The sequence below is a fragment of the Xenopus laevis genome, chromosome 9_10L, assembly GCF_017654675.1.
Source record: "Xenopus laevis strain J_2021 chromosome 9_10L, Xenopus_laevis_v10.1, whole genome shotgun sequence".
Taxonomy (NCBI): domain Eukaryota; kingdom Metazoa; phylum Chordata; class Amphibia; order Anura; family Pipidae; genus Xenopus; species Xenopus laevis.
In genome coordinates, this window is record NC_054387.1 from 135,408,702 (window position 1) to 135,549,463 (window position 140,762).

The 140,762-nt window shown below is 45.2% G+C and overlaps 11 protein-coding genes and 2 pseudogenes across 21 annotated transcripts in view; 3 read left to right on the forward strand and 10 right to left on the reverse strand.

Annotated features, from left to right (window-relative positions):
• Positions 1–2,768: 2,768 nt before the first annotated feature.
• LOC108703926 (sulfotransferase family cytosolic 1B member 1) lies at positions 2,769–8,193 on the reverse strand. 2 transcript variants are annotated; one of them, XM_018240228.2, is made up of 8 exons: positions 8,106–8,193; positions 6,595–6,766; positions 6,391–6,519; positions 6,181–6,278; positions 5,605–5,731; positions 4,134–4,228; positions 3,661–3,841; positions 2,769–3,171 (listed from the first exon to the last, which is right to left on the reverse strand). In XM_018240228.2, exons 2-8 carry the CDS (start codon positions 6,731–6,733, stop codon positions 3,065–3,067), a joined length of 876 nt encoding a protein of 291 aa, XP_018095717.1. In that variant the 5' UTR covers positions 6,734–6,766; positions 8,106–8,193; the 3' UTR covers positions 2,769–3,064. The 2 variants fall into 2 exon arrangements, with proteins under 2 accessions (XP_018095717.1, XP_018095718.1); XM_018240229.2 differs by lacking the exon at positions 8,106–8,193 and adding an exon at positions 7,209–7,294.
• A 9,791-nt stretch (positions 8,194–17,984) lies between these two features.
• On the reverse strand, positions 17,985–22,026 carry LOC108703925 (annotated as a pseudogene).
• A 7,084-nt stretch (positions 22,027–29,110) lies between these two features.
• coro1a.L (coronin, actin binding protein, 1A L homeolog) lies at positions 29,111–42,211 on the forward strand. The gene is given in 12 exon segments (XM_041577419.1): positions 29,111–29,247; positions 30,154–30,359; positions 33,249–33,371; positions 33,729–33,858; positions 35,020–35,134; positions 35,136–35,187; positions 39,998–40,117; positions 40,206–40,310; positions 40,382–40,527; positions 40,796–40,853; positions 40,998–41,219; positions 41,804–42,211. Coding segments are annotated over 11 exon segments (1,374 nt in total). The 5' UTR covers positions 29,111–29,247; positions 30,154–30,161; the 3' UTR covers positions 41,909–42,211.
• Positions 42,212–42,324: 113 nt separating this feature from the next.
• Positions 42,325–44,896, reverse strand: bola2.L (bolA family member 2 L homeolog). The gene is given in 3 exon segments (NM_001092502.1): positions 42,325–42,601; positions 44,276–44,373; positions 44,812–44,896. Coding segments are annotated over 3 exon segments (273 nt in total). The 5' UTR covers positions 44,887–44,896; the 3' UTR covers positions 42,325–42,501.
• On the forward strand, positions 44,890–48,670 carry slx1a.L (SLX1 homolog A, structure-specific endonuclease subunit L homeolog). Of its 3 annotated transcripts, none has more exons than XM_018240014.2 (8): positions 44,890–45,031; positions 45,281–45,463; positions 45,673–45,960; positions 46,945–46,996; positions 47,167–47,538; positions 47,618–47,745; positions 47,908–47,992; positions 48,147–48,670. In XM_018240014.2, exons 3-8 carry the CDS (start codon positions 45,788–45,790, stop codon positions 48,183–48,185), a joined length of 849 nt encoding a protein of 282 aa, XP_018095503.1. In that variant the 5' UTR covers positions 44,890–45,031; positions 45,281–45,463; positions 45,673–45,787; the 3' UTR covers positions 48,186–48,670. The 3 variants fall into 3 exon arrangements, with proteins under 3 accessions (XP_018095503.1, XP_041433352.1, XP_041433351.1); XM_041577418.1 differs by having other exon boundaries at positions 45,676–45,960; XM_041577417.1 differs by lacking the exon at positions 44,890–45,031 and having other exon boundaries at positions 45,118–45,463.
• A 137-nt stretch (positions 48,671–48,807) lies between these two features.
• On the reverse strand, positions 48,808–54,160 carry sgf29.L (SAGA complex associated factor 29 L homeolog). Of its 2 annotated transcripts, none has more exons than XM_041577415.1 (10): positions 54,023–54,160; positions 51,451–51,544; positions 51,294–51,369; positions 51,136–51,208; positions 50,976–51,040; positions 50,749–50,878; positions 50,391–50,537; positions 50,238–50,273; positions 49,936–50,098; positions 48,808–49,207 (listed from the first exon to the last, which is right to left on the reverse strand). In XM_041577415.1, exons 1-10 carry the CDS (start codon positions 54,121–54,123, stop codon positions 49,091–49,093), a joined length of 1,002 nt encoding a protein of 333 aa, XP_041433349.1. In that variant the 5' UTR covers positions 54,124–54,160; the 3' UTR covers positions 48,808–49,090. The 2 variants fall into 2 exon arrangements, with proteins under 2 accessions (XP_041433349.1, XP_041433350.1); XM_041577416.1 differs by lacking the exon at positions 54,023–54,160 and adding an exon at positions 53,882–54,001.
• A 6,412-nt stretch (positions 54,161–60,572) lies between these two features.
• Positions 60,573–62,520, forward strand: nupr1.L (nuclear protein 1, transcriptional regulator L homeolog). The gene is given in 3 exon segments (NM_001088204.1): positions 60,573–60,764; positions 61,662–61,814; positions 62,213–62,520. Coding segments are annotated over 2 exon segments (249 nt in total). The 5' UTR covers positions 60,573–60,661; the 3' UTR covers positions 61,808–61,814; positions 62,213–62,520.
• An 82-nt stretch (positions 62,521–62,602) lies between these two features.
• Positions 62,603–69,934, reverse strand: LOC108703922. Of its 2 annotated transcripts, XR_005964146.1 has the most exons (13): positions 69,672–69,934; positions 67,691–67,802; positions 67,509–67,602; positions 67,285–67,339; positions 67,048–67,188; positions 66,787–66,947; positions 66,008–66,106; positions 65,787–65,932; positions 65,525–65,696; positions 65,258–65,370; positions 65,094–65,178; positions 63,045–64,904; positions 62,603–62,945 (listed from the first exon to the last, which is right to left on the reverse strand). XR_005964146.1 is itself a non-coding variant. In XM_018240226.2 (12 exons), the coding sequence occupies exons 1-12, from the start codon at positions 69,787–69,789 to the stop codon at positions 64,848–64,850; spliced, it is 1,353 nt and encodes a 450-aa protein (XP_018095715.1). In that variant the 5' UTR covers positions 69,790–69,934; the 3' UTR covers positions 62,603–64,847. The 2 variants fall into 2 exon arrangements, 1 of the variants encoding a protein (XP_018095715.1); XM_018240226.2 differs by having other exon boundaries at positions 62,603–64,904.
• Positions 69,935–70,182: 248 nt separating this feature from the next.
• LOC108703923 (sulfotransferase 1C1) lies at positions 70,183–94,049 on the reverse strand. 4 transcript variants are annotated; one of them, XM_041576957.1, is made up of 8 exons: positions 93,966–94,049; positions 73,968–74,310; positions 73,594–73,722; positions 72,961–73,058; positions 72,701–72,827; positions 72,258–72,352; positions 71,827–72,007; positions 70,183–70,399 (listed from the first exon to the last, which is right to left on the reverse strand). In XM_041576957.1, the coding sequence occupies exons 2-8, from the start codon at positions 74,137–74,139 to the stop codon at positions 70,287–70,289; spliced, it is 915 nt and encodes a 304-aa protein (XP_041432891.1). In that variant the 5' UTR covers positions 74,140–74,310; positions 93,966–94,049; the 3' UTR covers positions 70,183–70,286. The 4 variants fall into 4 exon arrangements, with proteins under 4 accessions (XP_041432891.1, XP_041432892.1, XP_041432893.1 ...); XM_041576958.1 differs by lacking the exon at positions 93,966–94,049 and adding an exon at positions 93,871–93,955; XM_041576959.1 differs by lacking the exon at positions 93,966–94,049 and adding an exon at positions 93,862–93,939.
• LOC121398414 lies at positions 93,276–93,394 on the reverse strand (annotated as a pseudogene).
• Positions 94,050–95,819: 1,770 nt separating the features above from the next.
• Positions 95,820–114,444, reverse strand: LOC108703830 (sulfotransferase 1C4). 2 transcript variants are annotated; one of them, XM_041576960.1, is made up of 8 exons: positions 114,186–114,444; positions 109,302–109,474; positions 107,351–107,479; positions 99,633–99,730; positions 98,467–98,593; positions 98,132–98,226; positions 97,097–97,277; positions 95,820–96,385 (listed from the first exon to the last, which is right to left on the reverse strand). In XM_041576960.1, exons 2-8 carry the CDS (start codon positions 109,471–109,473, stop codon positions 96,297–96,299), a joined length of 891 nt encoding a protein of 296 aa, XP_041432894.1. In that variant the 5' UTR covers position 109,474; positions 114,186–114,444; the 3' UTR covers positions 95,820–96,296. The 2 variants fall into 2 exon arrangements, with proteins under 2 accessions (XP_041432894.1, XP_041432895.1); XM_041576961.1 differs by lacking the exon at positions 107,351–107,479 and having other exon boundaries at positions 114,186–114,442.
• An 11,854-nt stretch (positions 114,445–126,298) lies between these two features.
• On the reverse strand, positions 126,299–131,779 carry sult1c1.L (sulfotransferase family, cytosolic, 1C, member 1 L homeolog). The gene is given in 9 exon segments (NM_001086905.1): positions 126,299–126,642; positions 126,937–127,117; positions 127,195–127,289; positions 127,467–127,593; positions 127,715–127,812; positions 128,000–128,128; positions 128,464–128,636; positions 129,043–129,182; positions 131,740–131,779. Coding segments are annotated over 7 exon segments (915 nt in total). The 5' UTR covers position 128,636; positions 129,043–129,182; positions 131,740–131,779; the 3' UTR covers positions 126,299–126,529.
• Positions 131,780–138,430: 6,651 nt separating this feature from the next.
• LOC108703829 (sulfotransferase 1C2) overlaps positions 138,431–140,762 on the reverse strand; it is a 7,183-nt gene continuing 4,851 nt past the window's right edge. Inside the window, exons 2-8 of one of the 2 annotated variants that reach the window (XM_041576939.1) lie at positions 140,547–140,589; positions 140,131–140,259; positions 139,846–139,943; positions 139,598–139,724; positions 139,326–139,420; positions 139,068–139,248; positions 138,431–138,773 (exon numbers count right to left, since the gene is read on the reverse strand). In XM_041576939.1, the coding sequence (XP_041432873.1) occupies positions 138,661–138,773; positions 139,068–139,248; positions 139,326–139,420; positions 139,598–139,724; positions 139,846–139,943; positions 140,131–140,259; positions 140,547–140,589 (786 nt within the window). In that variant the 3' untranslated portion in view covers positions 138,431–138,660. Of the gene's footprint in view, positions 138,774–139,067; positions 139,249–139,325; positions 139,421–139,597; positions 139,725–139,845; positions 139,944–140,130; positions 140,260–140,546; positions 140,720–140,762 lie in introns of both variants that reach the window. The other variant, XM_041576938.1, reaches the window with a different exon arrangement.

Below are 140,762 nucleotides of genomic sequence, written 5' to 3' on the forward strand. Positions count from 1 at the left end.
ATAAATTATTAATAAAAACATTGTTTAAAAAAGTTATATAAACGTCCCTGTATAAATATAATTATCCCCAGGTTTATAAGTCTCTGTACGCTTTGTTGGATAGATGGCACTGTTATCACATCTCGTGGATAGGAAGGATCCATTCCATTAAGATGACTATTTTGCCTAAGATCTTATACCTTTTTAGAACGCTTCCAATTCCAATTCCTTTAGCTGATATGTCCCGATTAAACACTAAAATCTTACAGTTTGTTTGGGCGAAGAAACACCCTAGAATTCGCCATTCTGTATTAAGTTATCCTAGGGATAAAGGAGGTCTTGGCTTACCTAATTGGCACTATTATTATAAGGCAGCTCAGATCTCCCAAATCTTAGCTTTACACTCTATTCATGATTGCCCTCATTGGGTTGCCTTGGAAAGATCATATACCCTACCATATTCTCCGGCAGCATTGGTATGGTGCCCCCCTAAACAGCGACCATTAATGGGGAGTGTATGTCTGACTCACACCTTGAAAATTTGGGACTCGGTCAGTTTGAGAAATAATTTACAAACAGCTTGCACACCAGCTATGCCCTTTCTAGGGAACCCCCTCTTTCGCCCAGGGTTACAGCCTTCAGCTTTTCAATGGTGGACCTCCACTAATATACGCTATTTGGGACAGTTATACACTGGTACAGGACCATACTCCCTTCAACACCTTATTGATAAATATCTCGTTCCTCCTTCAGAGTATTTCCGTTTGCGACAACTGTTACATTTTGCCCGGTCTCAATGGATCTCTGAAGGGGGGGTGAATGCATCTCAGTCATTTTTTGAACTATGGTGTTCCCGCAACCCTTTGAGTCGGAAAGTAATTTCCTTGCTGTATAGAAATTTTTATGACAAGGTTGTGCCAGATCAGCTGACCTACGTACAATCGTGGCATAGAGATTTGACCTGTCAATAAGATGGTGACGAATGGGAGTCGATTTGGAGCAATGTCATGCAATCCTCTAAAAATGTTTCTTTGCTCGAGGCTAATTACAAAGTTTTATTCAGGTGGTACCTGGTTCCAGCCCAGATTGCTAAATTTGCCCCATCTGCTGACCCTAGATGTTTTCCTAGAGTGTGGACAAGTGGGTTCTATGTTCCATATATGGTGGGAATGCCCGAGTGTGCGTCGTTTCTGGATTAGAGTTTACACTATGACTCACTCTGTGTTCCAAGTTGCAAGTCCTAGACGTCCTAATACGGCTTTACTGGGGCAAAAACCTGGCCAACTCACTCGGTCACAATTCCAACTTTTTACGGCCATTACAACTGCTGCTAAGAGCACTATTGCAAAAGCATGGAAGACAAAAGTATTGTCCATTGAGATCGCTAAGCATAAGATTGACTGGATCATGACCCAGGAAAAAATGACCAGTATCTTAAATGATTCCCATAGCAGATTTCTAAAAATTTGGAGTCCATGGTTGGAATACAGGTACGGGCCTGGATATCACCTGACATTGCTTAGTATTTGAATTCAATTTCCTATACTGGTTGATCGGTGCCCTTTGTGGGACCATCATTCTCTGGGACCATAGGTGGATCTGTCGTTTAGTTTGTTATTTGTTATTAAAATATACCTTGTGTTATTAATATGCTTTATCACGCAGGACTGGTTATATTCTGTTAGCTACTGTGTTTGGTCTATTTGTACAGATGAGATCCTTTGTATCCTATTACATATTATCTGTATGTACCATGTGCCTTTTAATGCAGTATTCTTGATTTTACATCTGTATAATGGCCGTCATTTCTGTTTTTACTGCTGTATGCTACCTATGTATCCTATGTTTTGTAAAACACAATAAAAATTATTGAAGTAAAAAAAAAAAAAGTTATATAAACGAAATTCATGGCCAAGGCCCGTACAAGTTATATTAAAAAAAAAACTGGTGGCAAGGGCCCCTATAATGTATATAAGATGATAATTGGTGGCCAGGGCCCCCTTTATGTTCTAATAAAAAATGATGGAGTGGGCCCCTACACGTATTGTGGCCAGGGCCCCAAGTTATATTTAAAAGAATGATGGCAATGGCCCCTACAAGTTATATTAAAAAATTGGTGGCCAGGGCCCCAAGATACATTTTAAAAAATGGTGGCCATGGCCCCTACAGGTTACATAAAAAATAGTGGCCAGCCCCTATATGTTCTATAAAAGACATTGGTGGCTAGGGCCCCTACAAGTTATATTGAAAAAATGGTGGCCAGGGCCCCTACAGGTTATATAAAAAAATAAGTGTACTTCCCTCAGCTGCAGAGTTCAGGGGAGCTCAGGTGTCTGTGTCTTCAGCTTTCCTGTGCTCTGATTTGCCAGTGAAGTGTAAGTCCCGGTAATGCCGTATGTTGATTGGATAAGCTGGAGGTGAGGTTCAAGCTTTACCCATCCAATCACCATGCGACTTAACCGGAACTTATAATTCACTGAGAAATCAGAGCAGTTAGAAGATGCAGGCTGCTGCCCACTCTCCCATCTGAAGTCTCCAGCTCAGTGACAGCGGGGCCAGCTATCCAAGTGAGTGCAGCACCGCCTGGGTCCCCATTAAGACCTAAACTCCTCCTGGCCCGGGACAACACTCCCCCCTGTCCTCCCTGATGGCAGCTCTGGTTGTGGTGGGGGAGTCCCTCAGCGAGTTGCTAAATATTGATAAATTCCAGATTCTCGCTCAAAGTGTGTGACGTCGGTTTAATCACTCTGCAGAACCATCAGGAGCAATTCACATCACAGCAGAATCTCTTGTATTTCTACATCTTTATTGAAATTGTTTTTCTCCAAACATTAGTGCCCAATCCATCCCCTTGCTCCCCAAATACCTCCGTCTTCATGGAGCAGTAATCACAAGGCAAAGTTTTCTGATCTGTGGGGCTGATTTGTGCGCATGTAGGGTAAATAGGACGAGGCTCAGTTTATAAGTCTGGATATACCTACACTGATCTAAATGAGTCTCTGTCTGGTGGTGACCATGTGTCCTGCTCTGTCTGGGAAGCTTTACTGCTGGACAGCCCTTGCTTGTGGTAGGGCCAACCCCAGTCCTAGAATCGAAAGGATAACTCCGTTCCCGCCAGCTCTCGATCATAATACTCATCAAATAGCTCACTCTGGGCCACAGTGAAATGGTTCTTCCAATCACCTGCGATCCCTAAAGAAAGAGAAGAGTAAATGAGAAGAAGACCATGAAAGGCACAAGACTTGGGTGTCCTGGAGGTCTATCTTGTGCTCATACACCCACCAAAGTTCTACCCTCTTGGCTTAGTATGTGCAGGATGGCATCCTCGCCCAATGAGTAAGACCGCAATACAGCTATCAGACCACAAGACACTGTACTCCCACACATTGACTTCATATGGCACTTGTGTTGGATAAACTGGGGGCAGATAAAGAAGGGTCAAGACCTAAGGATGAATAGGGAAGGGATGATGGAGGTCTAGGAACAGAGCCGGATAGAGGAGAGTGAACAATAAGTTGAGGAAGTAATCTGTTCCAACTGCTGAGTGTGCACGTGGGACTATAGTTTGTCCAGAAGATCCGCAACATATAGAAGGATTTCAATAGGAAGGTCTGGTTAGTCAGCAAAACATGAGCACCAGTGCCTGATCCCATTTGGGGCCCCAGCACACAAAGACTGTACCTTTCCTCATGAAAGGGGAGATAGATTGATCCATCACGGCAGAAGGAACGGACGAGTAGTTGGTCAATGGATTCTCCTTCATGGCCTTGAAGGACGTGTGTTGGCAGATCTTCTCCACAACCAGATCTGGCAGATCCTTCCCTAAAAATGACATCACTTTCCGGATTTCACGCTTGGGGTCCTGTAGAAACCAGAATGGTTACAGAGTATGGGAACCTGGCTGCAATGTTTCACCCAATAATTTTATTTCACCCCCTAATTTAACTTCATCTGCCTCAATATTTTACCTTCCACTGCAGTATCTTACATTCCTTCCCATTACCTTCTCTGCCTTACTAATACCTTACCTTACCTTCATGTCTCCTTGTTACTATGTATCTGTGATACTTTTACCTGTCACCCCAGTACCTTACCTGCTTCACCATTACTTTAACTCCAGTACCTTCCACCTTTCACATAAAGACATCTCTCACCTCAATCATGTCTTCATAGAACAGGTACAGCACGTTCTGTTTCTTCCTCAGTTCCCACCAATCTTTCACATGAAGACCCCATGGTCCGTAGGCCACTGACATAAAGAAAGCAAGTATATATATATATATATATATGTGAGATCCAGGTAGGCGCCCTCTGCTGGGCATTTTCTGGTGTAGGGGAACTTATTTCTAATCTCTTTATTCTTACTTGTCCACTTACTGTGTATCAGATCTCATTTCTGTTTATAAGAGTGAAACAGGGCCATGTAACTAAGGGCATTATAATGAGAGTTAATGCTTTTCTGAGTTTTTGCATCAGCAGAACATACATTTCCCACACCCTTGAAGGATCAGTTTTTTTATGATCAGACTGTAGTTCTGATCCATATTTGTTGTCACTGTGTGTATAATGGGAAGATCAGGGGATACTAACAGGAATTGTACAATATTCTTTGTTTCTTCAAACTTCTGCCCTGAACAGCAGCTGTTGGTAGAAAGAGTATTGGGTAACAGATTATGGGGGACAGTTGAGCAAAATGGCAACAGCTGGCCATAATGGTAACAGAAAGAGAGGAAAGAGCAGTAGGACAGACTGGTTATAGTTGACTACATGCAAAATGGAAGTAGTATGGCAAGAAGTTGAGGAAGATAGAGACAGTAGGCAGTAGATGGAGAAAGAAGACAAGTTGGAGAAAGAAGGCAAGTTGGAGAAAGAAGAGCTGAATGGTGAAACTTGGGTAAAATGGAAATAAAACAAGAGGCATAAAGTATAGCAAGGTAGTAACAGAAGAACGGTATAGAAATACAACAAATAAGGAAAGATGGAGACTGTAGCAAAAGCGGGTGGCAGTGGGTTATGATGGAGATAACATGACCAGAGAGACAATAAGGGGCGATACAACCACTAGGACTAGATGGAGATACTAGGCCAAAATCAAGATGGTAAGGAAAGCTGGTAAGAGTTGGGCATAATAGAGATGGTAAGACAAGAATGAGACAACAACGCATAATGGATTAAGTAGGAAAAGAGAGAGGGACAAAAAGGAAATATGCGCATGGTAGGGCAAGATGGAGACAGCAGGACAAGATGGATGTAATAGGGCAAGATGGAGATATCAGGGGGAGATGGAGGTAATAGGGCATGATGGAGACAATTGGACAAGATGGAGGTAATAGGGCAAGATGGAAACAGCAGGACAAGACGGAGGTAATAAGGCAAGATGGAGAACATAGAGCAAGATGGAGACAGCAGGATAAGATGGTGACAGTAGAGCAGGATGATGATATTTAGGCTTGAAAATGGGCCCAGTGGGGTCCGAAACGTTGCCTGCCTGACATTTTGAAGGGCTAAATACATTTTTCACCTTTGTTGCAATCGCTAGAGTGCTGCTAAATTCTTTGATTTGACATTTAGGCTTTATATGAATGTGACACAACCTGTAGCCCTTGTCTAGTTGCAATACCTCACCTTTCCCCTGCATAAACTTCTCCAGATACTGTTCCCACGTTCCCGGCTCTGGGTGTAACTGATTCATCTTGTCGAAATGATAAAATGAGACCGTTACGTCCTTTGGATTCCTCGCCAAATAAATGTACTGTGGGGAGAAGAGCAACATGAAGGACTGGGAATGTGTCCTTAATAATATACTTTCAATAAGTATTTATAATTGCATATAAATTAAATAAGTAAATGGTCCAGTCTGCTCTATCCAGCAAACTAGCATAAAGCCCAGTCCACAATACTGATGAAATCAGCTGCCCGGTCTGCTTAAAGTAGTTGGAGTCAACCAAAACATACATAGAGTATACATGGCACCTAAGCATGATGTCACACACTCAATTTTGATTGGCTACCACTGAACTGAGAAGATAGTGTCACCACCATCACTGTCAAACTAGGCAGTGGGAGGTTGGCCGAGGTAGTGGAGCAATACACTCATTGCGCTCAATAAAGGCAACATCTACAAAGTTCACCCTTCCAGCTGGGACCCTCTGGGCGGCCAACTGCATCATTTAGGAACCACTTCCTAGAGCTCATCCATACCTTGCATTTCTTTTCCCAGAAGGATTTAGGCAGGAGAGACACGGTGAGATGGGTCTTGATGATACGGGGAGAGGGGACAGATTCTAACACCAGAGAACCTGACAGAAGAGGTAAGGTACAGGTAACTTGCACAGGTTATGGCAGTGCACTTGGGGTTAGGGGAGATTCCAGTGGTGCTTCAAAAGGCCCAGTTATAATCTTCAGCCTCACCTGCCGGTACTTGTCCAGGAGCAGTAAATTCCAACATTGGCACCTTGATGTGTATGGCGTCTCGCTTGCTCTTTTCTGTGTCCCCATCTCTAAGAACCACATCAACAATTTCACTGATCCACGTTGTACCTGCATAGAGAAGAAGGATATAAACAGGACACCCAGGGACATCTACCTAACCTGGAGCCGAGCCCCTCTCCATACCTGACTTGGGGTAAGTGCATATGACAAGATCATCGTCTCTGGCCTGGAAATTCTCGATTCGCCCCCAGTTTGAGGAAAAGGCAGCAATCATGGGAATTCCATGGACATCCACCCAGTCCTTGCGTTGCCATAACTCCATTCTTCAAACGTAGAGGCAGCGGGAGCGATGGGACTGGAAACCCAGAAGAAGCCAAAGAAATAAGCAGTTAGTTGCGCAACTAGAGCCCATGTCTCATATGGCAGGTTTCCAAAGAGTAAGTGTCAGGAATTAAGAAAAAAACCCCTTGCTCAGCTATTCAACTCAAAGGTCTTTGGTGGCCCAGTCGTACTTTATAGGAATAATAATGGGCCCTCCTTTCAGCTCTTAAGGAGTGTTGGAGTTGCAGGTCAGCAATGCCTAATCTACCGTCCCAGTATATCCCAGTCTCTTTCCCCAAGTTCTCAAAGTGCTATGTCTGTTATATTGTACAGACCCATCCCAGCTCTGTGCCTCTATTCTATCCCCCCAGTGCTCAGAAACTGTCTCACAGATGCATTTCTTTTCCAGTCACTCCGTAGCCCAGTTATTCTACTTTGTGTTGTACCTTCAGTTACAGCCCTACATGAGCACCTACCTCTCGTATAAAGGAAGAGTTAAACACCCAGGCTGGGCTGAACTGGTCTGAAGTGGAGAGAGGGGTGAAAGGGTGAAAGGATGGATTAACTCCCCCCCGGGAGCGAGACAGGAATGCAAATATCCTGAAGAGAAAGCAGATTAGCCCACCCTCCCTGGGGCAGCTGAGAGGGGGAAATAACATGAGAGATACCCATGCTGTGATTCCTGGTCTTTTATCTGCTCTTGCCCCAAGTCTCGCCCTTACAAGTTGCCCCTAGAATACAGTAAAAGCCTGGAAATCTGTGGTGTCTGACACTGTAACTAATGGGTTAAAAAGGGTACAAATTTAAAGAAGAGCAGTACTGCACCCCTGTGTGTATTTCATGATTAAAGAAAAGCACCTGACGTGCAGCTCAGAGATCACAGGTCCCCTATTGCACCTATGTACCTATATAAAGGTGGGTGCAACAGCTGAGTCATGGCCCTGTATCAGGAAGGGGCCCGGAGCCACAAGGAGTGAGTGACACTTGCTGACCTCCTGTTTGCTAAGTGGGCCAAAGCATTGATGGGTTCACCTGGGCCCCAGCTACTCAGCCAGGAGTGGTCCTATTTTGCACAGTTTATTGATAATAATAATTCAATTATAAGAGAAATGCTGGCCAGTTCTCAAATGGACCTAGAGTTGCAGTACCCCCTGTTACCCCCCGACTGCACATGTACTGCACTGTACTCTGATAAACACATGCACTTAGCCCCCTGCTCCACTCTTTGGCACACCTGCTCCAACCCCTTACAATATGATGGGCCATAGAGATCCCAAAGAGTCAGACGCACCCCAACGCACAGAACTGACCCACTGGAAGGTACAGGTGTGTCCAGTAGATCCCTTTCTCCCTTAAATGAGTACAAAACTGACCTGAAATGCAGAACGTCCAGATCAGCAATGGGCCACTGCTGAGGAGAGAGAAGTGGGGCTGACAGATCAGTGGCAATCTAGAGCTGGCACAGAGAATGCTGAGAGGTGGAGCTGAGAAGTGATGAGAGAGTGAATGGAAAGCCACAAGGGAAGGAGGGAGGGACAGTGGTAGCGTGGGCAAAGGGACAATAGACGGGTTAGAAGAGGGTTAGAGGGACAAGGAACAGAGTGAAGTGAGGTGAGAATTCCTGGGATGAATTGGAGAGGGTTAATGGGACAAGCGACAAGAGTGATGAGAAATTTGTCAGGACAAGGAACAGGGGGCGAAGAAAGTGGAACAGGAGTGAGGAAAGAGTTAGTGGGTGAAGGAGAGGGTAAATGGGACAAGGATTAGAATGAAGTGAGGTGAGAATTACTGGGACTAGAGGAGAAAGTTGGTAGGACAGGGGTGAGGAGAGATTTAGTGGGACAAGCAACAGGGCTGAGGAGAAAGTTGGTATGATAAGGGACAGGGGTGAAGTGGGACAAGAGTGAAGAGAGAGAGCCTGTCATACTTGCACTTGACAAGGAATGGGACAAATGTGTGCAGAGTCATTTTGTGCTCCTGGAATGGTGCCAGTAGGGTAGGGGCAGTGGCCATGATACAAAACACTGATTCACAATAAGTGGCTGGTTAATATGAACTCGGTTCCTGGGGAAAGAGAGAAGAGTGTAAATTAGACTTCTGGGAATGGGGCAGTTGGGCTAAAGGGCTGAAAACACATGGACTGTTTTTTTTCAGCCAGTGTATTGGTCTGTGTATGAGTGAACATTCATCTGTTTTAGTAACAAGCCTATCCTGCCCGTGTCCAACCCACATATAATCTGTCTGAAAAACAAATACCCGGCCTTATCCATGTGATGATTTCAGATGGGTGTTGAATTGGTGCCTTTATACCTATCTACCTGGCTAGAAGTTTGGCCTTGAGTCTAAGCAAGTGTGTGTGTGTATGTGAATAGGTGAGGAATTATCTGTGTGAGTGAGTATTAGTGTGAGTTAAGACTCTCCCCACCCAGGGTACCTGAGGGCATGCCAGGTCCTGCCATATCTAGAAGATCATTCTTGTTCCTCACATAATTGCTTTGTGTGACTTCCGGTCATCAAGTTCTCCAGACTACCCATGTCTTCTCAATGCCTCCCCATCCATTGGTACCACTAGGTGCGACCCATGTCCTAGGTTATTTATGATTTGGTGTTTGCCAGTGATTGCCTTCTTTATCCAGTGGTTGAACCCAAACATTATCATTTTTCTGAAGAGTAGGCAGATCATTTGCAGATTTGTTGTAGTCCTGGGCCTGGTGATTTTGGTTCAACTACAGTTTGGTTGTGATGCTATCAGCAATCCTTGGGTGCAGAAGTTCTTTAGTTTTTGTTAAGAGGGGGGGGGTTGCACATTTGGACAACTGGCCAAGCCTTGTGTTGGTGTATTCCTTATATCCAATAATAGACAGTATGTGTATCTGTAGGAGCTTCTTGGTCATTTTCACAGTAGACTCTGCGTTTCTGCTCAAATTCCAACTTCTTCCTAACTTGCCCAAACTCCTCTGAATTGAACTGAGTTTTACCAGAAAATAATATATCTTGAAAAGTGAGCTTTTAGCTTTTTTGCTACAGTTTTTGATCTGGAGTCTTGAAGGTCTCTAGCTCCCAGAAACTAGAATAATAACTGACCTTTAGGAGGAATAATTCTCAAACAAGTAGTAACTCTTGACCATGGGCTTTCAGGGTTTCCTGGAGTTGCAGTGTTTTCTTTAGCTGCTCTTCTCCACAAGATTCACATATTTCACATTGGGTTATGAAATGTCTAATTTGTTCCAGGCCAACATTCCAGGCCGGTACACACATTCCCATGCATGGAAGAGAGACCCTTTGATGCCTGTATATGAGATTTGCAATCTTTCCATGATGTCTCTTCTGGGACTCCCTAATAGCACTACTCTTTCTTCCTTCAATATAATGAGCTGCTGCATTGACAATTTATCTCTGATGTGAAAAAAAGGGAGTAAATTGTTTGTATTTGGGTCAACCTTTTAATACAGTAGTCATGTTTGTTTGTAGGAACAGATAGATACATATTGATGGTTTCAATGTCCTTGTCACCTTCAGTGTGAGTTAGGAAGTTCGGTGGCTCTGCTAAGAGCATTGGGACATGTCACACTTGTGCAGTGGAAGAAGCAAGAGCTGCAGTCATTTTGGATAATTTACTAGAGGCTTCTTTGTAATGGTCTCATGATACTTATCCTCTGAATGCACCATCACATGTCTGCCATACACATAGAGATGGACCTAAATAGCAAATACAACAGCTACAACTTCTAATCGGAACATCTTGAAGGCCTTTTCCTCTCCATCTTTCCAGAAAATGAATTGTTTTCAGATGGAGATACTGGGTGGTAGATACTAGGCTGTTACGTTCACCAACAATAAGTATGAATTTGATTTTGCCTTTCTTGAGATACTTCTGGAGCTGGAATTATTCCCATGGGCATTTATATAAATGTTGGGCAAAAAGTGGTCAAATAACTTAACTTTCATCTGTTCCAATTGAAAGTCTGAAAAATAAAAAATGAAAATACTGAAAGTCTTGGGGATTTTGATAAATCTGGCAGAATATCTTCTATTTCAGGGCTTGGTGCAACAGTTTAGGATCTATACGTATCTTTAGGAAAGGTTTCCCCTGATTCATTGAAAAGAAAGTAGATATTTCCTAATGCCTGGATTATGTCTCTGGCACTCGTTATGCAAAGTCTGAGATATTTCTCTGCCCTTTTTTTATTATCAAATAATAAAAGAGCTTTATTTGTTTCTTACCATTAGGTGCTACTGGGAGATTCACATAAAGGCCAAATCTTTCTCTCCAATATCGTGACTGGTTGGAAGAAGTTTAGCCATTCAGAGAGTTTCAGCCCACCCTCTATATTGTAGTAATATTAGCAGTGAGTGTACCTTCAGCCACAGCTTCAGGGTGTTGCTGTCTTTCCCCTTTCTCACCCAATAATTCTAATCAGTTTTCAGTTCCGTTCCCTATTTCCTCCATGTTATAATGGGGTACATACCTCAAGGAGGTGCATCACAGGATCTGGTAGCCATCTTGCCCTACTGTCTCCTTCCTGCCTTTCTGTCTCCTTCTTGCCGACTGTCTCCATCTTGTCCTACTGTCTCCATCTCTTCCTTGTCCTACTGTCTCCATCTTGCCCTACTGCCTTCATCTTCTCCAACTGTATCCATTGTGTCCTACAGTCTCCATCTTGCCCCCACAGTCTCCATCCTGCCTTATTGTCTCCAACTTGGCCTACTGTCTCCAACTTGCCTTACTGTCTCCATCTTATCCTACTACCTCCATCTTGCTCTACTGTCTCCATCTTCTCCTACTACCTCCCTTTTGCTCTACTGTCTCCATCATTTTCTACTGTCTTGTACTTGTCCTACTGTCTCCATTGTGTCCTACTGTCTACTTCTTGTCCTTCTGTCTCCATTGTGTCCTACTGTCTTCTGCTTGTCTTACTGCCTTCTTCTTGTCCTACTGTCTCCATCTTGTCATACTGTCTCCATCTTGTCCTACTGTCTCCGTCTTGTCCTACTGTCTTCTTCTTGTTATACCGTCTCCATCTTGTCCTACTGTCCCAATCTTGTCTTAAAGTCTTCTTCTTGTCATACTGTCTCCATCTCTTCCTACTGCCTCCATCTTATCCAACTTTATCCATTGTGCCCTACAGTCTTCATCTTGCCCCCATAGTCTCCCTCCTGCCTTATTGTCTCCAAATTGGCCTACTGTCTCCAACTTGCCTTACTGTCTCCATCTTATCCTACTACCTCCATCTTGCTCTACTGTCTCCGTCATATCCTACTACCTCCATCTTGCTCTACAGTCTCCATCTTGCCTACTGTCTTCTTCTTGTCCTACTGTCTCCATCATGTTCTACTGTCTTCTTCTTGTTCTACTGTCTTCTTCTTGTCCTACTGTCTTCTTCTTGTCCTACTGTTTCCATCTTGTCTTACTGTCTTCATCTTGTCCTACCGTCTCCATTGTGTCCTAATGTCTTCTTCTTGTCCTACTGTCTCCATCTTGTCCTACTGTCTTCTTCTTGTCCTACTGTCTCCATCGTGTCCTAATCTCTTATTCTTGTCCTACTGTCTTCTTTTTGTCCTGCTGTCTTCTTCTTGTCCTACTGTCTCCATCTTGTCCTACTGTCTTCTTCTTGTCATACTGTCTCAATCTTGTCCTATTGTCTCCATCTTGTCCTACTGTCTCCATTGTGTCCTACTGTCTTCTTCTTGTCCTACTGTCTCCATCTTGTCCTACTGTCTCCATCTTGTCCTACTGTCTCTATCTTGTCCTACTGTCTTCTTGTCATACTGTCTCAATCTTGTCCTATTGTCTCCATCTTGTTCTACTGTCTCCATCTTGCACTACTGTCTTCATCTTGCCCTAGTTAGGTTTGCTTTATTTAGCAAGAAAAGAGAGAGTGTTCGGTGCATGTTTCCATTTTAGTTGGTTTGAAGATAATTAACACATCAGTTTCTCTCCGTCATAGGGTTTATTACCTAAATAAGAAAACTTGTTACATGGTTTGGATTGCAGTGCTCGGCTGCTGTACTGGTTCCTGTGTATCTCCGCTGCATTCACCAGCTGCAGTGGGAGCAAATTGCCATGTCCGTGGGAAATGGGTGGAAGAGATTGGCAGGGAAGATAGATCCTACTACATTGCCCTCATGCCCTAAAGCCAATCTTTATTCAATAAGAATAAGAGGAGATCACCCTTTTCTTGTTTTAAGGATTAGTTACTTTTCCTTCCCCTTTAAATCAGATTCTGAACCAACTCCATGTTCAGAATCGGGGGGTTTATTGACCACTGTCCCCTTTAAAAAAAATAAATCCCAAACCTTCAACATGACAGAAAGTAAAGCTGAATAAAGGAATAAAGTCCAACAGCTCCACCATACAGATGCCTAAAAAACCTGGATACAGGAACATCACACTTTAATTCACTGCCCCATCTGCCCCAGAGGCACAAAGGATCCAGGTAAGTGAACCCTGAGTGGGTGACCAGGAAGCAATTCCCTGCAATGGGACCCAGTACAAGCAACAGATCTAATTCCCTGGAATATGGAGTAAGAACAAAGTTCTTGGGCACTCAACTGTGGAAACCAGAGCCAGGGGTGGTCCCTTTATACTGGTGCCAACTGAAAACTCCCGGCTCTTTACTGCAGGTTCATGGGAGTTCAGCAATGAGCAACTTTACTGGACACAAAGGGAAATGGGGGGGGGGGGTCCAGTTAAACCCCAGAACAAAAGAATTTTGTGTGACTCTACATATCTGTGTGCAAGGGGTAGGGACCTACAGCTGAGAACTGCAGGGCCCCCCAGTTGTGTCAGGCTAAGTCATACAGTATCACTCATTATTTAAGGGATACTGTACCCCTACTGTAAATGATAAGGATATTAGAAGTCACTGAGGGGTTGTTCTGTGACCATATAAAGGCACAAGGCTGCAGGCTGAGTTATACAGGGAACTCTGAGTATCACTCATGTATTATAAGGGATAATGTACCCCCTACTGTAAATGATAAGGATATTAGAAGTCACTGAGGGGTTGTTCTGTGACCATATAAAGGCACAAGGCTGCAGGCTGAGTTATACAGGGAACTCTGAGTATCACTCATGTATTATAAGGGATAATGTACCCCCTACTGTAAATGATAAGGATATTAGAAGTCACTGAGGGGTTGTTCTGTGACCATATAAAGGCACAAGGCTGCAGGCTGAGTTATACAGGGAACTCTGAGTATCACTCATGTATTATAAGGGATAATGTAGCCCCTACTGTAAATGATAAGGATATTAGAAGTCACTGAGGGGCTGTTCTGTGACCATATAAAGGCACAAGGCTGCAGGCTGAGTTATACAGGGAACTCTGAGTATCACTCATGTATTATAAGGGATAATGTACCCCCTACTGTAAATGATAAGGATATTAGAAGTCACAGAGGAGTTGTTCTGTGACCATATAAAGGCACAAGGCTGCAGGCTGAGTTATACAGGGAACTCTGAGTATCACTCATGTATTATAAGGGTTAATGTACCCCCTACTGTAAATGATAAGGATATTAGAAGTCACTGAGGGGTTGTTCTGTGACCATATAAAGGCACAAGGCTGCAGGCTGAGTTATACAGGGAACTCTGAGTATCACTCATGTATTATAAGGGATAATGTACCCCCTACTGTAAATGATAAGGATATTAGAAGTCACTGAGGGGTTGTTCTGTGACCATATAAAGGCACAAGGCTGCAGGCTGAGTTATACAGGGAACTCTGAGTATCACTCATGTATTATAAGGGATAATGTACCCCCTACTGTAAATGATAAGGATATTAGAAGTCACTGAGGGGTCGTTCTGTGACCATATAAAGGCACAAGGCTGCAGGCTGAGTTATACAGGGAACTCTGAGTATCACTCATGTATTATCAGGGATAATGTACCCCCTACTGTAAATGATAAGGATATTAGAAGTCACTGAGGGGTTGTTCTGTGACCATATAAAGACACAAGGCTGCAGGCTGAGTTATACAGGGAACTCTGAGTATCACTCATGTATTATAAGGGATAATGTACCCCCTACTGTAAATGATAAGGATATTAGAAGTCACTGAGGGGTTGTTCTGTGACCATATAAAGACACAAGGCTGCAGGCTGAGTTATACAGGGAACTCTGAGTATCACTCATGTATTATAAGGGATAATGTACCCCCTACTGTAAATGATAAGGATATTAGAAGTCACTGAGGGGTTGTTCTGTGACCATATAAAGGCACAAAGCTGCAGGCTGAGTTATACAGGGAACTCTGAGTATCACTCATGTATTATAAGGGATAATGTACCCCCTACTGTAAATGATAAGGATATTAGAAGTCACTGAGGGGTTGTTCTGTGACCATATAAAGACACAAGGCTGCAGGCTGAGTTATACAGGGAACTCTGAGTATCACTCATGTATTATAAGGGATAATGTACCCCCTACTGTAAATGATAAGGATATTAGAAGTCACTGAGGGGTTGTTCTGTGACCATATAAAGACACAAGGCTGCAGGCTGAGTCATACAGGGAACTCTGAGTATCACTCATGTATTATAAGGGATAATGTACCCCCTACTGTAAATGATAAGGATATTAGAAGTCACTGAGGGGTTGTTCTGTGACCATATAAAGGCACAAGGCTGCAGGCTGAGTTATACAGGGAACTCTGAGTATCACTCATGTATTATAAGGGATAATGTACCCCTACTGTAAATGATAAGGATATTAGAAGGCTGCAGACTGAGTTATACAGGGAAGTCAGTAAAGGATAATTGTAAGAAGAGGTCAAACACAGATTAATGCTGCAAAATTCCGGGTGCTTTTTGTTAACACACTACATGTTTTGAGCAAGTGAACACTCAGAGCTAAGCAGACTATGATTGAATGTGTTGATAAAATCCTTCAGAAAGCACCAAACATCTTCTCATTCCTGTCTGATGGGGCTTTTGTGTTCCTCCCGGTTCAGGGCACTTATTGGCCAAAGACAAAGGTTACAGTAGTTCAAGGTGGAAAGAAATGAACAAGTAGAACAGAGCTGGGACCAACACAGATCATTAAAGCTTCTACAAAGCAAATGCAGGTGCGAGTGTTTATCCAAGGAATGAATGTTATTTGCTTTGCTCTGCTGTTCCCTAAAGCCCAAAGAATGGAGAATCTCTGGGAGACGATATCTCTAGAAATAAGTCAAATCAACTGGACTTGCCGTGTTTTTCTTGAAGACGTTTCTCAATTTAGATTGACTTGGAAATAAAATCTTTCTGAAATAAATACCCTGGAATGTTGTTCCAGTCAGTATAATTCGAACTGGGCGAATAAATTCACCGGACACTAATTTGTGGGGAATTTCCGTGTTTCGACGCAAAATAATTAATTTGCAAAATTGTGGCAACAATTTGCTGGTGAAAAATCCGCTGCATCAAACAAAAATTGACGCACGGTAAAATTATTTCGACACCCATTGACTTTAATGTGTTTTGCAAATTTTTTTCCGTTTCGCGAATTGCGCAGTAAATTCACAAATTTTTCATTGAATCGAAACTGCCCAGATTTGTTCATCACTACTCATAACATTAGGTGTTGATTGTATTAGGGTGATTGGAGCTTTGAGGTTTTATTAAACCTTCCAGGGAGGGGGGCCAAAACTGCTTTGTATTCTGACTGGAGCAGCACTCCTGGGTATTTATTCCAGAAAGATCTTTTACAAGTTATTCATGATTTGACTTATTTCTACAGATGTACCATGACCTGGATGAATGAGAATCTTTACAAACATTCTGTGGCAGCTAAGTGGCAAATGAGATTCAATGTTGATAAATGTAAAGTCCTGCACCTGGGATGTAACAATATCCACTTATACCCTTAATGGGACTGCACTAGGCAAATCCATAATGGAGACGGAGCTTGGAGTCCTTGTAGATAATAAACTTGTCTGTAGCAAGCAATGCCAGTCAGCAGCATCAAGGGCAAATAAGGTCTTGACTTGTATTAAATGGGGCAGAGAGTCACGGGAGGAGGGGGTCCCACTGTATAGAGCACTGGTAAGGCCCCATCTAGAATATGCCCTACAGTTTTGGTCTCCATCACTCAAACAGGACATTATTGTATTAGAGAGGGGACAGAGAAGGGCAACTAAGCTGGTAAAGGGAAAATCTTAGCTATGAGGAAAGACTGGCCAAATTGGGGATGTTCATTCTGGAGAAGAGGCGCTTAAGGGGTGATATGATAACTATGTATAAATATATAAGGGGATCATATAATAATCTCTCTAATGATTTATTTACCAGTAGGTCTTTCCAGCTGACACAAGGTCACCCATTCTGATTAGAAGAAAAGAGGTTCCAGCTAAATATTGGGAAGGGGTTTGTTACAGTGAGAGCTGTGAAGATGTGGAATTGTCTCCCTGAATCAGTGGTACAGGCTGATACATTAGATAGGTACAAGGAAGGGTCGGATGCTTTATTCACCAGTAGCTCCTCCCAGCAGACAGGAGGGAGCCAATGAGATTAGAGGAGGGAAAGGGGTGTTACAGGGAGAGCTGGGAAGTGAATCAGGGGTACAGGCTGATACATTAGATAGGTACAAGGAAGGGTCGGATGCTTTATTCACCAGTAGCTCCTCCCAGCAGACAGGAGGGAGCCAATGAGATTAGAGGAGGGAAAGGGGTGTTACAGGGAGAGCTGGGAAGTGAATCAGTGGTACAGGCTGATACATTAGATAGGTACAAGGAAGGGTCGGATGCTTTATTCACCAGTAGCTCCTCCCAGCAGACAGGAGGGAGCCAATGAGATTAGAGGAGGGAAAGGGGTGTTACAGGGAGAGCTGGGAAGTGAATCAGGGGTACAGGCTGATACATTAGATAGGTACAAGGAAGGGTCGGATGCTTTATTCACCAGTAGCTCCTCCCAGCAGACAGGAGGGAGCCAATGAGATTAGAGGAGGGAAAGGGGTGTTACAGGGAGAGCTGGGAAGTGAATCAGGGGTACAGGCTGATACATTAGATAGGTATAAGAAGGGGTTGGATGGTGTTTAGCAAGTGAGGGAATACAGGGATATGGGAGCTCATAGTACAAGTTGATCCAGGGACTGGTCCCATTGCCATTTTGGAGTCAGGAGGGAATTTTTCCCCCTCTGAGGCAAATTGGAGAGGCTTCAAATGGGTTTTTTTCACCTTCCTCAGGATCAACTGGTAGTTAGGCAGGTTAAAATAGAGTCAAAAGGTTGAACTTGAAGGACATGTGTCTTTTTTCAACTTACCTTTATATGTATGTCAATAACTCCCTTATAAAGAATAGTTTTGGAATGTCATGGTCTTTCTTCCAGAAGCAATACATAGAAATTGTAACCAACACTTTATTCAGCAGAAACCAGAGGTCCTTCTCCCCCCAACCCTCACATCCAAAATGTTTATTGTACAGAATACAACAGAAGAGGAATGTTTGCTGGTACTGAGACATGAGTATTTAAAGGCAAAGCTAGAGCTGATATTAGGAAGACTGTAGTTGATGGCTGGTTTAAGAGCGGAAAGATAAATCACAGTCCGTCATCTCTCTGATAATACTCATCAAACTTCTCATTTTGAGCCACCGTGAACTGAATCTTCCAATCGCCGCACACTCCTAGAGGCACAAAGGAGAGAGAAATATGAACATACATCCAAAGCTCCCTACACTGCGAGGAAGGCTCTAGGCCTATGGGAAACATATCCTCCAGTTTATAGAGTAGGTATTGGAGCCTCACCTTTCCTCATGAAGGGCGAGATGGAATGGTCCATCACAAAGCTTGGGACCATTGTGTAATTGGACATTTTGTTCTGCTTCATGGCTTTGGAGGTGCGACTTGCAATCGTCTCCAGAAGTTCCTCAGAGAGGTCCTTCCCCATGAACTTGACCACTTTCCTGATCTCACGTTTTGCGTCCTGCCCAAAGAATATACTAGTGAGGTTTAGGAACGCAACACCAGTGAGTGAATGAGACGGGGAGTAGAGCCTGAGAGTATCGCCCCTCCCCTACGATGTTTAGAAATGTGATGGAGCAGATTCTTACCTCTAGCGTGTCCTCATATAACAGATACAGGACATCCCACTTCTTTGCTATCTGCCACCAGCCTTTTACATGAGTGCTCCATGACCCAAAACACACTGCAACAAACAGCGAGGAAGTTATTTCAACCATTAAAATTCATTAAACCTCTCTTTCTCCCATGGTTCTTTGTGGTTTGGAAAAGTTGGCCAATGTCCTATACAAATATCTTCTCTACCACTCTCTCCTGCATGTATATAGGTAGAGTAAGAAAGTTAGATGAAACTGTTGCATGGGATATCCCACCATTCAGGGGACAACCCCTCACACGTGCCTGCTGATGTCATAATCCAACAGGTCCACCTCAAGGTGAGATTTCATTTACCTTTCCCTTCAATGTAGGAGTCCAAAAACTCATCCCACGTTCCTGGTTCTGGGTGCAAAATTGCCATCTGGTAGAAATAATAATAAGAAACCGCCACATCCTTGGCATTACGAGCTGCATTTATGACCTGAGAATAGAGAGATCAGAAGTCACCACTTACATTTATTGGACTCCATATCTACCTGCAAAGAGAAGGTCCACTCAGAACAAAGGAGAGGAGTTTTAACGGTGGAGAAAATTTCGGCTGACTATTTCACCTGGGACTTTATTGTCCCAGAAGCTCTTGGGCAGAAGCTCCACAGATGGGTCTTGATGAGACGAGGGGATGCCCTTTGGTCCAGGCTCACTGTGCCTGAGGGGCAAAGAAGAAGAGAGAAATGAAATGGATATTAATGTGGAAGAAGCAGGGAGATCCAGTTGTACAAAAGTGTACAATCACCTGAAATCATGTTGGGCACTGCATACTGCATAGGAAGGGCACCCGTTCATATATGGCCGCTTTTTTGCATCCTTCAGAGTTGTCGACAGCAAGAATCTGATCCACAATCTCACACATCCAGGTGGTACCTCAGAGGCAGAGACATTTAGTTACAGATCATTACTGGCCATTACTGGCACACTGCCACCATTTTGTTTTATCATTGACATGACTGTTCTGTACTGGGTTGGGTGGGGATCTAATGCACCTTTTATTCCCTACAGGAATTCCATGCATTGCCCTGCCACTCAGCAGACTTGGGGTACGTGCAGATCAGCAGATCGTCCGGTCTGGCCTGGAACTTCTCGACGTTCTCCCAGTTTTCTGCAAAGGGTCCCAGTAAGGGCATTCCCCTCACCAGTTTTGCAGGAGGGAGAATCATATTGTCTAGCGGGGCAACTACAACCAGGGCAGGATTACACAAGTGCCTCTTTCTTCCTGTGAATGAGAGAAAAACAAATAGGTGGTTGGGTCACAATGAAGCTCCTCCCACTATAAAAAGTGTAGTCCCTCCCCTGAGGATTCCTTCTAATGACTCTGATTAACCCATTTTTGGCTTAGCTCCTTTCTGCTTCGTTCCTCAATAACAATAATACCTAGTGGGGCTGTTCCTGCTGGTTAATAGGGAGCTGGAGGGACTTGTGACCAATATACAAACGGACTGATACTAAAAGGACAGTGGGACTGAGCCCAATCCTTGTTATTAAATTACATTGAAAGTTCTGTGTAAGAGACTGATTGGCTGACTGTGCCCCCTGGTGAATAGGTGGCAGGGTAGTTAGTCAAGGGGTCTGAGGACAGAACTGATTCACCGGGGGGGGGCCCTGCTTCCCCAGCCTCCCCTCCTCTGTTTCCGAAGCAGCCAAGATTCCCAGCATGAGAGAGCCCCTCTGTACCTGGAGAAATACATTTGCCCTCTTTATTGCCCCACTCTCAGTTCCTAGGCGACTGTCCCTGGCACAATCCTCTTATTTGGATTGAAATATGTCCCTTTAAATCGTTGGCACTTGTGTGGAAGTCTCACCGGACTCAGTGTCCCACCCAATCTACAAGGTTCACTGCCCCTGGAACCAGCAGAGGAATCTGCCGAATTCTCTCAAAGTCTCTTGGCAGCATCATCCCACAGCTGTCAGAGGGTGCAGGGAGTTGATGTTGAACCAGAACTGTTAGGGGGGCAGGTGAAGACTAAAGACTAATACCCCTAGCTAGACTGCAAGCTCTTGGGGGTGTATAACATCAGGCATATAAAATGAAGGTCTCTACACACAGAGGCAACAGGGTCAGGTAAGATGTATAAAGAATGACCTCCTCTACATTAGATTGCAAGCTCTAGAAGCAAGAACATATTCCAAGGCTACTGAGCCCAGTTTGCTTACTTTCTATGCCTGGTGGGGAGTCTCACAGACTGGGAGTGAGATCGCTGAGCACTGGTGAATAAAGAGTGTGGGACAGAACAGTGGGCGGAGTCTACACACCAGTCAGGTGGAAAGAGGTAGAGTTTCCAGAGGGGAGGGTAGTGCTGTATCCGGAGTGTAACACCAGCAGGGGGCAACAGTGTTCAGTTACATTGCAACTGTCAGCTCTGCACTCAATCACCTCTAACTGGAAATTCATCTTGACATTTAGCCTGACGCGACCCTTGTATTTATTTAACTTTAACTTTCCCATTGGCAAAGGCTCATTTACTACACGCAGGGCAGGGCGCAAAGTGCAAATATCAGGTGCAATTGGCCATGGTTCTTACACTTGCACCCTGCCCTGCATGGAGAACATTGTTGTTGGTCTTTGTGCAGAAAGTGCAGAGACCTGTGTCATGAGTACAGTGCTGCTTGGCTTTCTGCTGCTCTGAATTCACTTGGGTGTGATGAGGGGTCGTAGGTGTCTCCCTCCCGTCTTATATCCACCCCCTAAATTGTGCAGCATTCAGACACACATGTTACGGGGCAGAGGGTGCAGTGGGGCCCATACTTACCACTGACACTATGAGAGGCGCTTTGCACCCACTGTGGATTGATTACTTGGGTGGGGTGTAGAGCACAGCCAGACCCAAGGGATAAGTGTCTTTGAATGAACACTAGGGGGCACACATTTGCACTTCTGTCCAAGGTCTGAAGACCCCTATAGTGCCCAGGCACCGAGGGAGGAATGACTCACAGCCCCCCTTATTTACAGTTACAAGGGGAGGTAAGTACCTTTTCGGGTGCAGCCCCAGGGAGCAATAACAGGCGGACTCAGAGATTTCCCCACAGCATCACAAGGGAAGATTCTGCCCCTTTGTTCTCCCTGCCCCTGGGTTTATTAGAATCCCCTCCAGTAGTATGGGGGGGGCTGACTAGATGAGGCCTCAGACGCTTTGTCATCTTATATGTGGAATAACCTGCTGCCCTTGTTTTATGGCATCTCTCTGTACAGGCTATGAGCAACCCAGGTCCTCTGCTATTTGTCTATAATGTCCTCTAATGTACTTGTAAAGTCTAATCATGTCCCCTCACAAGCGCCTTTTTTCCCCCAGAGAAAACAACCCCAACCTTGTCAGTCTCCCCTCATAATTTAACTCTTCCCTCCCTCTAACCAGTTTAGTTGCACTTAGTCTCTGCACTCTCTCCAGCTCATTTATATCCCTCCTAAGGACTGGAGCCCAAAACTGCCCCCATACTCCAGATGAGGCCTCACCAGGGACCTATAAAGAGACACAATTATGTTTCATCCCTTGAGTTAATGCCCTTTTTTATACAAGAACTTTATTTGCTTTAGTAGCCACAGAATGACACTGCCCAGAATTAGACAACTTGTTATCTACAAAGACCCCAAGATCCTTCTCATTTAAGGAAACTCCCAACACATTGCCATTTAGTGTATAACTTGCATTTATATTATTTTTGCCAAAGTGCATAACCTGCATTTATCAACATTGAACCTCATTTTCCAGTTTGCTGCCCAGTTTTCCAGTTTAGACAAATCACTGTGCAAAGTGTCAGCATCCTGCATGGAACCTATAGTTCTGCACAATTTAGTCTCATCTGCACAAATAGAAACAGTACTTTCAATGGCACCTCCAGGTCATTAATAAACAAGTTGAAAAGCAAGGGACCTAGTACAGAGCCCTGCGCTACTCCACTAACAACACTGGTCCAATTAGAAAATGTTCCATTTACCACCACTCTTTGTAGTCTATCTTTTAGCCAGTTCTCTATCCAGGTACAAATACTATGTTCCAGGCCAACATTCCTTCATTTAACCAGTAACCTTCTGTGTGACACTGTATCAAATGCTTTAGCAAAGTCTAAGTAAATCACATCCACTGCCATCCCAGAATCCAGGTCTCTACTTACCTTCTCATAAAAAGAAATTAAGTTAGTCTGGCAAGATCTATTACACATAAAACCATTCTGGCATACACTCATAGTATTATGATTTGATATGAAGTCCAGTATCTTATCACTATGCCAGATCTCAATGAATCCTGAAAAATTAAGTAAAGAGGTTTGGCAATTACCCTGGGATGAATGCCATCTGGCCCGGACCTTTGTTTATATTAACATGTTCTAGTCACTTTTGAATTTCCTCATGTGTGAACCATGCATCATTAGTTATATTACTAGAATTGGGACTATTAAGATTAAAAACTTCATTAACTGGTTCCTTATTTGTGTAGACAGATGAAAAATATGAGTTCAGAATCTGCGCTTTTATTTTGTTTTCATCAACCAGCTGACCCCCCTCTGGTCCCACCCCTTCCTGTTTCATTTTTTTACTATTAACATATTTAAAAAAGAATTCTGAATTCTTTTTACTGCTTGCTGCAATATCCTTTTCCATACCGATTTCAGCTTGCCCGCTAACTTGAAAGCCTTAAAAGCAGGTCTTTTCTTACCCACCTCAACACCAACGCTTCTATTGAACAAAAAAGGTTTTGCTTTGCAACGACGTTCCTTGCTTACAAGTGGAATATACTGACAAGTAGATTTATTATAAAGACTTCCCATTTTTGTTCTGTGTTTAACCCTGTGAAAAGCATTTCCCACTTAATATGTTGCAGAGATGCCCTTATACTGTCACAGTTTGCACGTCTGAAATGTAGTGTTTTAGTTGGTCCCTTATAGAATTGCTTCTGCAACAGAATCTCAAAGGAGACCATGTTATGATCACTATTCCCTAAATGCCCCTCACCCACACAAATGTTAGAGATGAGTTCAGTATTGTTAGTTATTACAGGTACAAAAGAGAGTTATTCCTAGTAGGTTCTTGAACGAGCTGGAATAAAAAGTTGTCATTCAGCATATTTACAAACCTACTAGCTTTTTCTGTCTTAGCAACCCCATTACCCCAGTCAATGTCTGGATAACTGAAGTCACCCATAGCAACAACTTGACCTAGTTGTGAAGCCGCTTCTATTTGTAAAAGTAGCTGGGCTTCATACTTGTCACTTATATGAGGTGGTATTATCTCCACCACCACTGGACAGTGGAGGACTTCACACCTCAGAGAAACCTTGCACCGTGCACTCCACGTGTAAAAGCGGACAACAGAGCTGACTAAGAAAAGAGTGCCTAAATCATAACCCCTGTGTCACTTGAATGCCCCATAAGGCCCAGTCCTGGTAACTACAACCAGAGAGGCAAGGAATGCCCAAAACAGCAGAACGTTCCTCCCGTAAGCAATCACAGTCATTGGTGCGTCTTTACTTTAGATTGTCATTAACATAGAGCTTTCTGTGGAAGTAGCGTCAGATGATGTCCCTAAACTTCGAGGGGACCCTTGGGGAGCTGACTAAAGAGAGCCCTGATCTCAACACTTCATCTGGACAGTCCTTCAGGGCCAGTGATGCATGAAAGAAGAACCCAAAAATCCCCCATAGAACTCCCTTCTGGGAGAAGCCCTGATCTCCTAACAGACACACACCACTGCCTCATCCCCTTCAGACTCACTACAACATAAGATGGGAGAACTCCATGAGGAGCACTCACGCTCTTTACCAAGCTGCCTCTCTGCCAGCACTCAAGATAATGAAAGACCCAAACTCTGAAGATCTCCACCCACAAAGGAGGCTGCTCCAAAAGACTCTATCTGCCTTACGAGGGGACCAATGGCAAATACATAAAGCAGAGAGCTCAAAGGACAACCCTGACTGACCTCAAAAGAAACCTCAAAGCTCTCCCCAGACCAATCATTTGCAAAAGGGAACTTTTTGGAAATTAGCCAATTGATTCATTTGACTGGAAAACCGTACCTGCCAAGGAGTAACCATAGGTACTTGTGGTTTACCCTATGAAAAGCCTTTGACTGACCAAACTCAGCAAATACTTACCCCACTCACAGATCCTGCACCTCTCTAGGACCTCCAGGAGGCCTTCAATTGCTGTTCTGACCTCCTCAACTCCAATCTCACACTCCAATTCATAAAAAGGAAAGTTCTCATCCTAGAAAATAGGGGTCTCTTCCAGAAAGGAAGACATACTGCCCAAGAGCCCCTGCAGAATTTCAGCATATTAGTTCTTATAACCCTGAGAAAACCAGGGACCCAAGTCTCTAGAACCCCAGCCTCATTTTGCAAGCCATGTATGGACTTGCGGGAAAACACTTCCCTACAGTTTTGGAAAGGGTCAGACGAGTGGTGCTACCTGTAGTCCCTCTCCAAAACCAGGGAAGAGTACTTGTCATACTGATCCTCCTTCATGAGGGCACGGACCTTGGCAACTTCCCCACCTTGGCCACCATCAGACACCAATCTGTCCAACTTTCTCCTGAAGGCTTGGTAGGCAATTTGTATTTTGTTAGCTAGGCCACAAAAGACTCCTGCTGCCCTCTTTTTGACCATCAAGGATTCTTGAGCCTAAAAGAACTCCCTGAAGGACTGATTTACACAATCCTGCCCCAGGAGGGCCAAATTCAGGCACCAACGACCCCTTCCCCTGTGAGAGGACTCTGAAAAATTAAAGGACACCCCTAACATATAGTAATCAGAGGACTCCACAGCTTTCACCTCAGGAGGAGACACTATGAAGTCCTGCTTCACAAAAAAACCTGTCTATCCTACTTCTACACGTTCCTCTAAAAAAGGTGAAACCCGTGCGGTTAGGGAAATGTGCACATCCTCTAGACCAGTATGAAGGACTGTGCGTCCATTGTTTTTTGGTTCTGTGGAGCACCTGTAGATTAAATAATCTCTGCCACAACTTGGGAAAGCAAAAAGAAAGCCGCCTCCCTAGCACCTACAGACTTGCCCCTCGCAACATTAATAGTCACAACGCGTATTGAAGGGGGCACAGCCAATTACAGGGTGATTAAGATGTGGAGGCTTCCGCCCTCCTTTTTGCCTTCCTATCATCATCAGAACATTTCCTCTATACAGAGAGACCAGACGGAAGCCTCTCTGCTTCTACAGGATCAATATCCTTAAATTCACAAGAGTCAGCATTGCATGAACCTGTCGCTTCCTAACTCAGTCTTCAGTCTTAACTCTGTTTGCAGATAGGGGTATTGGGCCTCCCCTTCCTCAACTTGAAAACATGAAGGGGTTCCCTCTACACCTGCCTCTTTATTGTCTTTCTTTCTGCAATTCCCCCCACTGCTGTGTGGTTTTGGAAGATTGAGATTGGTTATGCAGATGATTGGATCAGAATCAGGCACAAGAGGAGTCGTCTCACCAACCTGACCCTGTGAGGAATGGGACTCAAGACCTAATTTCCATCCTGAACTCCTCATCAAAGCTTTCTCAAGACATAGGACAGGAACCATACGCATGTCCAAGCACTCGGCACAAGTTGCACCTTATACGTTTGGGACAGTGTTTTGCCTGATGACCTATTCCAAGGCCTGGGACTATCCTGGATCAGTATCTTTGGACTCACCACTCCTACCAGGGTTGCAGATGCTCATGATTGAGCCTAACAAGTGCCACAACCTGCTTCTTCTCCCCAACAACACTTGTCACATGAGCTCTAGTAGGAGGTTTCTGCTGAATTGTGCTTACTACAGAGGGATTCCTATGCTGCCATAGTATTATGGGATATCTTGTCCTTGAAAGAACCAGTTACATTAGAACCCACTGCAACCACCATATGATCACTGCTCACCATCACCTCCTTCATCTCGGCCTTCATCACCTGCTTCATCTCCTCCTCCATCTCGTCCTTCATCACCTCCTTCATCTCCTCCTTCATCACCTCCTCCATCTCCTCCTTCATCACCTCCTCCATCTCCTCCTTCATCTCCTCCTTCATCACCTCCTCCATCTCCTCCTTCGTCTCCTCCTTCGTCTCCTCCTTCGTCTCCTCCTTCGTCTCCTCCTTCGTCTCCTCCTCCTTCATCACCTCCTTCATCTCCTCCTTCATCATCTCCTTCATCACCTCCTTCATCTCCTCCTTCATCTCCTCCTTCATCACCTCCTTCATCTCCTCCTTCATCACCTCCTTCATCTCCTCCTTCATCTCCTCCTTCATCTCCTCCTTCATCTCCTCCTCCATCACCTCCTTCATCTCCTCCTTCATCACCTCCTTCATCACCTCCTTCATCACCTCCTTCATCACCTCCTCCATCTTCATCTCCTCCATATTCATCTCCTCCTTCATCACCTCCTTCATCTCCTCCTTCATCACCTCCTCCTCCTTCATCACCTCCTTCATCTGCTCCTTCATCACCGCCTTCATCTCCTCCTTCATCACCTCCTTCATCACCTCTTTCATCTCCTCCTTCATTACCTCCTTCATCTCCTCCTTCATCACCTCCTCCATCACCTCCTTCATCTCCTCCTTCATCTCCTCCTATATCACCTCCTTCATCTCCTTCTTCATCACCTCCTTCATCTCCTTCTTCATCACCTCCTTCATCTCCTACTTCATCACCTCCTTCATCTCCTCCTTCATCACCTCCTTCATCACCTCCTCCTCCTTCATCACCTCCTTCATTTCCTCTTTCATTAACCCTCTAACAAAGCAGAGAATGACATGAAATACTATTTATTTATTATTTACTGTTCCCCTGGGGGCAATACAGGTGGGAGGGAGACATTGGTGAAGAAAAGAGAAATAAGGAAGAGGCAGAGAAGGGTCTGGGGCAGGAGAGAGAGGGAGAGGGGGGGCATATTAAGGACAAATATACAGATGAAATAGAGAAAACGGAGCAGAAAATGAAGTTACAGATATAAGAGAGAGAGAGAGTTGAGTGGCCCCTGAGTGGGAGGTTCCAGGGTGGGGCCCCTGCCAGTCATGTCTGACACTGAGGAGATTCCACTTACTGACACTGAGCACAAGAGGGGGGGGGCTCTGACACTCATCTGTACTGGGAATGGAGCAAAGGAGAGTGGGGGGGGGCAGTTATAGTGGGAGGGGATTTGAGATTAGGGGGTTACAGTGAGGGGGTGTTAGAAGGAAGGTTTGGGGGGTTGATCCCATATATAAATGTAATTGATCAGCACAGGATGATAAAAGACCCCCCAGTTCATCTAATTGACCCCCATGTGCCCCCACCTTGCTGCCTTGTCCCATCTCCCTACTGGGGGTGAATTGCCTTTTCTTGGGCCCCCAAATCTGCTGCTGCTGTTATTTTTCTCACTGGCCCCCCCTAGAGTTGCCACATGGGGGGGGGATGTTGGTGACGGATGAAAGTGTCAGAATTAGGGGAGAGTTTGTTCCGTGTGATTGGGGGACTGTCAGTGGGTTTGGGGGTATGACGGGGGGGGGCCGGGGGTGTAACAATTAGATGGGGGCACTGGGCATCACTGGGGGGGGTCGTGTCATTAGGAACAAACAGGAGATACAAAGGTCGGGGGCTGCTGGGAGTCTTCATGTGGTACAAGGGCCCCCGTCTTATGATTAATACACAGACATTAGTGCTGGGGGCCCCACATGACTCATTTCTTCTGATATTTACCCCCCCCCAGTGGCAACTTGTGTGAGTCACACGACCCCTGGGTTTGGTCAATTGGGGGCCATTGTCAGGGGGTCATTATTGGAGGGGGGTAAGTGTTGCAGTTGGTCAATGAGGAAGTGGTTTGTGTTTATTAAAAGGGAAATGAAGTAAGTGACAAATGTTGCACCACGGGGGGGGGGTTAGTACTGAACTACAATGTGTTATGGGGGGGCAGGGATGATAATTAGTGGGAGAGAAATAGATAAGTGGGGGCAGATATGGTTGGGGGGGGCAGAAAGGGATCAGGAGGAGATTCATAGAGGTGACGGGGGGGCAGATAAGATCACAAGGGGGGTACAGAGATGGGGGGGTCAGACCACGATGGGCCCATCTTCCATTTAACCCCTTCTACAACAGACCCTACATTAACCCCTCCCTGTCCAGAGTTGACATCCAGCCCCACCCCCATAATTCTCTATTAACTCCTTCACTGCCTCCGATGTACCGACCGTTGGTCTAATGAGACTTTCAGTTCAGCCCAGTTACCCCTTTAACCCCTCAAACCCAAAGGCATTTCACGTATAAATCATCAGCCCATTAGTGATCACCAGACTGGCCCTGGGGGGGAGGTTGCAGATGATTTCTCTATTAACCCCTCCTCTGCTGGATAGGAGCGAAAGGTTCAGCCCAAGTTTCCTGCCCCCCCCCCGTCTCTTGCAGAAAAGAAGAACTTGAGAGAGAGAAAAAGAGACAGAGCGAGAGAGAAGCGACTTCCCCACAGACACAACTCAGGTACAGACCAGGGCACTGGGCAGGGGTTTGGTTATTTGGGGCAGGAGAGGGTTAATCAGGAGAGTATAAATCATGGCATAGACTGGGCAGGGTATGGGTTAATGGGACAGACTAATCATTGGGACATAGAATGGGGCGTGTAAGAGTTAATTGGGGCACAGAACTGGGAACTGAAAGGTTCATCAGGACAGAGACTAGGGCAGCAGAGGGTTAATCAGCGAATGCCAGTGGGGGGGGCAGGTAGTTGACTCCACAATTGGGGTACATGCGGGTGCAGACAAGATGTTGGGGTGACTGAGTTACTGGGCACTGACCGGGGGTCCGTTTTGAAACTTGGGGGGAGACATTGGTCTCTCTCTGTTTTCTCCATTTGTCACTCACTCTCAGCCCTTACTCACTCTCCCACTCACTCTCCCCTCCCTCTTTACTCACATTCTCCCCACTTTCCCCTCAATTTCTTCCCTCATTTCCACCTATTGACCCTCCCCGACTCTCTCCTCTGTCACTCAGCTCCTCACTAACTCTCTTCTCACTCACTCACTCACTCACTCACTCTTTCATCCCTTCATACCTCACTCACTCAATCACAAATCACTGAATTCCCTGGTATCAGGCTCCTTGAGATAATCCTTCCCCCCACTCACTGCTGCACTCACTCTCCTGCCTCACTCACCTCTCATTTACTCCATTATCCTTCACCCCACACTCAGCTTTTCTCTTGTCTCTTTTATATGACACTTGTCCTTCCTTCCCTCCTGCATTTCCCATGATCCTCTCTGAGCCTTCCCGCCTGCATTTCCCATGATCCTCTCTGAGCCTTCCCGCCTGCATTTCCCATGATCCTCTCTGAGCCTTCCCTCCTGCATTTCCCATGATCCTCTCTGAGCCGTGCCATTCTCCCAGCAGGCAGCAGCATGAGTAGGAAGGTTGTTCGCACCAGTAAGTTCCGCCATGTTTTTGGCCAAGCGGTTAAAGCCGACCAATGTTACGACGATATCCGGGTCTCTCAGAACACCTGGGACTCCAACTTCTGCTGCGTCAACCCCAAATTCCTGGCCATAGTGGTAGAGGCCAGCGGAGGCGGGGCCTTCATGGTACTGCCCCTCTCTAAGGTGAGTCACACACCTGTACCTGTAGGTGACTAACCCTGAGTGAGCATTGAGCAGTCACTCACCCAGGAGCTGAGTGGGGCACTGTTGCTGGGAGATGTTTGAGGTAACACTAAATAGCAGGCTGTGTGAGTGAAATGGGGGGTATGTAGTCCTATATAGTCAGTTGGTTAGTGAGTGGTGGGGACTATACATTTGTTAGTGAGTCAGAAGACAGCAGTGCACATGTGTTAGTGCAGGAGCAGCAGAGAGACAGGATGTGGCTGATACAGGAAGCTGAGGGCGGGAGGTGCAGGTGCACAGCTGACAGTCAGTGAGGAGCTCACTCATAAAGTGACAGAGAGGTTTGTGCCACTAAACAGCCCAGGACTGACAGTTAGAACTGAGCTCAGCTTGGGGGGGAGGGCACAAATATTTCCCATTGAGCAGAAAGATCTCAATGAGACCAACTCCTGGGGAAACCATTGTTGTCTGCAGAGCTCACACTCTGGCCTTCACCCTGAAATGAGGGAAATTCTCAATAAAAATCTCAATACGGTTTTGTCCAAATCTTGAAAGAATAAAACTTGTAACCCCGCCCCTTTTCCCCTCCAATCTACAAACTTGCCCAGTTTCAGTTTAGTGCAGAGAATGGTTTGTTCTGTTTGAGCTTAGGACAGGTAGCGCTTTGGGTAAGTAGTTAATATAGGGCTGGGTAGTTACTATAGGGGATAAGTAGTTAATATAGGGCTGGGTAGTTAATACAGGGGTTGGATAGTTACTATAGGGGATAAGTAGTTAATATAGGGGCTGGGTAGTTACTATAGGGGATAAGTAGTTAATATAGGGGTTGGGTAGTTACCATAGAGGTTGGGTAGTTACTATAGGGGATAAGTAGTTAATATAGGGCTGGGTAGTTAATATAGGGGGTTCGGTAGTTACTATAGGGGATAAGTAGTTAATATAGGGCTGGGTAGTTAAAATAGGGGTTGGGTAGTTACCATAGAGGTTGGGTAGTTACTATAGGGGATAGGTAGTTAATATAGGGGTTGGGTAGTTACTATAGGGGATAAGTAGTTAATATAGGGCTGGGTAGTTAATATAGGGGTTGGGTAGTTACTATAGGGGATAAGTAGTTAATATAGGGCTGGGTAGTTAATATAGGGGTTGGGTAGTTACTATAGGGGATAAGTAGTTACTATAGGGCTGGGTAGTTACTATAGGGGATAAGTAGTTAATATAGGGGTTGGGTAGTTACCATAGAGGTTGGGTAGTTACTATAGGGGATAAGTAGTTAATATAGGGCTGGGTAGTTAATATAGGGGTTGGGTAGTTACTATAGGGGTTGGGTAGTTACTATAGGGGTGGGTAGTTACCATAGAGGTTGGGTAGTTACTATAGGGGTGGGGTAGTTACTATAGGGGATAAGTAGTTAATATAGGGGTAGGTAGTTAATATAGGGTTGGGTAGTTACTATAGGGGTTGGGTAGTTACTTTAGGGCTTGGTAGTTAATATAGGGGGTGGGTAGCTAATATGGGGGGTGGGTAGTTAATATAGAGAGCTGAAGGCCCAGATCACACAGTCGGTAGAGGATGTAGGAGGGGAGGGGGGGATGAGACAATGGCCCCAGTGTGTCCCCATGACTGTGAGTGAGTTTGGGGGGTGTGACCTCCTCAGGGGGGAGTCTTATGATCAGGAGGGAGGGGGATTAACCCATTCAGTGCCTGTCCTGGTGTTACATTACATCGGAGGGCGAGAGAGTGAATATACAGAGAGGTCACATGATCCCCCCTGTGACTGCAGGTCAGGCTGGTGCTGCCAGTGGAGAGGGGGCAGAAACTGGTGCCACTGGGGGGGGGGGGTTCTAAATTCCCAGCAGATATATTGTTGATTGCTTGTGCCCAGGTACATCTGTCGCTCTGCTTGTCCCCCTCCCACCATTCTGTATTTATGTCCCATGTGACCGGCAGGTGACAGTTTAAACTTGCCGCCAGTGGGAGTGTCCCAGGATGCATTGCAGCTCAGTGGGTGTTAGAGTGTCGGTGCAGCAGAGGAAGTGTCAGACCGCAGCTCATTCTTCTCCTTATTTGGTCTTTCTCTGCGCCTCTCTCTCATGTGACACCCCAGTAACACCAGCCCGGGGGGGGGGGAATTAGGGGCCTACCCCCCACCCCGATGGTGCAACTGGGGGTACCAAGACAACTTTTTGGAAACTTTTTTTTACAAAACAATAGAATTTCTCATGTTTCAGCATTTGTTGCCTTTGTACTATTAGCCATGAAATATTGGGGTTCACTGATGGGCAGATCACCTGATTCTCTTGTGATTTTCATATAACTTGCTGCCTTATGTTATGAGGTTGTATAATGTTGTTATGAGGGTGCCTATAGGTTGGACACTTGACTTTAACCCTTTCTGTGCCAGCACTGTTATTAATAGGGAAGGAAGATAATTGTTGAACCCCAGAACCTACAAACCAGAAACTCTGTGAGCCCAAAAAAACAGATCTATGGCTGAGCTTCATTCTAAAGGGGAAGACAATGTGCTGCCCCCTGCTGGCTAAACCCAGACTGACAGTCAGACTAAGGGTCTAATAGGGGCAGGTTTGGATCTGTTACCCCCATACTCCCCTAAACTGCCCCCCCCTCCTGGGCAGTAGTTGGACTCAGTGGTCTGGATGTTGCAGGAGACGTACGGCCACTAGGGGTCTCTGTTTCACTGGCAACTGTACGTTGTACCCTAAATCTTTATTCTATAAACACATTAACAAATAAACATTGGAATAAACAGAAACCTGCAGAATAGGACAAAGCAGAACATAGAGTTATAGGCAGGGTTTATTTGCCCTTTAATCAGCAGATGAGCAATGTGAGGCCACAGGTGAGAGACAATATTCTCTGTTCTCTCTGCAGACGGGGCGTCTGGACAAGTCTCAGCCTGTGGTTTGTGGTCACACTGGGCCAGTACTGGATATTGACTGGTGCCCCCATAATGACAATGTCATTGCCAGCGGATCAGAGGACTGCAGTGTCATGGTAAGCAGTGCATTGTGGGTAATGCTATGGGCTCCCAGTGCATTGTGGGTATAGGAAGAGGATGGTATGGGCTCCCAGTGCATTGTGGGTATAGGAAGAGGATGGTATGGGCTCCCAGTGCATTGTGGGTATAGGGAGAGGATGGTATGGGCTCCCAGTGCATTGTGGGTATAGAGAGGGGATGCTATGGGCTCCCAGTGCATTGTGGGTATAGAGAGAGGATGGTATGGGCTCCCAGTGCATTGTGGGTATAGAGAGGGGATGCTATGGGCTCCCAGTGCATTGTGGGTATATAGAGGGGATGGTATGGGCTCCCAGTGCATTGTGGGTATAAGTAAATACATGTGTCTCTTGCAGGTGTGGGAGATTCCGGATGGAGGGCTGACTCGCTCACTCACAGAACCACTAGTTACACTGGAGGGACACACAAAGCGAGTGGGAATTGTCCTGTGGCACCCCACAGCTCTGAATATACTGCTGAGTGCAGGTAGGTAGTGACTGGCAGTTAGAGTGAGGGCAGCGCAGGCAGTTAGAGTGAGGGTAGTGCAGGCAGTTAGAGTGAGGGCTGAGCAGGCAGTTAGAGTGAGGGCAGAGCAGGCAGTTAGAGTGAGGGCAGAGCAGGCAGTTAGTGTGAGGGCAGCGCAGGCAGTTAGTGTGAGGGCAGCGTAGGCAGTTAGAGTGAGGGCTAAGCAGGCAGTTAGAGTGAGGGCAGAGCAGGCAGTTAGTGTGAGGGCAGCGCAGGCAGTTAGTGTGAGGGCTGAGCAGGCAGTTAGAGTGAGGGCAGCGTAGGCAGTTAGAGTGAGGGCTGAGCAGGCAGTTAGAGTGAGGGCAGAGCAGGCAGTTAGTGTGAGGGTAGTGCAGGCAGTTAGAGTGAGGGCTTAGCAGGCAGTTAGAGTGAGGGCAGAGCAGGCAGTTAGAGTGAGGGTAGTGCAGGCAGTTAGAGTGAGGGCTGAGCAGGCAGTTAGAGTGAGGGCAGAGCAGGCAGTTAGAGTGAGGGCAGAGCAGGCAGTTAGTGGAGGCAGCGCAGGCAGTTAGTGTGAGGGCAGCGTAGGCAGTTAGAGTGAGGCTAAGCAGGCAGTTAGAGTGAGGCAGAGCAGGCAGTTAGTGAGGGCAGCGCAGGCAGTTAGTGTGAGGGCTGAGCAGGCAGTTAGAGTGAGGGCAGCGTAGGCAGTTAGAGTGAGGGCTGAGCAGGCAGTTAGAGTGAGGGCAGAGCAGGCAGTTAGTGTGAGGGCAGCGCAGGCAGTTAGTGTGAGGGCTGAGCAGGCAGTTAGAGTGAGGGCAGCGTAGGCAGTTAGAGTGAGGGCTGAGCAGGCAGTTAGAGTGAGGGCAGAGCAGGCAGTTAGTGTGAGGGTAGTGCAGGCAGTTAGAGTGAGGGCTTAGCAGGCAGTTAGAGTGAGGGCAGAGCAGGCAGTTAGAGTGAGGGTAGTGCAGGCAGTTAGAGTGAGGGCTGAGCAGGCAGTTAGAGTGAGGGCAGAGCAGGCAGTTAGAGTGAGGGCAGAGCAGGCAGTTAGTGTGAGGGCAGCGCAGACAGTAAGCGTGAGGGCAGCGCAGGCAGTTAGAGTGAGGGCTGAGCAGGCAGTTAGTGTGAGGACTGAGATGACCAATCAGACTAGACAAACACTGGCCAACTGTCTCCTCTCTGTGCCAGGCTGTGACAATGTGATCATGATCTGGGACGTGGGCGCGGGGCAGGGCGTTATCTCTATAGATGAGACACACACAGACCTCATATACAGTGTTGCCTGGAACCCAAGTGGCAGCCTCTCTGTACTCCTGTAAGGACAAGAAACATCCATAATATGAATCATGTACCCCAGTGTAACGCCTAATACTGACATCAGTGTACCAGTTATGCCATGATGTGACCACCTCATGCCCCAGTGTTATACCATTATACTTGGCACTTCAGTATCCAGTGAAAGTCACCCATATACTGACATCAGACCCATGTGGTCCCATATCTGACATCATGTACCCCAGTGTATACCCCATAATATTGACATTCATGTACTCCAGTGTATACCCCATACTACTGACATTCGTGTACCCCAGTGTATACCCCATAATACTGACACTCATGTACCCCAGTGTATACCCCATAATACTGACACTCGTACCCAGTGTATACCCCATAATACTGACACTCATGTACCCCAGTGTATACCCCATAATACTGACACTCGTACCCTAGTGTATACCCCATAATACTGACACTCATGTACCTCAGTGTATACCCCATGATAGTGACACTCATGTACCCCAGTGTATACCCCATAATACTGACACTCATGTACCCCAGTGTATACCCCATGATACTGACACTCATGTACCCCAGTGTATACCCATAATACTGACACTCATGTACCTCAGTGTATACCCCATAATATGACACTCATGTACCTCAGTGTATACCCATAATACTGACACTCATGTACCCCAGTGTATACCCCATAATACTGACACTCATGTACCCCAGTGTATACCCCATAATACTGACACTCATGTACCCCAGTGTATACCCCATAATACTGACACTCATGTACCCCAGTGTATACCCCATAATACTGACACTCATGTACCCCAGTGTATACCCCATAATACTGACATTCATGTACCCCAGTGTATACCCCATAATACTGACACTCGTACCCTAGTGTATACCCCATAATACTGACACTCATGTACCCCAGTGTATACCCCATAATACTGACACTCTGTACCCCAGTGTATACCCCATAATACTGACACTTGTACCCCAGTGTATACCCCATAATACTGACACTCATGTACCCCAGTGTATACCCCATAATACTGACACTCGTGTACCCCAGTGTATACCCCATAATACTGACACTCAGGTACCCCAGTGTATACCCCATAATACTGACACTCATGTACCCCAGTGTATACCCCATAATACTGACACTCGTACCCTAGTGTATACCCCATAATACTGACACTCGTACCCTAGTGTATACCCCATAATACTGACACTCATGTACCTCAGTGTATACCCCATGATACTGACACTCATGTACCCCAGTGTATACCCCATAATACTGACACTCATGTACCCCAGTGTATACCCCATAATACTGACACTCATGTACCCCAGTGTATACCCCATAATACTGACACTCATGTACCCCAGTGTATACCCCATGATAGTGACACTCATGTACCCCAGTGTATACCCCATAATACTGACACTCATGTACCCCAGTGTATACCCCATAATACTGACACTCATGTACCCCAGTGTATACCCCATAATACTGACACTCATGTACCCAGTGTATACCCTAATACTGAACTCATGTACCAGTGTATACCCCATAATACTGACATTCATGTACCCAGTGTATACCCCATAATACTGACACTCAGTACCCAGTGTATACCCAAATACTGACACTCATGTACCCCAGTGTATACCCATAATACTGACACTCATGTACCCAGTGTATACCCCATAATACTGACACTCATGTACCCAGTGTATACCCATATATGACACTCATGTACCCCAGTGTATACCCATATACTGACACTCATGTACCCAGTGTATACCCATAATACTGACACTCATGTACCCAGTGTATACCCCATAATACTGACACTCGTACCCAGTGTATACCCCATAATACTGACATTCATGTACCCCAGTGTATACCCCATAATACTGACACTCGTACCCAGTGTATACCCATAATACTGACACTCGTACCCGTGTATACCCCATAATACTGACACTCATGTACCCAGTGTATACCCCATAATACTGACATCAGTCGTACCCAGATAGTGAATCATTACAGTGCCCATAATACTGACACTCATGTACCCCAGTGTATACCCATGATATGACACTCATGTACCCAGTGTATACCCATAATACTGACACTGTACAGTGTACCAAGCACTCGAGTGTATACCCCATAATACTGACACTCAGTACCCAGTGTATACCCCATAATACTGACACTCAGTACCCAGTGTATACCCCATATATGAACTGTACCAGTGATACCCATATCTGATTACCCCAGTGTATACCCATAATACTGACACTCATGTCAGTGTTACCCCAGATAGTGATGTACTGCCCATAATACTGACACTCATGTACCCCAGTGTATACCCATAATACTGACACTCGTACCCAGTGTATACCCCATAATACTGACATCATGTACCCCAGTGTATACCCCATAATACTGACATCGTACCAGTGTATACCCCATAATATGACCTCGTACCCCAGGTATACCCATAATACTGACATTCATGTACCCAGTGTATACCCATAATACTGACATCAGTACCCAGTTTACCATATATGAACGTACCCAGTGTATACCTAAATGACACTCATGTACCCAGTGTATACCCATAATACTGACACTCTGTACCCCAGTGTATACCCATATACTGACACTCGTACATGTATACTATACGAATTGTACCCAGTGTATACCCATAATGACATCGTCCAGTGATACATATCTCATGTACCCAGTTATATATACTGACACCATGATTATACTAACTGCATCATGTACCCCAATGTATACCCCATGATACTGACACTCATGTCCCATGTTACCCCATGATTGTGTCCAGTGATACCCCATGATACTGACACTCATGTACCCCAGTGTATACCCATAATACTGACACTCATGTACCCCAGTGTATACCCATAATACTGACACTCATGTACCCCAAAATTATTTTAAATATGTTAATAGTAAAAAACAAATGAAGCAGGAGGGTGACCTTGATATCAGAGGGGTCAGCTGTTGATGAAACAAATAAAAGCGCAGATCTGAACTCATTTTTCATTGTCTACACAAATAAGGAACCAGTTAATGAAGGTTTAATCTTAACAGTCCCAATTCTAGTAATATAACTAATGATGCATGGTTCACACATGAGGAAATTCAAAAGAGACTAGAACATGTTAAGATTAACACAAGGTCCAGGCCAGATGGTATCATCCCAGGTAATTAGCGAGCTTAGCTCTGTGATTGCCAACCTTTACTTCATTTTCAGGATTATTGAGATCTGGCATAGTGCGAGGACTGGCGAATTGCTAATGTGGTGCCTCTTTTCAAAAAGGATCCCGTTCCAGCCTCAAATATAGCCAGTTAGTCTGACGTCAGTGGTAGAAAGCTTTCGAAGGGTTAATAAAGGATAAGATACTGGACTTCATAGCAAATCTTATACTATGAGTGTGTGTCAGACTAACTTAATTTCTTTTTATGAGAATGTAAGTAGAGACTGGATTCTGGATGGCAGTGATGTGATTACTAGACTTGCTAAGCATTTGATACAGTGTCACACAGAAGGTTACTGGTTAATGAAGGAATGTTGGCCTGGAACATAGTATTTGTACCTGGATAGAGAACTGGCTAAAAGATAGACTACAAAGAGTGGTGGTAAATGGAACGTTTTCTAATTGGACCAGTGTTGTTAGTGGAGTACCGCAGGGCTCTGTACTAGGTCCCTTGCTTTTCAACTTGTTTATTAATGACCTGGAGGTGCCATTGAAAGTACTGTTTCTATTTGTGCAGATGAGACTAAATTGTGCAGAACTATAGGTTCCATGCAGGATGCTGCCACTTTGCACAGTGATTTGTCTAAACTGGAAAACTGGGCAGCAAACTGGAAAATGAGGTTCAATGTTGATAAATGCAGGTTATGCACTTTGGCAAAAATAATATAAATGCAAGTTATACACTAAATGGCAGTGTGTTGGGAGTTTCCTTAAATGAGAAGGATCTAGGGGTCTTTGTAGATAACAAGTTGTCTAATTCTGGGCAGTGTCATTCTGTGGCTACTAAAGCAAATAAAGTTCTTGTATAAAAAAGGGCATTAACTCAAGGGATGAAACATAATTGTGTCACTTTATAGGTCCCTGGTGAGGCCTCATCTGGAGTATGGGGGCAGTTTTGGACTCCAGTCCTTAAGAGGGATATAAATGAGCTGGAGAGAGTGCAGAGACTAAGTGCAACTAAACTGGTTAGAGGGAGGGAAGAGTTAAATTATGAGGGGAGACTGACAAGGTTGGGGTTGTTTTCTCTGGGGGAAAAAGGCGCTTGTGAGGGGACATGATTAGACTTTACAAGTACATTAGAGGACATTATAGACAAATAGCAGGGGACCTTTTTACCCATAAAGAGAATCACGTACCAGAGGCCTCCCCTTCAGACTAGAGGAAAAGAAGTTTCATTTAAAGGAACAGAGTAGGGGGTTCATCACAGTGAGGACAGTGAGGTTGGGGAATGCACTGCCGGGTGATGATTCAGTTAATGACTATAAGAGGGACTTGGATGATTTCTTGGACAGACATAATACAAAGGCTATTGTGATAATAAACTCTATAGTTAGTATAGATATGGGTATATATCATTTATGTGACAGTAGGGAGGGGTGTGTGTATGGGGCTGGGTTTTCATTTGGAGGGGTTGAACTTGATTGACTTTGTCTTTTTACATCCGATGTAACTATGTGTATACCCCATAATACTGACACTCATGTACCCCAAAATTGTGATACTCATGTACCCCAGTGTATACCCCTTGATATTGTACCCCAGTAGATCACACCCTCTGATTTCACAGGAGAAGGAAAAGCCCCACGAGGGCAGCCGGCCGGTCCGCGCCATATTTGTTTCTGATGAGCAAATACTGACCACGGGGTTCAGCCGCATGAGCGAGAGACAAGTGGCCCTGTGGGACCTGGTGAGTGGGGGCTGTGGGGGGAGGAGTGGGTGGGGGCATGTGAGGGACACTAGAATATGGAGGGACCCACTGTCCTTTCCCCCCACAGAAATCCCTGAATGAGCCCCTGACCCTGCAGGAGTTGGACACGAGCAGTGGAGTCCTCATTCCCTTCTTCGACCCCGACACCAACGTTGTGTATCTGTGCGGGAAGGTAAGTGGCCCTTTTCCCATGGGGCAGAGGGGCAACATGTATGAGACTGATGGGGGGTCTCTATGTGACAGGGGGACAGCAGTATCCGCTACTTCGAGGTGACGGACGAGGCCCCCTACGTGCACTACCTGTCCCTGTACACCAGTAAGGATTCCCAGAGGGGGATGGGCTACATGCCTAAACGGGGCCTCGAGGTCAATAAATGTGAGATTGCCCGGTAAGTACCACCCTCCTGATCCACCCATTACTGATCCCTGCACAGCATCCCACCCCACCAGAGAATTACACCCCGCCCCCTGCAGAGCATCTCACCCTGCCCCCTGCAGAGTATTACACCTATTACTGATCCCTGCAGAATATTACACCCTGCCCCCTGAAGAATCTCACCCTGCAGAGTATTACACAACACCCTCTGCAGAGCATGACACCTGCCCCCTACAGAGCATTACAGATCTTCTCACTGGCGCCCCCTGGTTTTGTTTCAGGTTCTACAAACTGCATGAAAGGAAGTGTGAGCCCATAATCATGACTGTCCCACGCAAGGTAAGTGACCCCCACAGCTACACATCTCATACAGGGAATTTACCTATGGGGCAGGGTGGGTATGTGATTAACCCCAGGGGCAGAGGTCAAGGTTGGGGGTTCAAGACAAGCACCCCACACCCGATTTTCTTTCCCTTCCTGCAGTCAGACCTGTTCCAGGAGGATTTGTACCCCAACACGGTGGGGCCCGAACCTGCCCTGACAGCAGAGGAGTGGCTGGGGGGAAAGGACGCCGGCCCCTTGCTCATCTCTTTGCGGGAAGGTTATGCCCCGAGCAAGAGCCGAGAACTCAAAATCACCAAGAACGTCCTGAACACGCGGCTCCCCAAAAGCGTTGGGTCGACCAACAAGAGCGGAAGCAGCGGGGTAAGAGAACTGGGGGACTAACTGCCTGTTTCCTGAGCTCCAGCAGCTCTGTACATGGCACTTGCACAAAGGACACACCCCCATCACACATTTGCTCAAATATTTGAGTTTTCAGGGAGTTGTGGGAGGAGTCTGCTGTATAACACAGAGTAGGGTTTCAGGGTTATTATTATTACATACAGAGCTGATAATAGAAGCAGAGAGATGTACATAAAGGCTCCTTGTGGTCAGACATGAAGGGGAAGTGGAGCTGACAGAACAGTTCTAGGTTATATGGGAGGAGCCAGTTTGCAGAAGAGCTCAGAGATCAGAGAAGTAAAGGGGGGGGGGGGTAATTTTGCAAAATCACTTTGCTGCTTCACTTGCACCAAATGGCACACAGATTGGGTCAGTGGTTTATATGCAAAGTAGGTGTGGGGCGGGGCTTAGAAGCCGCAGGAAAGAGAGAGAATGTCTGGCTCCTGCCCAGGAAGTGGGGAAATCTTCCCTTACTCATAGACCTTTGTGAAATGAAAGGAGAGGAGATTGGTGGAGGGGGGTGACTATCCCGTCCCATATGATTGAGGATTTTCCTCTACTTGCAGGAGCCGGCGCTGGAGCAGATCCTGGAGCAGATAAAGCAGCTGAGAGTCACAATACAGGGACTGGAGAAGCGAGTGGCGGAGCTGGAGGAGAAAGCGGCCAATTAACTGCAGCCGTCACCCTCCCATTCCCTCATCTCATTCCAAATTCTAATACATTGCAGTGAATGGTACAATACACACTGAAAGAGCCTTGTGTTTAACTGGTGCTCGACTAATAATGTTCCCCATATCAATAGAATAAGATCCCTGGGGCCCCCATTGAGTCCAACTCCCAGAAGGCCGCACCCTCCCTGTACAGACAGGACCCAAAATAGGTCAATACGCCGTCAGAACACAGGCCTGATTGAATTGTTTTCTTCCAGCACTCAAGGTGTTAAACTCATTTTGCCAATAAACAATAAAATGTGACTCGTGAGTGTTGTTGTGGGAGGGTGGGGGCATTGCCAAGCGGGGGGCACACCTAATCCTCACGGGCACAGACAGAAGGGCGTTGCCAAGGAAACAGAAATATACAGAGGGTCCCAAGTGGAATGGAGTTTATTTGCCCTTTACTATTTGTACCCACAAGTCACACAGCAGCCCCCCAGTCTGAAAGAGACGTCTCACTAAGTGATGATCATTCCTGGGTCTGTGGGGGGCACTCGAGTCTCTGAGCTGAGGGGGGGGACACACGTTGGGGCCCATGAGTCTGGGAAGAGTCATTTCTGCTTCTCTTGTTCCCACTGAGCCGGAGTCAGAGTCTTCTGTTCAAATGCGTGAATCACTTTCAGCTCCTCGGCCAGACACCCATTCACCAGCCTGCGGGGGCAGCACAGAGTCTTAAATACACCCAAAGCACATGCACTGAGTGCACACTCACTGGTCTGCACTCCCCCGAGTCTGAGCAAAACTACCCCTGCACTCCCCCGAGTCTGAGCAAAACTATCCCTGCACTCCCCCGAGTCTGAGCAAAACTATCCCTGCACTCCCCCGAGTCTGAGCAAAACTATCCCTGCACTCCCGAGTCTGAGCAAAACTCCCCCTGCACTCCCCCGAGTCTGAGCAAAACTCCCCTGCACTCCCCCGAGTCTGAGCAAAACTCCCCCTGCACTCCCCCGAGTCTGAGCAAAACTCCCCCTGCACTCCCCCGAGTCTGAGCAAAACTATCCCTGCACTCCCCCGAGTCTGAGCAAAACTATCCCTGCACTCCCCCGAGTCTGAGCAAAACTCCCCCTGCACTCCCCGAGTCTGAGCAAAACTCCCCCTGCACTCCCCCGAGTCTGAGCAAAACTATCCCTGCACTCCCCCGAGTCTGAGCAAAACTATCCCTGCACTCCCCCGAGTCTGAGCAAAACTACCCCTGCACTCCCCCGAGTCTGAGCAAAACTACCCCTGCACTCCCCCGAGTCTGAGCAAAACTATCCCTGCACTTCCCCGAGTCTGAGCAAAACTATCCCTGCACTTCCCCGAGTCTGAGCAAAACTATCCCTGCACTCCCTCGAGTCTGAGCAAAACTAACCCTGCACTCCCCCGAGTCTGAGCAAAACTAACCCTGCACTCCCCCGAGTCTGAGCAAAACTATCCCTCCACTCCCCCGAGTCTGAGCAAAACTATCCCTGCACTCCCCCGAGTCTGAGCAAAACTATCCCTGCACTTCCCCGAGTCTGAGCAAAACTATCCCTGCACTCCCTCGAGTCTGAGCAAAACTAACCCTGCACTCCCCCGAGTCTGAGCAAAACTATCCCTCCACTCCCCCGAGTCTGAGCAAAACTATCCCTGCACTCCCCCGAGTCTGAGCAAAACTATCCCTGCACTCCCCGAGTCTGAGCAAAACTATCCCTGCACTCCCCGAGTCTGAGCAAAACTATCCCTGCACTCCCCCGAGTCTGAGCAAACTATCCCTGCACTCCCCCGAGTCTGAGCAAAACTCCCCCTGCACTCCCCCGAGTCTGAGCAAAACTATCCCTGCACTCCCGAGTCTGAGCAAAACTATCCCTGCACTTCCCCGAGTCTGAGCAAAACTAACCCTGCACTCCCCCGAGTCTGAGCAAAACTATCCCTGCACTCCCCCGAGTCTGAGCAAAACTATCCCTGCACTCCCCCGAGTCTGAGCAAAACTATCCCTGCACTCCCCCGAGTCTGAGCAAAACTATCCCTGCACTCCCCCGAGTCTGAGCAAAACTATCCTGCACTTCCCCGAGTCTGAGCAAAACTATCCCTGCACTCCCCCGAGTCTGAGCAAAACTAACCCTGCACTCCCCCGAGTCTGAGCAAAACTAACCCCGCACTCCCCGAGTCCAAGAGAGGCAACACCTACTGACAACTCACAACCTGGGGTAAATCCTCCCTAAAGGGCAGACTGTATTGAATCCACCACAGATGGTGCTACACCCCCCCCCCCTCTATAACAAATAGTAACATAGTGTATAAACTTTATCTTATATAATCCTGTGGCTCATCCTGTCCCACAGACTGGACACCATGAGCTCTCACCTGTGTCTCTGCAGCAGAGCTTTCCCCTCAAACAGCGGTGACACCACCAGCACTTTGAAGCTTGTAGAGCAGTGATTGGGAGACGTGTCCTGCACTTCCTGTGGGGAGACAAATCGTCATACGCTTCCTGCCCCATACCCCCTACTGTAAATGATAAGGATATTAGAAGTCACTGAGGGGTTGTTCTGTGACCATATAAAGGCACAAGGCTGCAGGCTGAGTTATACAGGGAACTCTGAGTATCACTCATGTATTATAAGGGATAATGTACCCCCTACTGTAAATGATAAGGATATTAGATGTCACTGAGGGGTCTGTGACCATATAAAGACACAAGGGTTGATATAAAGACATAAGGACACAGAGTGAGTTGATTAATCAGGGGAAGTAACTAGTGAAGTGATACAGTTTCCCTCTGACAGAGAGGAGGAGTTACAGATAAATAGATATAAAAGTCCGGGTATATTTCCCATGTAACTCCTCCTCGGCCCAGTTTAGTGCCGGCAGAACAGAATTAGGAGGAGGGAATGTCTCACCACGTGCTCGGCCTGCAGCTCTCGGATCAGTTTCTCCTGTAAACTCTCAGCACTAACAGATCCATCCTCCGCCATCTTGCCTGCACCTTCCTATGTGCGCATGCGCTTCTCCTGCTGCACTGCGCTTGGGTCCTCACTCCAGGGACTGGATACGTTTCACGAGGCCCCGCCTTTAAAGTGCGACGAAGAGAATCGAAGCGGCTGTTCTATCCAATAACAGGTCAGAACTGTCCAACAGGAGGCGGGAACATATTCGAATATAGCCAATGAATGCTCACATGGCGGTGGTAAAATTTTAGTCGCCCAAGTGTTGCCGTATTAGTTAGAACTAGACATTTCTATTCTTGTAGCATAATAAAAACAGCAGATTGTAATATATAACCTATTCAATCCATTATCCGATAACTACTCTCCTCGTGCTTCTGCTTTTATTTCTTCTTTCGCTGATCGGCCTTTCTGGCATTTCTAGACAGCCCCGTAACTGTGGCAGCCGCCAGGAAGTGAGGATACCGGAAGTACTGTTGCTGTGCAGCCAGCTACTCCCCTGTGTTATGAACTAGGACCGGGGAATTTGCTTATAGGCGGTGCAGAGAACTACAAATCCCAGCATTCCCCGCGTGCTTCTGGCTCTAGGCTGGCGCTGTGCAGTAAAGTGAGTAAATAATGAATGTGAAGGCATAATGATGTCATTGCTCGGGTCACTGGGGATCATTTATAAACACTGGGCAGTAACCCATGGCAACCAGTCAGATGCAGGTGGCTGAGAAAAGCTCATCACTGGTCGGTTGCCATGGTTACTGCCCAGTGTTTATAAATGATCCCCAGGACAATTCTATTGACATGTTACTGTTTATCTTTCAGTAATACCCCCTGCACTTTGGATCTGCTTCTCCTACCCCGAAGGACCCCGTGTCCCCCAGCTGAGAGTGATTGTGTCCCAGTAGCACTTGCTGGAGGTCAGTAGGGCCCAGTAAAGATGGTGGTGGAAGTGGAGGGTTTCTATGGTGTTTACCTCCTGTTCTGCACCAACCCCAAGTACAAAGGTCGCATCTACATTGGCTTCACAGTGAACCCCGAAAGGCGCATCCAGCAGCACAATGGCGGCAAACACAAGGGAGGTGCCTGGAAGACGAGTGGCAGAGGCCCCTGGTAATAGTGTTCTGTAGTATGTGACAGTGGGTCTGTATAGTGGTATTGTGGCTCAGTGTGTAGTAGTGTGTCTGTGGGTCAGTGTGTAGTAAGTAGTAGTGTGTCTGTGGGTCAGTATGTAGTAGTGTGTCTGTGCTGTGGGTCAGTGTGTAGTAGTGTGTCTGTGGGTCAGTATGTAGTAAGTAGTAGTGTGTCTGTGCTGTGGGTCAGTGTGTAGTAAGTAGTAGTGTGTCTGTGCTGTGGGTCAGTGTGTAGTAAGTAGTAGTGTGTCTGTGGGTCAGTATGTAGTAAGTAGTAGGGTGTCTGTGTTGTGGGTCAGTGTGTAGTAAGTAGTAGTGTGTCTGTGCTGTAGGTCAGTGTGTCTGTGGGTCAGTATGTAGTAAGTAGTAGGGTGTCTGTGTTGTGGGTCAGTATGTAGTAAGTAGTAGTGTGTCTGTGGGTCAGTATGTAGTAAGTAGTAGGGTGTCTGTGTTGTGGGTCAGTGTGTAGTAAGTAGTAGTGTGTCTGTGCTGTAGGTCAGTTTGTCTGTGGGTCAGTATGTAGTAAGTAGTAGGGTGTCTGTGTTGTGGGTCAGTATGTAGTAAGTAGTAGTGTGTCTGTGGGTCAGTATGTAGTAAGTAGTAGTGTGTCTGTGGGTCAGTATGTAGTAAGTAGTAGGGTGTCTGTGTTGTGGGTCAGTATGTAGTAAGTAGTAGTGTGTCTGTGGGTCAGTATGTAGTAAGTAGTAGTGTGTCTGTGCTGTGGGTCAGTGTGTAGTAGTGTGTCTGTGGGTCAGTATGTAGTAAGTAGTAGTGTGTCTGTGCTGTGGGTCAGTGTGTAGTAGTGTGTCTGTGGGTCAGTATGTAGTAAGTAGTAGGGTGTCTGTGTTGTGGGTCAGTGTGTAGTAGTGTAACTGTGGGCTTGTGTGTAGGGGAAGGGGAGGATGAGCTGTTGGAAAGGGAAGTAACACACGTGGGTGCTTGTGGATCTCTCCTGTTTCCCCAGGGACATGGTTCTGATAGTCCATGGATTTCCCAATGACATTGCAGCATTGCGGGTAAGAAATTCCCATCTCCCAATGTTGTGCTCAGTCACATCATTATCCAATGCAGCTTTCCATTAGTTGTGGCACTACAACTCCCAGCATGCTCTTCTGCCTAGACATCTGCTGTTCCTCTGCTTCTCCTTTTCCATCTGTAGTTTGACACCCTATTCCCCCTCCAACAGTTTGAGTGGGCGTGGCAGCACCCCCACGTGTCCCGTCGCCTCACCCACGTCCCCCGCAAGACCAAGAAACAGTCCAGTTTTGACTTCCACCTGCTGGTGCTTTGCCACATGCTGCGAGTGGCCCCGTGGAATCGGCTGCCCTTAACCCTACGTTGGCTGCGCCAGGAGTATCGCAGGGAATTGCCCCTCCTCCTCCAGCCCCCGCTGCACATGCCTCTGGCTTTTGGGCAAGTACGGGCACGGCCCATCCCTAAAGGAGAGAAGGAGAAGGGCAGATTGGGGGAGAACAGGGGAGAAGAGACAGAACAGGAGGTGATTGTGCTGGGAGACGCAGTTGTGCAGCGCTGCAGAGTCTGTTATGAGAGGGTACAGGTGAGTTTTATTCATACAATATAAATATAGACACACGATGAAGACCCCCCTCATTGTGCTCTGGCTTTTCTCCATACAGGATAAGGACGACTCTCTGCACTGCTTCCACCCTGGCTGCACCCTCACTGCTCACATCATGTGTCTGGCCAAGCTCTTCCTGCTAAACGAACCCCAAAATCTCATTCCTGTAGAGGGCCTGTGCCCCAGGTAATTCCCCTGCACCCCAGTCTGCCCCAGGAATAAAGATGGCCGACTTCTGCTCCTAAATCACAAAACATTTTCTTCCCAGCAGAGGGGCTAATGGTGAATCAGGGCCGGGAACATTCCTTTTATCCCTGAGCTCCCCCTAACTTGCCTCTCTTTTGGCAGCTGCGGCCACTCGCTACTGTGGGGGGACCTGATCCGACACAGGAATGGTTGCTATGGAGACCTAGAGGAAATCTCAAGCTCACAGGTATGTACTAAAACCCAGCCCTGACCCTCCCCCCAGTGTATCTCTTCCACCATGCTTATACCCCATGCCAACATCATGTGCCAAACACTCCCTTCTTCCTGGCACACTCCGCTTTTATTGTGTGTTGTGCTCTCACTTGTTGTGTTTCCTACAGGCACACTGGGGGGACGAGCTGCACAGATGCTCTGACTAACGCTGCCTCTAGGGGTGCAATTGTGTTGGATCTAGGGGTGCAATCGCATTCGATAGAGCGGGACTCCACCAAAACTGCAATAAGGATACAAGGCTGCACAGATGCTCTGACTAACGCTGCCTCTTGGGGTGCAAGCATGTTGGATCTAGAGGTGCAATCATGTTGGATCTAGGGGTGCAAGCATGTTGGATCTAGGGGTGCAAGCATGTTGGATCTAGGGGTGCAATCATGTTGGATCTAGGGGTGCAAGCATGTTGGATCTAGGGGTGCAATCATGTTGGATCTAGGGGTGCAATCATGTTGGATACTGTGGGACAGAGATATGATGACTGAACCTGATCATGTGACTTTATTATCTTTGGGGCAGTGGTGCTCCTTTCACCCGGGCAGCTGAATATTAATTTATTTTACTGTGTGGAACGTTTTTAAACATTTGTCTTGTGTAATGCAATGTTTTTAGAAAATTAAACCTGTATTTGCCAAAACCCGGTTCCCATGATTCATGTGCAGAGGGATTCCCAGGTGGCTGCTGGGAGTAGCAATTCACGTGTATTTAACTGCCTCTATGATCATGGGGGGGGGCGGCGGCGGCGGCGACACCGTGTGGATCAGAAGAGTGAAACTGGTTCCAGGTTCTTTAATATCTGAACTATACATTTTGCGGTAAAAAAAAAAAATAGGAGGAGGTAAAGAAAAAAAAGTTTGGTAAAGTGTCGGGAAAGGGCAGTTAGGCAGTGCAAGTCCATAATCGGAGGGAAGAGTCAATGGAATCACATGTAAAGTCCAGGTGAAGTCAGAAGCACAGTAACAACACTGAGAGGAATAAGTTGCACCTGGTTGTGTGTGGCTAGTAAGTGATCCGCTGTTGGGCTAGTGTTCCATGGTTGATCCGGCCGCTGGAAACGTCACTTTTTCTTTGGCTCTTTACAGGCCACCACGTACCTCTGGGCGACATTCAGAGGGGGAGAATATCCATCAGCATAGGAGGTGTCCTCAAACAGCACCGAGTAGTCGTCCTGCGGCTGAGAAACAACATGGTCAGTGACAGCTACTCACTCACCTTAGTGCCCCAGGGGCTGCTGGGACTTCTCTAGTGCCCAAAGCTGCTCAGGCAGGAGGATTTACTTGTCTATAAGTCAGGCAGGAGGATTTACTTGTCTATAAGTCAGGCAGGAGGATATACTTGTCTATAAATCAGGCAGGAGGATTTACTTGTCTATAAGTCAGGCAGGAGGATTTACTTGTCTCTAAGTCAGGCAGGAGGATTTACTTGTCTCTAAGTCAGGCAGGAGGATTTACTTGTCTCTAAGTCAGGCAGGAGGATTTAGCAGAGGAGAGAGACTAGAGAGGAGACAAGCTGAACCCAAACATGGCCCAGTTAATCTAGTTCTCCAGCACTTACCAACCTTTAACTTCACTACTGAGCCTTTAACTTCACTACTGAGCTTCCCTACTTCTAACCTGAAAAATACTGAGAAATAGCCCCTCCCCCAGTCACTGATCTTGGGTGAAAAATAAAAGAAATGTCTTTCCCTCTTGGATCTGGAAATCTTTGGTGCACTATTCTCCCCTGATCAGGAAACCTAGTCCCCCATACCCCTAACCATCATGTAACATTAGTTAGTAAGTTAATGCTGCTGCTGCAGGAGGGAGACATGAGTCTGAACAGCTGAGCAAATATAAAAACGTCCTTTTCTGTAGGAAATAGCAGAGCCCTGGCAATGTGGCAGACATGATGGGAATCGCTCACCCGCTGCGGATGAGTGTGGATCAGTGCCCGGTAGAAGCAGGTGGTCTGGGGGTACAGAGCCAGCACCAGCTGATCTTTCTGGAACAGAGCCTCTGGGTCAGTCTCAGGGTTGGCTTTCCACTGGGGCAGAGGGATGATTCTCCGGCGGCTCAGCGTGTGACGTCTGTGAGATACAGACAATAATTATATAATAATACTATGCAATATATTCAGTAGCATTACTGTCAGTCACATGCAAGTGCCAAGCTTTTCCCAATATGCCAACATAGCAGCAAACCCTGCCCCGATTTATTCTCACTTACTCTTTACCCTCCTCGTCAATATCATCCACTTCATACCTGGAAAAGAGACGAGACACCAGTATGAATAATGGAGAGACGGGGGGACACACAGGGTTTGGGGTATCAGCAAAGACAGGGAGTACACTGGGGCTTGGGATATGAGCAGGGACTTACTTGTTAGCCGCATGGCTGTAACTGACCACTTCCGCTAGGATCCACTGCTCGTCTCCATCCACCGCCTTAACCCTCGCTGCCACCTTGTCTCCTGGTTTGGCCACATAATCGCTGGCCGCTGGGATGGCGCCACAGAGAGGGGGAGGCCTGGGAGGGGAAGAGACACTCGTGTTTTATCTGAACAATGTTGTGTCTATTGGCCTATTAGTCTATTAGACTAGGGGTAAGGGCAGGTGGGTGAGACTAGGGGTAAGGGCAGGAGGGTGACACTAGGGGTAAGGGCAGGTGGGTGACACTAGGGGTAAGGGCAGTGAGACTAGGGGGTAAGGGCAGGTGGGTAAGATTAGGGGTCACTCACTTGTCCCCCGGTTTCCCGATCCAGAGAGGCAGAGTCATGGCGGATTGCTGCAGCAGAGTCATTAACACGCCGCGTCTCATGGTTTTGCGAGGGGGTTCAGAGTCGTGATAGAGGCCGGCTATCTTGGCAGCTGGAGAGACATGGGCACATAGAGCATGGGGTCGAATATTCGGGGATTTAAAGGGGCAGAACCCAGGGAATAAGCACAATGAGCTCAGCCAACTCACCGATGCGCCGTTCCTCCAGCAGAGACTTGATCTCAGCGATTTTATCCAGGGACCTGCGCAGGATGCTGGGGGGCAGAAGAATGAGCAGAATGGGGGTATTAGAGGCTGTGGCAACACAAGTAGAGTGGGGGCACACGGGGGCATTAGGAGCCGCACTCACTTGCACTCTGCCTCAGCATCAGCCTTCGCTGTGGTGTAGAGACCTCGCAGTTTGGTGCGGTAATAGGGGGAGACTGGGGGGGAGAGAGGCGGAGTTATTGTTAGTGGCTCGGGCTAGTGGCCGGTGGCACGGGCACAGCAAGTACTGACCATACTCACTCTTGTTCTCAGTCTGCATGCGCTCGTGAGTCTTCTGTATATTCACCAGGTTGTGCTCACTCCTCGACCGTTCCTCCTGCACAAACACAAGGGCCCCCTTACTAACAGACTTACACTGGGGGGGGCAGAGTAAATGACCCCGGGGCACATCTCTCACCTGAGTCTGTTTGATGAGTTGGTGCAACTCACTGAGTAGCTCCGAGATTCTCGTATCCGCCGACACCAGCGCCATTTCTGCCTCTTTGTTTGTCCTTGAGAAGCACAGAAATAACAATAATAATGATAATAATAATAATAACAATAATAATGATAATAATAATAATGATAATAATAACAATAATGATACTAATAATAATAATGATAATAATAATAATAATGATAATAATATTAATGATAATAATAATAGTGATGATAATGATAATAATAGTGATAATAATAGTGATAATGCCCAGCTGTGCCATAGCAAAGGCTCCTGTGTCTGTAGTACAAACAACTCCCTGTAGGCTGTGGGAATGTGGCCCCTCAATCACTGGCCCCACAAGGAGGCTGACATGTAGCTGAGCAGTTGGCAGAGAGCGGGTCCCAAGGGCCGAACATAAAGTGCACTGACCACTTACTCATCACTGGCACTGCCACAAGGTGCTGGGAGTTGTATTTGCCGGCTGGTAGGAGTGGGAAAGGTGCTGTGGAATTGCTATAACACTACAACTCCCAGACACCTGAGCGGCAGAGGATTGTGGGAGGTGTAGTTCAGAGGATTGTGGGAGGTGTAGTTCAGAGGATTGTGGGAGGTGTAGTTCAGAGGATTGTGGGAGGTGTAGTTCAGAGGATTGTGGGAGGTGTAGTTCAGAGGATTGTGGGAGGTGTAGTTCAGGGGATTGTGGGAGGTGTAGTTTAGTGGATTGTGGGAGGTGTAGTTCAGAGGATTGTGGGAGGTGTAGTTCAGAGGATTGTGGGAGGTGTAGTTCAGAGGATTGTGGGAGGTGTAGTTCAGAGGATTGTGGGAGGTGTAGTTCAGAGGATTGTGGGAAGTGTAGTTCAGGGGATTGTGGGAGGTGTAGTTCAGAGGATTGTGGGAGGTGTAGTTCAGAGGATTGTGGGAGGTGTAGTTCAGAGGATTGTGGGAGGTGTAGTTCAGAGGATTGTGGGAGGTGTAGTTCAGGGGATTGTGGGAGGTGTAGTTCAGGGGATTGTGGGAGGTGCAGTTCAGAGGATTGTGGGAGGTGTAGTTCAGGGGATTGTGGGAGGTGTAGTTCAGGGGATTGTGGGAGGTGCAGTTCAGAGGATTGTGGGAGGTGCAGTTCAGGGGATTGTGGGAGGTGTAGTTCAAAGGATTGTGGGAGGTGTAGTTCAGGGGATTGTGGGAGGTGTAGTTCAGAGGATTGTGGGAGGTGTAGTTCAGGGGATTGTGGGAGGTGTAGTTTAGTGGATTGTGGGAGGTGTAGTTCAGGGGATTGTGGGAGGTGTAGTTCAGAGGATTGTGGGAGGTGTAGTTCAGAGGATTGTGGGAGGTGCAGTTCAGAGGATTGTGGGAGGTGTAGTTCAGGGGATTGTGGGAGGTGTAGTTCAGAGGATTGTGGGAGGTGTAGTTCAGAGGATTGTGGGAGGTGTAGTTTAGTGGATTGTGGGAGGTGTAGTTCAGAGGATTGTGGGAGGTGTAGTTTAGTGGATTGTGGGAGGTGTAGTTCAGAGGATTGTGGGAGGTGTAGTTTAGTGGATTGTGGGAGGTGTAGTTCAGAGGATTGTGGGAGGTGTAGTTTAGTGGATTGTGGGAGGTGTAGTTCAGAGGATTGTGGGAGGTGTAGTTCGGGTGATTGTGTGAAATGTGTAATTTTAGAGGATTGTGGGAGGTGTAGTTCAGAGGATTGTGGGAGGTGTAGTTCAGAGGATTGTGGGAGGTGTAGTTCAGAGGATTGTGGGAGGTGTAGTTCAGAGGATTGTGGGAGGTGTAGTTTAGTGGATTGTGGGAGGTGTAGTTCAGAGGATTGTGGGAGGTGTAGTTTAGTGGATTGTGGGAGGTGTAGTTCAGAGGATTGTGGGAGGTGTAGTTTAGTGGATTGTGGGAGGTGTAGTTCAGAGGATTGTGGGAGGTGTAGTTCGGGTGATTGTGTGAAATGTGTAATTTTAGAGGATTGTGGGAGGTGCAGTTCAGAGGATTGTGGGAGGTGTAGTTCAGAGGATTGTGGGAGGTGTAGTTCAGAGGATTGTGGGAGGTGTAGTTCAGAGGATTGTGGGAGGTGTAGTTCAGAGGATTGTGGGAGGTGTAGTTCAGAGGATTGTGGGAGGTGTAGTTCAGAGGATTGTGGGAGGTGTAGTTCAGAGGATTGTGGGAGGTGTAGTTCAGGGGATTGTGGGAGGTGTAGTTCAGAGGATTGTGGGAGGTGTAGTTCAGAGGATTGTGGGAGGTGTAGTTCAGAGGATTGTGGGAGGTGTAGTTCAGAGGATTGTGGGAGGTGTAGTTCAGGGGATTGTGGGAGGTGTAGTTCAGGGGATTGTGGGAGGTGTAGTTCAGAGGATTGTGGGAGGTGTAGTTTAGAGTTGCTGCAGACGTTGGGCCGAAGGATGGGAAGTCAATACCCGGTACTTACAGAGACATCCTGCTAATCGCGCGCACACTCCATACGCCTCCCCCACCCTTGTCATATCGCGATATACAGCCCCGCCCACTAACGCAGCTCCTCCCCGTCACTGGGCGGGGCTGTACCGGGTACGGGAGCGCGCACACCCACCTGCTGTACCGCCAGGGACCCACCCAAACAACTCCGAGGCCTCTTTTCCTGGATTCCCCGCCGGAGAGTTGGGCGCGAATAGATGACGCAACCGTTACCATGGAAATGGGGCTCCTGGGAGCGCGGAGCCTGCTGGGAAACAGAGTTCTATGTCAGTGCGCATGCGCATGCAGCAAATGGAAGAATCTGGCATCACTGCCGGGATATGAATGTTCAGTTGTCTCGTGTCCGTGTGTGACTGGGTCTCTCCTCATCCCTTTCAGCTGAGCCCTAGAGCTTGTGATCTACAACTCCCAGCATCCCCTGTCACTCACATGATTCCTATTGTGCTGCATCTACCGACATGACTCACAGTCTGTCCCCTGAACTACAACTCCCACAATCCTCCAGCAGCTCAACCCTGCTCTGTTTATTCTTCTTCAACTGTAATACTGGAACATTCAATGGCTGCACCGACCCTTCTTATATTGTCTATAGAGATGTCACTGACCTTCCTATATATTTATCTTTATTCCCTATTAATAACATTGGGATCACTGACCTTCCTATATATTTATCTTTATTCCCTATTAATAACATTGGGATCACTGACCTTCCTATATATTTATCTTTATTCCCTATTAATAACATTGGGATCACTGACCTTCCTATATATTTATCTTTATTCCCTATTAATAACATTGGGATCACTGACCTTCCTATATATTTATCTTTATTCCCTATTAATAACATTGGGATCACTGACCTTCCTATATATTTATCTTTATTCCCTATTAATAACATTGGGATCACTGACCTTCCTATATATTTATCTTTATTCCCTATTAATAACATTGGGATCACTGACCTTCCTATATATTTATCTTTATTCCCTATTAATAACATTGGGATCACTGGCCTTCCTATATATTTATCTTTATTCCCTATTAATAACATTGGGATCACTGACCTTCCTATATATTTATCTTTATTCCCTATTAATAACATTGGGATCACTGACCTTCCTATATATTTATCTTTATTCCCTATTAATAACATTGGGATCACTGACCTTCCTATATATTTATCTTTTTTCCCTATTAATAACCTTATGACCAACCATCATTTTTACCGGCCAGGTGGCAACCCTACACATGGAGACCAGACTGTACAACAAGATGGAGACAGTAGGACAAGATGGAGACAGTAGGACAAGATGGAGACATTAGGACAAGATGGAGACATTAGGGCAAGATGGAGACAGTAGGGCAAGATGGAGACAGTAGGGCAAGATGAGACAGTAGGGCAAGATGAGACAGTAGGGCAAGATGGAGACAATAAGACAAAATGGAGACAGGACAAGATGGAGACTGTAGGGCAAGATTGAGACAGTAGGAAAAGATTGAGACAGTAGGAAAAGATGGAGACAGTAGGGCTAGATGGAGACAGTAGGACAAGATGGAGACATTAGGACAAGATGGAGACAGTAGGGCAAGATGGAGACAGTAGGGCAAGATGAGACAGTAGGACAAGATGGAGACAGTTAGACAAGATGGAGACAGTAGGGCAAGATGGAGACAGTAGGGCAAGATGAGACAGTAGGGCAAGATGGAGACAATAAGACAAAATGGAGACAGGACAAGATGGAGACTGTAGGGCAAGATTGAGACAGTAGGAAAAGATTGAGACAGTAGGAAAAGATGGAGACAGTAGGGCTAGATGGAGACAGTAGGACAAGCAAGAGATGGAGACAGTAGGACAAGATGGAGACTGTAGGGCAAGATTGAGACAGTAGGACAAGATGGAGACAGTAGGACAAGCAAGAGATGGAGACAGTAGGACAAGATGGAGACAGCAGGGCAAGATGGAGACTGTAGGGCAAGATGGAGACAGTAGGACAAACAAGCGATGGACACAGTGGGCAAGATGGCGACTGTAGGACAAGATGGAGACAGTAGGAAAAGATGGAGACAGTAGGGCATGATGGAGACAGTCAGACAAGAAAGAGACAGTAGGGCAAGATAGAGACAGTAGGACAAGATGGAGACAGTAGGACAAGATGGAGACATTAGGACAAGATGGAGACAGTAGGGCAAGATGGAGACAGTAGGGCAAGATGAGACAGTAGGACAAGATGGAGACAGTAGGACAAGATGGAGACAGTAGGACAAGATGGAGACATTAGGACAAGATGGAGACAGTAGGGCAAGATGGAGACAGTAGGGCAAGATGAGACAGTAGGACAAGATGGAGACAGTTAGACAAGATGGAGACAGTAGGGCAAGATGGAGACAGTAGGACAAGATGGAGACAGTAGGACAAGATGGAGACATTAGGACAAGATGGAGACAGTAGGGCAAGATGGAGACAGTAGGGCAAGATGAGACAGTAGGACAAGATGGAGACAGTTAGACAAGATGGAGACAGTAGGGCAAGATGGAGACAGTAGGACAAGATGAGACAGTAGGGCAAGATGGAGACAATAAGACAAAATGGAGACAGGACAAGATGGAGACTGTAGGGCAAGATTGAGACAGTAGGAAAAGATTGAGACAGTAGGAAAAGATGGAGACAGTAGGGCTAGATGGAGACAGTAGGACAAGCAAGAGATGGAGACAGTAGGACAAGATGGAGACTGTAGGGCAAGATTGAGACAGTAGGACAAGATGGAGACAGTAGGACAAGCAAGAGATGGAGACAGTAGGACAAGATGGAGACAGCAGGGCAAGATGGAGACTGTAGGGCAAGATGGAGACAGTAGGACAAACAAGCGATGGACACAGTGGGCAAGATGGCGACTGTAGGACAAGATGGAGACAGTAGGAAAAGATGGAGACAGTAGGGCATGATGGAGACAGTAGGGTAAAATGGGACAAGATGGAGACAGTAGGGAACCCCAAAAGATTTTCAGCTTAGAAACCCTGGGCGTGAAAATTTAGGTGGGCTCCCCAACCCTTGGCAGAGGCATTCTTGAAGACTTTCAACCACACAGGCTGCTGCAGAGGATATCCCTTCCTCAGATTTCTGGGAATTGTCCCCCATGAGCGATTCTCCTTGCAGTTCTGGATTTAAACATTTTCTGAGACCAACTCTGACAATTCTGACTGACTGCTTATTGTTTTCAGCCTGTTCCACAACTACGCTTACTGTTCCCTGTTTCTTCAATCACACGTTGCAGTTCCTTTGCCTGCCCAGAAGCCTCGCCTTGGTCCTCTCACTTCAAGACCTGGCGGCATCCGAGTAACGAAGGGTTCCTCCTGACGTGAAAGGCGGCTGTTATAGGCAGAGGCGTGAGCCATGACCTGGACCTTGGCATTTGTTCTGGGTTTTGGCATTCCGAATGTGACACACACTCTGGCAATAACTTGAGATATCTTGACTTGAGGTAAAGATACAAGACCCAAGTGATTGTTAATCTGGGCCCCCAGATAAATCATCCTCTCAGATGAAATGTACTCACTTTTGGAATTGTTGATAAGCCACACAAACTTCTCCAACACTTCCCTGACTTTTGAGATGCGAAAGAATTTGTAATGTTGTAAACTGAAGTTACTTGGTAACCATCCTTTAGATCCAAGGATGCTAACCAGTCCCCTGGACAAATGAGGGATTTGATAGTAGAAATCATCTCCATTTTTTGAATTTACTGGAATATTTGTTGGAACAAAAAGGCATGTAGAAGGTTTTCCTCAGAATTCTGAGACTCTCTTAGAACAACAGAATTTACCCTAGAATCTTGGGACTCTGTGACCCATATCTCCTGAAAATGAAGTAATCTTGCCCCTACTGGAGGTAGGACCATGAAACCATAACCTTGACTTGGTCTGCTGCTTAAGAGATCTAGGTGACTTGGCCTTTGAAGATCTGAGAAAACTGTTCTGTCATGAATGGCTACTGGATCTCTCATTGTCTCCTCTTCTGGAGAAAGAATCCCCCTGTCATGAAAATGCTGTGGAGGTAAAAAATGACTTTTTTCCACCAGAAGATTTTGAAATTCAGTCATCTAAATGTTTTCCAAACAACCGCTCGCCCTCATCAGGCATCTGACTTGCATAAGTTGTTTTTAGAAGCTGCATCTGCAAACCATGATCTGACCCAAAGAACACTACGGACAACTACTCCAAAGGCCATAGAATGCTCTGACAGGTTAGTAAGAACCAATGAAGCTTCAAGACAAAACTTGGAGGCCAACCTGAGATCCTTCAAGGCTTCTAAGTGTTGATTCCCTAAAAACATTCTCTCTAACAGCTTGTTCAAGGTTTTCTGACCAAAGCCTCAGTCTCAGCAGCCAAAATGTGGGCTGGTTGCCTGGCAGTGTCAGACTGGAATACCTGGCAAACTCCTGGTGGGCTTGGGTGTCAGTGGGCCCTCCTGCTTCTCACCTTTTGGCTTATTTCATGGTCAAACCCTATGGGAAGAAAGAGGCTAAACGATGGAAGAGAGCATGGAGAGAATAAAGAGGTTGAGTGAGGAGAAATAATAGTTTGGAGAGTGGGTTAATGGGGGTAAGGTTTTCTGGGGGTCCATGGAATCCCATTGCGACAGTGTTGCTTGTGTTACAGCTGAAAGGACGTGGCATTGTCACAATGTGGGTCAGGCCCATGTCCTTGTACAGTGGCCCCCGCCTGCAGGCACCTGTACACAAACACACACACGTGGAGCAATATGTACAGACACGGATGTCCTTACTCAGCTGCACCTCGGTGTAAACAACAGCCCGACCCAAGGTTGTACCCGCCCCAGATAAGGAGCTGGCAGGGGAGCCATGTTTATATCAGAGAAACACACACAAGTGCTGACTGATAGCCACTATTTATCATCAGGAATTGGCAATTAATCATGAGCAGGTGGAAGTCATTGGGAGATGAGTGACAGTGAAGGGGGCGTGTGTAACACAGGAGGAGGCCAGTGGGTCAGCCAGTAAATAGAGCAGAACCTCAGGTGACTACACCACACTTGGTATCTCCCAGACAGCAAACAAATAACATATGGGTCATGCTGTCCTCCAGCCGAGCTCCTCCCTCCAGCCAAGCCCCTCCCACTCTGATCTGCTGATGTTTTTCTTTTCCCTGTCTATTTGATTTTCCTATTCCCTCCCCAGCTAAAAGTGCAGCAAATCTGCCTCTTGTACCCCCTGTCCCTCCATTAATCCATCATTCCCTGCCCAATAGGGGCACTAAGGGGGGGTCGCTGTGAATGATTCAGGGTACACGTGAGGGGGGTGGGGGACTCATTCATTACTCACCCCCATGTGACTCTTCTGCCATTTGCCTCCCACACACCTGCCAGGCCATTAAATCAATGGGGGGTGAAGCTGCCCTGCCCCCTTGGTACTAATGATCCCCAATACTAATGTGATTGTTGAGGTGAAGGTCACAGAGATAATAATAATAATAGTGGGGTTTGTCTGTAGCAGTCATGGCGGGACAGTGTAATGCTCTGCAGATCACTGGGAGATGAGGGTGTAATGCTCTGCAGATCACTGGGAGATGAGGGTGTAATGCTCTGCAGATCACTGGGAGATGAGGGTGTAATGCTCTGCAGATCACTGGGAGATGAGGGTGTAATGCTCTGCAGATCACTGGGAGATGAGGGTGTATAATGCTCTGCAGATCACTGGGAGATGAGGGTGTAATGCTCTGCAGATCACTGGGAGATGAGGGTGTAATGCTCTGCAGATCACTGGGAGATGAGGGTGTATAATGCTCTGCAGATCACTGGGAGATGAGGGTGTAATGCTCTGCAGATCACTGGGAGTTGGGGTGTAATGCTCTGCAGATCACTGGGAGATGAGGGTGTAATGCTCTGCAGATCACTGGGAGTTGGGGGTGTAATGCTCTGCAGATCACTGGGAGATGAGGGTGTAATGCTCTGCAGATCACTGGGAGTTGGGGGTTTAATGCTCTGCAGATCACTGGGAGATGAGGGTGTAATGCTCTGCAGATCACTGGGAGATGAGGGTGTAATGCTCTGCAGATCACTGGGAGATGAGGGTGTAATGCTCTGCAGATCACTGGGAGATGAGGGTGTAATGCTCTGCAGATCACTGGGAGATGAGGGTGTAATGCTCTGCAGATCACTGGGAGATGAGGGTGTATAATGCTCTGCAGATCACTGGGAGATGAGGGTGTAATGCTCTGGAGATCACTGGGAGATGAGGGTGTAATGCTCTGCAGATCACTGGGAGATGAGGGTGTAATGCTCTGCAGATAACTGGGAGTTGGGGGTGTAATGCTCTGCAGATCACTGGGAGATGAGGGTGTAATGCTCTGCAGATCACTGGGAGTTGAGAGTATAATGCTCTGCAGATCACTGGGAGATGAGGGTGTAATGCTGTGCAGATGTGTGATGTAATAGTGTAGAAGGCAGTGAGTGCAGCTGTGCATGATGGGAGATGAGTCACATTGGATACAAGGAGGGAGGGGGAGATGATGTCATGAAATAAACAAAGTCCCCGCAGTCTGATGCAATGTCACACAGGAGGGAGGGGCAGAGGGAGGGGAGGCGGGGCAAGGAGCTGATATATAAAGGGGAAGCACAAAGGCAAGAGATGAAAACAAGCAGTGACAGACAGACAGACACTGTGACACTGAGTTTGTATACAACTCCCAGCAGCCAGACAACTCCCAGCAGCCAGAGAAGCCGCACTCACTGAGCAACATGAAAACGTCGTACATTGAGGCCAACAAAGTGCAGCCCACAGACTTCGAGGTGCAATACTTTGATGAGTACGAATATTACAACCTGACCGACAGATACTCACGTAAGTACCACCTTCATTCCTACTGACCCTCTGGAACTACATCTCCCACAATCCTCAGCTCTTCATTCCTACTGACCCTCTGGAACTACATCTCCCACAATCCTCAGCTCTTCATTCTTACTGACCCTCTGTAACTACATCTCCCACAATCCTCAGCTCTTCATTCCTACTGACCCTCTGGAACTACATCTCCCACAATCCTCAGCTCTTCATTCTTACTGACCCAATGTAACTACATCTCCCACAATCCTCAGCTCTTCATTCCTACTGACCCTCTGTAACTACATCTCCCACAATCCTCAGCTCTTCATTCCTACTGACCCTCTGTAACTACATCTCCCACAATCCTCAGCTCTTCATTCCTACTGACCCTCTGTAACTACATCTCCCACAATCCTCAGCTCTTCATTCCTACTGACCCTCTGTAACTACATCTCCCACAATCCTCAGCTCTTCATTCCTACTGACCCTCTGTAACTACATCTCCCACAATCCTCAGCTCTTCATTCTTACTGACCCTCTGGAACTACATCTCCCACAATCCTCAGCTCTTCATTCCTACTGACCCTCTGTAACTACATCTCCCACAATCCTCAGCTCTTCATTCTTACTGACCCTCTGGAACTACATCTCCCACAATCCTCAGCTCTTCATTCCTACTGACCCTCTGTAACTACATCTCCCACAATCCTCAGCTCTTCATTCTTACTGACCCTCTGGAACTACATCTCCCACAATCCTCAGCTCTTCATTCCTACTGACCCTCTGTAACTACATCTCCCACAATCCTCAGCTCTTCATTCTTACTGACCCTCTGGAACTACATGTCCCACAAGCCACACACACAAAGCTGAGCACACATTAACCCATTGTGTAACCATGTGATTATTGTGCCAGTGCCCACGGCTGCCAGGAAGGGCCGCACCAAGAAGGAGGCTGAAGCCAACACCAACAGAGAGAGCCCATGTGGCCACGAGAGGAAGATCAGTAGCAAACTGCAGCGCAGCGAGTGTAAGAAGAAGCTGAAAGTGGCCAAGGTGTGAGGCACAGGTGAGTGCTGCTCTTATTCTGCCTCCTGTTGCTTTAACTTCCATACACTGCCCCAAACTGCACTTTATTTACAAAGAAAATTCTCCCTCCCTCCACTGCATAAACAACCCCCCCCCCAGACAGGCAGGACAAACATAGACATGTGTCATTATCACATGACTGACTACATTTCCACCACTCCCCCAGGATGTGATTGGATAGCAAACAGTAAAGGGAATGGATCACATGACAGTAGACTATAATTAACCAGCCATATCGACACTGTGCATTCCAATTGGCTGTATCTAGATGTGGGCGGAGCTAGGGAGGCAGGTAACAGAGAGGGAGGTGGAGCTTACAGGTAGGCGAGTAAAGGGGAGGAGGTAGTGATCCTACATAATAATTGTTCCCTCACTCAGGACAAACCTCCGGATGGCACAAGACACACACAGACCAATGGCAACGAGACGGACCAAGAGAACTGGTACAGACTGATGTGGTGAGACACAAGCTCCGCCCCTCACAGACACCAGAGCAAGGAGGACAGCAGGACAGATGAGTGCAGAGTATGACTCCTCTAGTCTGGGAGCAGCAGAGGCTCCTTTAACCTCTTCATGGCTGTAGCTAGAAAGGCTGGGAAGCAGTGGGGCAGCTGTTAACTCCTTCAATGCTGGGGAGAGCTGCATGTGAGAATCAGTTGTGTATGAAATAAACTGAATGTTCTGCTAAATGGCTTTTGTCTTACATTCTAATTGTACAGCGTGTGATTTCCCCGGCACAGCCTGGTTCCCAATGTCATTACACAGAGCGGGCGTCCGAAAATTATTTATTTGTTGTACAAAAGCAAAAACATCACAGACTGCTACATGGCAACATCACCCCCAATACTGGCAGTTAGAAGACTGGCAGGTTTCACAGTTGTTAACATAAAAAAACAAAAGGCACTAGGAAATCTATGAGAGGAGCCGCTACCCCAATATACTACAGCGCTCAGTATCACTATACACAGTCGCCATTCCTTTGCAATGCAGTAGTGTTTGTGGCTTATGGGAAGGAGGGTTCATATCAATGGCGGAGCTCCGAGTCTCTGTAACAAGAGACTCACTGTAACAAATAGTAGAGTAGATGTGGGTTACGCAGTTAAAGGCCAGTCTGTAGGTCGAGGGCAGTAGAGTAAACGTGGGTTCCCCAGATAAAGACCAGTCTGTAGGTTGAGGGGAGTAGACGTGGGTTACCCAGATAAAGGCCAACCTGTATGTCGAGGGCAGTAGAGTAGACGTGGGTTACCCAACTGAAGTCCAGTCTGTAGGCCGAGGGGAGGAGAGTAGACGTGGGTTACCCAGTTAAAGACCAATTGCAGGTCAAGGGGAGTAGAGTAGACGTGGGTTACCCAACTGAAGGCCAGTCTGTAGGTAGCGGGGAGTAGAGTAGACGGGGGTTACCCAACTACAGGCCTGTCTGTAAGTTGAGCGCAGTAGAGTAGACGTGGGTTACCCAGGTAAAGGCCAGTCTGTAGGTGGAGGAGAGTAGACGTGGGTTACCCAGTTAAAGACCAGTCTGTAGGTCAAGGGCAGAAGAGTAGATGTGGGTTACCCAGTTTAAGGTTAGTCTGTAGGTTGAGGGGAGGAGAGTAGACGTGGGTTACCCAACTACAGGCCAGTCTGTAGGTCTAGGGGAGGAGAGTAGACATGGGTTACCCAACTACAGGCCAGTCTGTAGGTCTAGGGGAGGAGAGTAGATGTGGGTTACCCAACTGAAGTCCAGTCTGTGGGGTCGAGGGGATAGAGTAGACGTGGGTTACCCAACTGAAGTCCAGTCTGTAGAGCGAGAGGATAGAGTTGACATGTTACCCATACGAAGTCCAGTCTGTAGGTCGAGGGGAGGAGAGTAGACGTGGGTTACCCAGTTAAAGACCAGTTGTAAGTCGAGGGGACGTGAGCAGACGTGGGTTACCCAGTTAAAGACCAATTGTAGGTTGAGGGGAGTGGGTTACCCAGTTAAAGGTCAGTCTGTAGGTAGCGGGGAGTAGAGTAGATGGGGGTTACCCAACTACAGGCCAGTCTGTAAGTTGAGCGCAGTAGAGTAGACGTGGGTTACCCAGGTAAAGGCCAGTCTGTAGGTGGAGGAGAGTAGACGTGGGTTACCCAGTTAAAGACCAGTCTGTAGGTCAAGGGCAGAAGAGAAGATGTGGGTTACCCAGTTTAAGGTCAGTCTGTAGGTCGAGGCGAGGAGAGTAGACATGGATTACCCAACTACAGGCCAGTCTGTAGGTCTAGGGGATGAGAGTAGATGTGAGTTAGCCAGTTAAAGGTCAGTCTGTAGGGCGAGGGTAGGAGAGTAGACGTGGGTTACCCAGTTAAAGGCCAGTCTGTAGGTCTAGGGGAGGAGAGTAGACGTGGGTTACCCAACTGAAGTCCAGTCTGTAGGGCGAGGGGATAGAGTAGACGTGGATTACCCAACTGAAGTCCAGTCTGTAGGTCTAGGGGAGGAGAGTAGACGTGGGTTACCCAACTGAAGTCCAGTCTGTAGGGCGAGGGGATAGAGTAGACGTGGGTTACCCAACTGACGTCCAGTCTGTAGGGTGAGGGGATAGCGTAGACGTGGGTTACCCAACTGACGTCCAGTCTGTAGGGCGAGGGGATAGAGTAGACGTGGGTTACCCAACTGAAGTTCAGTCTGTAGGGCGAGGGGATAGAGTAGACGTGGGTTACCCAACTGAAGTTCAGTCTGTAGGGCGAGGGGATAGAGTAGACGTGGGTTACCCAACTGACGTCCAGTCTGTAGGGCGAGGGGATAGAGTAGACGTGGATTACCAAACTGAAGTCCAGTCTTTAGGTTGACAAGTTGCTCCAGGACAAATGTCAGACACAAGCCCAGTAGCACCAGTTCTAGTTGGAATATAAAGGGTAGAGGAATCTGTAAAAGGTTATTTCATGAGGTAAGTCAGAGCATTGATGCCCCTCTGGTTCTCAGGTTGAGGTCAATGGTGGAAAAGGCATGGGGAGCCAACGGCCCTCCCGAGTGCCACAAGAGACGGGTGGTTCCAACAGCCAATCAGCTCATGTCATGCTCCCCAACGCTCTGCTTCAGATAATCCTCATAGAGTTGCTTCTGCAAAACCAGAAAGTGAATAAAGGCTTCAGTTTGGGGCACGTAATAAGGAAGGAGGTGGGCAGCAGCCATTGTGCAGGGAGGCAGCAGTACAGAGACTGGATGAAATGACACATTGGATACAAGGACTATACAGTTGGGCCCCTGGGCATTATGCCAGTAGCCCTCTATCACTGCAGGTAGCCTCACCTTATTGTGGGACACCACATCAGTGACATAGGCATGACGATCCAGCAGGTACCGGCGCTGCTTCTTACTCAGAGTCTCACGGGTCCTGTGGGGCATAAGAACATGTGAACACATGGGCCTTGTGTATTGTCCTCCACTGAGGTACCCCCCAACCTCCAAATTACCTGAAACACCTCTGGGCCACTAGCACAAACACCACAGACAAGATGGCCAACGTCACAAACACATGGGCCACGTAACCCTCCGGGAGCACCGACCACACGGACTGCAGAGGGGACTACAAGGAAAAAGACAACACACTTGTACCTATTACCAGTCAATACCAATCACCAGTCAATACCAATCACCAGTCAATACCAATCACCAGTCAATACCAATCACAGTCAATACCTATTTGAGCCCAAGTCTCAGGGCAGGGAATTAGTCCTTACCAGATAGAGTGCCAGAGCTTCGGCTCCATCTCTCCCCAGCATCGAGTGCCAGATCTCCTCAGGGATGGTGCCAAATAGGGCCGAGGCCAATAGGAAAAGTGGAATCATTAATCCCATCAGGCCAAACATACAGCCTCGAAGTCGGGCACGCCGGTTGCTGCTGATGGTTTCACTGATACAAGACAGAGAGAGAGAATGAGACTCTGGGGCGTCACTACCCCGAGATCAGACACCCCGAGATCAGACACCCAGAGACACTCACTCATCTTCCTGTAGCTTGGCCTGGATGCTGTCAGTCAGTCTCTGGCAGTCTCTCCCCAGGGTGTTGAGGGTGCTCTGGACTGTCTGGGTGATGGTCTTCTCTATGGTCTGGCACACCTCTTCTATCTGATTGACACAGCGGCTGGGCTGGGGGTACAGAGTATTACTGCAGGTCTGTATCTGGGGGGCACTAAAACTATATTAGTCTATAGCAGTCCTTACCTTGTTGGGGTTGGGTATATAGACAGTTGGCATATCAAAGCCGCACTTGTTCAGTCCGGGCCGTTTGCACAACTCCTGAACGATCTGCATGAGGACTCTCTGTAATAAAGAATGCAGATATGAGATCTATGCCCCCTGCGCTACGGTATACGGCAGCCCCATCCAAGGCTAAGGTTATTGTTGCCTTAAATCACCTCAGCCCCGCCCTCCTTACCTGTCAGTCCCTCTCTCCTCCTCTTTCAGCCCCGCCCTCCATACCTGTCAGTCCCTCTCTCCTCCTCCTTCAGTCCCGCCCTCTTTACCTGTCAGTCCCTCTCTCCTCCTCTTTCAGCCCCACCTTCTTTACCTGTCAGTCCCTTTCTCCTCCTCTCTGACCCGCCCTCCTTACCTGTCAGTCCCTATCTCCTCCTCTTTCAGCCCTGCCCTCCTTACCTGTCAGTCACTCTCTCCTCCTCTTTTAGCCCCGCCCCCTTACCTGTCGGTCACTCTCTCCTCCTCTCTCAGACCCACCCTCCTTACCTGTCAGTCACTCTCTCCTCCTCTCTCAGACCCGCCCTCCTTACCTGTCAGTCCCTATCTCCCCCTCTTTCAGCCCTGCCCTCCTTACCTGTCAGTCACTCTCTCCTCCTCTTTTAGCCCCGCCCCCCTTACCTGTCGGTCACTCTCTCCTCCTCTCTCAGACCCGCCCTCCTTACCTGTCAGTCACTATCTCCTCCTCTTTCAGCCCCGCCCTTCTTACCTGTCACTCTCTTCTCCTCTTTTAGCCCCGCCCTCCTTACCTGTCGGTCACTCTCTCCCCCAGCCTCGTCTGCTTTACTCAGATAGAATCGGAGCTTCTCCCCGTGATGCTCGTTAATCTTCTCCACTATATCCAGCGTTCGTTTGCAGAGGGCCTGGCCCATTGGGTCAAAGAAAACCAGAACCAGGTCACACAGCTCCCCTGTTACACACACAATAGAGAGCATTGCACTAGGGCTGCTTTGATTGGCTGGCACAGGAATGCCCAACAAAACAGGCCAATCAGCTAAAGTCCCACTCACCGAGCCACAGAAGGGCTTTGTTGACATCAAAGGGATATTTCATGTCCCCGTCCACCAGGCCCGGGGTATCCACGAATGTCACCAAACTGAACTTCTTCTGGCGGGAGGTGGAGATTTCCGTAGAGAGGTATTCGGAAACACCTGTAGGGGCAGGAGTGAGCTCTCGTGTTATTGTGCCCAATATATATATATATATATACACACAATGTGTATCCACAGAATATCACCATTACTCACCCTCAAACGACTGTAAGGGTTTGAAGTGCGGGTACAAGTGCATTGTGGCATCACCCTGCAATGTGAGGGAAAATAAGTCAGCACTCGCGCACGCATAGAGCACCTATCCCCTAACAATGCTAGAGACACTGCCAAGGTGCCAACAGCCCAGGTCACATTTACCCTTCAAAGCCCAAATATCAGGACACGCTCACTAGGCCACAGACTGGCAGTTGCACACTCACCGTCAGTGATTCCCTCTTGCGGCCGCTGGTTATAAAGGCAAATCCCTGGGTCTCGATGGCAACTCCCGTCCTCTGTATGTGTTCCTCGATATACCTGTGGGATTTTGGGAGATGGCGTCCCGTGATGCCTTGCACTCAGTGTAACACAATAATAACAATAATAACAGAGGCCAGGCACTTACCAGTTAATGAAGCTGCTCTTCCCGGCCGAGTGATTCCCCATCAGCATCACAAAGATCTTCTTGCGGGGGGGCAGGAAAGAAATTCCCAGGTGGGAGGCGAGAGAGATGAGACCTATGAGAAACCACTCAATTATAAGTATAGGGGTCCCAACACAGCTATACAGCACAGGGGAGCCCAATACAATGAGACTCTACTGGAGGAGTCCAATACAATGAGACGCTACTGGAGGAGCCCAATACAATGAGACGCTACTGGAGGAGTCCAAAACAATGAGACGCTACTGGGGGAGCCCAATACAATGAGACGCTACTGGGGGAGCCCAATACAATGAGACGCTACTGGGGGAGACCAATACAATGAGACGCTACTGGGGGAGTCCAAAACAATGAGACGCTACTGGAGGAGTCAAAAACAGTGAGACGCTACTGGGGGAGTCCAATACAATGAGACGCTACTGGGGGAGCCCAATACAATGAGACGCTACTGGGGGAGCCCAATACAATGAGACGCTACTGGGGGAGCCCAATACAATGAGACGCTACTGGGGGAGCCCAATACAATGAGACGCTACTGGGGGAGACCAATACAATGAGACGCTACTGGGGGAGACCAATACAATGAGACGCTACTGGAGGAGTCCAATACAATGAGACGCTACTGGAGGAGTCAAATACAATGAGACGCTACTAGGGGAGTCAAAAACAATGAGATGCTACTGGGGGAGCCCAATACAATGAGACGCTACTGGAGGAGTCCAATACAATGAGACGCTACTGGAGGAGTCCAATACAATGAAACGCTACTGGAGGAGTCCAATACAATGAGACGCTACTGGAGGAGTCCAATACAATGAGACGCTACTGGAGAAGTCCAATACAATGAGACGCTACTGGGGGAGCCCAATACAATGAGACGCTACTGGGGGAGCCCAATACAATGAGAAACTACTGGGGGAGCCCAATACAATGAGACGCTACTGGAGGAGTCCAATACAATGAGACGCTACTGGGGGAGTCCAATACAATGAGACGCTACTGGAGGAGCCCAATACAATGAGACTCTACTGGAGGAGTCCAATACAATGAGACTCTACTGGAGGAGCCCAATACAATGAGACACTACTGGGGGAGCCCAATACAATGAGAAACTACTGGGGGAGCCCAATACAATGAGACGCTACTGGGGGGAGTCAAATACAATGAGATGCTACTGGGGGAGTCCAATACAAAAGATACTGCTGTGGGAGCGCAATATATAGTGAATAAAGTACCCCCTTTTGTAAAATATAAGGATATTATAAGTTACAGAGGAGTTTCATGACCATATAAAAGTACGAGGCTGAAGGCCGAGTTATACAGGTCATGGAACTCCTATGTTACTTCTAATATCCTCATATTTTGCAACTGGGGATACTTTATTTATTATAATACACAAATTTCAGCGAGTCATGTGACAGAAATGACATCAGAACTCACCATTTATAACTGATGACATCACTAGTTACCGTTTATAAGGATATAATTTACAAGATATTCATGGCTTTTGTGTATAATGATATAAAAATGGCCAGACAGAGTCATACAGGGGCCTGGCAACGGTCATTGGGTCACACAGACACATTAGTGCGGTACCAACAAAGTCATAAAGCAGAGCCTTAAAGTCATAAAGCAGAGCCATAAAGTCATAAAGCAGAGTCATAAAGCAGAGCCATAAAGCGATAAAGCAGAGCCATAAAGTCATAAAGCAGAGCCATAAAGTCATAAAGCAGAGTCATAAAGTCATAAAGCAGAGCTATAAGGTCATAAAACAGAGTCATAACGTCATAAAGCAGAGTCACTGAGTCACAGCATGGGGAGCCCCTGAGAGTTAAGAGCTGGGGCCCCTCACGTTCCACACTGGGGGCACAACACAGACACTGGGGGCACAATACAAACACTGGGGGCACAATACAAACACTGGGGGAGGGTTCCTGCCTCTCACCGGTCTCGGGGTCGCTGTATAAGGAGTGACAGTCCCGCAGGATCCGCTCATTGACAGACACGGCCCCAGACATGGACTCGGCATTGGCCGCCGCTCGCACCTTCACTTTCCCAGACATGTTGCACTTCTGTCAGCCCAACCAGACCCGGCTCTTTTCCCTTTAGCGCTAATCCCCCTCAGTGCCGCCGGGAACTGTAGTTCGCATTGCTTCTATTTCCCTCGGGATCAACCGGACGCGCTCAGCCTGGCGAACTACAACCCCCGGCATGCAACGCGATTAAATCAGATACGTGTCCCCGACGTGCAACGTGTACTGATCATAGAGAGGAGAGGGATGCCTGAAGGTGACGTAGGGAAGCTTTACGTTCCAATGTTGGCGAGGGCATGACAGCTTCCTGCGCGGCAAAAGTTACCTCAGTTTAAAAAATAATGTGCGGAAATACCTTCTATAAAGGGAGTGTACAACAAATTGCCATTGTTTATTCTCCTCGAGATAATGACAAACAGATCAGACGAGTGAAAAGATTCTTTTTAATGGAAGAGATTCGAATATGACAATTTGAAACCCAATATGTTGTGTGTGTGTGTCTGTAACATGACACTTGTTAATTCCCTTCAGATGTAACTGCAGAAATCCAGGCCTGTTCCTTCCATTCTCCTTTTATATTCCTGGTCAAACAGTTCATTTTGGGACACCAGGAAGTGGTTCTTCCAGTCCCCGACGATTCCTGAGAGAATAGAGAGAGAAGTTAGGACTGGGCATTAATGAAACATGGGGCAACTACAGGGGACTGTGCAGCCTAAGCCTTTCACTTGCTCAACTGCAACTCTATTGGCTGCTGCGAAATTTACTTCAACAGCACAAAAAGGGCTTCAGGGGTGACAGACATTACTGTCTCCATCTTTCCTTTTTGTCTTTGTTTTGCTCTTCTGTCTCCATCTTTTCCTACTGTATTTATCATGTCCTAATGTCTCCATTTCCCATATTGTCTCCAACAGTCTCCATCTTGGCCTTAACTGTCTCCATCTTGTCCTACTGACACCATTCTGCCCTACTGTCTCCATTTTGTCCTACGATCTCCATATTCTCTCCAGCTTTCCTGCTGTCTCTGTCTTGCCCTACTGACACCATTTTGTCCTACTGCTTGCATCTTGTCCCGCCGTCTCCATCTTGTCCCGCCGTCTCCATCTTGTCCCACTGTCTCTGTTTTGTCCTCCTCTCTATATCTTGCCCTACTGTCTTCCGTCTTGTCCCACCGTCTCCATCTTGTCCCACGTCTCCATCTTGTCCCACGTCTCCATCTTGTCCCACCGTCTCCATCTTTTCCCACCGTCTCCATCTTGTCCCACTGTCTCTGTTTTGTCCTCCTCTCTATATCTTGCCCTACTGTCTTCCGTCTTGTCCCACCGTCTCCATCTTGTCCCACGTCTCCATCTTGTCCCACGTCTCCATCTTGTCCCACCGTCTCCATCTTTTCCCACCGTCTCCATCTTGTCCCACTGTCTCTTTTTTGTCCTCCTCTCTATATCTTGCCCTACTGTCTTCCATCTTGTCCCACCGTCTCCATCTTGTCCCACTGTCTCGGTTTTGTCCTCCTCTCTATATCTTGCCCTACAGTCTTCTGTCTTGTCCCACTGTCTCCATCTTGCCGTACAGTCTTCCGTCTTGTCCCGCTGTCTCCATCTTGCCCTACTGTCTCCATCTTGTTCTACTGTCTCCATCTTTCCCTGTATGTGCTGTTAAGGGATGCACCGAATCCAGGATTCGGCCTTTTTCATAAGGATTCGGCCTTTTTCAGCAGGATTCGGATTCGGCCAAATCCTTCTGCTCGGCCGATCCGAATCCTAATTTGCATATGTAAATTTGGGGCGGGGAGGGAAATCGCATGACTGTCAAAAAACAATGAAGTAAAAAATGTTTTCCCCTTCCATCCCCTAATTTTCATATGCAAATTAGGATTCGGTATTCGACCGAATCTTTCGCAAAGGATTCGGGGGTTTGCTGAATCCAAAATTGTGGATTTGGTGCATCCCTAGTGCTATTCCCCTCTCTTCCTAAAAACAGCTGCTCCATAGCTCATTTTTTTTAGACTGCTTAATATTTGGGTCAATATTCAAAGACTCTTTGATGGCCATTGCGTCACCATTTGTGCACCTTTCCGCATGAAGGGGGAGACAGATTGGTCCATCACAGCTGTGGGCATAGTGGTGTAATTAGCCATTGGATTCTCTTTCATGGCCTGGAAGGTCGTGTGCTGGCAGATCTTCTCCAGAACCTCTTCAGTCAGATCCTTATCCAGGAACCTCATCACCTTCTGAATCTCACACCTCAGATCCTGCCCAAGAAAGAGAAGTTTCATGTAGAACATGCTTGCTATTACAAAAGCAAAATTCCCTTAAATACGCAGCCCCTTTTGCTTTATAGCCCCATGCTGCATTAATTCTGAATCCTGTTTGATGATCGTGGCTCAAACCTATTCTTCAATGTTCATATCAGCTAAGTGTGACATGCCTGGTCCAACAAAGGTAAAACCACCAATAATCAAATATCGACAAAAAAAGACTGTGTGGAACGAGGCTCCTCACCTTCTTCATGTCCTCATAAAAGATGTAAAGGACTCGATGCTCATCTTTTGCTTTCCACCAGCCGTTGACATGGTCAAACCAACTGCCCCAGGGAACTGCAGGGAGAACATGAGCTGCAACTTATTAAGATATTGAACCTGATAAAACAGCCACTGGCAGCTGAATGAAACCTATACCTGGGGGCCCAGAGCAATGGAAGAATGACCCAGCTTTAAGGACAGGGTAAAATGTGTTATTTGTCGCCTTGGATATATCTGGGACTATAGAAGAGTTGCTATTATAACTATATTTTGATGTATGTTTAACTGTCAGCTAAGGGGGCACCTGCCCAACAGTTGGGGGCCTGAAGACCTCTGCTGTAGAGCCTATGTAGTATCTCATATGTTTCATATAAACATCACCAGCTAGCGTCGCGCATGCACAAGCATTCCCTTCCTGCTTACGCTTTCCCGACAGGAATGCCATAAAGTAATCATCCCATGTTCCTGGGTCGGGGAGGCCTTTGGTCATCCTCTGGAAGAAAAAGTACGAGACCAGCGTGTCCTTGGCATTCCGTGCAACATATATCACCTATATGGGATTTAAAATGAGAGATTTATTAGAGGCAGCATCAGGAATTGTCAGTCTTTTGCACTTTCACTGCGGCTGTTTTAGAGCCCACGAAGAGTTGCTCAACATTCGTCTGTCACCTTTCCACCATTACCTTACAGTTCTGCTGCCAAAACGATGGAGGGATCAGCTGAATGGGCAGATGAGTTTTAAGGACCCGGGGACATTCCATCTCTTCGGCTAACTCCAAACCTAAAATGAATACATATGGTGACTATTTACTGATTTTGCAGTCCGTTCCCATGATAGCTACCAGTTTATGTTTTGTGCCACTCCCAGCAGGGTCGACCAGGGCTCCTAGTGACTTTATATGGACACTTAGAATAAATGCAAGTTTCTGGGCTGCACTGGTGGTTCCATTGTAAGGAAGTGAGTCTATTTAGATATCACCAATGGGCCGCATGCTGAAGTTCTCATGGAGTTTATTACTGGCAGTGTTAAGCTATGGACACTGCTGCTCCAGCCCTCTGCTCTACTACTCTCCGGAGCACATGGCTAAGGATCACTATGGTTGGATTCTTACAGTAACTGGGCTTATGTTACATGGAGCTGTCTGTGCGTGACAACTAGAGAACTGCCCAGGTGCTAAATGAGTGTCACCTGTTAGGGCCAGATCCTGTTGTGCCCAGACTGGATTTACTGCATCTGTATAAACATGGCAACAACTGCAACTATTGAACTATGTACAGGTCCTCGCAGTCCTGTTATCTGATTGGAGAATACTGACCCGATGGCACCGGTTTTGGGGCCACTGCTTCCAGGAAGGGGTGTCGGTCATAAGTGGGGGCTCTGTGACACTTTTCTATGTCTCCTCCTTGGTACATCATATCCACCACCTCCTGCAACCACGTGATGCCTTGGCAACAAGAGGAGAGGTATATCAGAGATGCCCAGCCCACTGCCCTCTTGCCTTCATTCAACTACAACTCCCTGCATTCTCTAGCAGTCTTTTGTATTTGAGTTACTGGGTTTCTGTGGATTATGTGCAAATATATTCCCAGTGCAGTTGAGTTGATAATTTTCCATTCTATACTATAAAACTGCTATTAATCCATGGTTGAGTAGGACTTTTACTGGCTATTCCATTAGTAGGTCTGGTACCTGCTTTGGGATATGAAGCCAACAAGACATCCTCAGGGTGAGCGTGAAAATTCCAGATGTCTTTCCAGGCATCACATGTGTTCTGATCCAGCGGAATCCCCATAACCTGACCCATCTGGGGTCTCTGCATTACAAAAGACTGAAAAAGTGCTGAATTCTTCTCAAAAGCCATGGATGGAGGGAGTGAGGAGCAGTGAGAAAGGTGGTGAGCACAAAGTTGATATCAGGGTGAACTAGTGGGGGGGGTGTTACATGAAATGGAAAGCTCCTGAGGGGAGACTCCTATGTAAAGTCACAGAAGGACGACAGAAGGGAGGAAACCTGGAACAATTTGCATTGGTTTCTATAGAGAGAAAAGAAATAAACACAAAGGTTTCAGCTTAATCCTCGCAGCAAGGGGCATCTTGGCATTTCCTGTTCTAGAGATTAAGTTATCGCTAGGTTCAGCCTCTGTGAGCCCAAGCCCTAATCTTTATTTGCCTGCCATGCCTATTACATGAAACTAGGCCAGTGGAATGTCAAAGGAGTCTATGGGCAGTGGCACATGGGGCACTTACTTTTAGTACATCGCTGCCTTCTTACTCCACTAGTCCCCTGAGCAGTGGTAGCCATACAGATAGCAGGTATTGACAGGGGCACAACTATAGAGGTGGACTCTGGGCTCTGGTTACCAAGAAGATATAGGGGCCCAAATGGGCAGTGACTGATGAATAGATTGATGAACAAATTCAATATCGTTTTATGAAAAATTTCTTATTCCTAGGTTTAGGGAGGCCCTAAAATATTTTTGCTGTGGGGCCCAATAACATTGAGTTAAGCCTCTGGGGTGTGGGGCACATTGGGCTGATCTGACCATCTAGCCTCCAATGCAATGAATCCATTGGTAGAGGAACACATAGTAACATAGTAAGTAAGGTTGATAAAAGACACATGTCCATCGAGTTCAACCTTTTTTTTTTTATTAACTACCTATCTGCCAGTTGATCCAGAGGAAGGCAAAAAAAAACCCATCTGAAGCCTCTCCAATTTGCCTTAGAGGGGGAAAAATTCCTCCTGACTCCAAAATGGCAATCGGACCAGTCCCTGGATCAACTTGTACTATGAGCTATTTCCCATAACCCTGTATCCCCTTACTTGCTAAAAAGCCATCCAACCCCTTCTTAAAGCTATCTAATGCATCAGCCTGTACAACTGATTCAGGGAGAGAATTCCACATCTTCACAGCTCTCACTGTAACAAACCCCTTCCCAATATTTAGGCGGAACCTCTTTTCTTCTAATTGGAATGGGTGACCTTGTGTCAGCTGGAAAGACCTACTGGTAAATAAATCATTACAGAGATTATTATATGATCCCCTTATATATTTATACATAGTTATCATATCACCCCTTAAGCGCCTCTTCTCCAGAGTGAACATCCCCAATTTGGCCAGTCTTTCCTCATAGCTAAGATTTTCCCTTTACCAGCTTAGTTGCCCTTCTCTGTCCGCTCTCTAATACAATAATGTCCTGTTTGAGTGATGGAGACCAAAACTGTACGGCATATTCTAGATGGGGCCTTACCAGTGCTCTATACAGTGGGACCCCCTCCTCCCGTGACTCTCTGCCCCATTTAATACAAGTCAAGACCTTATTTGCCCTTGATGCTGCTGACTGGCATTTCTTGCTACAGACAAGTTTATTATCTACAAGGACTCCAAGCTCCGTCTCCATTATGGATTTGCCTAGTGCAGTCCCATTAAGGGTATAAGTGGATATTGTTACATCCCAGGTGCAGGACTTTACATTTATCAACATTGAATCTCATTTGCCACTTAGCTGCCCAGATTGCCAGTTAGTCAAGATCCTGTTGCAAGTGCCACATCCTGGATGGAATTAATTGGGCTGATAGTTTTGTGTTATCTGCAAACACTGATACATTACTTACAATACCCTCCCCTAAGTCATTAATGAACAAGTTAAATAAAAGTGGCCCCAATACTGAGCCCTGAGGGACCCCACTAAGAACCTTACTGCAAGTAGAGAATGTCCCATTAACAACCACCCTCTGTACCCGATCCTGTAGCCAGTTTCCTATCCACGTGCAAACGACTTCATTAAGCCCAACAGACCTTAGTTTAGAAAGCAGTCGTTTGTGGGGCACAGTATCAAACGCTTTGGCAAAATCCAAATAGATCTACTGCCCCCCCACTGTCCAGCATCTTACTTATCTCATCATAAAATGCAATCAAATTCGTCTGATATGACCTATCCTTCATAAAGCCATGCTGATAGCTGCTCATAATGCCATTCATTAGGACAAAATTTTGAATGTGATCCCTTAACAAGCCTTCAAATCATTTGCCCACCACAGATGTCAAGTTTACTGGCCTATAATTGCCAGGCTGAGTTCGTAATCCCTTTTTAAATATTGGAATAACATCAGATTTTCTCCAATCCATAGGCACCATACCAGATGACAGTGAATCTGAGAAAATCAGAAATAAGGGCTGGTCTAAAACTGAACTAAGCTCTCTTAGAACCCGGGGGTGTATGCCATCAGGCCCTGGAGCCTTGTTTACATTCATTTGTATTAAAGCTTTATGAATCATATCCTGAGTCAGCCACTGACTAGATTGAGCTGAGCCATTAGTGCAGCTATAAAGTGAGCCTGGGAACTCACACTCCTCTATTGTATACACTGAAGAAAAGAACTGATTTAACACATTTGCCTTTTCTGTATCTGTTACAACCATACTGGTACCATTATTTAATGGAGCAACACTCTCAACCTGCATCTTTTTACTATTAATATATTTAAAAAACTTTTTAGGGTTAGTTTTCACCTCCACCGCAATTAACTCTTCATTTCTTTTCTTAGCCTTCCGGATTGCTGATTTACAACATTTATTACAGTATTTATAGTCATTAAATGCAGCTTCTGTCCCTACAGACTTGTAGTTATTAAATGCCTTTCTCTTCTTTCCCATTAACTTCTTTACTTCTGTATTAAGCCACACAGGATGATTCTTAGAGCTTCTACATTTAGTCCTTAAGGGAATAAATTGAGAACAGTAATGATTTAATATCAGTTTAAAGGACAACCATTTCTGTTCTGTGTTTTTAGCTGAAAACCTAATGCCCCAATCAATACTCTGTAGGGCAGCCCTCAAGGCACTAAAATTAGCTTTTCCAAAATTCCTGGTTTTTGTTGCCCCAGTATATATTTGTTCTTTGCACCAGACATTAAATGATATAACATTATGGTCACTATTACCCAGGGGTTCAATGACTTGCACATTTGCTATAAGTTCTGGCTCATTAGAGATCACTAAATCAAGAATAGCATTTTTTCTGGTTGGCTCCTCAACAACCTGTGCCATAAAATTGTCGTGCAATAAGTTTATAAACTTGTTCCCATTAACTGATCTGGCAGTACCGTTGCTCCAGTCAATATCTGGGTAATTAAAATCCCCCATTATCATCACTTTACCTAAACTAGCAGCCTTTTCTATTTGCTTCAGGAGCTTTGTCTCTTCCTCCTCGTCACTTACATTAGGGGGTCTATAGTGACGCCTACAATTAATTTGCTGGATTCTTTACAATTAGCGAAGAACTCCACCCATACGACTTCTGACCCCTCATTTTCTAACATAACCTCCTCCTTTATATTAGATTTGAATCCTGCCTAACATACAGACATACCCCTCCTCCTTTTCTATTGCCTCTGTCCCTCCGAAACAAAGTATAGCCACTGATATTTACTGCCCAGTCATGTGACTCATTCAGACATGTTTCAGCCAATCACATCATATTTTCCCTCCATCACCAGCACCTCCAGCTCTCCCATTTTACCAGTCAGACTTCTTGCATTTGTAAACATACATTTAATACTGGCACCATATTGAACATATGACATGTGCTCCTCCCTATCCTTAACAGTACCCCCAGCCAAATCTCCTCCCCCATTTTCCCTTTCTTTGCCCACTATCTCATCTAACCTGTCTACCACTGAATCTTTTACTGAACCCTCCCCCCACACCTAGTTTAAAATCTCCTCCAACCCTCTAGCCATCTTCTCTCCCAAAACAGCTGCCCCATCATCATTGAGGTGCCCCCATCCCTAGCAAAGAGCCTGTAGCCGACTGAGAAATCAGCCCAGTTCTTCAAAACCCTCCTCCCTACACCAATCTCTCAGCCACACATTAATCTCCCTATGCTCCCGCTGTCATCCAAATCCATATGCATTTTTCAGATGATCGGACTTTCCAACCAGTTGAATAATCTTGCTCAGAAATCTGTGACATCTAACAGAAAGGAACTGTAAGTGACTTACCTCCAAACAATATTCTGTCCTCTAAACTCACAGCTTGGGGTGAAAAGTATACAGATATTTTTCTTGCCTTGATGTTGTTGTCTTGTTAGGCTTTTATGTCCAGCTAATATTCAGCCACAAATGGCTTCTAACGAGACAAAGTCCTGCTGCTCTTTCCCACAATCCAAATCTGCCCAGGGATTGAACTGTGGAATTCTCCACACCCAAAATCCACCCAGTGAAGAAAATAAACGGACCCTCTTGGTGCCTCTTCAAGTGCAAACAAATGGGTTGGGGGCCTCATACAAGCACATTATTGCTTCCTCACTTTATGACTCGCCCACTTAACTACAGTGATAAAAAAACATTACGGCTAACTGCCATCCAACTGTGCCCAGATGTCCAAAAACTATTGGAAGAGGATAGAGGAACAGAGACAAAGTTTATCAACATTTTGGGTTAAAGATTAATTTCAAAGGCAAATTACAGAAGATTTCCGGAGGCAGAACATGTTTGTTTCAGTAGAAATTATAGCCACCTATCTGGGGTTAGTGCCAAGGATCTTCTAGTTTCACCCCTGACCACTCTCCACTAAATATAAGGCTCCCTGAATCTATAAAGCTTAGTAAGCAGATAGAAGATAGGTTGGGTTATTTGAGCTATAGGCTGAACCTGATGGTTGTGTGTCTCTTGATTATAAGAATTCACGCAGAAGGCCCAGCATTATGTATGAAAGCTGTTGGGTGGATACCTACAGCCCACCCTCAGAAACCTCATTATAACAAAATTCCCAGACTTTGGGAAGAGGCTGCGTTTGAATTTCTAGAACATTCTTCTTGGAACAAGGTGGCAAATACAGGAGAACATTGGCTATAATTGGCAGAGAGAAGTGAAGCCTCTACGGTAGCTACCCTGTGATAAACACATACCCCCCCATACCAACACCCTACACCCCCGTTGTTCCTACAACTTGCATGTTTCATGCCTGATACATACCTTGCTGTTACTTCCAGCTGTAACTCTCGGCTCAGCTTTAGAGTCATGCCAGTGCAGAATAATTGTAGATAGAATTAGTGATTGTTAGCAACACCCACCCATAGCCCTGGTTATTAAAGGGATACTGTGAGCAAGAATAGAGATGGCTTTAGTTTTAACTAAAAAGAGTGTCTTTATGCAAAGATCCCGTGGGTCTCTTCGGATGCTTGTGCTTTCTTACTGCTAATTTGCATTCCAAGATGGCAGCCACGACGGAGAAGAAATGGGAAGGAAGAATCGATTGACAACAGGCTTTAGAAATGGAATTTAGGGACCTCTTTTTTGCTGCCCAGAGAAATCACAATTGGTGTAACTATAGAGGAGGCGGACCCCACAGTAGCAGTGTGGCCTGGGGGAACATGGGGGCCCGGACTGTGGGGTCCGCTTCCTCTATAGCTAATAAAAAAAAACCCTCCTCCCCCACTGCTATCTTATCTGTGGCGAGGACGCAAGTTGAGAGTGTCAGAGATGGGATGGGAAGTAGGAGGATGGGGATCCAAGTGCACAGGGCCCCTCTTAAGATTTTTTTGCAGGGGGTCCTGATACACTCTAGTTGAATATTACCATGTCATTTGGCTGATAATAATCCAGCAATTCCTCTTCACTCTAAATGGTAACAATGAAATAAGATCTCAAAATATCTAGAGTGGATCAGTGTCTCCCTAATGACATGGGGTGAGCTCGGACAGGATCATTATACCCATATGATGTGTGTACAGTAACCAATGATCTTCTATTGGCAAAGACTAAAGGTCACTACTCCATTCTAATCCTTCTAGATCTCTCTGCAGCCTTTGACACAGTTGACCACACACTCCTCCTTGACATTCTACACTCATCTGGCATTCGGGACACTGCTCTTTCATGGTTTACATCTTATCTGTCTGACCGTTCCTTTAAAGTTTCCTTCTCTAACTCTACTTCTACTACTTTCCCACTCTCTGTTGGAGTTCCTCAAGGCTCTGTTCTTGGCCCCCTGCTGTTCTCGCTATATCCAACTTCACTAGGAAAACTCATTCAGTCATTTGGACTTCAGTATCACCTTTATGCTGATGACACCCAACTCTACTTGTCTACTCCTGATCTTTCTAATTCTGTCCTTTCCCAAGTCACAGACTGTCTCTCTGCTGTCTCCTCCTGGATGTCACACCTGAAACTGAACCTTTCCAAAACAGAACTCATTATATTTCCTCCAAGATCTTCCCCTGTCCCTCAGATATCACTCACCGTAAACAACACCACCTTTCATTCCACCACACAGGCTGCCTAGGAGTCATCTTAGACTCTCATCTGTCTTTTTCACCACACATTCAAACACTTGCAAAATCTTGCCGTATTCAACTGCGCAACATTGCTCGAATACGACCCTATCTCAGTTCAGAATCAACTAAAACACTGATTCAGTCTCTCATCATCTCCCGCCTTGATTACTGCAACTTACTCCTCACAGGTATTCCAACAAGTCACCTTTCACAACTCCAATCTATTCTAAACGCGGCCGCTAGACTCATTCATCTATCTCACCGCTCAACATCAGCTGCTGTCATATGTATGTCCCTTCACTGGCTCCCAATCTCTTCTAGAATCAAATTCAAATTACTTACACTACCATTCAAGGCCCTTAATAATGAAACCCCTCCCTATATTTCATCTCTAATCTCCAAATACTCTCCTTCACGAAACCTACGCTCTGCTTCTGATCTTCCCTCACTTCTCCTCTGATCACTTCTGCCCATTCTCGTCTACAAGACTTCTCTCTATACTTCTATCCATTCTGATCTACAAAACTTCACTCTCATCACTTCTGCCCATTCTCACCTACAAGACTTCTCTCTCATCACTTCTACCCATTCTGATCTACAAAACTTCTCTCTCATCACTTCTGCCCATTCTCATCTACAAGACTTCTCTCTATACTTCTACCCATTCTGATCTACAAAACTTCTCTCTCATCACTTCTGCCCATTCTCACCTACAAGACTTCTCTCTCATCACTTCTGCCCATTCTGATCTACAAAACTTCTCTCTCATCACTTCTGCCCATTCTCACCTACAAGACTTCTCCCTCATCACTTCTGCCCATTCTCGTCTACAAGACTTCTCCTCTGGTCACTTCTGCCCATTCTCGTCTACAAGACTTCTCTCTCATCACTTCTGCCCATTCTCACCTACAAGACTTCTCTCTCATCACTTCTGCCCATTCTCATCTACAAGACTTCTCCTCTGGTCACTTCTGCCCATTCTCGTCTACAAGACTTCTCTCTCATCACTTCTGCCCATTCTCACCTACAAGACTTCTCTCTCATCACTTCTGCCCATTCTCATCTACAAAACTTCTCCTCTGATCACTTCTGCCCATTCTCACCTACAAGACTTCTCTCGGGCTTCTGCTTTTCTCTGGAACTCTCTGCCACAAGCTGTCAGACTTTCTCCTTACTTCCAAACTTTCAAGCGCTCCTTAAAGACCCATCTGTTTAAAGAGGCTTATTCGATGTACCTTAATTAATCATTGCTGTATCAAAAATGTTAAAATGTTTATATAATCCTAATGTCTCAATTGTACCCTAACCTTTAGTTTGTAAACTCTAATCTCTAGGTCCTTCTTACCCTATTGTACTCTGTAATCCTTGTTATCCACCATTTATTCCCCGTTTGCTATAACTGCAGTAAAGCACTGCGTATCTTGACAGCACTATATAAATAAATGATGATGATGATGATGACATTCCCTTTAAGTAAGAGAGAGGAGAGAAAGCTTAGTTGAGGCAGAGCGACCACACCATAGAACTTCTATGTGCCATTACTAATGTGGGTGTCTAATCCATAGACTAAGTGGGTGCTTGGATCTCCTTGCCCCAACACAACCCATTCCTCAGTATTTATCAGTATAAAAGGAATGGTGAGACCCAGTCTGCTCAGAATAAAGAGATGTCTTGTGTCCCTCTCCTTCTTGCATACTCACTCAGTCAGAGCTGCACCTTCCAGATACACAAGTATTTATACTACAATCACTTGGGACCTCAAGGCTATACACAGGAGAACAATGCTTTGAGAAAGATCAACTGCACCATTGATGATTTGTTTGAGACCTAAACTAGGATGAATTGATAAGTCTCAGGTGACAGCATTTGGCAACGGAATTATGGTGCCCGGTGGCTAGAAGGGTGCGTAGCAGTGATGAAAGGTAGCACCAGTGTATTCAGGTAAGCACTAAGGGGCACATTTACTAAGCTCAAGTGAAGGATTCGTAGTAAAAAAAACTTCGAATTTTGAAGCTTTTTTTAGGGTACTTCGACCATCGAATAGGCTACTTCGACCTTCGACTACGACTTTGATTCGAAGTAAAAATCGTTTGACTATTCGACCATTCGATAGTTGAAGTACTGTCTCTTTAAAAAAAACTTTGACTACCTAATTCGGCACTTTAAACCTACCGAGCTACAATGTTAGCCTATGGGGACCTTCCCCATAAGCTTTCTATGCTTTTTTTGATCAAAGGAAAATCCTTCAATCGATGGATTAAATCGATGGATTAAAATACTTTGAATCGATTTTTCTTTCGATCGTTCGAAGTATTTGCGGTAAATCCTTCGACTTTGATATTCGAAGTCGAAGGATTTTACTTAACCCTCGATATTCGACCCTTAGTAAATGTGCCACTAAGTGATCGTATCATCCAATGGATGGAACACGGGTAAAGGAACAAATATAAAAGTTGGACACACATTGCACAGATACGTTGCCCATGAAGTTGACCACTTGATAAACCTTAAAGCAGTCATTCTTTATAACAAAATGGTTGTGCTCTCAATTTGTGTTTTATCTCTGTACCGTTTTCTTTCAGTCAAGAATACAAGCGAAAAAACTGTGTGGGTGTGTGACTTCCTCCAATCGCAGAGCTGCAAGTAAAGTTTCTAGGCATTTGCTCTTATTTAAGGCACTATATATATATATCTATATATATATCTCAACATGAAAGAGAGGGCATGTATCCGTGTGGGAGGTGTAACCAGTGTTCAAGTGTGATACTTCTGGTAAAATTCACATTCTGGTAAAAAGTTTGATATACGAGGGCACTTCACATGTGACTCAGAGTATGTAATATATATGCTCAAATGTCCTTGCTGATTGGCCTATATAGGAGAAACAATTCAGCCAATTAGAGACAGAGTGAGTCAACACAAATCCACAATTGGAAAGGAAGTTTTGAAATTACCTGTTCCGGCACACTTTAAATTGGCTAGACATACTGCAGCATCCCTCTGGTTCTTGGTGCTGGAGTCTGTTGCCCCCCCATGACGAGGGGGGGGCAACAGACTCCTACAGCTCCAAAAGAGGGAGAAATTTTGGATCCATTCTTTACAAACACTATATCCCAAAGGACTTAATAGGGAATACGACCTTTATACTTTTGTAACGAATCCTCACCCTGGTGGTCTAGTGGTGGTGCATCGTGGGACGCCCGCTGCACCGTCCTGCTCCTTCACTGCCGGCTTCCTAAAGCATGTCGCGCGCGCACTTCCGTATTTTATAGGCGCATGCGCGCTGACGTGATTACATCATGAATGGCGCGAAATTCAAATAGGATTTAAAGGGACATTTTCTCCTATGTCATTGCCCGTGATAGGATTTGTTCCTGGTGCTGTTAGCTGTTGCTATTCTGTTTGAATCTGATTCTGATTATCTGTTTTGACCCCTGCCTGGCTGCTTGACTATTCTGATCTCTGGAACCTGACCCTTGCCTGAAACCGACCTTGATTCTGATTAATCCTTCTGTTTGACGTTCTGGTTTGACCTCTGCCTGTTATTTGATTCCGATTCTGCCTCATCCCATCTGATTGATTACCCAGTTTTGATCCTTGCCTGCCTGACGACTCTAGCTATCTGCCTGCCTCAACCTGGCCTGTATGACCACGAATCTGTCTTACGTTATTATACCACGACCTTCGGCCTAACTGACTTTAACAACAGTCATGCCCCTTTCCTCGCCAGAACTCCTCGCTTTGCTCCTCTCGAAAAGTCCAGGTGGCATCTGAGTACGCTGAGGGCTCCTCCCGAAGCCAAAGGCGGTCACACTACTGGTGAAGCCGAGCCGAGACCAGGGAGCTTGGCACTAGTTCTGGTTTAGGGTGCCCACCGTGACAGCTTTTTTGTAACTATTATCTGGAAATTGGCTGGGAGTAGATTGATACATTTGTTTTTGATACATTCTCTGATATGACACACTGTGACTGATTGTAACAGATTGTCTATAGATACTAGTTTAAGATAGGAAATTGACTGTGTAACCAGAATAGTCTTAGAACTATATATTTGATTGGTGCAATTAACCCAATGGGTGTGTCTAGAGTACTGAGTATGTTAAATAGGATATGATGTCAATGTGATGAATGATGCTTGATAAAGGGGCGGGAGCTCCGAAACGTTGCACGTTTGCATGTTCATCTTATTTTTGGTAAAAAGTTACCTTATTTCACTTGGAATTTGTCTGGCCTTTTTTGTTGATATATAATTTGTCCATGGATATGGACTAAGTCTTGGACGGGTTAAGTGCTACACATTTTGTACAGATATATTGTTTATTTTTGAGTGTTGAGACAGTACCCATGTCCTACTCCTCCAGCGAGCTCCCATGCGGAGGTGTTTGCATACACAGAACTGGAGGCGGCAAGCATAGACACTTTGGCGAAAATCTCGAGAGATTTCCTACATACCTCTCATCTGGAATCACGCAGACGTGATTTGGAACGTGTGCTTAAAAAATCAGTATCGTTGGAATTACACGGTTGCACACTTGCGGAATACTACCGTCTGAAACGCATACCGAGAGGTTTGAGAGTACACTTGAGACCTACTATATTCGGTGAAAATGTGGAGTACTGCAAAAAGTTTGAGGGCATATTGAACAAGTGCTCTCTGGACATTATCACTCTTACTATAGAGAATATTCAGAAAGAGCTTGTGGTGGTTACGGAACAAATAAGTGGCCTAGAGACACAACTACAGCAAGAAAGAAGTCAGGAGGAATTTGCCGCGACTAAAGCCCTGATAGATAAATCTATCACACAGTTCCGACAGGAGACGGAAGAATGGAAAAGGCATATGTTCTTGAGGGACGCCGAGGATTACGTAGGCGGAAGGGTATACCGTTGCACTTCGGGACGCCCTCAGTTCACTCCTGCATACTTCCGGAATCAGCAACCACGAGCGCGTCCACCACGTGGGTCATACCAAGAGAGACGCCGTGACCTGTCACAGAGCGCTTCAACGGAGGGTTCGTCGCACAAATCTACTGATTCCACGGGATCCTCTTCTTTTTTAGCGGAGGACAGCGTTCCCTCAAGCGACGGGGAGCGCGAGGAATCCGACACAGGAACAAGTGCAGCCGTAGCGACAGACCGAGACAGCCACGGACCGCAGGCAAGGGGAAACAAGTGAAGAAACATCGCTTGTGATCAATATTTCTAATAAGGTACTTTCTGAATTTGACTTAAGCGTATTACAAAAGGGCTTATCATTCTGCCCAAGTATGACACGTTTTTGCTTGATATTGATTTACAGTGTTTTTTCAGGCTTCTTAAGGTGGCCATACACGGGCCGATAAAAGCTGGAGACAGACCGAGTCGGCAGCTTATTGGCCCGTGTATGGGGGCCCCCGACGGGCTTCTCCGAAAGTCGGCCAGATCTCGATCGGATGGGACTAAAAATCCTGTCGGATCGCGGCCGCATCTTTTCGTTGATGCGGTCCCGCGATCCGACCACCCGTTCGCGTTCGCTAGGATCCGATCGTTGGGCCCTATGGCCCACGATCGGATCAGCCCGATATTGCCCACCTCAAGGTGGGCATATCGGAGGGAGATCCGCTCGTTTGGCAACATCACCAAACGAGCGGATCTCTCCATGTATGGCCACCTTTAGACTGAAAGTACAATTTGCTAACAAGAAGGAGGATAGGGGGGAGGAGCCTCAAATCCAATTACTTACAATTTGGCTTACGGAAAAAGAGCAATTATTTACCTCCTACTTCCTTCCACACTGTGGAAACTGTGATTAACTTTATCTCTATAGATGTCAGTCGGTGGAGACAGCACTCTGAAGGCTTGCGCTCTATGAGATATCCCAATAATATGACAGAACGCATTGCTCTGAAGTGTCTCATGGAGGACAAACCTGCGGATAAGGGTGGGGCTGTGGTTATTATGGACAGAGGATATTACACGGGAGAAATCCTGAGACAGCTCAGTGATGTAAATACTTATGCACAATTAGACAAGGATCCTACTACGGAAATTGCTGATCTGATCTCAGAAATAGTAACCCGTTATTATGCCCAGGGAGTAATTGGCGAGGAAGTCAGGGATTATCTGTTAATAAAAATTTAAAAACTCCTCCAGGGCGTCCTATAGTTGCTGGTGTTAATTCAATACTGGCCCCCCTTGCAATCTTTTTGGGTAAAGTTTTGGCCCCATTTGTGCCTATGGGCAAATCTTATATTAAAGATACATCACACTTACTAAGTTCTTTACAGGATTTGGATGTGGGGGAAGGTGATGCCATATTGGCTGCTTTTGATGTTTGTAGTCTCTATACCTCAATACCCCATAGACTGGGCATGGAGTCTATACAAATAGTACTGGGAAATTCTCATTACAGTCAGACTCAGAGGAGGTTTTTCATGGAACTACTTGCACTCACATTGCATAAGAATTACTTTTTATTCCAGGACACTTTCTACCTGCAGTTACAGGGGACAGCGATGAGATCGAAAATTGCCCCAACATTCGCCAACCTTTTTATGAACCAATTTGAGAACTGCTATGTATATACCCATGATCTATTCAAGGAACACTGTGTGAAGTGGTGGCACTATATAGATGATCTGTTGGTCATCTGGAGGGGTGACGTTCGATCCCTACTGGATTTTCAAGGTATATCTAGATGAATGTGTCCCTACTATTAAATTAACGTATAGTTATGACTCGGTGACATTTTTGGACACAAAGGTGTACTAAGGTATATATAACTCCGGTTTCCTTGCAGTTAGGTTAGGCTTCTTTTCAGTTAGTAGACTGGGTGATGCTTTGTTTCTCCAGTGTTGTCTTAGAGGATCCAGGGCTGCCAGGCTGTACCTGAGGGGCACAAGGCAAGGTAAGCAGCAACTTAATGGTGTAGTTAGTTATACATACAGGGGTATTCATGTCTAACTAGATTTTTGCCTTTGATGTCTAGGTCTCCTGCTAAGAAGACACAGAAGTTAAAGCATAGAGCTTGTATGGCGTCTGAACAGCCATTACCTGATGACCATGTTCAGAACATGTGTATGACATGCATGAGATCTGTTGTGGGAGAAGACCAAGCACGGCAATCAGAATGCTTTGTTGATTGGTTTAAAAACATGATATCGCAGACGTTTAAAGAAATGAGACAGGCTACTATGTCAGCAGAAGATGTGAGTAGGGATGACCTGATTGTAATTGACCAGGTGTCAGGTGAATCGAAGTCAGAAGTATCATCTTCACCATCAACTTCTAAAGAAATGAAGGAAAGTATATATTTGTTTTCGCCATACAAAATCTTATAAAAGCAGTTAATAGGGTCATGGAGGACCAGAAAAAGAAGCAAGAAAAAAGTAAAAAAGAAAAAAAGTAAAGATACACTTTTTTTCAGCATTATCTGCTCATTTGGACACAAGGTTGTCCTTGGAACCGATGGTGAGAAGATTTTTAACAGTCACTAAACGACTGAGACCAAGAGTTAAATCATTTGTTTCTCCATGGGATCTTGATTTTGTCCTTAATAGATTGTGTAAAACTCCCTTTGAACTGCTATAAGAAATTCCATTGAAGATGCTGACTCTTAAAGTGTTTTTTCTCACAGCAATAACACATTTACTCAAAGGTAACTCGCTAGAGAGTACATTTCATTCAGCCCTCTGGGTGCCACCGTATCCAAGGTACGCATCCACTTGGCTTCTCGTTACAGTCAAATTTTAGATCTATCCCCACCTCTAATTTGAGGGAGGGGGATGTGGTCAATCAGAATAGCCCGAAGGGAAGGCAGTGGGTGTTTGCACCCTAGAAAGTGTCTGGCCAGGGGAGTATCTGCTTTGCCTGTGGCTAGAGCCGCACGTATCACAGAGCGATGATTGTTCATTCGCATCCGAAATGTCGTTATACACTTTCCAACATAGTAGAGGCCACACTATACAATAAACGACAAACTCCGAGGTAAGTCGGCCTATGACGAATTTGGTATCGTTTTCCACTGAGTGGGTGAGAAAAAGTTTCACCAGTTAGTAGACATCCACAAGTCTTACACCCCACACAACGGTAACATCCATTTTTGTTCCTCCCCAACCAAGTGCCCACATTAGTTTTCCTTAGATCTGTTTTCATTAAGAGGTCCCTTAATGATCGACCTCTCCGATAGGCACATACTGGTGGTGGCATATGTGAAAAAGGCAAGTTGGTATCCATCTGTAGTATCGGCCAATGTTTTTTAACTACAGCATTGATACTTTGGCTGGCTGGTGTGTAATCTGAAATGAACACCATTTTATCTTCATTCTTTAGCCAGTATGTGCCTATCGGAGAGGTCGATCATTAAGGGAAAAGGGAAGATTGTATCATACTTACCGTAATCTTCCTTTCCCTGAGAACTCCATGTCAGTACTAACCGGGATAGCCCCTCCCCCTGCTCCCATCAGAAGGACCCTCCCCAAACCTTTAAAAGGCCAACCACACCCACTTACCGGCATCTTTGTAACAAGCTTCTAAAACCTCCAGTAAAAGGGTGGGAACGTACTGACATGGAGTTTTCAGGGAAAGGAAGATTACGGTAAGTATGATACAATCTTCCGTTTTCGACTTTCGAACCCCATGTCAGTACTAACCGGGATATAGCAAGCTACGTTTTTTTCCCCAATGGGGGGGTAATAGAATCAGGAATTAATAACACTGAAGAGAGAGCCCACAATCATGCAACCTCTATAATGGAAAATAGAGACTCCAGGAGAAACTCCAGAATAAACTTACAAGGATAAGAACAGTCCTATAGTATAGGCTCTATACGAAAGAGAGAGAGAGAGAGAGAGAGAGAGAGAGAGAGAGAGAGAGGTTAGTCCACTGTCAAGAGTGAGGAAAAAGAGGAGTTCAGTAATTAACTATTTCTCCTTTCCAGGAGAGAGAGAGATGAAGACACCCCGACACGTGGAAAATTCAACAAGTTTGAAATACTCACTCTCCTGCTCACCAAATGCATCCGTCACATGTATGTCTACTTTCAGTGCAGATTGTAAGACACCTGTAAGAAACACTTTGTAGGAGTGAAAACCAGACAAACAGACCCCTTGTAGATATGACCTGTTTAGAAAATGACATGAATCTCAGGGCATACAATGTGGCGCATGAGGTCTGTACCATAAACATCTACATATTGGAATGCCCAACAGTCACCACTGTTCTAACAGAAAACAGATCCTAGGAGAATAGGGACAAGGGCACCTGAGAAATACATTGGGTGAGAATTCCTTACAACTCCTTGTAAGATCCTGTGTTGAGGGAAACGTAACTAACAATGGAAACACTGGTACCAATCACCTTAGCCAAAAGGATGGTCACAGTGTAACCGGGGCATCTACCGAAGAATAGACTGCTTGTCGGATGACCGAACATCACCTTATGAGAAGATGGTTAGGCCTAGGTTCCAGATCCAAAATTAACTTAACCCCAGTGAGGCTAAAAGGTAATCACATGAGCCACGGAGGCAGGCTGTAACACTTTGAGAGATGTTTAGAATCACCCGAAATGTAAGATTAGCAACTATCCTACTTATATAAAGTCCATCAATGAAGTGAACTCTAAGACTGGAATGGCCATGTGGATATTCCCATAGCTACAGAAGGGCTTTGAATGTACCAGACTACAGCAAATTGGGTCAGATGGACTAGAACAGTGGTCCCCAACCAGTAGCTCATGTTGCTCTCAACCCCCTTGGATGTTGCTCCCATTGGCCTCAAACAGGTGCTTATTTTTGAATTTCAGGCTTGGAGACAAGTTTTGGTTGTATAAAAACCAGGTGCACTGCCAAACAGAGCCTCAGTGTAGGTTGACAATCCACATAGGGGCTACTAAATGGCCAATCACAGCCCTAATTTGGCACCCCAGAAACATCATTTATGCTTGTGTTGCTCCCCAACTCCTTTTACTTCTGAATGTTGCTCACTTGTGCTAAAGGTTGAGGATCCCTGGACTAGAATGTAGTCAGACCTAGAGTATATCAGGAGAGACTGAGCTTCACCAGGAAGTCCTATTTCTGTAGAACAACAGTGTGAGATCCAGAGAACAAGCAAGGCTAATAGGAGTGGAATAACTATAAGGTTACCTGGCAGAGAGTCCTGTGACTATGTACTCTAGACACACAATGCTCAGCTAGTGTAATGGGAATCCTCACCGTATAGGAAACAGTGTAATAGATTTGACAGGCAATGCATCCAAACATCTAGTTAGGAGCTAGCCACTGCAGCACAGATAACTTCATTGTCCTCAATGTATCCACTAAACTGAAAATCCACAAGGCTGGCAGATGTAAGAGATTCTGAAATAACTGTAAACGCCTCAGGTAGAAGAAGACTGATACTCTAAGACATTATATCCTGAAGCAATAGAACAGGTAGAATAACAAGGATATGAGGAGGCATGTTCCAATACTGCTGGTGACTGGCTTATAAGAAAAAGAAAAATCCGTATTTATTGGATGCTTCCATCCTCTTTAGTCTAATCCGTTACCTATGTGTAATGGAAGAATAGCCAGTCGTATACCCTAAACAGCTTATACCAATCATGTTCTGTAACCTGGCACATCTAATCACCCGAAGACCTTGCATGGGTCAAGTGGATCTTGTTGTCATTTCAGCCATATACAGCAGTACAGTACATTGTGGAAATGAATAACGTTTTTCTCGAACCCATGGTGCTGCATATAAGACTATATGAGGGTATATCGAGTGAGTTTCATTTTTTTTTTTTTTTGGAGGTGGACACTAGACAATCCTGTTGGGCAAGGCAGACTTACATTTGTATGTCAAACGGCATAACAACTAATTGAACCTAGAACTATGCATCCATAGTACCTGAACCAAGGTCATCTCTACTGTCTAACACAGTGATCCCCAACCAGTAGCTCGTGAGTAACATGTTGCTCCCCAACCCCTTGGATGTTGCTCCCAGCGTCCTCAAAGCAGGATCTTATTTTTGAATTCCAGGCTTGAAGGCAAGTTTTGTTTGTATAAAAACCAGCTGCACTGCCAAACAGAACCTTATTGTAGGTTGACAATCCACATAGGTGCTACCAAATATCCTATCACAGCCCTTATTTGGCACCCCAAGAACATTTTTCATGCTAGTGTTGCTCCCCAACATCCTTTTACTTCTGAATGTTGCTCACAGGTTCTAAAGGTTGGGGATCCCTGGTCTAACAGATACTCTGCTTGTGAAGGACTCCTGTAACCTGAAAAGTGTGGTCTGAGAATAGACCCTAAACGTGCCACCAGCCCTATTTAGGACAAGCCCTCAAAGAACTCCCAGAGTGGCCTGATGTCTGTATGGATATCTTACCTTACATATGATATCAGTATGGCAGCAGATGAAATGACCCCTATGTAAAACATTATACCATGACCCTAAGCTTATCAGAAGTATGTGCCAATGGACAACCCTGGGTAGTAGGCGGGACTGAGAACCCCACCTACTATTGGTACGATGACATATAGGGATATATCAGCCTAGAAAGAAACTTGTCTTCTTTCTCTCTGTCACAGGTAAAAAATTGTAAAATCATGTACCATGTACCCCTACATACAGGTACATACAATACATACACACACATATGTATACATATGCCTATAGACACCCGTGTATAGATGGCCTATATGAAAATACACGTATATGCCGCCTTGGTAGGACTGTGGCAATGGGGTAAGTATTAATACTGAAGTTCTCAGCTTTCTATGATGAGCAATATAAAAGATAATGGTCTATTATGATCAACCTACAGAGCGTGGAGCCCTAGTGCAAGCGTGTGTTAAAAGTGTGCTTTATCATAGATTATTACATATGCCTCGGTCAGGGCCCTGATAACTTGCTTTCTGGCAGAATATAATGGTCAGGCCCAGACTGGTAATCCGTGGGCTCCGGCAATGCTAGAGGAGCTGCCGCAAGATGCCAAAGAAGTGACCATAATGTGGGCTGGTGGGGCCTGTCTGGGTCTCTATGTACCAGGAATACCAGGGCCCCTCTGAATCCCAGTCCTAATAATGGGCAATCTCAGAGCCCCAGTAATGGATAGTAAATTATACTGCACATTAGACCAGAATGAGAAGCAATATCTTTGCCATCTCTCTGTACATACAGTGAATTACAACACCAGGCTGCTGAATCTGGGCAAACTTCTACTTAAGGGACCAAACACTCCATTGCTTGATACACAACTGCTGTTTGTTGCTAACCCAGCACTCCTTCACCAATGTGATTTAGAACTCCTGCTGTGTGTATCAGACAATATACAAACCTTCCCATCACAGCCAGAATATTGTGCTTAATTTATTCTAGGGCAAATGCCATTACTTAGAAGCATTGCCTTATAATAGGGGCTTTATATTACATCAACTCAACCCAACATACAGTCACGGGGGCATTCGTTGTATAATAAGACACTCAGATGTAAGTGTATAAGACCCCAGTAAACTCAACACACAATCCCAGGGGCATTTGTCATCGTATTAAGACATTTGAATATAAATGTAGAACATGAAGTGCACAGTATAGATTAGCTTCTGCTTAGATCAAATTTATTAAGAGTTTGGCAATCCACCTCCACTATGGCTGCTGGTTTCAGGTGAGGAACAGCTAAACCATATATATTTCTATATACATACCTTATACACATATATACATCTGTACACATACCCAAACATACATATCTAGCCTATGCCAGCTGGTATTCCCAGGCGGTCTCCCATCCAGGTACTAACCAGGCCCAACCCTGTATCACTTCTGAGATCAGACGAGATCGGGCACTTTCAGGGTGGTGTGGCCGTAGGCTACATATTATCCAAAAGAACTACTGGATTAGGGTGAGCCACTAGTCAGACTCCGCATAAGATACAGGTTAGTATAAGATCACATGTATGCAAGCTCCATTATCTATTTCTATAAGAGCTGCTGGCTTCAAGTAAGCACATAGGCAGAACCTAGCACAGTGCAGGTCAGCATAGGATCACTAGTGATGGGCGAATTTGTGGCATTTCGCTTCACTGAAAAATTCGTGAATTTCCCGTGAAATTCACGAAAAATTCGCGAAACGCCGGCGAAAACATTTTTTTTTTTTGACACCGGTGAATTTTCGCCAGCTAATTTTTGCGGGCGTTTCGCAAATTTATTCGCTGGCGGCGAACCGCGCAAATTCGCGCCTGGCGAATAAATTTGCCCATCACTAATGATCACAGTGCATGTAAGCAATTAGCTAGAAGTATATTCAGTATACAGCAGAACAGAATAGGAACATATACCTTACTTACTGCTCAATATGCCAGGCTGTAATCAGGCCCCTAAAAGCCACTGCATTGTAGGACACCAGATCCAAATATCACATAGGCAGACAGGTATCACTTACCTGAGGCTTCAAGACCAGCATTCTAGTCTGCAGAGTTAGGGAGTGGGCGGGGCCATCTCCACCTGCTATAACTGACAGTTGCACAGGAATCACCTGATTATACTCAGCAGGTGTCAGTACAGACAGAGGAATCACCTGATTGAGCTCAGTGGGGAGTCACGTAGCCAATGGAACCTACTGATGATATTCAGCTGATATTTGCATAGGCAGGTAACAAAAAATATCTTGGTTAATTGGTGTTTGTACCTTTTACAAGGGCCCAGGTGTGCTGCCATTTCATATGAAAAGTTATAGCACAAGCTTTATAAATAAACGCCTTTATATATTTCCTTATATTTGACTACCTCGCCCTTAGGAAAGTTTGTTGAGGGAGGCAGCTGGGCATGAAACCTGCCCTAAAATAAAAACAAAGGTAGTAGTAGTAGTAGTAGTAGTAGTAGTAGGAGGCAGTAAGGCTCAGGCCCCTAACTAAATATGCCCAACTGCCGCCTCCCTCGCCCATCCGTAAAAATAAATGGGGGGTGTAGGGGCCACATACACCACTGCCGCTAGAGCCTTTTGGGCAGGTCAGGGGGACACCCGGATGGGGGAACAAGAACTTGCCACCAAATGGTCCGAACGCAATAAGGAAGGCACCAGGCAGACAAGGAGGACCAAAAAACATGCACCGCAGTGTCTTACCTGATCCAGGAGTTAAAGCAGAAGACTCCAAGATATGAGCTAGTGAGCTGGGCAACAAAGGTCCCATGGACCAAAACCCCTGTCCCTAGGATGCCCTACGTGCAGGCCTACGCTTTCCCCAGGATAAAAAGAAAGATTTTGCTTCAAATGGGAGATAAAGCAAAAAGGAGAAGGACAAACAACAAAAAAAAAAAGACGCCGGTAAGTGGGTGTGGTTGGCCTTGTAAAGGTTTGGGGAGGGTCCTTCTGATGGGAGCAGGGGGAGGGGCTATCCCAGGTTAGTAGGGGAAATGGATGTTACCGTTGTGTGGGGTGTAAGACTTGTGGATGTCTACTAACTGGTGAAACTTTTTCTCACCCACACAGTGGAAAACGATACCAAATTCATCATAGGCCGACTTACCTCGGAGTTTGTCGTTTATTGTATAGTGTGGCCTCTACTATGTTGGAAAGTGTATAACGACATTTCGGATGCGAATGAACAATCATCGCTCTGTGATACGTGCGGCTCTAGCCACAGGCAAAGCAGATACTCCCCTGGCCAGACACTTTCTAGGGTGCAAACACCCACTGCCTTCGGGCTATTCTGATTGACCACATCCCCCTCCCTCAAATTAGAGGTGTCGATAGATCTAAAATTTGACTGCAACGAGAAGCCAAGTGGATGCGTACCTTGGATACGGCGGCACCCAGAGGGTTAAATGAAATGTACTCTCTAGCGCAGTGATCCCCAACCAGTAGCTCTTGAGTAACATGTTACTCACCAACCCCTTGGATGTTGCTCTCAGGGTCCTCAAAGCAGGTGATTATTTTTGAATCCCAGGCTTGGAGGCAAGTTTTAGTTGCATAAAAACCAGCTGTTCTGCCAAACAGAGCCTCAAGTAGGCTGCCAGTCCATATAGGGGCTACCAATAGTCAATCACAGCCCTTACTTGGCACCACCCAGGAACATTTTTCATGCTTGTGTTGCTCCCCAACTCTTTTTACATCTGAATGTTGTTCACGGGTGGAAAAAGGTTGGGGACCCCTGCTCTAGCGAGTTACCTTTGAGTAAATGTGTGGGATACAGTTGCTTCCAACCTAGAGAAAACATTTTTGGAGAGTATATGGTCTGTTCTATAGGCTGTGGTTTATAAGAAAGAGAGTGAGCCGTTTTGAAGAATCAGGAGCCAGTTTAAGTTGATATAATGAGATTTATTTGTAACTTTTGCACTTTGGTTTCTGAGTCTCATTGGTTTTAGCCTTCACAGATGGTCACATTTGATACACTAAAATGATACATTTTAATTGAAGGGTTCTGCAGCTTTTTGCACATATTTAAAAACTTTTAATTAACACGAGATTTGTAGAGGCCTTGATATGGCCCTATAATATACTGGTTTTAATAGTCACTTAATGTATATGAGCAGATTCTCCCTAATATATATTATCATGTGAATAGGTGATACTTGTAATTTTTTTTTTTTAATAGGTTCCTTATGTCCTGTGTAAAAAGGTGCCACCAAGAAATAGAAATAATAGGAAAATCTGTTATTGAGCTTCGTGTGCCTCTTGCTCCTCTGTACAATCTTGTGGGCACAGGTTGTCCCCAGTGTGAAGATGATGAAGGGAATCTCCAGTCAGTCCTTAGATCTCATTCTCTATCAGAGTTCAGTGCAGAACTTTAACCCACTTGTATTCCTCATCAAAGATAATGTTCTGTGCCACCGAGAAATGGGTTTTCCAATCCCCCACAGTCCCTGGAACAAAGAAACAATAAAACCTAATAATAAAAGTCTAATGAAACTAGAGATCCTTTTCATTTCAGATCTACCCCTAACACAAAGACTGGGAGGTGATCATGGAAAGAAGAGAAAGTTAGTAGAGTAAAACAGATCATTCTACACAATGATTGTATGTTTGACTATTTACAAAGGGAAGGTGATGGAAACGGTGTTCTTGGCCTGTCCATTAGAATAGGTCAAATTGCCACCCATGTATTTCAAGGAGGCCAAGCAAACCCAACAATATGGGGCATCTCATGTTCAGTCCATACATTTAAATTTTTTAAGTGTCCAATCTAGTGCACATGATGTTTGCTAGTATATGCAGACCATCTAAAAAGGTACTGAGGCAAGTATTTACTATTAACAATATCACCTGATTCAGAGAATGTGATGTAAAATCTATTTCTAGGTGACATTAATGTGACGGAGAAAGAGGGATAGACGCTTTAGCTTATAAACATGACCCAGAAGCTGATCAGTCTAGAGCAGGGGTCCCCAACCTTTTGAAGCCGTGAACAATATTTAGACTTGTCTCCAAGCCTGGAATTCAAGAATAAGCCCCTGCTTTGAGGCCACTGGGAGCAACATCCAAGGGGTTGGAGAGTAACATGTTGCTCACGAGCTACTGGTTGGGGATCACTGGTCTACAGCATAAACTCTGTTCTCTACAAAATATATCCATACCTTTTCTCATGAAAGGAGATATGGTTTGGTCAAAGATAGCCTTGGGTAGTGTGGTGTAATTTGACATAGGGTTCTCCTTCATTGCCTGGAAGGAAGTGCGATATTTGATGTTCTCCAGAACCTCATCAGATAAGTCCTTCCCGAGGAACTTCATGACTTTCCGTATCTCATGCATTGGGTCCTACAATAAATTAGGATAAACATTTAGTGCAGAGACACATGCTGCGATTTGGGGATCTAGTCGCCCGGCGACAAATCTCTTCTTTTTCGGGGCGACTAATGTCTCCGAACTGCCTTCCCGCCGGCTAGAATGTAAATTGCCTGCAAAATGGCACTTGGAGCGCTTTGTTATCCGAAGTCGCCCAAAGTTTCCTCGTGTTGGATTTATCACCCCTCGACCATGGAAACAGTTCTAATATGAATATTCGTCACCTAAAACCTGCCGAGTTCATGTACAAGTCAATGGCAGAGGTCCGTTGAACTATAAGAATATGTTAGTTGTCTTCCTGACATTCAAGTTTTTTTGGATGAAAAACTCGATTGGAATTCGGAACTATTCAATCGAATAGTAAACTCAAATTTTTTCTTAAATAGCCTCCCATTCAAATTGGGAGTATACTAAAATTTATTAGAGGAAAAAATAAAAATTCACATAAATTCGACTTAATCTGCCCATTAATCTCGGAGGTCACAATTGGTGATGAGCACATTTTTTTCACCGGGTAGGATTTGTGGTGAAGTTTCGTGTTTTGCCATTGTCTAAATTTTTGGTGCAACACAACAAAGATTCGCCACTTTCACTGAGGAAAACACTGTGAAAAAACATCCATTGACTTTAAAGCATTTGGAGTGAGTAAAAAAGACCTGTTTTATATGGAAAAAAAGTTGTGAAAACACACCTATTGGTTTCAATGCATTTTGCTAATTTTTCAACATTTTTTTCAGCCATTTGCCAAATGCAATTTCCCTGGAGGAGCAAAATATCCCACATTCGCTCACCACTATTCATATTATCAAGCGGATCAACCTTCTCACCTTGATCATGTCCTCATAGAAGATAAAGAGTATCTGGTGTTTGTCCACAGCTTTCCACCAGCCAATCACATGGTCAAACCAACTGCCCCAGGGCACTGCGAGAAAAAAAGAAACGTGGTTAAAATTTAAACAAATCACTTGGGGGGTGTATTTATTAACATTGGAGATAAACATCGCCAGTTATGTTGCCCATAGCAACCAATCAGATCTTTGGTTTTGTTATATAAAGGCCCCCATACATGGGCCGATTAAAGCTGCCAACAGACCGAGTCGGCCGCTTATTGGCCAGTGTGTGGGGCCATCCGATGGGCTTCACCGATCAATATCTGGCTCACCATCTCCAGCCAGAAATGCCGAAAAATAACTATCCCAGGTTCCGGGGTCTGGCAGAATCTTGTTCATCTTCTGGAAGTAATAATAAGAAACCATACAGTCCTTGGCATTTCTGGCAACATAGACAACCTGAGGGATGAAACAAATCCATATTCATACAGGTAAGTCACTGTAACACTATATATAATGGGCACATTATTTGCATGAAACATAATATAATGAATGGGAAGTTATATACAGAAAGATAAGGAGTTATATGGAGCAATAGGAGGAGTTATAGGGAGGGTTATATGGAGCAATAGGAGGAGCAAGAGGGAGGGTTATATGGAGCTAAGGGAGGAGTTATAGGGAGGGTTATATGGAGCAATGGGAGGAGTTATAGGGAGGGTTATATGGAGCAATAGGAGGAGTTATAGGGAGGGTTATATGGAGCAATAGGAGGAGTTATAGGGAGGGTTATATGGAGCCATAGCAGGAGTAATAGGGAGGGTTATATGGAGCAATGGGAGGAGTTATAGGGAGGGTTATATGAAGCAATAGGAGTTATAGGGAGGGTTATATGGAGCAATAGGAGGAGTTATAGGGAGGGTTATATGGAGCAAAGGGAGGATTTATAGGGAGGGTTATATGGAGCAAAGGGAGGGTTATATGGAGCAATAGGAGGAGTTATAGGGAGGGTTATATGGAGCAATAGGAGGAGTTATAGGGAGGGTTATATGGAGCAATAGGAGGAGTTATAGGGAGGGTTATATGGAGCAATAGGAGGAGTTATAGGGAGGGTTATATGGAGCCATAGCAGGAGTAATAGGGAGGGTTATATGGAGCAATGGGAGGAGTTATAGGGAGGGTTATATGAAGCAATAGGAGTTATAGGGAGGGTTATATGGAGCAATAGGAGGAGTTATAGGGAGGGTTATATGGAGCAAAGGGAGGATTTATAGGGAGGGTTATATGGAGCAAAGGGAGGGTTATATGGAGCAATAGGAGGAGTTATAGGGAGGGTTATATGGAGCAATAGGAGGAGTTATAGGGAGGGTTATATGGAACAATGGGAGGAGTTATAGGGATGGGTATATGGAACAATGGGAGGAGTTATAGGGAGGGTTATATTGAGCAATAGGAAGAGTTATAGTGAGGGATCATATAGAATAGTAGGAGAATAACTTACCTTGACCTTTTTCTCCAGAAAGGAGGGTGGAACCAGATTAATTGGGAAGTGAGTTTTTAGGATACGAGGAGATGCCATCTTTTGTGCCAACTCCACACCTAGAACAACAGTTATACCAAAGAAATTGAAATATTTCAGTCTTCACAAAGGGGATATATTGGTTATTTTAGCAAACACTCTATTCTGTAATCTAGCTCGTAGACTTAAAAAGAAACACAATTTCTTATAAACCAATTATAGATTCTATTCATTTTTTAAGAACATTGCAAGCATGCTCCCATTTTGTAAATCTAATGTAGCCTTTAGTTATACATCCCCTTTAAAAAATGTGGCATCCCAATTTGAGGAAGATTCATAATCACTCCAAAGACATGCCTCTATAACCTCCCTATAACTCCTCCCCTTGCTCCATATAACCCTCCCTATAACTCCTCCTTTTGCTCCATATAACCCTCCCTATAACTCCTCCTATTGCTCCATATACCCCTCCCTATAACTCCTCCTATGGCTCCATATAACCCTCCCTATAACTCCTCCTATGGCTCCATATAACCCTCCCTATAACTCCTCCTATGGCTCCATATAACCCTCCCTATAACTCCTCCTATAGCTCCATATAACCCTCCCTATAACTCCTCCTATGGCTCCATATAACCCTCCCTATTACTCCTCCTATGGCTCCATATAACCCTCCCTATAACTCCTCCTATAGCTCCATATAACCCTCCCTATAACTCCTCCTATTGCTCCATATAACCCTCCCTATAACTCCTCCCATTGCTCCATATACCCCTCCCTATAACTCCTCCTATTGCTCCATATAACCCTCCCTATAACTCCTCCTATAGCTCCATATAACCCTCCTGTAAGAAAATTACCTGAGTCGCGGCGGCGTGGACGGCCGCCACGCCGCCGGGCGCTCCATTTCTCCGTCAGCTTCCGGGTCCTAGTGCGCGCGCGGCGCGCATGCGCATTATTTAAAGGCGCAGGCGCGCTGACGTCATACAAAGGCGCGAATTTCAAATGTATTTAAAGGTACAGTTTTACTTTATGCATTGCCCGTGATAGGATATTGTTTCCTGGTGCTTCTGAGCCTTGTGCTATATTCTGAACCTGTTTGAATCCGGTTTTTGACCTCTGCCTGTTTCCTGACGACGCTCCCATCTGAATCCTGACCTGTGCCTGTTAACCGACTACTCTATTGCCTGAACCCCCTTCTGCTTGTTTACCCGGTTTTGACCCTTTCCTGCCTGACGATCCTTGCTATCTGCCTGGCCTCGACCCAGCCTGTCTGACTATCCTCTCTGCCTCATCCTTGCCTGTAACCGTGATCCTCGGATCCCAAAAGACTCTAGATACCTGCCGTGCCCCATTGCCTGCCAGAACTCTAGCCTTGCCCACTCATAAGTCCAGGTGGCACCCCAGTAGGCAGAGGGCCTTCCCGAAGCCCAAAAGTGGTCACACATACTGGTGAAGAGAGCTCTGACCACGGTGCTTGGCTCTAGTTCTGGTATTGGGTGCCGGCCGTGACATTATCACGGGCCATGGAGGACGACGATCACATTGAAGCTGCTGCTGCTGCTGCTCCTCTCCCAACATCCACTGATCTGTTGCTTACTACTTTGCTGCAACGAATGGAGGACCAGGAGCAAAAGCAAAATTATCTGCTCCAGGGGTTCCATAATCTAAACCCGCCAGCTGGGACCCTCGCAGCAGTCAGCTAGTTCTGTTCCTACATCCTCTGTGGGTTCCCCGCCAGATAGGGGTTCTACATCCAGACCCCCAGGAACCCAAGATCGCATTTCCTGCCAAGTTCGGTGGGGACAGAACCCAGTTTTTTGTTTTTCAAGAAGCCTGCAAGCTGTACCTCAGCTTTTTCCCCCATTCTTTTCCCTCTGATGAGGAAAAGGTCAGATTCGTTATGACCCTATTAGTGGGTGACCCCCAAATCTGGGCACTTTAGACTGCCAGCCACCGATCCTGCCCGTTTATCTTTAGACCAGTTCTTCCGTTCTATGGCTATTCTATACGATGACCCGGATCGCGCCTCTTCGGCCGACTCCGCGATTCGTAAATTACGCCAAGGTAAACGGGAGGTGGAAACTTATTGTACTGAGTTTCGTAGGTGGGCGGTGGAAACGGGGTGGAATGATACGGCTCTACGGAGTCAGTTTCGCATTGGTCTGGCCAAATCTGTCAAAGACAGCCTTGTTAACTATCCCCTATCTTCCAGTCTGGATGACCTTATGTCTTTGGCCATCCAGATAGATAGGAGACAAAGGGTGAATAGGGATGAACAGGATACTTATGTTGGGTATAAACATGTTTATAGTGCTAAGTTTTCAAACCCCTCTGTGTCTCAACCTCAGGAGGAGCCTATGCAGCTAGGCATCTCACACCTTACTCCTGAGGAAAAGGCACGCAGGCGGTCCCTTGGGCTGTGTATTTATTGTGGGGAGAAGGGTCACTTTCTCAATCAATGCACCAAGAGGCCGGGAAACGCCCAAGCTTAAATGGAGAAGGGGAGCTCCATTTGGGTGCAGGCGTTTCCTCTCCCCAATCTGCCTCTAAGGTTCTATTACCAGTTAAATTGACCTGGCCTACGGGCACTATCGAAGTGTCGGCTTTCATTGATTCTGGGGCAGAGGGTAATTTCTTGGACGCGGCTTTTGCTGCAAAATTCAAAATTCCTCTGGTTGCCCTTAATCCGCCCATGAGAATCCTTGCTGTAGACAAAAGACCCTTGGGTCTGGGGTGGTTTCCCAAAAGACCATCAACCTGTCCTTGTGTATAAGTAATCTGCATTCTGAAGAAATAGCTTTGTACCTCATTGAGGGAGCTTCCTGTCCTCTCATTCTGGGTTTACCCTGGCTCCAGAGGCATAACCCTCTGATAGATTGGGTTTCTAGGGAGGTTATTCAGTGGGGTTCTGGTTGTAGTGGGGTGTGTACTCCATCTGTAGTGGGTAATACCATCCTTGAGGGGTTACCATCTGCCTACACTGCCTATTCTGACGTATTTTCCAAAAAGGCAGCTGAGACACTACCCCCACATCGGCAGTATGACTGCCCTATTGATCTGCTTCCGGGATCATCTCCCCCTCGAGGCAGAACCTTTCCCCTCTCATTGCCTGAGGCCCAGGCAATGAGAGAGTATATTCAAGAGAACCTTGATAGAGGGTTTATTAGGCCTTCCAGTTCCCCTGCGGGGGCAGGGTTTTTTTTTTGTAGGCAAGAAAGACGGTGGTTTACGCCCCTGTATTGATTATAGGGGCTTGAACAAGATCACTGTGAAAAACCGCTATCCCTTACCCCTTATCTCTGAATTGTTTGACCAGGTCAAGGATGCTAAAATCTTCTCCAAATTAGACCTGAGGGGAGCTTACAATCTCATACGGATCAGGGAGGGGGACGAGTGGAAAACTGCTTTCAATACCAGGGATGGCCACTATGAGTACCTCGTAATGCCCTTTGGTCTATGTAACGCCCCAGCAGTGTTTCAGGAATTTGTCAATGACATCTTCCGTGACCTGTTGGGGGTATATGTTGTGGTTTATCTTGACGACATACTAATTTTTTCTGCAAACCTTTGCGAACATCGCATTCATGTCTGTGAGGTATTACGTAGGTTAAGGGTGAATTGTCTGTATGCTAAGTTAGAGAAATGCACATTCGAGGTAACCTCTGTCCAATTTCTGGGGTCAACATTTCTTTTAAGGGTCTTGAAATGGATCCGGGCAAGGTGAGAGCTGTCCTGGATTGGACTCAACCCCTTTCATTGCGTGCAACCCAGAGATTCTTGGGGTTCGCAAATTATTACAGGCAATTCATCAAAAACTTTTCTGTCATAGTGGCGCCCATCACTAAATTTAACCAAAAAAGGTGCTGATCCCAGCATGTGGCCCCCTGAAGCTATTCAAGCTTTTGAAACCCTCAAGAGGGAATTCAGTTCCGCCCCAATTCTACGGCATCCTGATACTGCTTTACCTTTCATTGTGGAAGTAGATGCTTCTGAGGTAGGAGCAGGGGCGGTTCTTTCCCAAAGGCACCCGACTACCAACAAATTGCATCCCTGTGCGTTCTTCTCTAGGAAGTTCCTGCCCGCTGAGGTAAACTATGATATAGGGAATCGTGAATTGTTGGCAGTCAAGTGGGCCTTTGAGGAATGGCGGCACCTACTGGAGGGGGCTAAACACCAGATTACGGTCTATACTGACCATAAGAATTTGCTCTATATTGAGTCAGCTAAGCGATTAAACCCTAGACAGGCTAGGTGGGCTCTGTTCTTCACCAGGTTTGATTTTTCTTTAACCTTTAGACCCGGTACAAAGAACATCAAGGCAGATGCTCTCTCTAGGAGCTTCGACTCAGTCTGTTCTGACTTAGATGATAATCCTTCTATTATCCCAAGTGAATGTATTGTAGCCACATTGGAATCTGACCTCTCTTCCTTATTGTCCTCTGTTCAAAATGATGCTCCCTCCAACACTCCTGAGGGAGGCTTTTTGTTCCTGAAAATCTCAGAGAACAGGTGTTAAGAGAGGTTCATGATTCCAAAATGGCAGGACACCCCGGTGTAAGTAAAACTACATCTTTGTTGTCCAGAAGTGTGTGGTGGCCAACTTGCAAGCAAGATGTAAAATCATTTGTAGACTCTTGCCCTGTTTGCCAACGCTCTAAATCTTCTAAAAATTTGTCCCAGGGATTACTCATTCCCCTGCCTATTCCTGAGAGACCGTGGACCCATCTTTCGATGGATTTTATAGTGGACTTACCATCGTCCCAGGGGAAAACAGTAATTTGGGTGGTCGTGGACAGATTTAGCAAAATGGGTCATTTTGTCGCACTTCCACATCTCCCTTCCGCTAAAACCTTATCTGAGCTTTTTATTCAGCACATATTCAAGTTACATGGTTTTCCTGTTAATATTGTTTCTGACAGAGGGGTTCAGTTTGTCTCCAAGTTTTGGCGAGCATTTTGCTCTTTAGTGGGGATTAATCTTTCGTTTTCTACTGCTTATCACCCACAAACCAACGGGCAAACTGAAAGGGTAAATCAGACCTTAGAACAGTTTCTAAGGTGTTATGTCTCTGAGAATCAGTCTTCTTGGGCAGAATTGTTACCCTGGGCAGAATTTGCCTACAATAATGCTTCACACTCCTCCACTGGGGAGTCTCCGTTTTTTATTGTTAATGGGTTGCACCCCAAGGCGTTTTCTTTTTCAGGGTCTGGTTCCTCTGTTCCATCTGCCAACTCCTCTGTCGAACAGTTTTCTAAAGTCTGGTCACAAGTTCACAACTCTCTTAAGACAGCTACATCCTCTCAGAAGAGGGCTGCTGATAGGAGACGCAGGGAGGCACCCCAATATAGGGTGGGAGACTTGGTGTGGCTCTCCACCAAGAACATTAAATTGAAAGTTCCTTCCCTAAAATTGGGTCCCCGTTTCATTGGTCCATATCCCATCACTTCTGTTATCAACCCTTCTTCTGTTCGTCTTAAGTTACCTGTTAATTTCAAAATTTCTGATTCCTTTCATGTCTCGCTACTAAAAACCTGCTTCTAACACCCGCCTTGTTTCTGTTCCTCCTCCAGTGCAAGTTGACGGTCAGCCTGAATTTGAGATCCAGGAGTTCCTTGATTCCCGTTTGGTACGTAACAAACTCCAGTACCTCACTAGATGGAAGGGATTTGGTCCTGAGGAGAACTCCTGGGTCTCAGTTGATGACATCAAGGCTGACCGCCTCAGGAGGCAATTTCACATTAAGTTTCCTGGGAAGGCCTGGGGGTCCAGTGGCCCCCCCTAGAGAGGGGGGTAATGTAAGAAAATTACCTGAGTCGCGGCGGCGTGGACGGCCGCCACGCCGCCGCGCTCCTTCTCCGTCGGCTTTCCGGGTCCTAGTGCGCGCGCGGCGCGCATGCGCATTATTTAAAGGCGCAGGCGCGCTGACGTCATACAAAGGCGCGAATTTCAAATGTATTTAAAGGTACAGTTTTTACTTTATGCATTGCCCGTGATAGGATATTGTTTCCTGGTGCTTCTGAGCCTTGTGCTATATTCTGAACCTGTTTGAATCCGGTTTTTTGACCTCTGCCTGTTTCCTGACGACGCTCCCATCTGAATCCTGACCTGTGCCTGTTAACCGACTACTCTATTGCCTGAACCCCTTCTGCTTGTTACCCGGTTTTGACCCTTTCCTGCCTGACGATCCTTGCTATCTGCCTGCCTCGACCCAGCCTGTCTGACTATCCTCTCTGCCTCATCCTTGCCTGTAACCGTGATCCTCGGCCCAAAAGACTCTAGATACCTGCCGTGCCCCATTGCCTGCCAGAACTCTAGCCTTGCCCACTCATAAGTCCAGGTGGCACCCCAGTAGGCGGAGGGCCTTCCCGAAGCCCAAAAGTGGTCACACATACTGGTGAAGAGAGCTCTGACCACGGTGCTTGGCTCTAGTTCTGGTATTGGGTGCCACCTGGACTTATGAGTGGGCAAGGCTAGAGTTCTGGCAGGCAATGGGGCACGGCAGGTATCTAGAGTCTTTTGGGCCGAGGATCACGGTTACAGGCAAGGATGAGGCAGAGAGGATAGTCAGACAGGCTGGGTCGAGGCAGGCAGATAGCAAGGATCGTCAGGCAGGAAAGGGTTAAAACCGGGTAACAAGCAGAAGGGGTTCAGGCAATAGAGTAGTCGGTTAACAGGCACAGGTCAGGATTCAGATGGGAGCGTCGTCAGGAAACAGGCAGAGGTCAAAAACCGGATTCAAACAGGTTCAGAATATAGCACAAGGCTCAGAAGCACCAGGAAACAATATCCTATCGCGGGCAATGCATAAAGTAAAACTGTACCTTTAAATACATTTGAAATTCGCGCCTTTGTATGACGTCAGCGCGCCTGCGGCCTTTAAATAATGCGCTTAATGTGCGGCGCCGGCGCTGCGACTAGGACCCGCGGAAGCCGACGGAGAAGGGAGCGCGGGCTGGCGTGGCGGCCGGGTCCACGCCGCCGCGGACTCAGGTAATTTCTTACACCTCCCCTATTACTGGCCTGCCTATTGCTGGGCCATTAGGTAGTCTCTGCTTGTTCCTTATTAAACTCCTCCTATTGCTCGCATATAAACCTCCTATAACTCTCCTTCCTATTCTTGCTCCGCATACTAACACCTCTCCTATAACTCCTCCTTACTTTGCTGCCATATAACCCTCCCTATTACTTCCTCCTATTGCTTCCATATAACTCTCCCTATAACTCACTCCTATTGCTCCAGTATAGTTTACCGCTGCTCGTGGCCGTGAGTAAAACTCCTGCCTATTGGCTGTTGTGGTGGTGGGTGCCATAGTGGTTAACCTCTGTTATGTACGGGATGGCGTTGTTGTCCTATTTTATAACTCCCTCTCTGTCTAATGTATTGCTCCATATTAACCCCTCATATACTTCATCCTATTAGCTCATATACCTTGCACTATACTCCTCCTATTAATCCATATCCTCCTTATATTTGACTCCATGGCTAATTATTGGGGGGCTCGGCCGAAGTTGATACCCATCTGTCTATAACTCCTCCTATTGCTCCATATACTCCTCCTACAGGTCAATGTTCCTTGTTCTTTATATCATGATAGAGCAAGAATTCTTAATCTATAGGTCAGAACCCTGTGGTATTCAGGGTGAGTTCCCATGATCCCTTACAGGACTCCAGGAGCGATATGCACAGTGCCTATTACCTGATGGCATGGGCTTCGGTGGTACTATCTCTATGAAGGGCACTTTGATAAAAATTGGGGCCCTCATGCTCTTCTGCACATCTCCCTCTTGTAATATCAGATCCACGATCTCCTGCATCCACGTTGTCCCTACACACAGACACAAACACACCTGTACAGATTAAGGACAAAGCTACACTGATTTTCCTTCTCTTCTTGGACCATTCCATTACCAGCCTTACAGCCAGTACAGACACAAACACACCTGTGTAGGCTTAGAGGAAATGCACAGGGTTAATATTATTTTTGGACTCTCCCATTACTGGACCTCTTTGGTTCAGCAAACCCATAGTGAAATCAGAGCAACCCTAGGGGATAATACAAGGATACAAGAATTATGGGAGGAGATAAATAAGGTCATGGACTGACATTGAAGAACAATGGAGTCCTAAGGCAAGACTGAAACTGCAGGTTGAGTGAGATCCCACCATCATTGTACATTCTGCTCTAAATATTCCCAAAGGGAAACCTGTTCTTTTGCAGAACGATGTGTTGCCAGGCAGACAATTGACGCCTAAACATTTGTTCTGCCGATAAACCTGATCTCAGTAATACACCCAATTCCCATTGTGTTTTTGGGGATAATATCCCCTGGGCTCGGCTGTGAGCTGAACTGAAGCCAGACTGGATTCCAATTGCTCTGGTGACAGGGAGTTAAAGGGATTCAGGACAGATTTTTTTCATATTTCGTTTGGAAGTTTGATGAGAGCTATTTCCTTACTTTCCCAAGTGCCCTCAGCCATGTGACTTGTGCTCTGATAAACATCAGCCTCTCTTTACTGCTGTGCGTAAACTTGGACTGATGTCATCCCCCCTTCCGTTTTCTAGGAAAATGATAACATAAAAATCATGGCATAATCCCATTAAATAAGCCCGATGCAAGGAACCTCCCAGAACCTCTGTTCTACATAGGGAAGATATAATTACCCTTTGTGTGCTTTATTGGTCTCATTTTCTTTTGACAACATTTAATGGGGCCCTGCCTCTCTCCATATCACTGTACAGAGGAAATAGAGTTTATTCCCATGGGGACCATCCTCTGGGCTGGGAGGGTGACAGGGAGTTGCACCATGTACAGAATGGCACAGTCTGACCATTTGTACTCAACAGATCACACAAAAACTCATGCAGTGTGTTTGGTGCTGTAGTTGTGCCTATAGTTCCAGCCAGTCCAATGCACTCGGTATCCAATGGATTCAGTTGATGGGTCACAAGAGTTTCTCCTTATCATGAGCTCCATTCTCCCCAACATCAGGCTGGAAACAATAACTCCATTCACAGCATGCAGTACGGGCCCTAAGAGCAGTACAGGGCCATGAGAGCAGCAAGAGGCACAAAAGTGCTCCCAATTAGCACTTGTGCCTCTGCCCATGGTTAGGACTTCACTCTAATGCTCAGGTAGGCAAAGCCGCATACAAAGATGGACACAGCTTCTTGCACTCTATTTTAGCAGGAGAGCTCAGCCTCAGGACACCAGGATCACCCAAGGATAACCAGGTGCATTGTGGGCAAGCAAGATGGTGAATAGCAGCTGCAGCTTGAACTTGAAGTACATACATGTATAGGGGTCTCCAGTTGGCTATACCTGTGGTACCAGAGGGCTCATTCACTTAGGGCTCTTACACACGGCTGTTCCTGGCATTGTGATTTCTTCTGTTCAGCCGCAGGGGAGCGCAGGAGAAGACACAATTATTGTGAAGGGGCCGCAGGAAAAAACGACCGTGTGTAAGAGCCATAAGTGAATGAGCCCTCTGGTACCACAGGTATAGCCAACTCGAGACCCCTATACATATATGTACTTCAACTCCCAGTAGCCTTAACCCATCTGGCTGATGCTAGGAGTTGTAGTTCAACATGTTGAATAAAGGAACGGAAAGGGACAGATATTGATTCAGATGATCTGGTCACTTACCTGCTTTGGGGTAGGTAGCGATGAGGATGTCGTCCTCCCGGGCCTGGAAATTACATATAGAGTCCCAGACATCACAGAGGGTGCTCGGCAGTGATACCCCCTCAATATGGCCCATAGTAAACTGGAAATTCTCCATTCCCTTTACCATTTCTTCCGTTACTGCTGGATCCATACTGGTGGGGAGGAGAGACAGTGAGGGGCTTACAGGTAATTCAGATTTATCAATCAGTACAACTTTATACAAAGTACACAGTGAGTCTACAGGACCCCCCAAAAACCTCCAATATACAAAGCAAACACCATATACAGCAATTTAACAGGATCACTTATAAGCAGAGGAAGGAGCTTATGGGAAAGGGGGCGACTGGCAGAGGAAGGAGCTTACGAGTCATGATATCACTCCATTTAGCACATGGATATGGGATTGTTGAATGTAGTTCCCGGAACAAGGAAGTAGGAGAGTAAAAGAGACTGAACAGATTTGTGTCTTGTGTGCTGATTGCAATACACATAAAACCAAAACATTACAGGGTACAGCAAAGCCCCTGATACAGATCTCATAATCATCATTTATATAGCGCCAACAAGTTATGCAGAGCTTTGCCTTAGTTTATAATGAACAGAAACAAATGATAAATAACAAACAAAGGTTTACAGGTTACAGTAGGATTAGAGGTTCCTACACGTCAGAGTTTACAACTAGTGGTGAGATAGATGAGTCTGTAGGTGGCCATACACTATACGATCTGCTCATTTTGCAAGGTCACCAAACGAGTGGATCTTAACCCTATATGCCCGCTAATGGCTGAGTGATATCGGATGAATCCAAACGTTCGGCCTTGTGGCCGAATGCTTCGGATTACAATACTACGAATGGGCTCGATCGGGAGGACCCGTCGGGAGCCCCCCCACATGGGCAGATAAGCTGCCGAATCAGTCTAAAGGACCAATACCAGAAGCTTTAATCTGCCTGTATATATGGCCACCTTAACAGCAGCATTTAGATCAGATTGGAGTTGTGAAAGGTGACTTGTTGGAATACCTGTGAGGAGTAAGTTGCAGTAATCAAGGCGGGAGATGATGAGAGACTGAATCAGTGTTTTAGTTGATTCTGAGATATGGTTGTGTAGGGATGTGAAAATCTTAAGACACCCTTACAATTTACAGACAGGCACATCCCTAGTAATATGGACACCTCAGTGGGTCCTTATGGGGACCTTGTGCTTATGTAACCCCTGCAGTTCACACAGTGTACACCAGATGGCACTGTGCCAGAGAATAAAAGGTTTAGGAACCATGTGCTCTGGGTCCATTACTTTAGCCCAACCAAGCAGGCTGGAAGGGAATGGGTAGTGCTGACCCTAGGCGCCTTGGCCTTAGTAATTAGACAGCTATACTCAATTATAGATCACTCTAGGAGTGATAGAGAGGTTATTTAGTTGAGCAGCTCAAGGCTCCGCCGAGGAGATTAGAGGGATTAAGATCCCAGGGTATTACTGACCCAGAGTAAGGAACCAAGTGTTGAGATAGGGATGTCAGGAGTTCCCCTAGTCTGCCACTGGAAGATATCCTGAAAACTGGGCAATACCCATCACATGCTGTCAACTTACTCTCTGCTGTATATTCCCTAGCCTGTGGGGATTCAGCCTATACGTGCTGTGAGTATATGCTTCCTTTATGCTGCTGTGTATGTTCTATACTCCATTGTGGATCAATGTGCTAAATGATCTATGTGCTATTGTTCAATAAATACGTTCTTTGTTCAACTGTTAAAGAACTACTGGCGCCCATCATTGTGCTATCGCACCCAGTTACAGTTACACTACACCCTTGCCTCCACCGCGTTGTGAGGACTTACCCCTGAGAAAGAGAGCTCATCTGTGGTCTCAGCCCACCAAGGAAAGTAGCTAAAACTGCCCTAGCACAAGTCAGTTTACTATAGCGCTACAGTCGTATTCGAGCAATGTTGCGCAGTTGAATACGACAAGATTTTGCAAGTGTTTGGATGTTGGTGAAAAAGACAGATGAGAGTCTAAGATAACTCCTAGGCAGCCTGTGTGGTGGAATGAAAGGTGGTGTTGTTTACGGTGAGTGATATCTGAGGGACAGGGGAAGATCTAGGAGGAAATATAATGAGTTCTGTTTTAGATTCAGTTTCAGGTGAGACATCAAGGAGGAGACAGCACAGAGACAGTCTGTAACTTGGGAAAGGACACAAGGAGAGAGGTCAGGAGTAGACAAGTAGAGTTGGTTCATCAGCATAGACAAAAATACACTTAATTTTGTTTAATCAGTGTTTTACTTGTTTTATGAATGAGGCTTTTACACCTATAGGGTTAGACACAAACTTGTGCCCTGACTATAAAATGCTAATCCCTATTAAAGGAAAACTATACCTCCAAAATGAATACAGACAGTTTACATCATATTAAGTGGCATATTAAAGAATTTTACCAAACTGGAATATATATTTAAGTAAATATTGCACTTTTACATCTGTTGCCTTGAGCCACCATTTCATGATGGTCTGTGTGCTGCCTCAGAGATCACCTGACCAGAAATACTGCAGCTCTAACTGTAACAGGAAGAGATCACCTGACCAGAAATACTGCAGCTCTAACTGTAACAAGAAGAGATCACCTGACCAGAAATACTGCAGCTCTAACTGTAACAGGAAGAGATCACCTGACCAGAAATACTGCAGCTCTAACTGTAACAGGAAGAGATCACCTTACCAGAAATACTGCAGCTCTAACTAACAGGAAGATATCACCTGACCAGACATACTGCAGCTCTAACTGTAACAGGAAGAGATCACCTGACCAGAAATACTGCAGCTCTAACTGTAACAGGAAGAGATCACCTGACCAGAAATACTACAACTCTAACTGCAACAGGAAGAGATCACCTGACCAGAAATACTACAACTCTAACTGCAACAGGAAGAGATCACCTGACCAGAAATACTGCAGCTCTAACTGTAACAGTAAGTGTGGAAGCAAAAGACAGAACTCTGTCTGTTAATTGACTCATGTGAAGTAACATGTTTGGTATGTTTGTGTGCACAGTGAATCTTACGATCCCAGGGGGTGGCCCTTATTTTTTAAAATGGCAATTTTCTATTTATGATTACCCAATGGCACATACTACAAGAAAAGTATATTATTATGATAATGGTTTATTTTAGGGATGCACCGAATCCACTATTTTGAGGAAAGATTCGGCCGAATACTGAACTGAATCCAAATCCTAATTGGCATATGCAAATCAGGGGTGGGAAGGGGAAAACATTTTTTACTTCCTAGTTTTGAGACAAAAAGTCATGCGATTTAACTCCACGCCCCTAATTTGCATATGCAAATTAGGATTCGGATTTTGTTCGGCCGGGCAGAAGGATTCGGCAGAATCCTGCTGAAAAAGGCCGAATCTCGAACTGAATCTTGGATTCGGTGCATCCCTAGTTTATTTACATGAAGCAGGGTTTTACATATGAGCTGTTTCATGCTATATCTTTTTATAGAGACCTACATTGTTTGGGGGGTTTAGTTTTTATATAATATGGTGAATAAAGTACCCCCCATTGTAAAATATAAGGGTATTATAAGTTACCAGGGAGTTTCATGACCATATAAAATTACTAGGCTGAAGGCCGAGTGTTTTTATACAGGTCATAGAACTCCGAGGTAAAGTCTAATATCCTTATATTTTACAACTGTGGGAACTTTATTATAATACACAAGTTTCAGTGAGTCATGTGAAATATTAGAACTCACCGTTTATAACTGATGACATCAGAACTCACCGTTTATAACCGATGACATCAGAACTCACCGTTTATAAGGATATAATTTACAAGATATTCATGGCTTTTGTGTATTATATAGTGAATAAAGTACCCCCTCTTGTAAAATATAAGGATATTATAAGTTACCGAGGAGTTTCATGACCATATAAAAGTACGAGGCCGAAGGCCGAGTGTTTTTATACAGGTCATGGAACTTCGAGGTAACTTCTAATATCCTCATATTTTACAACTGGGGGTACTTTATTTATTATAATACACAAATTTTAGTGAGTCATGTGACAGAAATGACATCAGAACTCACCATTTATAACTGATGACATCACTACTCACCGTTTATAAGGATATAATTTACAGGATATTCATGGCTTTTGTGTATTATATTAGAATTGATGTGACACATGGGGAAGAATTATTCTGAGCTTTACTCCATTTTTTAAAATATCGTTTTTGTGCCATTTTTATGTCGTTTGAAAGACAAATTCATAAAAAGTGTCAGTAAAGTGTCTTTATTTCACTAAAATATGAAAAGTGGCGGAATTTAGTCGGATTTCTGTTTGTGAATATGGAGAAAGTTATTTACTCCAGTTTTTTACTCTCTCCACTCTTGTGAATTCCCCCCATACATTACACTCACAGATACAATTCCTGTACTTGAAATTGATGGACTTTAATAAATGTGCCCCCTATAGTGAATGATATACATGGAGGGGTGAGATGGGGGAGGGGCAGTTGATCAATTAGAAGAATATCCTCGTCTGCTTTATGTAAGAGAACATCAGTAATGAATCAATAGGACACAAGTAGCAACAGACACACGGTGAGTCAACAAGTAGAAACGAATGAATTATAATAGAATAAATCAGACACCCCCACAATTGAATAATTGGCAGTGGAATGACACGTAGTATAAGGAAGGGACTGCGCCCCCATATTAGCCACAGACGGGGGTCACACTGGTTCAGTGAATATTGGGGCTGGTGTCTGGCCAGTTTGTTCCCAGTAAAGAGAACATTTAGCAGATACTGTCACAAACCACGTGAAATAAAGTGAAGTAGAAGAAATAGTTTTTATATTATTACCTGCTTTTGGGTGAAACCTCTGCTCATCCCTTCCCTTTGCTTCTTCTCCAGCACTTTCCAGTATGAGGCTGTGCACTTGCCCGCAATTTCTGCCTCAGTAACAGAGAAACTGCCCCTGGGGGAGGAGTCATGGGCGTGTCTGTGATGTCACACTCAGTCCTTCCCTGCAGACATTGGATCCCCCTTACTGATTGTTTTCCCTTCTCTGTTCTACACTTTTCTGTCTGACCTCCTTTCCCCCATCCCCTCCCTGCAGTGTTTCTTTCTCTCCCTCCCCGCCCTGTTCATTTAACCCCTCCCTGTTCATCTAACCCCTCCCTGCCCTGTTCATTTAACCCCTCCCCCGCCCTGTTCGTTTAACCTCACCCTGTTCATCTAACCCCTCCCTGCCCTGTTCATCTAACCTCTCCCCGCCCTGTTCATTTAACCCCTCCCTGTTCATTTAACCCCCTCTCTGTCCTGTTTGTTTTCCTCCCACCTGCACCCTCTCTTCACTGCGTGTTCCTCTCCCTTGCCCTGCTAGAATTAGGGGAAAAGCTGTATAAATAAAACATATTTTCTGGGGACAATGTGTATGAGCAGTTAGTGTAAATACCATCGTCATTTTATACACAGTATTATGTTCTATACAAACAGCAATCAATGTCTTTTGGGTTTTCCCTTGTAAAGTCCCCACATCTGTTATTATATGTTATACAATTCTACAACATAAGCTGCAATTATTCCCTTGCAACTCCCTGCGCCTGATCATACACTGTTCCACAACAGCTGCATTTTCCCTTGCAACTCCCAGCACCTGACCAGCAATTGTCACAGAGCTGCTGTATTTATTCCCTTGCAACTCCCTGCACCTGATCATACACTGTTCCACAACAGCTGCATTTTCCCTTGCAACTCCCAGCACCTGACCAGCAATTGTCACAGAACTGCTGCATTTATTCCCTTGCAACTCCCTGCGCCTGATCATACACTGTTCCACAACAGCTGCATTTTCCCTTGCAACTCCCAGCACCTGACCAGCAATTGTCACAGAACTGCTGCATTTATTCCCTTGCAACTCCCTGCGCCTGATCATACACTGTTCCACAACAGCTGCATTTTCCCTTGCAACTCCCAGCACCTGACCAGCAATTGTCACAGAGCTGCTGTATTTATTCCCTTGCAACTCCCTGCACCTGATCATACACTGTTCCACAACAGCTGCATTTTCCCTTGCAACTCCCAGCACCTGACCAGCAATTGTCACAGAACTGCTGCATTTATTCCCTTGCAACTCCCTGCACCTGATCATATATTAATTTGCAGGAAAACAAACCTACAGCTGCCATTCTGGAATATCATAGCAGTAAATGGACACTGTCTGTATAATGTGTATAATATAATAGAGACAGGGAGTTGCACAGTGTATAACAATATATTATGGACTATACCAGGGCTGTCCAACTGGCGGGCCGCGGGCCGACCCCCCCTCATGTGGCCCTCCACATCAAAGTCTTTCTGCTGTGTCTGATTACCATATGTAAGATTTAAATGGTATCACTACAGAGATTAACTGGCCCCTGCATTGTCTAAACCTCAAATTCACATTAATCCCCTGTATTGTTCACACCTGTGACCCCTCTATTGTTTATATCCTAAGGGCTCTTACTGACGAGCGTTTTTACCTGCGCTCCCCTGCGTTCCGTTTTCCTGCGTTCAGCCGCAGGGGAGCGCAGGAATAGACGCATTACATTTTTTCCATTGGGGCTGTACTCACACAGGCGCGTGTAGGCGCCGAACGCAGGAAAAATGCAGCATGTTGCGTCTCAACCTGCGTTCGGCGACTACACGCGCCTGTGTGAGTACAGCCCCAATGGAAAAAATGTAATGCGTCTATTCCTGCGCTCCCCTGCGGCTGAACGCAGGAAAATGGAACGCAGGGGAGCGCAGGTAAAAACGCTCGTCAGTAAGAGCCTGTACTGTTCTACCTGAGACCCAGAGTGAAACTGCCACATTGTTCTCCTGTTCAGACTTTATACAAAATGCTAATGGGGCCCCAGCACTGTGTGACTGTATGTAGTACATATTAGACTGAGAGCTTTCCCTGTCTCCTGCTCTCTTCTCTCTTCCCTCCCTGTGTGTCTCATACTTTGTATTTGTTCTGGGGGTTCGTTAGCATTTGGAAAGTATTGTTAGTGGCCCCTAAGGTGTTTAATCCTATGCTGGGTACTGTATTATACACAGGGGAGGTATGTCTTATATGACTTCACTTTTTCACATATGAGTGACATCCCTGCAGGACAGACACAAGGTAGTTTGGCCCCCAGACAAGAGCTTCACTCAGTGCCCCCCTGTCCTGCATTACCATTTCCCTCCTTACCATGATGGGTTTTAAATAAAGAGAGCAAGAAAATGTACAACACTTTTTCATTTATATTACTGCCCCTGTACCTGTACCAGCAAGCTCAGCAGCCCTCCATCATACAGCCCTCCTGCAGCCATCATATTGCCCCCAATCTTTACCTGTGTCAGCAGCAGCCAAAAATAAACCTGATCATATTGCCCCCAAGTATTTATGTACCTGTGCCAGCGCCCAGCAGCAACAGCAAACATATGGCCCCCAAATCTGTATGTGGCTGTGCCAGCAGGAGGCTTCACACTTTACAGTAATAGAGATAAAGTCTTGAGTTCAGTGCAAGTCTGAGAGCAGCGAGAGTCCCACCAAACAGCCCCCCAGCTCTCTGCCTCTCTCTGTCCCCCAACATATCAGTGATGTCATTGACGCAAATACACACATCTCACTGCACCGCACAGAAGGAGATATTACTTGCCGGCAAGATGGAGAAGGAGATGGAATCCACCCAACTGGGTGACCATGATTACTGAAACAAATTATTAAATAAACGCTTGAAAAAAGTGCGCCCCTCAATGATGGCTCCCTAGACAGCCGCCTACTCTGTCTACCCCTAGTTCTGGCCCTGATCCCTGCAGTGAGCACCAACCATTTGGTTTTTTGGTGTGCTATTAATGTGCGCATGGTCTTGCGGTAACATGGGTGTGGTTTAAAGTGGGTGTGGTTTAAAGTGGGTGTGGTATAAAACAGGGAGTGGCTAACACTGGTTTCCGTTATCGACCCTCCACCATGTAGATTGGAAAAATTCCGGCCCTCGGTACCATAGAAGTTGGACAGCGCTGGTCTATACATTATGTCCAGTTGGGCATGTGGAACACATTAGCATATACTGTTATATATACATATACGCCTCCCACAGGCCTTTCCTAATTAACTGTGAGAGGAGGCAGGGGGATCTGTCTGGGAAATGTAGTTCAGCAAGAGCTGCAGGATTGTCCATCCCTTCTCATAGTGACTGTGTGTGACTTCAGCCCTTGCTGTAAATGGAGTGAGATTTTTATGGAGTGTAAAACTGCTAATTTAACTGCCTTTATGAACTGCTCTGAACTCTGGGGGGGCATTAACTTACCCCCCAGTGTATCTCCCCTTTAACCCTGTTATTTCACCTCACCTCAACCTCAGTTTATGAAAAGTTGCAGGAATTTTGTTAACGGTGGAGTAAACGATAGTAACCCCCTGGTACAACACCCAGTGCATTGTGGGAAAATGTCCATTCAGAGAGTCAATATAAAACTGTCACACTGGGAAAGTGCCAAATGCCTCCTGATTCCACTGGGAAATAGTTTGATAGCTTTGTCACTTGCAGTCCCACTTGCTCCCACTTGCAGATTTATAAACTTACTCACACTCATTATTATTCCAGGGGCCCCCTATTCTGGACCCTATACCTGGTCACTCACAGTAATAGACTGCTGCTCCCCAGAATTTACACCCAAATTACAATTAACTCCCCCAATTAAAAAACTGAAATCCCACCTAAAACCTCTACTACAGGCTGCATTGATTAGATATCATAGAATGCATGGGGGGCATGACCAGGACATGAGGTGGGGCTAACACAAACCCTGAATAGTATCTGAATAGTATCTGAATAGTATCTCATAGTTCTTTATCTCACAGCCAAGAGAATGGAGAATTGCTAGAATTTCTGGTCCCTCCAGTTGCTCAGCCTGTAGGGTGATCTCCTGGCCTGTTAGTGGGCTCCTATGTCTCAGCATTGTGTCTCTGTGCGGGGGTAGGGATATTATATTCCCATGGGAAAGGCATGTCAATTCCTAATTCTTTTCTGCCTGTTCTGTGCTGCTGGGAAGCAGGGTTGTAGTTTGGGCTCCAAACTGGGCACGCAATGGAGACAGTAGGACAAGATGGACACAGGAGGGAAAGTTGAAGACAGTAGAACAACATGGAGACAATAGAGTAAGATGGAGACATTTCAGGCAAGATAGTCACAGTAGGGAAAGATGGAGATAGTAGGACAAGATTGAGACAGTAGGGAAATATGGAGACAGTAGGACAAGATGGAGACAAGATGGAGACAGTAGGACAAGATGGAGAAAGTAGGACATGATACGCATGATAAGATGGAGAAAAGGGAAAGATGGAGACAGTAGGGCAAGATGGAGAGTGTAAGACAAGATGCAGAAAGCAGGCAAGATGGAGACAGTTGGGCAACATGGTCACAGTAGGGGAAGAGAAAGTAGGAAAATATGGAGACAGTAGGGAAAGATTGAAACAGTTGGACAGATGAAGACAGTAAGAGAAGATGGGCACATTAGGACAAGATGGAGACAGTAGGACAAGATGGAGACAGTAGGACAAGATGGAGACAGTAGGGCAGGATGGAGACAGAAGGACAAGATGGAGACAGTAGGACAAGATGGAGACAGTAGGACAAGATGGAGACAGTAGGGCAAGATGGAGACAGAAGGACAAGATGGAGACAGTAGGACAAGATGGAGACAGAAGGACAAGATGGAGACAGTAGGACAAGATGGAGACAGTAGGACAATTGAAACTTGAAATACAAATATCTTGTTTTGTATGAGTGCAATGATTAGGGCTTACTTAGTGGGGGACATCTACATAACAAACTATTGAAGTGAGAAACTTTCTGGGTGCAAGTTGGATAATCACCAATGGGTTTGAATGGGCAGTTGGTACTTACTTGTCTTTTACTTGATATGTGCTGTGAAATGATCGTTATGTAAAGTCATAAAGATCTAATAGTGAACTGTAATTAACATATAGTATCATGTCGATTTAGCATAGAAGTCTATCAGCAGATTAATACAATGTTTCTAACCTTCAGGTTTAATATTTAGTTCAACTCTTGTGGAATGTTATTGTTGTATCTGTGACAGTCAAGATAAAATTGACACATTGTGAGAAGATTCAGATATGAAATATATTTTGCAGAGATGTTTATTTATATAATGTTTATTCATTTCATGTTTATTTATATAATGACACATAACACTGACACCTTGTGGAAAAGACATGGAATTGGGGGGAAATGAACTGTACTCTGTCAGTGTGTGTCTTACATACTAACCTAGTAACATACAGAGTAACATAGTAACATAGTAAGTTAGGTTGAAAAAAGACACACGTCCATCAAGTTCAACCTTAAAGGGAACCAGTCACCCAAAAAAATTATTCAAAATCCTATTTTATCACATTAGTGAAGCAAAATGAACTTTAATTACACAATATAAATTATTTGAATCTTGTTTCCTTCAGTCTGGGAATTCATAATTATAACAAACAGGCAGGAGCCATTTTGTGGACACTGTTATTAAGACAAGTCTTGTATCATCTCAGAATCTTGTTTGTGCACCAGAATGGGGGACCTGATGTCCATCCCCATGTCCTGGCTACACAATTAAATGGTGAAGAGATTGGGGGGAATGTGGGGAGAGCAGTGACATGTAGGAAGTGCTGAATGGAAAGTGAAAGGAATTGTCTGCCCCGCCTCTATGCATAAGCCATAGAGGAGGGGCAGACAGTATTTGATTGACAGCTGAGATTTTTAAAAGAGTTTACAACAGCCATGAATGCTTTAATCATAAACAGAAATTGGATTTCATGTTTAATTTGAAAAGGACTTTTATTGTAAAGCTTTTTGTGTCTGGGTGACAGGTCCACTTTAAGTCTATATATAACCTAACTAACTGCCAGTTGATCCAGAGGAAGGCAAAAAACCCATCTGAAGCCTCTCCAATTTGCCTCAGAGGGGGGAAAATTCCTTCCTGACTCCAAAATGGGACCAGTCCCTGGATCAACTTGTACTATGAGCTATCTCCAATATCCCTGTATTCCTTCACTTGCTAAACACCATCCAACCCCTTCTTATACCTATCTAATGTATCAGCCTGTACCCCTGATTCACTTCCCAGCTCTCCCTGTAACACCCCTTTCCCTCCTCTAATCTCATTGGCTCCCTCCTGTCTGCTGGGAGGAGCTACTGGTGAATAAAGCATCCGACCCTTCCTTGTACCTATCTAATGTATCAGCCTGTACCCCTGATTCACTTCCCAGCTCTCCCTGTAACACCCCTTTCCCTCCTCTAATCTCATTGGCTCCCTACTGTCTGCTGGGAGGAGCTACTGGTGAATAAAGCATCCAACCCTTCCTTGTACCTATCTAAAGTATCAGTCTGTACCCCTGATTCACTTCCCAGCTCTCCCTGTAACACCCCTTTCCCTCCTCTAATCTCATTGGCTCCCTCCTGTCTGCTGGGAGGAGCTACTGGTGAATAAAGCATCCGACCCTTCCTTGTACCTATCTAATGTATCAGCCTGTACCACTGATTCACTTCCCAGCTCTCCCTGTAACACCCCTTTCCCTCCTCTAATCTCATTGGCTCCCTCCTGTCTGCTGGGAGGAGCTACTGGTGAATAAAGCATCCGACCCTTCCTTGTACCTATCTAATGTATCAGCCTGTACCCCTGATTCACTTCCCAGCTCTCCCTGTAACACCCCTTTCCCTCCTCTAATCTCATTGGCTCCCTCCTGTCTGCTGGGAGGAGCTACTGGTGAATAAAGCATCCGACCCTTCCTTGTACCTATCTAATGTATCAGCCTGTACCCCTCATTCACTTCCCAGTTATCCCTGTAACACCCCTTTCCCTCCTCTAATCTCATTGGCTCCCTCCTGTCTGCTGGGAGAAGCTACTGGTGAATAAAGCATCCGACCCTTCCTTGTACCTATCTAATGTATCAGCCTGTACCCCTGATTCACTTCCCAGCTCTCCCTGTAACACCCCTTTCCCTCCTCTAATCTCATTGGCTTCCTCCTGTCTGCTGGGAGGAGCTACTCGTGAATAAAGCATCCGACCCTTCCTTGTACCTATCTAATGTATCAGCCTGTACCACTGATTCACTTCCCAGCTCTCCCTGTAACACCCCTTTCCCTCCTCTAATCTCATTGGCTCCCTCCTGTCTGCTGGGAGGAGCTACTGGTGAATAAAGCATCCGACCCTTCCTTGTACCTATCTAATGTATCAGCCTGTACAACTGATTCAGGGAGACAATTCCACATCTTCGCAGCTCTCACTGTAACAAACCCCTTCCCAATATTTAGCTGGAACCTCTTTTCTTCTAATCGGAATGGGTGACCTTGTGTCAGCTGGAAAGACCTACTGGTAAATAAATCATTAGAGAGATTATTATATGATCCCCTTATATATTTATACATAGTTATCATATCTCCCCTTAAAGGACCAGTAACATCAAAAAATTTTTTTAAAAAAAATTAGTTAGAATACAACATCAAGACAAATTAAAATTTCAAATTGCAAAGCCTTTATTGAGAAATAACTTACCGAAACTCCACTTCATGTCCTCTTCAGAAACGGCGATATGGTGACCATCCATAGTGCGGTGCTGGATTTCTCCTCCCTGGCTAGCTCCCATAGTCTACTGACAGCAGGAAGACGGTGCTGGAAAGCGACCCGGCTGGATGAAGAGCTGAAGTGCCCTCACAACATGGTCTCTCCCTCCCCGGCCCCTGGGTGCTTCACATGCAGGCGGCAGTTGTCGGTGGCAGTGAACGGGAGCTGGAGTTTACTTATTGGAGTCATACTTCAGTGCCAAAATCCGCCTCATCTACCTGCACCCGCGTGCAAACAATGATTCCAGGCGGAAAACAAAAGAGGCAGGACGAGTTGGCACCTGGAAGGCGGCCAATGCAAAGCTTGCACCCGCCCACAACCCACAAATGGAGTGCTGAGATTGGTCTGAACCCCTGGGTACCAGACCAGTCTGCACATCACTAACCTGCTTATCTAAAATAGTTACAATTGCATCTTTGCTTATCTTAAATAGTTACAAATGTATCTAAGCACAGGTGCTGAGTGTTCTGGGCTCTCTGCCAAGAGCCTGTTATTTAATTAAAGGAACAGTTACATCAAAATATAAAAGTGTTTTAAAGCACTGGTAAAACTGGTGTGTTTGCTTCAAAAACACTACTATTGCTGCTGCAAGCTGCTGTGTAGCCATGGGGGCAGCCATTCAAGCACAGGATACACAGTAGATAACAGATAAGTACTACTATAGTTTATATAAACAAGCTGCTGTGTAGCCATGGGGGCAGCCATTCAAGCACAGGATACACAGTAGATAACAGATAAGTACTACTATAGTTTATATAAACAAGCTGCTGTGTAGCCATGGGGGCAGCCATTCAAGCACAGGATACACAGTAGATAACAGATAAGTACTACTATAGTTTATATAAACAAGCTGCTGTGTAGCCATGGGGGCAGCCATTCAAGCACAGGATACACAGTAGATAACAGATAAGTACTACTATAGTTTATATAAACAAGCTGCTGTGTAGCCTTGGGGGCAGCCATTCAAGCACAGGATACACAGTAGATAACAGATAAGTACTACTATAGTTTATATAAACAAGCTGCTGTGTAGCCATGGGGGCAACCATTCAAGCACAGGATACACAGTAGATAACAGATAAGTACTACTATAGTTTATATAAACAAGCTGCTGTGTAGCCATGGGGGCAGCCATTCAAGCACAAGATACACAGTAGATAACAGATAAGTACTACTATAGTTTATATAAACAAGCTGCTGTGTAGCCATGGGGGCAGCCATTCAAGCACAGGATACACAGTAGATAACAGATAAGTACTACTATAGTTTATATAAACAAGCTGCTGTGTAGCCATGGGGGCAGCCATTCAAGCACAGGATACACAGTAGATAACAGATAAGTACTACTATAGTTTATATAAACAAGCTGCTGTGTAGCCATGGGGGCAGCCATTCAAGCACAGGATACACAGTAGATACCAGATAAGTACTACTATAGTTTATATAAACAAGCTGCTGTGTAGCCATGGGGGCAGCCATTTAAGCACAGGATACACAGTAGATAACAGATAAGTACTACTATAGTTTATATAAACAAGCTGCTGTGTAGCCATGGGGCAGCCATTCAAGCACAGGATACACAGTAGATAACAGATAAGTACTACTATAGTTTATATAAACAAGCTGTTGTGTAGCCATGGGGGCAGCCATTCAAGCACAGGATACACAGTAGATAACAGATAAGTACTACTATAGTTTATATAAACAAGCTGTTGTGTAGCCATGGGGGCAGCCATTCAAGCACAGGATACACAGTTGATAACAGATAAGATTCTCCCATCACTTCTCTTCACTTATTTGCACCTCAACCCTCAATGTGGTGCACAATCACCTCAGGGCTCTAGCCCCCACTATTACTCTTTGGTGGGACCACAGGTTGTCTGTGCTCACTAACCCTCTCTAACTTTCTCTCCTGAAGTGAACTCACTTGCCACTACTATCCACTAGCTAGCCCTAACGGTACCAACCTCCCCCAGAGTCTGGCCACTTCTGTCTGGTGCTGAGTTGGGGCACATCTTCCACTTATGTCCTTCAGTTATGAGTTGGGGCACATCTTCTACTTACTATATCCTACATGTATGAGTTGGGGCAAATCTTTGACTTATGTCTTTCAGGTATGAGTTTGTTGCAGATCCTCCACTTATCACCTTCAGTTATGAGTTAGGCACATCTTCCACTTATGTACTTTAAGGGGCCCATTAACTTAGCTCGAGTGAAGGAATAGAATAAAAAAAACGTTGAATTTCGAATTATTTTTTTGGCTACTTCGACCATCGAATGGGCTACTTCGACTACGACTTCGAATTGAACGATTCGATAGTCGAAGTACTGTCTCTTTAAAACCAAAAACGTCGACCCCCTAGTTTGCCACCTAAAAGCTACCGAAGTCAACGTCCCCATAGGCTTTTAAACAATTTTAAAGTCGAAGAAAAATCGTTCGATCGATGGATTAAAATCCTTCGAATCGAACGATTTGAAGGATTCAATTGTTAGATCGAGTGATTTTTCGTTCGATCGAATGAATTGTGGTAAATCCTTTCGGCTTCGATATTCGAAGTCGAAGGATTTTAATTCGGCAGTCGAATATCGATATTCGACCATAAGTAAGTCTGCCCCTTAGTATGAGTTTGAGTACATCTTCTACTTATAGCCTTGAGCTATTTTATATTCAATATTACCAAAAGGTATAAAGAGGCAAACTGACACAAAAATGCAAAATATAGAATTGAAAAACTGTGGGTAATTTTTTAAAAAAAATGGGAGTAAAACATGAAGAAATCCTGTTCCTACCGGTTAGGAGTTTTCTTTGTGTGCCCTGGGGCTTGGAGATAACTGGGCTCATGCTCCCAACCCAACTGGACCCCAAACATAAACTCCTTTATTGACCATAACTCCTTACTGGAACATAGTGGAGGAATGATATTATATTTATTGGTCATGAAATTTCCTATGGGTTGAATACATACCAACCATCAATGTCGAATGAACTGTCCCTGCCCAGATATTCTTATCTGATACATAGCAAAGGAAAAAAGATAAAAGCTTTTAAAGAGAGAAAGAGAGAGACATGTATAAATTGTACATCACGTCAAATAATTACATAGAATAAATGTGTTCTCTTATTCTATTCTTTAGGGGACGTATAGTGCGACCTACTTATTGCTTGTGACAGTTAAGGCATTCAAGTCAATCTATTAATCCCTTGGAATTGCAGTTTCCATTGTGTCTCGTCTTAAATTGACTTGAAATCGACACCTTTTGATATAACTTTACAAGTTTGCGGTTCCTTAATCCACATGGATACGTTCCAACCGTTTGTAACCAGTTGAAGTGTAATGGCCCAGACGGTGAATTCACAAAACTCGGGGCAAGTTTATCAGCCAAAGTGGGTGCTTTACGAGAAACAAATTGAATTGGATGGGCTCACACAATATCATTTAACTTCCAGTCAACATCGAGTACAGGGATAAATTGTCTGATAATGTGGCACATTTTTTAGTAAATTCTATTGAATAATAAATATTTAAAACATTTCATGATGATTGTCTTTTTTGGCAGGAGAAAGGTTTGGCAGTAACTGAGTTACCACTACACACAATTCCTATTTGATAACCCATTAAGATAAGGGAGTGAGGTTTGTGCAAATTGCGTATCTGATACTGAATTATACCTGGAACCCATTTGGTATCGCAGTATAATTCATCTGAGCTGCATCAAGGCAATCTCTGCCTGGCAAGGTCCAGCTCTAACCGAGGAATGTGAGAGAGTCTCGCCATGTAAATTAAAACTGAAAATAATAAAGAAAATCAAATAAACAACAGTGGTACAAAAACAATATGCTGGGTTTCCAAAATAACAAATAAAGGGACAAAGATATGTTGGAGACCCTTTTTATGTTGGGAAGTGGCAGAGATGGAAACAAATAATTAAAAAACTGTAGCAAATAAAAAATGAAGCCCAATTGAAAATCAAACCTGACCTGTTGTTCTTTGTATCTTATATGAGGGCAAGATGCATTATAGGCCCAGTGTGTGTCTGCTCCCACCAGAGCCATGATATCATAATATTAATAGTCTGAGAGTTAAGAGTTTGGCACATGGAGAGCCTGGTTGAACCAAATCCAAACCCCGTATAAAACAAAAACATTGCTGTCTGTGATCAAGTACTTCTGCCTGAGTACGGCCAATCTCTTGTGGTTCCGAGAGTTTGGATTTGGTTCGGTATTCGCCGGACTCTGATAACGAGCTTTTGGGTATAAGGCTGAATACTGAACATGAGGGCTCAGTGCATCCCTAATTATTTCAGTTCAACAATATCTTGAGACAGTGGCTTTTAGACATCATTTATTTAAGGCACAATAGACAGATATATACTTGAACTGGTTCCTTATGTCCTGTACAGAGGCACAAAAGTTCCACCAAGAAAGGGAAATAATAGGAAAATCTGTTATTGAGCTTCATGTGCCTCTTGCTCCTCTGTACAATCTTGTGGGCACAGGTTGTCCCCAGTGTGAAGATGATGAAGGGAATCTCCAGTCAGTCCTTAGATCTCATTCTCTATCAGAGTTCAGTGCGGAAGTTTAACCCACTGCCTTCCATCTTCTTCTTGTATTCCTCATCAAAGATAATGTTCTGTGCCACCGAGAAATGGGTTTTCCAATCCCCCACAGTCCCTGGAACAAAGAAACAATAAAATCTGTCTAATGGAACTGGAGATCATGGTGGAACATGGGAAGTGATCAGGGAAGGAAGAGAAAGTTAGTAGAGCAAAGCAGAGATAATGTCACAGCAGAGGGTATAACTGACTAAATATGAAGGGAAGGAGGGTAGCGAATAAGGAAGGGGAGGAGGAGTAAGGCAGGAAATAAGTTGACGGAAACTGTGTGCTCAATTCATTTCCTAATGGTTAGGATGTAGGCTGGGCAGCCTAGACAGTAGGTTCTCTTGTCTACAAAATATACCCATACCTTTTCTTATAAAAGGAGATATGGTTTGGTCCATGATAGTTTTGGGAACGGTGCTGTTATTTGTCATAGGGTTCTCCTTCATTGCCTGGAAGGAAGTGTGATACTTGATCTTCTCCAGAACTTCATCAGATAAGTCCTTACCCAGGAACTTCATGACCTTCTTAATCTCACGCATTGGGTCCTAAAATAAATGAGAAGGACAAATATTCTATCTGGGATGTCACATTTCCATATTATCAAGCAGATCAACCTTCTCACCTGAATCATGTCCTCATAGAAGATAAAAAGTATCTGATGTTTGTCTACAGCTTTCCACCATCCAAGTACGTTGTCAAACCAACTCCCCCATGGCACTGCAAGAAGGAATAACTGGGGTTAGAGCTCAAAGTAACCACTCAATGTATTGTCAAATCCTACAGCCAGCATGCAATGCACAACACTATAAATGCTGCTATTCCATCTCTTTTCTAAATTCCTATTTTAGCTATTAATACATTAAACTGAGAAATGAAGGGTCGCTGAGAGCTCACCATCTCCAGACAGGAATTCTGAGAAGAAGTTATCCCAGGTTCCAGAGTCCGGCAAAAATTTATTCATCTTATGAAAGTAATAATAAGAAACCATACAGTCCTTGGCATTTCTGGCAACATAGACAACCTGAGGGATAAAAGAAATCCATATTCATACAGGTATAATCACTGTAACACTATATAATGGGCAGAAATAGGAGGAGATATAGAGAAGGATCATAAGGAACAATAGGAGGAGAATAACTGACCTTGGTATTTTTCTCCCAAAAAGAGGGGGGCAGCAGGTTAATTGGTAAGTGAGTTTTTAGGATACGAGGAGAGTTCATGGTTTGTGCCAACGCCACACCTAGAATGTAACATTAGCAGTTATACCACTAAAGAAAGAAATAGAAATATTACACATTTAAATCAATATATGGTATCCCAATGTGAAGGTAATGCATATTCACTCCATAATCATACCGGCAGGCTATTTGGCTCCTGATAAATCTGGCTACACTGGGTGTGAATGATGTTAGAGGAATGTCTGTTACCTGGTGGCATGGGCTTTGGTGGTACCAGGTCTATGAAGGGCACTTTGATATAACACGGGGCCCTCATGCTCTTCTGAACGTCTCCCTCTTGTAATATCAGATCCACGATCTCCTGCATCCACGTTGTCCCTACACACAGACACAAACACACCTGTACAGGTTAAGGACAAACCTACACTGATTTTCATTCTCTTCTTGGACTATTCCATTACCAGCCTTCCCTTCTAACCACACCCCTAATAAAATGAAAGTTCCCCCCTGAGAATAATAAAGGGATTATTACAAAACAGAAGGGCTTTTGGGGACATAAGGAGGGTTATGGCCAGACAATAACTATGGAGTAAAAGTGCATGATGAGGGAGAGTACAACATTAGAAGATCAGAGCAAGTCAGCAAAGTTACTTGGAGATGGTCTTCTTATGGACTATAGGGGAGTCATTGATTTGAATGGTCTGGTCACTTACCTGCTTTGGGGTAGGTAGCAATGAGGATGTCGTCCTTCCGGGCCTGGAAATTGTATATAGTGTCCCACATGTCACAGGTAGTGACTGGCAGTGGGACCCCCTCGATATGGCCCATAGTAACCTGGAAATTCTCCATTCCCTTTGTCAGTTCTTCCATCGCTGCTGGATTCATACTGGTGGGGAACAGAGACAGTGATGGGCTTTGGCAACTTTTGGGGTGCAATAAAGCCTGGGGGACATGGTGTTTTGCCCACTGCATTTCTGGCATGGAGTATCTGTGTACCACTGCCTTATTTAGAAGCATCTGAAGGAGTAGTAGGTGGAGAGGAATGACTGGCAGAGGAAAGAGCTGTAGGGAGAGACCTGGGGGTGCAGAAATCAGCCGGAGATGGAGGCTGGGAGTTAGGGGTGATAGAAATCAGTAGGAGCTATAAGGGAGAAGGGGTTACAGGCAGAGGAAGAAGCTGTAGGGAGAGGGGGTGACAGGCAGAGGAAGATGCTGTAGTGTGAGGGACTGAAGGGAGACTGGCATCGGGGGAGTGGTAGGCACCCAAGGACTGGGCTGTGCACCCTTATTACCTGCAGTCAGGGTGTCAGTCTGGGCCCCAGTACTGGAATCTCTGGACTGTGCCTGTGTAGCTTCTGCTCTTTAGTCCTTTGCTCCTTTATGTTTCAGTTGGAACTTTATTTGCTCTCCACTCCCTTTAACCAGGTCCGGACTGGGAGTAAAAAGCAGCCCGGGAAAAAAAATCAAAGCAGCCCACATGTAAAGACACAATAGTTTTGTACTTATCCACTCATATATTGGGGTAAAACTCCAAAAATTATGTACATTAAGAGCTGCTTTTGACGCTTAACTGTAATTAATGTAAAATATTAGAGTTATTCATTTATTATTATTATGTTACAGTACAGTAAAATATTTTTTACTGGCACCACACAAATCTAGTGTGTCCTTATTAACTATTTTGTTAATTTGCCATTTATTATAAGCTGAACGTCTTATTTAAAAATGACAAGGATTCAATAGTTTACCATTATAGTAGGTGGTACATTACTTCTTTTAATATGCAAGTGATACTCAGAAACCCATGTATACCTGCAGCCTTGTGCCTTTATATGGTCACAGAACAACCCCTCAGTGACTTCTAATATCCTTATCATTTACAGTAGGGGGTACATTATCCCTTATAATACATGAGTGATACTCAGAGTTCCCTGTATAACTCAGCCTGCAGCCTTGTGTCTTTATATGGTCACAGAACCCCTCAGTGACTTCTAATATCCTTATCATTTACAGTAGGGGGTACATTATCCCTTATAATACATGAGTGATACTCAGAGTTCTCTGTATAACTCAGCCTGCAGCCTTGTGCCTTTATATGGTCACAGAACAACCCCTCAGTGACTTCTAATATCCTTATCATTTACAGTAGGGGGTACATTATCCCTTATAATACATGAGTGATACTCAGAGTTCCCTGTATAACTCAGCCTGCAGCCTTGTGCCTTTATATGGTCACAGAACAACCCCTCAGTGACTTCTAATATCCTTATCATTTACAGTAGGGGGTACATTATCCCTTATAATACATGAGTGATACTCAGAGTTCCCTGTATAACTCAGCCTGCAGCCTTGTGCCTTTATATGGTCACAGAACAACCCCTCAGTGACTTCTAATATCCTTATCATTTACAGTAGGGGGTACATTATCCCTTATAATACATGAGTGATACTCAGAGTTCCCTGTATAACTCAGCCTGCAGCCTTGTGCCTTTATATGGTCACAGAACAACCCCTCAGTGACTTCTAATATCCTTATCATTTACAGTAGGGGGTACATTATCCCTTATAATACATGAGTGATACTCAGAGTTCTCTGTATAACTCAGCCTGCAGCCTTGTGCCTTTATATGGTCACAGAACAACCCCTCAGTGACTTCTAATATCCTTATCATTTACAGTAGGGGGTACATTATCCCTTATAATACATGAGTGATACTCAGAGTTCCCTGTATAACTCAGCCTGCAGCCTTGTGCCTTTATATGGTCACAGAACAACCCCTCAGTGACTTCTAATATCCTTATCATTTACAGTAGGGGGTACATTATCCCTTATAATACATGAGTGATACTCAGAGTTCCCTGTATAACTCAGCCTGCAGCCTTGTGCCTTTATATGGTCACAGAACAACCCCTCAGTGACTTCTAATATCCTTATCATTTACAGTAGGGGGTACATTATCCCTTATAATACATGAGTGATACTCAGAGTTCCCTGTATAACTCAGCCTGCAGCCTTGTGCCTTTATATGGTCACAGAACAACCCCTCAGTGACTTCTAATATCCTTATCATTTACAGTAGGGGGTACATTATCTCTTATAATACATGAGTGATACTCAGAGTTCCCTGTATAACTCAGCCTGCAGCCTTGTGTCTTTATATGGTCACAGAACAACCCCTCAGTGACTTCTAATATCCTTATCATTTACAGTAGGGGGTACATTATCCCTTATAATACATGAGTGATACTCAGAGTTCCCTGTATAACTCAGCCTGCAGCCTTGTGCCTTTATATGGTCACAGAACAACCCCTCAGTGACTTCTAATATCCTTATCATTTACAGTAGGGGGTACATTATCCCTTATAATACATGAGTGATACTCAGAGTTCCCTGTATAACTCAGCCTGCAGCCTTGTGTCTTTATATGGTCACAGAACAACCCCTCAGTGACTTCTAATATCCTTATCATTTACAGTAGGGGGTACATTATCCCTTATAATACATGAGTGATACTCAGAGTTCCCTGTATAACTCAGCCTGCAGCCTTGTGTCTTTATATGGTCACAGAACAACCCCTCAGTGACTTCTAATATCCTTATCATTTACAGTAGGGGGTACATTATCCCTTATAATACATGAGTGATACTCAGAGTTCCCTGTATAACTCAGCCTGCAGCCTTGTGCCTTTATATGGTCACAGAACAACCCCTCAGTGACTTCTAATATCCTTATCATTTACAGTAGGGGGTACATTATCCCTTATAATACATGAGTATTTTGATAATAGTCATAATAAAACATATAATTCAATGGTGCAGAACCACATTATTTAATGAAAATATCACATGAATTCACCTTCGAGCTGGACTTGTGTGTTGCAAACAGAAATTGTATATGGGGACCCAACACACACCAAAATTTAAATACTGTGTCAGCGTTTACTGTGACAGACCAGTCCGTAACCGGTAGTTACACCACTGAGACTTACTGTTCTTTGCTCCTCTCCGGCCCCGTTACCTCGTTCCTCCTTAGTTTGTGCAGAAAGTTCCTGTTCACTTCCTGACTCCGCCCCCATGCTCCGCCCCCATGCTCCGTGCAGCAGCAGCAGCAGCACATCTGCCCACACAGGCTGTCTAGTGTTGTGCCTGGTTTTTCTTGCACGGCAACCGAGGGAGGGAGGAAGGTGCCTCGGAGCAGCCCACTTTTATAAAAAATTGAGCAGCCCGTCGGGCATTTGCCCGAACAGGTACATTGCCAGTCCAGGTAGGGTTGCCACCTGTTTGGTTTTGACCCAGACAGCCCGGTATTTTGAGGGGCTGCCCGGGTCTATACGTCCTGCCCGGTTTTCCAACTAAAGAAAACCGGGGCGGGATTCCCTTGATTGACCCGTCGATAGGCCAATCGCTGATCGCCGCGCCATAGCCCCGCCCACTGATGTCATGGGCCCACACACTGACGTCATAACCCACCCACTGACGTCACGGATCCACCCCCCGCCCGCTCTCAGCCAGACAAAGGAGGCAACCCTAAGTCCGGGCCTGCCTTTAACCGTCCTCTCCACCCCATTGTCAACTTTGTTCCCATTCTCATGTTCTCTCATAGGGGAAAGGAAGGTGCAGGGAGGAGCGGCGCCCATTGTCCAACCTTCTGTCTCTTGGATATTAAACTCTCCTGCAGCTCCACTCACAGGCTCTTGGGATTCCCCAGGTTTATGGGAGTTCAGGGGCTGAAACTTCACTTACAGTTATTTTATTATTAATTTATTTCTCATACAAAGGAAGTTTAGTTCAATTGATTTGAGCAATTTCCCATTTCTTAGCGCTGAGGTGGAGTAAACAATAGAAACACCTAGAGAACTAGAGCCGGTGTTTCTGCATTCTTGGAATATATACATTTGGGGAATGAAATGCTGTCACGCAGGGAAAGTATCACATTGGACTGCTTGGTGCTCTCCATTGGCTATGGATGGTCCTGACAAATGTGTGCTATTAAAGGGGAACTAAAAAATCATCACTGTATCTAAAATTACCAACTGAGACATTTCTATAAGACAATCCCTGATATAAAATGGATTTACTCTGAGCAACCTCTCAAACAAACTGGACGAGTCTATTAAAAATGCAATCTGAAACAAAATGAGACTTTTCCCTTTAAAATGATGCACAATATTTATATTTTAATATATATTTTATTTACCTACATTTTGCCTTAACATCCTCAATACAATCCCCAATATAGCTAAATAGTTCATACTCAAATGAAAAAATTAAAAATAACTAAACAATTAATACTGAGAGGGAAAAACTATTTAGAATTATACACGGGGAGGGAGATTCATTACAGTTTGAGACATTTCAGCAAAACTCAAGATTTCTTCTCAAACTCGAATGCTTCAGTTACACCCCCCCAACTCGAACATCAATTTGCTCAAGGTACACCCCCTATTTATTTCTCTCAAGGAGTTTTAGGTGGCAACTTTTTTCACTGAAATTGTCACAATTTCTTTTGAGTGATAAATATATATACAGAAGAAACACAGTCTTAAATTCTAACAAATGTGGTCTTGAAGCCAGAAATTAGATTCATCATTGATTTAACAGTCAACTCAATCTGAACCCTTGAATTAGCAGAACTATTTGGAAAAGACAAGCTTCTAATATGCAGTCACCTGGAATTGACCTTCAAAGTGGGCCTCCTGGCACTTTTCCAGGTTCTTTCCGTGGATCAGGCCCATGGCTTGGGAACCTCTGCCTTAGAGAGTATAGACATCCTAGGAATGGAAATAGGAGCTTTTGGTGGGTTTGGATTAGCCCAATGTTCCTTTCTGACTAGTTAAAATGATGAAAATCTTGTACCCAAGGACAGATCTAAGGTCCAGATCTCACTGAGGTTTCAGCTAGTGGTGTCCATCTCTATGGGGGTGTGGTGGCCTTCCATCCTATTACTCAGTCAGGGCCAGTGTGTGTAGCACTTAATCCATTACTTTTTATGATACCACATGACTGTATGTATCTGGGGGGGGGTTCTGACCAATTAGAATTGAGGAGAGACAGATTCTCTAACTCTAATATACCTGTGCCCAGCAAGCTACCCTCCCCATAGAAAATAGTTTCTGAGGAGTGAGGTATGTTTGGTGTATGATCTGAAATTGTATAAGTTTGTCTCTAACACTCACTAAAGGAACATAAAGATTCTCTATGATTTCTACCCAATCATCTGAGTCCAAAATAACCCCACTACTCTCCCACTTATATTTCACTCTGGGTCGGGGATCATATCTATTGGAATTGAAGTGCTTGTATGTATTGGAGAGGAGTTTCGGCTTGGTTGGTTGAGATACTAACTCTTCTATCCCCTTGTACTGTAGTTGCAGAAGGAGGAGTTGGAAATTGTGTTGAGCAAAGATGGCTGATTTGGTTGTATCTGAATTCGGACAGATCAGGCGGAGAGAGGGTCTGACAAAATTTGGCCAGTGTATGAAGATTCCCATCAGTGTATTTTTGGGACAACTGCTTTAGCCCTAACTTAGTCCAAGTTCCCACCTCTAAGAATGTAGCTAAGTGTGAGTAATTACTATTACCCCATAAAGCTGAGTCTGGAGATAGTGTGGTGTTAGCCTTAGTGAGCTGCACCATTGCGTCCCAGGCTCTATTAGTGGCATCCATAACAGGTAGTAAAGGGCCAATATCTTTTCGAGTTCTATATAAAGCATTATGCAAGCTTTCCACAGAAGTGAGACATAGTGCCTCTATTATGGATGTTGGGTTGTCTGCTTCAAAAACAATCCAACTGGCTGCATGGGAGGCCTGGGAGGCAAGATACTATAGCTCATAATTGGGGGAGGTCAGTCCCAGCTGATCTAGTGGAGCATTGAGAGGGACTCTGGACAAGGTGGGCGTTTTATTTCCCCAAATGAATTCAGATTGCGTGCGGTCTATATCATGCAGGACTTTCTTGGGTATGTGGCAGGGGTATTACTTAGTATATACAGAAATTTAGGAAGATAAATCATTTTACATATGTTTAATTTGCCTATTGGCGTGAGAGGAAGTTTAGTCCAGTGTGCAAGTGTATCCTTAAATTTGAGATGTAAGGTGTATAATTTATGTTGTAGAAATAGTGTCGGATCTTTGTGTTTCATTATCCCTAGGAACTTAAAATTATTACAGTATGAGTCCAAATAATTAAAAAACTGTAGCAAATAAAAAATGAAGCCCAATTGAAAATCAAACCTGACCTGTTGTTCTGTGTATCTTACATGGGGGCAAGATGCATTATAGGCCCAGTGTGTGTCTGCTCCCACCAGAGTCATGATATCATAATATTAATAGTCTGAAGCATAAATGTTACCTTTTAGAGTTTGGCATTCTCCACTAAGTAATGCAAATTTCAAAAGTAAAAGTAGTAACCTCGGCTGTATGCTGCAAATGCACGGAGTTTGTCAGGTAAAATGGGAGACCTGGAATTAATTGCTCTAAACATTATGATATAATTGGTATCACTGAGACCTGGTGGGATGAAACATGTGACTGGATTGTGAATTTAAATGGTTACACCCTTTATAGGAGGGACAGAGGGATTAAATAGCGGGTGGAGGAGTGTGTTTGTATGTAAAGCCTGAATTAAAGCCATGCGCTAAAGAAATAACAATAGCTGCCACTGGTGAGGGTGTAGAATCCCTCTGGGTAGAGATTTTGACTGGGCAAAAGGTAACAAAGAGAATTCTCATTGGTGTATGTTATAAACCACCTGGTATAAGTGTCGAGTATGAAGCCCAGCTACTCTTGCAGATACAAGCGGCTTCACAGCTGGGTCACGTTGTTGTTATGGGTGACTTCAATTATCCAGACATTGACTGGGGTAATATAATATTCAGAGCAAGCTCACCAAATTTCGTTGTTGGCTTCTTCCACAGGTATTCTGTGTATAATACCCAATAGTTCAATGCATTCAGTAGTTTGTGGAACAAATCCAGGGCAGCAACTTGTCTGCAAAGTTCTTTATTGGGAAGCTGAGTTACACAACATGTTTCGGGCCTACGCCCTTTATCAAGTGCCAAGTGCACTTGATAAAGGGCGTAGGCCCGAAACATGTTGTGTAACTCAGCTTCCCAATAAAGAACTTTGCAGACAAGTTGCTGCCCTGGATTTGTTCCACAAACTACTGAATGCATTGACTGGGGTAATGGGGTTGCTAAGACACAAAAAGCTAGTAGGTTTGTAAATATGCTGAATGACAACTTTTTATTCCAGCTCGTTCAAGAACCTACTAGGAATAACTCTCTTTTGGACCTGTAACTAATAATACTGAACTCATCTCTAACATTTGTGTGGGTGAGGGGCATTTAGGGAATAGTGATTATCACATGGTCTTTGAGATTCTGTTGCAGAAGCAATTCTATAAGAATAAAATTACTCCTAAAAAGAAAAGACCTGCTTTTAAGGCTTTGAAGTTAGCTGGGACAGCCAAATCATTTATAAGGTACAAGGAGGCCAATAAATAATGCAAAGAAGCTATAAGGCAAGCTAAAATTGATATAGAAAAGGATATTGCAGCAAGCAGTAAAAAAACATCCAAAATTATTTTTTAAATATGTTAATAGTAAAAAAAATGAAGCAGGAAGGGGTGGGACCTTTAGTATCAGAGGGGGTCAGCTGGTTGATGAGAACAAAATAAAAGCGCAGATTCTGAACTCATATTTTTCATCTGTCTACACATATGAGGAACCAATAAGAGAAGGTTTCCTTCTTACTAGTCCCAATTCTAGTGATACAACTAATGATGCATGGTTCATACATGAGGAAATTCAAAAGAGACTAGAATATGTTAAGATTAACAAAGGTCCGGGGCCAGATGGTATTCATCCCAGGGTAATTAGCGAGTTCAGCTCTGTGATTGCCAAACCTCTTTACTTAATTTTTCAGGATTCATTGAGATTTGGCATAGTGCCGAGAGACTGGCAAATTGCTAATGTGGTGCCTCTATTCAAAAAAGGATCCCGTTCTCAGCCTCAAAACTATAGGCCAGTTAGTCTGACGTCAGTGGTAGGAAAGCTTTTCGAAGGGTTAATAAAGGATAAGATACTGGACTTCATAGCAAATCATAATGCTATGAGTTTGTGCCAGCATGGTTTTATGTGTAATAGATCTTGCCAGACTAACTTTATTTCTTTTTATGAGAAGGTAAGTAAGGAACTGGATTCTGGGATGGCAGTGGATGTGATTTACTTAGACTTTGCTAAAGCATTTGATACAGTGTCAAACAGAAGGTTACTGGTTAAATGAAGGAATGTTGGCCTGGGACATAGTATTTGTACCTGGATAGAGAACTGGCTAAAAGATAGACTACAAAGAGTGGTGGTAAATGGAACATTTTCTAATTGGACCAGTGTTGTTAGTGGAGTACCGCAGGGCTCTGTACTAGGTCCCTTGCTTTTCAACTTGTTTATTAATGACCTGGAGGTGCCATTGAAAGTACTGTTTCTATTTGTGCAGATGAGACTAAATTGTGCAGAACTATAGGTTCCATGCAGGATGCTGCCACTTTGCACAGTGATTTGTCTAAACTGGAAAACTGGGCAGCAAACTGGAAAATGAGGTTCAATGTTGATAAATGCAGGTTATGCACTTTGGCAAAAATAATATAAATGCAAGTTCTACACTAAATGGCAGTGTGTTGGGAGTTTCCTTAACTGAGAAGGATCTTGGGGTCTTTGTAGATAACAAGTTGTCTAATTCTGGGCAGTGTCATTCTGTGGCTACTAAAGCAAATAAAGTTCTTGTATAAAAAAGGGCATTAACTCAAGGGATGAAACATAATTGTGTCTCTTTATAGGTCCCTGGTGAGGCCACATCTGGAGTATGGGGGCAGTTTTGGACTCCAGTCCTTAAGAGGGATATAAATGAGCTGGAGAGAGTGCAGAGACTAAGTGCAACTAAACTGGTTAGAGGGAGGGAAGAGTTAAATTATGAGGGGAGACTGACAAGGTTGGGGTTGTTTTCTCTGGGGGAAAAAAGGCGCTTGTGAGGGGACATGATTAGACTTTACAAGTACATTAGAGGACATTATAGACAAATAGCAGGGGACCTTTTTACCCATAAAGAGAATCACGTACCAGAGGCCTCCCCTTCAGACTAGAGGAAAAGAAGTTTCATTTAAAGGAACAGAGTAGGGGGTTCATCACAGTGAGGACAGTGAGGTTGGGGAATGCACTGCCGGGTGATGATTCAGTTAATGACTATAAGAGGGACTTGGATGATTTCTTGGACAGACATAATACAAAGGCTATTGTGATACTAAACTCTATAGTTAGTATAGATATGGGTATATATCATTTATGTGACAGTAGGGAGGGGTGTGTGTATGGATGCTGGGTTTTCATTTGGAGGGGTTGAACTTGATGGACTTTGTCATTTTTCAACCCGATTTAACTATGTAACTATGTAACATGGAGAGCCTGGTTGAACCAAATCCAAACCCTGTATAAAGCAAAAACATTGCTGTCTGTGATCAAGTACTTCTGCCTGTGTACGGCCAATTTCTTGCGGTTCCGAGAGTTTGGATTTGGTTCGGTATTCGCCGGACTCTGATAACGAGCTTTTGGGTATAAGGCTGAATACTGAACATGAGGGCTCAGTGCATCCCTAATTATTTCAGTTCAACAATATCTTGAGACAATGGCTTTTAGACATCATTTATTTAAGGCACAATAGACAGATATATACTTGAACTGGTTCCTTATGTCCTGTACAGAGGCACAAAAGTTCCACCAAGAAAAGGAGTAGTAGGAAAATCTGTTATTGAGCTTCATGTGCCTCTTGTTCCTCCGTACAATCTTGTGGGCACAGGTTGTCCCCAGTGTGAAGATGATGAAGGGAATCTCCAGTCAGTCCTTAGATCTCATTCTCTATCAGAGTTCAGTGCGGAAGTTTAACCCACTGCCTTCCATCTTCTTCTTGTATTCCTCATCAAAGATAATGTTCTGTGCCACCGAGAAATGGGTTTTCCAATCCCCCACAGTCCCTGGAACAAAGAAACAATAAAATCTGTCTAATGGAACTGGAGATCATGGTGGATCATGGGAAGTGATCATGGAAGGAAGAGAAGGTTAGTAGAGCAAAGCAGAGATAATGTCACAGCAGAGGGTATAACTGACTAAATATGAAGGGAAGGAGGGTAGCGAATAAGGAAGGGGAGGAGGAGTAAGGCAGGAAATAAGTTGATGGAAACTGTGTGCTCAATTCATTTCCTAATGGTTAGGATGTAGGCTGGGCAGCCTAGACAGCAGGTTCTCTTGTCTACAAAATATACCCATACCTTTTCTTATAAAAGGAGATATGGTTTGGTCCATGATAGTTTTGGGAACTGTGCTGTTATTTGTCATAGGGTTCTCCTTCATTGCCTGGAAGGAAGTGTGATACTTGATCTTCTCCAGAACTTCATCAGATAAGTCCTTCCCAAGGAACTTCATGACCTTCTTAATCTCACGCATTGGGTCCTAAAATAAATGAGAAGGACAAATATTCTATCTGGGATGTCACATTTCCATATTATCAAGCAGATCAACCTTCTCACCTGAATCATGTCCTCATAGAAGATAAAGAGTATCTGATGTTTGTCTACAGCTTTCCACCATCCAAGTACGTTGTCAAACCAACTCCCCCATGGCACTGCAAGAAGGAATAACTGGGGTTAGAGATGAAAGTAGCCACTCAATGTATTGTCAAATCCTACAGCCAGCATGCAATGCACAACACTATAAATGCTGCTATTCCATCTCTTTTCTAAATTCCTATCTTTGCTATTAATAAATTAAACTGAGAAATGAAGGGTCGCTGAGAGCTCACCATCTCCAGACAGGAATTCTGAGAAGAAGTTATCCCAGGTTCCAGAGTCCGGCAAATATTTATTCATCTTATGAAAGTAATAATAAGAAACCATAGAGTCCTTGGCATTTCTGGCAACATAGACAACCTGAGGGATAAAAGAAATCCATATTCAAACAGGTATAATCACTGTAACACTATATAATGGGCAGAAATAGGAGGAGATATAGAGAAGGATCATAAGGAACAATAGGAGGAGAATAACTGACCTTGGTATTTTTCTCCCAAAAAGAGGGGGGCAGCAGGTTAATTGGTAAGTGAGTTTTTAGGATACGAGGAGAGTTCATGGTTTGTGCCAACTCCACACCTAGAATGTAACATTAGCAGTTATACCACTAAAGAAAGAAATAGAAATATTACACATTTAAATCAATATATGGTATCCCAATGTGAAGGTAATGCATATTCACTCCATAATCATACCGGCAGGCTATTTGGCTCCTGATAAATCTGGCTACACTGGGTGTGAATGATGTTAGAGGAATGTCTGTTACCTGATGGCATGGGCTTTGGTGGTACCAGGTCTATGAAGGGCACTTTGATATAACACGGGGCCCTCATGCTCTTCTGAACGTCTCCCTCTTGTAATATCAGATCCACGATCTCCTGCATCCACGTTGTCCCTACACACAGACACAAACACACCTGTACAGATTAAGGACAAACCTACTCTGATTTTCATTCTAAAGCTCTTCTTGGACTATTCCATTACCAGCCTTCCCTTCTAACCACACCCCTAATAAAATGAAAGTTCCCCCCTGAGAATAATAAAGGGATTATAACAAAACAGAAGGGCATGATGAGGGAGAGTACAACATTAGAAGATCAGAGCAAGTCAGCAAAGTTACTTGGAGATGGTCTTCTTATGGACTATAGGGGAGTCATTGTTTTGAATGGTCTGGTCACTTACCTGATTTGGGGTAGGTAGCAATGAGGATGTCGTCCTTCCGGGCCTGGAAATTGTATATAGTGTCCCACATGTCACAGGTAGTGACTGGCAGTGGGACCCCCTCAATATGGCCCATAGTAACCTGGAAATTCTCCATTCCCTTTGTCAGTTCTTCCATCACTGCTGGATTCATACTGGTGGGGAACAGAGACAGTGATGGGCTTTGGCAACTTTTGG

Excerpts from the sequence above, each read along its gene's own strand:
- LOC108703923 (XM_041576957.1), bottom strand. The coding sequence starts at position 74,139 with ATGGCTTTTGAGAAGAATTCAGCACTTTTTCAGTCTTTTGTAATGCAG. Across the intron at positions 73,723-73,967 it reads GGCTTCATATCCCAAAGCAG|GCATCACGTGGTTGCAGGAG; the intron begins GTACCAGACCTA and ends CTTGTTGCCAAG. Across the intron at positions 70,400-71,826 it reads CTCCCCCTTCATGCGGAAAG|GAATCGTCGGGGACTGGAAG; the intron begins GTGCACAAATGG and ends CTATTCTCTCAG.
- sgf29.L (XM_041577415.1), bottom strand. The coding sequence starts at position 54,123 with ATGGTAACGGTTGCGTCATCTATTCGCGCCCAACTCTCCGGCGGGGAA. Across the intron at positions 50,538-50,748 it reads ATCGGGAAACCGGGGGACAA|GCCTCCCCCTCTCTGTGGCG; the intron begins GTGAGTGACCCC and ends TTCCCCTCCCAG. Across the intron at positions 50,099-50,237 it reads ATTGACGAGGAGGGTAAAGA|ACGTCACACGCTGAGCCGCC; the intron begins GTAAGTGAGAAT and ends TGTATCTCACAG.
- LOC108703830 (XM_041576960.1), bottom strand. The coding sequence starts at position 109,473 with ATGGATCCAGCAGTAACGGAAGAAATGGTAAAGGGAATGGAGAATTTC. Across the intron at positions 107,480-109,301 it reads CGCTACCTACCCCAAAGCAG|GGACAACGTGGATGCAGGAG; the intron begins GTAAGTGACCAG and ends GTCTGTGTGTAG. Across the intron at positions 98,594-99,632 it reads TTCTGGAGAAAAAGGTCAAG|GTTGTCTATGTTGCCAGAAA; the intron begins GTAAGTTATTCT and ends TTCATCCCTCAG.
- LOC108703926 (XM_018240228.2), bottom strand. The coding sequence starts at position 6,733 with ATGGAGTTATGGCAACGCAAGGACTGGGTGGATGTCCATGGAATTCCC. Across the intron at positions 5,732-6,180 it reads TCTGGGAAAAGAAATGCAAG|TACATTTATTTGGCGAGGAA; the intron begins GTATGGATGAGC and ends TTCTCCCCACAG. Across the intron at positions 4,229-5,604 it reads GAAGTTTATGCAGGGGAAAG|TGGCCTACGGACCATGGGGT; the intron begins GTGAGGTATTGC and ends TCTTTATGTCAG.
- LOC108703922 (XM_018240226.2), bottom strand. The coding sequence starts at position 69,789 with ATGTCTGGGAAAGTGAAGGTGCGAGCGGCGGCCAATGCCGAGTCCATG. Across the intron at positions 65,933-66,007 it reads ATATACCCAACCCCAACAAG|CCCAGCCGCTGTGTCAATCA; the intron begins GTAAGGACTGCT and ends CTGTACCCCCAG. Across the intron at positions 64,905-65,093 it reads ATGTGGTGTCCCACAATAAG|AAGCAACTCTATGAGGATTA; the intron begins GTGAGGCTACCT and ends CTGGTTTTGCAG.
- slx1a.L (XM_018240014.2), top strand. The coding sequence starts at position 45,788 with ATGGTGGTGGAAGTGGAGGGTTTCTATGGTGTTTACCTCCTGTTCTGC. Across the intron at positions 46,997-47,166 it reads ATGACATTGCAGCATTGCGG|TTTGAGTGGGCGTGGCAGCA; the intron begins GTAAGAAATTCC and ends CCCCTCCAACAG. Across the intron at positions 47,746-47,907 it reads GTAGAGGGCCTGTGCCCCAG|CTGCGGCCACTCGCTACTGT; the intron begins GTAATTCCCCTG and ends CTCTTTTGGCAG.